The sequence below is a fragment of the Ostrea edulis genome, chromosome 6, assembly GCF_947568905.1.
Source record: "Ostrea edulis chromosome 6, xbOstEdul1.1, whole genome shotgun sequence".
Classification (NCBI taxonomy): Eukaryota; Metazoa; Mollusca; class Bivalvia; order Ostreida; family Ostreidae; genus Ostrea; species Ostrea edulis.
Window position 1 is genome coordinate 25,657,086 of NC_079169.1, and position 118,900 is coordinate 25,775,985.

Consider the following 118,900-nt stretch of genomic DNA (forward strand, 5'->3'; position numbering starts at 1 on the left):
GCAAAATGTGATCAAAAATGCCTTCGGCTCAGGTGAGCTAAAATAGCAAATCAACGCCTGAAATTCTTATACAGGTACAAATCATATCTGTCTCTACTGTCCGGGAAATCACTTTGTTATTATATTTGCTTTAATTCAGTATCATATTGACTATATGTATCATCCTGATACGAAGGTTGGGTAATTAAGCTTAAGAACAAACTACAGGTTACTCGAAATAAAGTTATTAGATTTATCTCCCACATGTAGTACTAATGTTAAAGTATTTGAAAAACTTGAGTATTTGAACATTTATAGTAATATACTATATAGAGTAAAACAATTTCGACTGAATCACGTCTTTAATATTTTTTCATGAAAAATGTCCAGATTAGTTTAAAAATAATTTTAGAAGAAACTATTCAACCAGATCAATTAGATCGAGTAAGTTTAATTTCTTTGTACCAAGGGTTGAGAAAATGGAACCCGAAACATTTTAATAATCAGTACTGTTGATATACAATATTGCTTTGTGTTTAAATTTGAATTTCTTTCATTCCCTTTTCACCTTCTCAATAATCACTCTTTATATATACATGAACATTATATATCCACCGTACTTTAATATCAAATAGCTGTAAAAGTGTTTTCCTTTATATTACCCTATGTATCAAGACAACCCCCCCCCCCCCCCCCCCCCCCCCCCCAACTTTTGGGTATGTACGACATTGTCGCTATGCATTAGAAAGATTTTCAACAAAAATTAATTAAATCAACTCGTGTGTGTTATTCCGGGGAGGGAGGGGCCCGGGGTGCCGAACCCAAGCAGGACACATGCAAGCACCTGTGAGAATGATTTCACGCGCGAATTGCTTTGAGTACGTGTGTAAAACTGAAACTGAAAGTAGGTCGACAGGAATGTTTTTGAGTATTATAGTAATATTACTAATTTAGTATTTACTATTTAGTAATTTACAATTAACCACAGAATTCAATGTCTGTTTTTGGAAGGATTACCGATTTATTCATAATTCAGTTCAAGAAAAGTTCTGTCCAGTCAACTGCAGGTGATATAAAATGTTGATAAATTCACATGGTACAACCACATGGGCCCGTCACGAAACTTTTGTCTTATTAAAATTTGACATCGTCTATACTATATTTACACGTGTAAATATAGAATAGAGAGGGTCAATTCGTGACGAGCCCCTGTGGGTACACCGTACAGAAAGAGATTTTAATAAGTCATCTTGTAGAAATGGACTAATTAATTTACTGATTTTACAGCTTGATACTAGAGCATGGATCGTCCTTTCAGCGGTCAGTTGTTATTGGTAGGGGAGGGGGATTTTTCCCTTTCGATGTCCCTCGTGTCTTACCTACCCAACACGCTGTGGGAGAATATCACATCTACTAGCCTGGAGTCGGAGTCCAGCATACTGAAGCACAAGAATGCATCAGATAATATCGCATGGCTATCCCAGCGAGGTTGGTTTGCTTTTTAAGCTTACTGAGTGTAATGGTTTAACCGGTTTAATGGTTTCAGTCACTAGATAGATCAGTTGGTTCTTATCCAGTTTGTTCTCAGTCTACATGTACCCTGTATTTATATAGACATCTAACAATATTGAGAACAAAGTGGATAAGAAGCCCCTGTGGTTGGTAGAACACCTGTCTGGAGATTCAGGGTTGAGTCTCATAGTCTTGTCCATTTATATTCTCTCTCTCTCATAACAAAAGAAAAGACATGCTTTCTGAAAATTTCAATGTCGATCATTTTGACATCTAGCGAACAAAGTCATGTTGCATATTAGTATGTTCAGTAGGAATTTATCTTTTAAAAATTGATTTTTTGGAAAAATTGCCGGTGTCGTATTTTGACCAGATGGGCTTATTTTTGTGATGTTTTACATTTTCGGTATTTTTGTACAAAAGGGAATACTAGTGGTATAAAAACTACATGAGGCAAACTTATGGGGTAAAAAGCTGGTGGAATTTTTTATACTCATTGGTAGAAAAATGTAATTTTAAAACACAAAAAATAGCACTTTTTATATCTTGAGTAAAATTTAAATTGGTTGCCATGGCAACAAAAAATGCATATTGAGCAGCTTTACAAGGTCTACGTCAGAAAAATTTCACTTTTAACATAATATTTGGACCATAAACATTTAAAAGAAAGCATATATAATTACTACCCATCGGGCTTTGTTTCCATGGTAACAGATTAAAAAGAATTATTTCATTTATGCGATTTGTCACTTTATTTTATAATTGTACAACTTTTGAAGAGTGCAGTGAACATTTTCATGAATAAAATACAATTGTAGCCCAAAAATGATAAATGATATTTGTATTTATTTGTCAAGTATTGTAGTATCACATTTATTAGAAATTAAGATTTTTCTGAATTCAATACAATATTTTCAATATCCCGGCGGGTTTTCCACGGTCCTGCTTCCGAGTCATAAATTCCATGTTACATTAACCTGAACCTGTCTTATATACTATATCTTTGTCTGTTTACAAAGTTGAACATACAACTGTAACCTTCGCGACAATATAAAGCCTGCATGGTCAGTGATGGATCTAGAAGGGGGGGTGGGGGGGGGTACCGTAAAGTTAGTAAAAATGACACTAATAAATCTGTTTTAATTAAGTCGACGATATGCAGATGTTGCTCAGACAAAATTAAGACTATTTTAAGATATACTAGAGAAGACCTCTTTTTTATTCTTACATGATCATATCAGTCGCGTTTTCTACATTTCAAAGTTCATGCGATCAATCACTCTATCAGCGCAAGTAGATATCATAGCATTGAAATATAAAGTGCATGTAATTAGAGAGCATTGTCAGGTTTATTTTTAAAAATCTTGTGAATGTCATAAGAATTCCTAGCTTCGTTGATGTCGAACCTTGTCTTTGAGGATATACTATTCACAAACAATGATCGATTATAACAGCATCAAAATAAATCCTACTGTCCCTAGCAAGATTCGCAGAAATTACATGGTCACAATATAATTTTAATGGAAATTAACCATAGCGCATATTACATATGAGTATATATAAAAAATTGCAGACTTCTATAATATCAAAGAAAATAATTTATAAATGATCGTTTGAGAAACATTATTATTTTGTCATAGAGATTTACACATTACGCCGCTCGACACTTGACAGCGGTAGTAGACAACAAGTAAATATTATGACATTTTACCTCGATACAACTATGATGTGACGCATTTTTTCATTGTGACGTCATAAAGCGCGAAGTACATTGAGGTATATCAAGAGTTATCTCCCTGTTGTTGCAAACCTTACCTTAAGTCTTATAAATGTTTTAAACTTATTTTGTGAATAGTTTTGCATACTGAATATGTGGATTTCCCCCCAATGTTTTCAGATGTTATAAAGTGAGCCCAATTTTACAGGTGTGAAGGTGTTTCTGAACACAGATGCTACATGCCTTGCCAGCCAGAAAGACTTGATGAAAAACAAATATAGCAGAATTATCTTCAATTTCCCTCATGCTGGGGGCAAATCAAATCACAAGAAAAACCGCAAGCTTTTGAAGGACTTTTTCAGCAGGTGAGGGATGCTGCTTGTCATATTATTTAGTGTATCAAAACATGTGAATGAGTACTGCTGTAGATGTCTCCCAAATGTAATTCAACTGCAACTCTGTGCACAAGCATGCTTAAATTGAAATTGCAGTGAACAGTATACAGGTATATTTGGGATATACCTGTATGCATTTTATTATTTCCTAAATTTTCTGAAGATATGGTGTTTTGGTTTAATGTATTATCTATCTCTTTTACAAAAAGTAATATAGGCTACTAACAACACCTTAAAAGATATTATGTATCTCTGTAAAGGCAAGGATGAAAATGTGGACCAGATCATTTAAATTGGGGACTCCAGAATGTCTGGTCAGGGTGCTCTATAAATGGAGCTAATGGTTGCCAGCAATCAAACTGGTCTAACACTTACATTCCTCCCCTTTAATTGTTTTGACCTAGGAAGTAAATAAGACCCTCCCTTTGCATGTATTTTCACCTGTTAGTTCCAGGGGCAGGTTTATGTGCCAAATATAACAGTTCTGAAGAAGGGAGAAAATGCAACAGACCAGACTGGGATTCAAATCTGTAAACCCTAATGTCGGGATGTGTTCTATCGACATATCTAATTTAATAAAATAATATAAATGGATTCACAAAATCCTTTTCACATGATTGTCTCCAGGCTCTAAGTCCACAAAGCATAGAAAAGCTCACTTTGGATTTAAGTCTGACTTCTATAGAAGGAACAAATAGTGAAAAAGTGAGACTGAGATCAAAAGTGAGCTCGTCTAAGTTTTATGGCACCAGAGCATGATGGGTCCTCGACAGTCTGATGAGTCCTCTACAGTCTGATGAGTCCTCTACAGTCTGATGGGTCCTCTACAATCTGATGAGTCCTCTACAGTCTGATGAGTCCCCTACAGGGTCCTCTACAGTCTGATGGGTCCTCTACAATCTGATGAGTCCTCTACAAGGTCCTCTACAGTCTGATGGGTCCTCTACAATCTGATGAGTCCTCTACAAGGTCCTCTACAGTCTGATGAGACCTCTACAGTCTGATGAGTCCTCTACAGTCTGATGAGTCCTCTACATGGTCCTCTACAGTCTGATGAGTCCTCTACAGTCTAATGTGTCCTCTACAGTCTAATGGGTCCTCTACAGTCTGATGATTCCTCTACAGTCTGATGGGTCCTCTACAGTCTGATGAGTCCTCTACAGTCAAATGGGTCCTCTACAATCTGATGAGTTCTCTACAGGGTCCTCTACAGTCTGATGAGTCCTCTACAGGGTCCTCTACAGTCTGATGAGTCCTCTACAGTCTGATGAGTCCTCTACAGTCTGATGGGTCCTCTACAGTCTGATGAGTCCTCTACAGTCTGATGGGTCCTCTACAGTCTGATGAGTCCTCTACAGTCTGATGGGTCCTCTACAGTCTGATGAGTCCTCTACAGTCTGATGGGTCCTCTACAGTCTGATGAGTCCTCTACAGTCTAATGGGTCCTCTACAGTCTAATGGGTCCTCTACAGTCTGATGATTCCTCTACAGTCTGATGGGTCCTCTACAGTCTGATGAGTCCTCTACAGTCAAATGGGTCCTCTACAATCTGATGAGTCCTCTACAGGGTCCTCTACAGTCTGATGAGTCCTCTACAATCTGATGGGTCCTCTACAGTCTGATGAGTCCTCTACAGTCTGATGAGTCCTCTACAATCTGATGGGTCCTCTACAGTCTGATGAGTCCTCTACAGTCTGATGGGTCCTCTACAGTCTGATGGGTCCTCTATGATGTTCCATCTGTTAGCTTTTTCTTTCACACTGTGAGTCCTAGAACTATCAGTCTGGTCAGCTGATGCATCTTTTGGGGGGGGGGGGGTGTCTTGACCCAAAAGTAGGTAACAATGACGGCACAATTTGGAATTTTACTGCTATACATACTTGATTATGTTTTGTATACTGTATGGCCTAGCTCCATCAAACCCGATATGTAAATGGATCTTGTAGTATGCAAACAGAGATATATATAATACATACATTTATTTCCAAGTGGGCGTATCATGTACCTTAGCAGTGCACTTTATTAGATTAGAGGAAGAATGAAATGTATTGGTTTCACGAGTTTGTAAAGAAATTGTGATTTTATATTGCAGTGCTGTTGAAGTGTTGAGTGATGGTGGAGAAATTTATGTATCTCTTTGTAAAGGACAAGGGGGAACTCCAGCTGATAAGCCCCGCAGAAAATGGAGTGACAGCTGGCAGATTGTTGCCATGGCAGCCTGTGCCAACCTAGTCCTAAAGGAAGTAGTTCCATTCAAGGCTGAGAAACTCCCAGAGTATTCATCCACAGGTTTCAGGTAGTCATTTTACAGATTATTCATCTACAGGTTACAGGTAGTCATTGTACAGAGTATTCACCTACAGGTTACAGGTAGTCATTGTACAGATTATTCATCTACAGGTTACAGGTAGTCATTGTACAGAGTATTCATCTACAGGTTACAGGTAGTCATTGTACAGATTATTCATCTACAGGTTACAGGTAGTCATTGTACAGAGTATTCATCTACAGGTTACAGGTAGTCATTGTACAGAGTATTCATCTACAGGTTACAGGTAGTCATTGTACAGAGTATTCATCTACAGGTTATAGGTAGTTATTTTACAGAGTATTCATCTACAGGTTACAGGTAGTCATTGTACAGATTATTCATCTACAGGTTACAGGTAGTCATTGTACAGAGTGTTCATCTACAGGTTACAGGTAGTCATTTTACAGAGTATCCATCTACAGGTTACAGGTAGTCATTGTACAGAGTATCCATCTACAGGTTACAGGTAGTCATTTTACAGAGTATTCATCTACAGGTCGTCATTGTAAAGAGTATCCATCTACAGGTTACAGGTAGTCATTTTACAGAGTATTCATCTACAGGTCGTCATTGTACAGAGTATTCATCTACAGGTTTCAGGTAGTCATTGTACAGAGTATTCATCTACAGGTTACAGGTAGTCATTGTACAGAGTATTCATCTACAGGTTACAGGTAGTCATTGTACAGAGTATTCATCTACAGGTTACAGGTAGTCATTTTACAGAGTGTTCATCTACAGGTAGTCATTGTACAGAGTATTCATCTACAGGTTACAGGTAGTCATTTTACAGATTATTCATCTACAGGTTACAGGTAGTCATTGTACAGAGTATTCATCTACAGGTTACAGGTAGTCATTTTACAGAGTGTTCATCTACAGGTAGTCATTGTACAGAGTATTCATCTACAGGTTACAGGTACCGTATATACTCGCCTATAAGTCGGTTTTTGGGAGTCAATTTTTGGTCCAAAACTCTATGTCCGACTTATAGGCGCATCATAAGAAGATTGGTATTTATCTGGCCGGCGTAATGTAGTGTTTTTTAAACAACTCCAATGATTATCATGGACTACCACACAAATGATTATTGTTCACAAATATCTAGACATATTGTATTGTTTGTGTATTTTAAAATCATGTATAAAGTACAAGTATTTACATATTTTTATCTAGTTTAAAATTATTTACATACCGTCTATTGTTTATCGGTAAAATTGAATTACGAACCCGATTTAATATTGAAATATTCATATGTATACCGTCTGAAATATATTTCTTAAAAGATCGAATACTGTTAACAGATAATTTAGATCATCATTCTTGACTCTTAAAAACTCGATTGTTGATACAATGAATTATACCGGAATCCCACAATAACAGTTTTCGCGAGGCGCGTGCCACTAAGTAAACACGGTGTCAGGTACTGGTCATTAGGAGACCATAATTGCGTAGGTAAACAAGGGATCATGGTCCATAATAGATCAAGGGATGCATTTAAACCCCAAACGGATATGGCTTGGATATTGAGCACCTCATAATTATTAATTTCTCAAAATATTTTTGAAACATAGGTAAAAACACTAGAGCAATGACTTGAAATTGTCAACCTATTCTGACAAAAATTTGTACCGACTTATAAGCGGGTCAATCACAAATTCCTACAAAATAACCTTAAAAAATACAACCGACTTATAGGCGGACCGACTTATAGGCGAGTATATACGGTAGTCATTTTATATGGGTGTAATAAAAGCCCCTGCTGATTTCAAGAATTTATAGTAAAGGAGTGTTGTGAAAACTACAGATATCAGGGATTTATAGTAGCAGGGCATTGTAAAGAGAACCAAATGTACAATTTCAAGAAAGTAGATATATTTGTTGATAAGCTAGGTAGGTAAATGTATGTTGTTATTGATTTATCTGGTTTAGTTTCCCTGTGTACTTTGGTACTTTGATTCGCTGTGGTGGAGTTGGAGGTGTATTTCTGATTCACTTTATAATCTGAGAAGCTGACACATACACAGCTTACTCCACTTATACCGAAATCAGTCATTTTGAATATCACTTATTTTGTTAGATATAATTCCCCAACATTTTCTCTTGTTCTTTGTATTAGAATGTTGGTTATAAATTTGAAAGTGCTTACACTGATACATTGTACATCACTTAATTTGAAGTATATTAATAGTCTGCTGAACAAGTTGTTTTCATATTGAATTCCTTCATATTAGTCATCATCATGATTAGTAAATCCTTTGTCATGCAGGTAGAAAGATGCCCCAAGACCACTTCTATACCTGAAATGTGTTCATTTTTCATAATGACACTTCAATTCTAGAGGGAATTTTTTGTGATGGGATTTTTTATGATGAATTTCCATTGTTACAGCCATTGAAATTGCAGAAATTTATTCAGTGAATAAACATCAAAACCAGTTCATTTATTACACCATGGAACACCAGCAATCTGATTATAACCTTTGATCCTCTCCAATGTTCTGATGTCGTTAATACCAGACATCCTGTGTAGGGTCACATCAGCATACATTTTGGTGGCCTAGAAGAACCAATCAAACCTACTCTTACATGTTGAATTCAGCATTTACGGTTCCTTCGGAAGTCATAACCAGAACACTTTGGGATTTTGCCAGCGACAATTTGATTGGTTTATCTAAAGTTCATTCTGATTTGACAGAATGGGATGTTTTAAGATCTTTGTATCAGCGACATCAGAATATTGGGGTGGATCAAAGATCTAGTTTTAATCAGATTGCAACACCACAGACATCAAATCATGAGATTAAGTCCTCCATATGATAGAATAAATGTGCAATATGTCGTGGAAATACTTTGACCTAATTTTTTGAGCCTTCCATTCTCTGTGACAGGAGTCAAGACAAGGGATTTAATACAGAGGGAGCCCTCACCCATATCTTTGTTAGGACAGAAGCCATTGACATCCCGGAGGGCGACATCAAAGTCCATCATGAGCTGTGGTGTCCACAAAACGACTACATACGCCAGAAAATTTCTAGGTAAGAAGCGCATACATAAGAGAATTATATCCAAGATTCAGTAAAATTCGCACTCGTATGATACAAAAATATTGTTTTATTATCAGAACTGTTATGATACTATTATTATTTTATCAGAATTATCATCATACACACCTTTATTGTTTTATCATAATAATTATTATATATACCATTATCAGAATTGTTATATATAACATGATTTATTATCAGAATTATCATATAAACCATTATGTTTTTATTATTAGAATTATATCATTATATATATTATTTCATCATCGTAATTATTGTTATATAAACCGTTATTGTTTTATTATCAGAATTATATCATTATATATATTATTTCATCATCGTAATTATTGTTATATAAACCATTATTGTTTTATTATCAGAATTATATCATTATATATATTATTTCATCAACGTAATTATTGTTATATAAACCATTATGTTTTTATTATCAGAATTATATCATTATATATATTATTTCATCATCGTAATTATTGTTATATAAACCGTTATTGTTGTATTGAGAGAATTGTTATATAAATTATTATTATCATCAGAAACCTGCACAAGGAAGATGGAAATCCTCTATGTTACCTCTCTCAAACACTGCAAAAAGAACTAAGTGAGAGCCTTACCTTCCAGTCGGTGGAGATTGACAGAATTTTGGCAGCAGACCCTGCAGTCATGAAGAGAACATGCTACCATTGTAAGTCGGATGATTCTATAGTGAATGAACTGGCAGAGAAATTAAATTGTGGTTCATCAAACCAGGATGACAGTTTTCCTGGAGAATTACTAACGGATAAACTCAGTATGTGTACTGTACAGATGATCGAACACCTTCCAATCAGTTTGGATTGTCTCCCAATCATGCACCATATCATGGGGTGTGTTCCCGTATCATGTGATAGAGAGAAAATTGAATGCATTTGTAAAAATCTAAGCAAAGTTGTAAGTGATATTTCAAAAGGAATATGTAAACTTCAGGTCATTGACACACAGATTCACTTAACAACAGAAACTGAAAATAAGAAACTCTCTGAGAAAATAGGACATGTATTTTCTCTTGACAAATGTTGTACAAAATATGATCTGTTTTCTTTGAATTTGGACAAGTTAGCAGTGGCACTGTTCCAGCTACCAAATATCCGGATACTGTGGTCACATGATGGTATTGTTGTGGACAGTTTTAGGAGGATGTTGAAGTCCGATCCCCCTTTGATTATCCCCACAGTAAGTTTGTACCCCTTGGTTTTCCCTCATGATATGAGTTTCTGGGAGAACCCCCAACTTCTGTTCAACGAACAGGATTTTCTGTCTGTGATTCGAGACATTTGTGGAGATTATGTGGTGCATGTAGAACTTCTGGACCGATTCCACAGGGTAGATCTGGACAAGGTCAGCAGGTGTTACCGCCTCCAGTTTCAGTCATACGACAGAGCCATGAGTTACAGTACTTCATGGAAACTTCAGAGTTATCTCAGGTTGTGCGTAGCAAGTGTTATGAAAGTTGAACTCCGGTAAAACGACTCAGTGTAGGGAAGCAAACAACTGTTTATGTGATATTGTGATGCAGACAAAAATGTAGGAATTTGATTGGTTTGGGTTATGTCATATGGTGCCAGCCACTCTGTATATGTATGATGTCACAATACAGTTGTATGAAGACTATAAACAATATGAAAGCTAGAAGAAAATTGCATCACATAATGAATGTTATGGTGCTTACTACAATGTGTCAGAAATATTGTAACATGAATACTAAATAAAATAACATCTCAGGAGTTATCGACTTATATTGCATTTATACAAATTAATAAAATTGATTGATTGATTTTGCTGTTTTATGCTAAGTTTCTAACATTTTAGATATGAAATTGACATTTTCCCTATAAGTGATCATTTTAAAATTGTTATATTTCCAAAATGGTCTTTAGTATGATAAATTCATTCACATCTTGTCCAGTATGAGTAGTGTTTTGGCATGCATTTTCATAATTATGATACCCCTAAAAACACAGTACATAATAATATATTGATTCTTGATGCATATACATGGGTAGCGATCAGATTTCAAAAACAGTTTGAAAGCACAACTCCTCTGAAACTATTGAACAGAATTTCATGTAACTTTGTACTTAATATGGACATACAGTGTAGATGTGCTTTTCTTGTTTGATGTTTTTCTGGGAGTTATGCCGCTTGTGAACTTTGACCTCCTTCACTTATGTTTTGTCAGCAGTGCTATTCAACTTTGGACATACTGTGTAGATGTGCATATTCACAGGAAATTGATTGGGGGGGGGGGGGGGGGGGTTTGCTCCTTTTGATTCCTGCAGGTAGCAGGTTGGTCACAGGGCCAATCATCCTACACTGTAAAAATAGGACACGATTACGGAAACCAAAAACAGAGCCCTATTCTCCAGGAGGAGAGAAAGAAAGAAGTCATGCTCCTTTTGAACTAACAGGCGTATATATGTATTCAAAAAGTAAAAAATGATATTAGAGCAAGCTCCGTATTCCCAACATGCTGCCATTCACAGAAACATTAAGATGTAAAGGTAATTGTATTTTATACCTAGCACTGTCATTCATGCATTTATTATGGAGTATGCAAGTTTCCTCACTTTTTCTTTCATTTCAAAAGCAGGTCAAACTCCAAGGTCTTAAGGTAAAAAATATTTGTACCAAAAGAAAGTTCTCAGTACAAGGAATAGACATGTGTGAACTATGAAATTAAGCCATATCACTAACCCTTCAACATTTATGGCCAAGGTTAAAAGTTTTTGCAAACAAATGACCAGACCCCAAAAAATACAGTGCTCTGGACTCTCAGATTACAGGGGTCATAAAAAGTATTGAAAACTAAATTTGCCACAAAATCTCATAAAAATCAGTCATCTGTGATAGATTTGGAAGTTGATTTGTTAACATCCATTAGAAATTTCATCTTCTATATAAAAATGTGGTAAAAAAAAAAAAGCCTGGAAAAGTTATTACAGTTGAGGAGGAAAGTTCCCTTCAATGAAGTCAGAGGAAGACTATTAAAACCAGCTAGATGCTGTGTAGCTTTGTAATGAACCACTACAGGCCAATCATCTTCATGGTTGACTGACTTTAACAGTTATGGCTCATTGCCAAAAATTTGTTTCCTACAATTTTCCTCATAATGGTTTAGGTATTAAAATGAAATTTGCAGTGTATCTTTCTAATAACATCACTGACAATACTACCCTTAGTCCTCTGCATCTCCGCACACTGGTTTGTGTGCAAACGACCTCTGGCGGAAGTTTGCATCACTGACTTGAATTTTCAAAGTTATGGTCCTTTGCATTAATCTTTCATTATGCTTCAATTCAGTTGAGGAACTGTAGCTTTTTGTACGAAATTAATTTTGTGCATCCCCTCCCCCTTTCTTTCCCATAGTACTAGTATGCTTGAAATAATGGCATAGCAGTGCTGTGTAACTTTCTAGTGAGCAACTACAGATCTGCCCTTTTTCACATTCATCTGAAATGTGGGCTTGTTTGGTAGATGAGGAATAAAAGCACTTATTAATTAAAATTGTGCCCAAAAATAAAGTGCTAATATTTTAAACTCTTTTTTGAGAAAAATTCACTAAATATTTCAGACACCAAATCTACCGATATACAGTATGACCTTGATACTATAAAATCATCATGATAAACACAAACTATATTTAAATATTTATACCATATCAACAAAAATTACAGAAAAATATAAAAAGACAGATTGGGATTTTCAATAGTAAAGATTACCAATACTGGTACAATATAATCAATCTCTGTAAATACCCAGTACCCTAGTGTAGATCAGGATGTGTTGTAAAAATAAGCCAGTCCATTGCATTCAGAAAACCAGCGCTGCTGTCGAAGTGAGATTTAGTATGCAATCATGCCACAGAATAAAATTTTCGAAAAGATTTACAAAATTACAATTAGACATTTGAAATGTTTATTTCAATTTCATTGTTTCATGAACAGAGTAATATTGTAACATATCTAAACATAACAAGAACATGGCAAAATAAACAATTTGATCTAATGTTCTATTTAATGTGAACTGTAAAATATAATGCAGAAGATTGGCACTAAAGGGTAGTAACACAGCCTACTGAAGACGGACATATTCGATGAGATATTCTGGGTAGCACTGTGTACTGTCAAATATCACAAAAATAGTGGGTTTGTCTGGGTAATTAACACAGGAATTGAATGGTCTCCCTTTGGGGTCGGCTGGGTCCTCGGGAGGCTTTCTCATGCCTGGCCTCCCCTGCCCAGGTCGTCCAACTAACACTCTGGCCACGAACATGTAACTGTGTTTCACTTGTAGTATCTGTTTGATGTCTGAGGTCAGTTTAGAAATTTTTCTGTTAGATGCATTAGAATCGCAGACAGTTTGTGAAAACCCTCTTGTGCCAAACGGAGTTCCAAATGTGACTGTTCCAAAGCTGGTCTGAGTCCCTATTCCACTGAGTGCATTGAAATGATTTTGAGACCCAGTTGGGCTAGGAGAATTGCTTTGTATGGGCAGTGGGCTTCCTGCTCCCTGCAGTGTGGGTCCAAACAATGAATAATGAGTTAAATTAGGATTCACGAATTTGGCATTTCCTGTAGTTCCGAAGACGAAACCCGATGGTTGATGTGGATTCCCCAGTTGACCACTGAATGGAATGGAATATTTGTCGGAATAAATTGCATTTTTAGCAAAATATGTTCCTGAAGAAAAAAGTTTTCGATCATTAATGTCCAAATATGAAATCACTCATTCAATATAAATTCTTGAGACACACATTAACACGGCATGGAGGTTCGTGTCACAATCATACTAAAATTATGGCCTTACCTTGTCCAAATGCAACCCCATTTTCACCACACATTCTCCAGTCCAGGCCATCTCTACAAATGGCTTCTATAGCTTCAACCTTTGTGCCATGAAATAATTGCTGTTCATTTATCAAGTTTAGACCAAAGTCATCTGACATGTGTTTTCTTGCTCTACAAAAAAGAAAACTACTGATTACTGTTTTTCATTCCTAATACATCTTCGAGAGATGTGCTCTGCTCAAGTCAAATGGGGAAATTGGCAAGGTATGACAAATGTATCTGGAGTAAGATGGAGCATCTGAACAAGAGGTTCCTGTGGCACATCACTCACCTGAATCATTTTGCTCTCAAGCCTATAGGCCTTATCAGTCACCTGAGTATTAGCTAAAAGAATCATTAGTCCCAAGGGCTATGAATTCTAAAACATTTTTCGTGATCTGAATGTCTAAGCTCAATTTTAATATTCAGCAACAGTAGAAAACAAGATGTGTTCTTAAAACTTAAATGCCCTTCAAAGTGCCTATACTGATGAAAGACTTGCATAATATATGCAACATTACATAATATGACCAATTTGGACCCATTCTAGTAGGGCTGAAACGATTCACTAAAAAATATCGATACTGTTCAAGATAAACGCTTGATTCAATGTTCGATTCATTGCCTCGATTTTCGGTTCGATATGTTCATTGCAAATGGGTTTAGTAAAATACATCAGGCTCGGCCTGTACTTATTATTTTTACCTGCACGAGGGACAAAATAACATTGAATAACTTTCAGACTGTTGTTTGCCTTCAGTCTCACAAAAATAATTATGAACTTTATTGGTTTAAACTACAGCGTACAGATCCAAAAGGCATCCTGCAGTTTGGAAATAGTTTGCTGATTGTGAATCTTGGTAATTAAATTTTTATTCAGTGTTATTATTGGTTTCTTCTGTAATTTATGTCGTATTGAAAGGTTGCTTAAGTATTGCAATATGTATCATATCGTGAAGGGGGCATATCTTTTCAGGCCTACATGCTAGAGTCAAAACCCTAGAGTTGAAAAATTCACAATCATGGTACATCCTTTTCTGCTTTTCCTAAATATGCATTTAGTTTTTATACTGTATCAGCAAACTTAAAGTTCTTCAAATGATAAAGACAATAATCATTATAATAATTTTGGCTCCACCTTGGAACCAAACCCTTACCCCCTAGTATCATGAAATTTACAATTACAATTTTAGTAAAGGACTACCTACTCCTAAATATTCATTTAGCTTCAATTTAGTATGAATAGCATTAAAGAAGATATTATTTAAATGTTTTAAACATATACACTATATATATCAAGTTGGACCTTACCTTGGAGTCAGAACCTCTGCCCTGGAGATAATAAAATTTACACTTTTGATAGAGGCCTTCCTGCTTTACATCACTATGCATTTAGTCTTTCTTACAGATGTGCAGTTGTAGAGAAGAACATTTTTGAAAAATTTTGGCAGTTTTTGCCCTGCCCCTAAGGCCTCCGGGTGCAGGAGTCCTGAAATTTATAATTTGTGTCCCTCTTGTCCCAAAGATGCTTCATACCAAATTTGAAAAGAATTGGAATGGTAGTTGTCAAGAAGTTAAAAATGTTCAATTGTTAACGCACAATGGAAGACGACGGACGTAGACCAATTGCAGTAGAAAAAAAAATCTCATGAACTTTGAATCTTTCATTGCAACCTCTCACTTAGCCAATGACCATAATTGAACAAAATTACAATACATGAACATACTAGATACAAGTAATTCAAATTTTTTTCTTGAAGGTGGCTCAGCTTTTCATTCATACAAACTTAAAACAACAAATAATGCAGTGTGTGTGCCAACCTTATTTGAAATTTGAAAATGTGGAAATTTAACATACACTGTAGTACATACAAACTTTGATCAGAAAAATCTCTTGAGCCTCTCTGGTTCAGATGAGTTAAAAATTGTTCCTTCAACTTTAATGTCTACTTACAGGCTGAATTTTTGCCACAACCGTGGGTTCTGAACTCTGCGTATGGATATTGGAACTCTATGACCCATGGAAGCAAGGAATTGATCTTTAATCAAAGTAAACTCTCTGCCATCCCTGTCTAACTCCACCAAAATAAAGTCCTGCAAAAATCAAACAACCATTTTATCCATGGTGTACAATACTATAGCCTTATCATTATACGATTTTGTGGCTGAGCAAGACCATGGATAAGGTAATATAATGAAGTAAAGTTTTCTTTGACTCCGTACAGGTGACTCTCGATAACTCGAAGTCCAAGGGATCTTGATAACATTTTGAAAGATCGAAAATTCGGGAAATTAAAAATTGAATCAATCCAAGAAATTATAGGTTCCACCATTGTGGTTAACATTTTATAGCAACCAGAGTGTATCAAACTCTGTACAGTGTCAATTCTCCAGGACTACTTCCCACTGTGAATAATGGAGTTGTAGCATTACGGAATATACCGAGCTGACCGGAGCTTAATATACTGAGCTGACCGGAGCTTGAGAGTGCATATCTACAAATCCTGGCATTGTTTTGACACGTCCTTCATTTTTTAAGTAAATGCAATTGACTTGATTTTAAGGACATGGATCTTTATCTTGCATAGAGAAAAAGATTTTTTTTTAAATTTATGTATTTATTTGTTTGTTTTTCTCGTGTTAAAATAGATGTACATTTATGAGACAAATTGGCTGTAGTTGAATTGTAAGGAAAACAAAGTGCAGTAGGAGGGTTCAATTGACCACTTAAACAATTAACTATCCACCCCACAAGGAAACACATGCACTGTGTCACCTATAAAAACACCTAATTAACACAACTGCATTAGCCCCTGGCATTCAAAATTATCAAGGCAAGGTGTCCAAGCAGAAATTATTACATACATGAGTGATGGTGTGTATATGTTACCACCACTTCAAGAGATTGAGAGTGAAAAAAAATGAAATATGTTTTATGGGACCCAAATTTCATTTCTTGAGATCGAGAACTTTGATAGATAGTAAATTTGCTTAGTTGTATAGAGAAAAAAAATTGGGATCATAATTTCACTTTGAGAAATTGAAGTTTGAGCCATTGAGAGTCACCTGTATAAGAGGGAAAAACCCCAAGAATAATTAACAAATTTACAGATCAATGAAATCATAAGGAGGGGGGGGGGGGGGGGGTCACAAATTCAAAACATACATTTGCATGTATAAACTTTACAGAAAATGTGATAACTGGTGCATGCATTTATTATTTCATAATTCAAATTGCATTGACTATAGATATGTCAGTATAACACAAATGCTGTTGCCCAGTAAAAAAGTGTTTAACATTTAATTACTAAATTACCATGTTAAATGAAATAAAAGTCTTAAGTTTGATCTGTAACTTATCACATTTACATGTATATCCAAAATGCAGGTCAACATCTGTTCATCTGAAATTTTCAAACCATAAAGGCCTTTCAGATTGAAATTGGGTCGTCTTTCAGATTGAAATTGGGTCGCCTTTCAGATTGAAATTGGGTCAAGTGGAACAAAACTTAGGCTTGTTATGTTGCTCTTCAGTTTACAACACACCAACTCAACGTCAGCTACATTTTTATAGCATCATGGTGGTGAAAAATGTCAAGAATACTATGAAGTCTAGTAGAAATTAACAAAGGCTGTGGTCAAAATTCTGCTATTAGTACGTCATCACAGTATAACATAAATTTGATCTGTAACTCATCAGTATACAACAAAATTCAGCTCAAAATTGGTATGCATAGCCAAAAAAAAAAACAAAAAACAAAAAAAAAAATCTCCCAAAAACTGCTACTATACAACAAAATTCAGCTCAGTATTGGTATGCATAGCCAAAAAAGAAAAACAGTCCTGAAAACTACAACTATGACAAGACAGATTATTAGAAAGGGGCAATACTCACAGCCAATTGATAGTGGGGGCATCAAAATTGTTATGCAGAGTAAAAGTTCATCATTCTCAGAAATACAAGGTAGTATATGCCCATGTTGTCTGTCACACTCACCTTCTGTTCCTCGGGTATTGGGTGCCCATGTTGTCTTTCACACTACCTTCTGTTCCTCGGGTATTGGTGCACACATCACACTCACCTTCTGTTCCTCGGGTATTGGGTGCCAGTATCTGGGCAGTTCCAGGTGTTCCTTACTCTCCTCTGACAGGGTCATGAAAGCAGTACAGGAGGTGTGGTCTATCTCCCTCCATATCTTCTTACAGTATCTACAGCTCAACTGTTACAATGATACAGGAAGATCATCTTATAGTGGTCTACATGTACAATACATGTATATCAGAGCTTTACAGTCATTTATATAAATACTAATGTCATCAAATGCTTTTATACCAGTTTTGTCATTGTACAGTGCTCCCTCGATATAATGATACAAATGGCCCCACCCTAGAGTCTGTAATCATACCTCAGGAACCAAGAAATTTACTACCTGGCAGAAGAATTATCCTGATCTTCCTGAATATGTATTCAATTTTTATTTGGTGTCAACAGAAGAAAAGAAGTTTAAACATTACAGACATTAATACTATATAAACATTTTGGCCCTGCCTAAGAGACTGAAGCCCTACCCTGTGGGCCATGAAATTTACAATTTTTTTGACAGCTTCCTGCTCTGCATAACTATACATTAAATTTTCTTTTCAGATGTTCAGAACTAGAGAAGAAAATTTCGAAAATTAGTAAAATTTTGCCCTTCCCCAATGGCCCCTGATGAGCAAAAGTCAAGAAATGACAATTTAGGTTCCTCTTACACCAAAGAGGCTTTATACCAAATCTGAAAAAAATTGGTTCAGTAGTTAATTAGAATTTGTAAACATGCAATAGTTAACTCAGAACGGACAAGTGATGACAAACGAGGACTGATTGCAATAGGTCACCTGAGTCACATAGCTGACCTAATAAAATGTAAATTGTAAAGGCTTTCACATTACATATACAGATTGATATTCAAAATTAGTGAGAAAATTAAAATGCAGTTGAGTCTCATTAATCCAAGATTCCAGCATGATCAACTGATTTGAATTCTTCGTGTACCAAAATTTGTTAATATGTGTCTGCATTGTTGGCATCCACATGGATGTAGTCCAACTGTTCATGGATTATCAACTTTTATGAGAGACATGTCTGTACTTACTGTCTTACAATCTGGGTTAGGGCATAAAAATTTCTTTAATCCATGGTCAACTGCAACAGGAAATTCACAAAATGGACAGCTACAGGGTAGAAAAATGAAGATATTATAGAATAGGCATGAAATAAACCGTAGAAAAATGAAGATATTATAGAATAGGCATGAAATAAACCGTAGAAAAATGAAGATATTATAGAATGGGCATGAAATAAACCTGTAGAAAAATGAAGATATTATAGAATAGGCATGAAATAAACCGTAGAAAAATGAAGATATTATAGAATGGGCATGAAATAAACCGTAGAAAAATGAAGATATTATAGAATGGGCATGAAATAAACCTGTAGAAAAATGAAGATATTATAGAATAGGCATGAAATAAACCGTAGAAAAATGAAGATATTATAGAATGGGAATGAACTAAACCTGTAGAAAAATGAAGATAATGCTGTAGATTCTTTATCTTACGCGAGTACTTAATATCGCGAAATGACTCATGAACGTCAAATCGCAAGAAAATGAATTTGTGAGTGCTCTGTTGATCAAGTGTTTTTGCACGTATATTTTAGCAATATAAAAATAAAAGTGAGAAATTTTTTTTGCGAATGATGTTTCTCGCGAAATTACGCGATAATAAATTCCTCCCATATATTTAGGAATTTTCAGTATAGAATACACATGCAATACCCTTGCAGAAAAATTTCAGATAAATTCAAAGTCATACGCATATACTTATCATAAAAAGAAATAATAGAAATAAGAAATGACAATCATATTAAACCAAAGAAGCAGGTACAGTTTCTATAGTCATCTGGCCCAAAAAATGGATGATTTCAGTAGGAGTTCCAAAATTTGGCATTCAAATAAGAAATATATAAGCAAACCCAAACTATGTTTAATTTGTTCTAAAATTGCTTTTGTGTTTATACAACATGAGCATGAAGTTGGCATAAAACTGCAAAAATGCCAAAATTAATGAAAAAAAATCATAAATTCAGGTGGTTTTACTTTCAGAAAACATACAGCCCATGCTTTGAGCAAATTCTTATTCAAATACATTTTTCATCTTCTATTATACTTGATATACAGTAAAATATCTGTATCTCGAATATGGTTTATCTCGAATACCTCGCTTGAGTCAAAGTCGACCGCCGGTCCCGGCCGATTTCCCTATATGAATAATTAAAAAAAACTTCTGATATTTCGAACACGGTAATCTCGAACACCCCGCTTATGTTGAAGTATTTTCAAGGTCCCATACTCTAAATTCACCTGGTTTATCTCGAAGTGCAGTCGATTATCTGATCTGCTTACCATACCTGGCATCATTAAGTCACACATTCACACCCACAGCTACGTCAATTATAATTAATGACCGCTAATCCACGATCGCCTTTTCCGAGTAGAACCAGGTCGCGATGAATGATTCAACAGCTTAGATGATTAGTGAAGCCTTCCAACAATACGGCTAAAGTTCACCGCCAATTATGAACTAACACCCAATTCTAGGGATGGTGTTGTGAATGACACACGCTCTATCATTAACATGTGGGTTAGATAAACGCACAAAATCGGCAAAGTACGCTTGAAGGTAATGCTCTTAATAACGATTATGCATTTAATAACACACGCTTCATCATTAAAACTAGTACAGAGAAAACACGAAAATTTATTTAATAAACATTTAAAAGTTTTTTTTAAATCTGTCTTTTCGTTTTTGTTTCCTTTCATTACAATGCAATAACTGCATCTCAGTCTAGCCTGGACATCTTAAAGTCACGATCATCTTAATTTTGAAACACAATGTCAATTCAATTGGATGTTTATATAATATTATATTAAAAAAAGCCCACCGAAATGTTTGTCTTTGAAATTCCACAATATTAATTTATCAACTTCTATTAAACTATAAGAAACAGCAACGGGGTTGTTGTTTATAATGCAAACCCCATACTATGCATCAAATATCCTCCTTCAAAAATATATCCAAGATCGATTTTGGATATCTCGAACCCCTGGATATCTCGAAGTTTTTTCGAGGTCCCTCGGACTTCGAGATAGAGATATTTTACTGTATATCAATTTCATTTTGCTCAACAGATGGGCACACCTTTTCCTAAGCAATAACCTGGATGAAATTTAACAGTAATCAAGCTCTTTTGAAAAAAGATGGGTAAGTCTTATTTGTAATGTAATAATGCTATCAGATAAGCAACAACTTTGATTTACGTTGTGATAGAATACTTTATATATTTATCTTACATAAAACACAGATCAAGCTTAATTTAGAACACATTTACAACAGGGAATTTTTGGGGCCTTTTTATGTACACAACCGTACCTTGTTCTTTAAACAAAATATTTTATTTATAACTATTATAACAGTAGAGGGAATAAGGAAAACTACCTGTGAAGATCTTCCATTTTTGTAATTGACTCCATAGCCTTTTTGTTAAGTTTTTCTTCTAGAAGTTCCATAATCAAAGAAGGCAGGACTTTGGAAGCCTGACCTACAAAACGGAAAACAATTAGGAGATTCCAAGAGACACAAGTTACGTACAGGTAGAGGCAGAGCCGTGGCTCTCAGACAAGGAATGCTAAATATACTAAATATCAAAGTCTATTACAGTAACAAAGTCTGACAGATAGACAGACTGACAGACAGATGATGGACTTAGTAATTCCTTTATGTCATTATGTTTTGCAGGCAAAACACACACACACACACACACCCTCCCCCCAGTTTTTATGTTTAATGGAGAATTTCATTAATAAACTTACTCTCTGGTATGTATGTTTTACAACCATTTGCTGGACAGGAAATCTGGGTCTGAAAAAAAAATACCACAGTTCCATATTGTAAATTTATTGTTATCAAAATTTTAGGTGGATACAATTGCAACATGTCTACTCAATTCCTGATGTTAACTTTGAATTTTCCAGATCTGAATGTTGCTATAGAAACAACAAACAATAATCTTTAAATCATCACAAAACTTCTCAATGTAACATGGAATACTGTATATTAAGTCAAATCACAAAACTTCTCAATGTAACATGGAACAATAAAGTCACTGTATAAGCCAAATTTTTAGCGAGACACAAATTTAGTGGTTTCCCCATAAAAATGGGATATATATTAGTGAGAGCTAATTCTAGTGACTTTACACAGTGATTCCAAGGAAGATAACTATTACCTCCAATAAGGAATAAATTGTTAGTGATACTTAATTCTAGTGATCTCAAAATTAAATTCTCACAACAAATTCTTCTCATATACAGTATAGCAAATGTTTTGAAAATCTGTATCATGATGTCATCTGCTACTGTCCTGTGGATCGGCTCTGTAGCAAGTCAGTATGTACAGTATATACTATTTTTACAACTAACATATATGAAAATGTTCCCAGTGCCTATTCGTAATGTTTGAGTTAAGTATAAAGTTGATTGGCTGAATTAAAGAGAAAAGCGTATAGAGTATAATGATGTAGGCTGTTGACAACTTCCTGGATGTATTACCTCTTGATTGTCAAGGGAGATAACTCTTTTGACCTGTCTTTCAACGCATGTTTTACACACGAGATGGGTGTCACAACACTGACTGATTGTGACAGTGTCGTGACTTGATCCACAAGCATCACACTTCAGCTGAGAAGAGGACACTTCTGCAATAAAACAAAAGAATGCTTTTGGCACCAAGTATCAAACAATGTACAAAATTTTCATTGGTCTATGAATTTGTTTTGTTGGTAAGTTATATTTCATAAGATGGTTTATGGTGTGACTGTTGAGACGAAAAAAGACCAATAACACCTTACTTTAGATATTCAATCCACTTATCCATTTAACTCCGGAAGTAAAATGAAGTTGATGTTAACATTACATGTATATTGTGACATTATATTCAATTCTCTCTTTCAAATCAAGCAATTATCAACAGCAACAAAGCATGCAAAGGTATGAGAAGAGTTGACTGGTTGTGAAAACAGTATATGCTGTTATGTACTTGTTACCTCCAGGCTTCTATAACTACAGCTAAACATACACACATTGTGACAATGACAGTTTGATATGTCAGATTGCTGACAGCAGACGATGTCAAGTTTCCGTCAGTCACAGAAAGAGATAAATAATCAAAAGTGAATAATTATATTTAGATAGAAATTGAAGGATGATGGTTTATTGGAAACACAAATAAAATTAACACACCATAATAATCGTGAATTTAATTCATCTTGATGATGCTTCCAGTAAGTTGATATGTACATGTATCTGGGGATGACTTGGCGAAAAATTGGTGTATCACAACACCATATATTTCAAAGTGCTCTATTTATAGCAATAGCAGAGCCTTTAAAAGTGATACTTGCAATACACCATCCATGATGCGAAAAAAAAAATTCAGACCAGGAGAAAGTTACATAATTCACAAGGTGTCCATAGAATGAATTTTTGGCAGGAAAACACGATAGTTAATTCCACAGTGACGGCTACATTTTTTACAGAGCATTTTGGGTAATTCCAATAATATTTTGGTTGATGAGTAGCAAATCATGTCTCAGTTTAAACAATTTAAATTAAAAAGTCCTTATAAATTTCATTGTCCAGTTATTTATCTCTCTCTTCTACTTGCCTGAGAAGCTGACAGGATGTTTGTCTATCACCGGAACAATGCCATCATCCTGACTGTGTGACACATTAATGTCGTCAAATTCACAGGTCCCTAAATCCATCATATTAACATCGGAATCCGGATACAAGACCTGTAAAGATTCAAAGATCAAAATACACTTCCAAGTTTACTCGATGGATTTATGTAGCAACTGACAAGTAATGCAAATTCTTCACAATACTCTTCATTGTATGATTCTCTGAATGAGTAAAACTGGCAAATCGACATGTCTGGGCAGCTGTTCAGGTTTGTAACACTGACAAATTAGTAGTATGAGCTGCCTAGCTTTGTAACGCTGACAAATTAGCGGTACAAGCTGACAAATTAACAGTATAAGCTGACTAGCTTTGTAACACTGACAAATTTGCAGTATAAGCTGCCAAGCTTTGTAACACTGACAAACAAGAGGTACTGTGAGCAATGCTCACTAAGAATACCCCCCGCTTACCCCAATCTCCCAAACGGTGTTGGTAATAGGAACACAGCATCTCCATGCGATGAAAAAAGCCGTTAAAGAATTTAAATGGAAACCATATTGCTACTTCGATGTCCAGTGCGCTTGACCTTTGACCTTTTGACCCCAAAATCGATAGGGAACATCTTCATCCCATGGGTAGTCCATATGTATGATATGGTGACTGTAGGTGGAAAGGATAATGCTTTAGAGCCCGGAAACCATATTGCTACTTCAATGTCCAGTGCGCTTGACCTTTGACCCCAAAATCGATAGGGAACATCTTCATCCCATGGGTAGTCCATATATATGATATGGTGACGGTAGGTGGAAAGGATAATGCTTTAGAGCCCGGAAACCATTGCGTCTACAGACGGATGGACAGACAGACGGACAACCCGATTCCAGTATACCCCCCACAACTTGTTGCAGGAGGTATAATTAGCAGTATAAGCTGCCAAGCTTTGTAACACTACAAATTAGCGATATAAGCTGCCTAGCATTGTAACACTGACCTGCTGAGATTTTTTGGCCAGTGCTTTTCCTTTGTTGCTTGAGGCTGATGATCCTTTTCTCCACTTTATCCCTCGTACACATTTCGGGCGCAAATCTTCAGAATGTCCCGAGGCTGTTGATGACTCGGACTCTGAAGAAAAAAATGGATTTATTAGGAATGGCTATAACAACGGTTCTGTAAGTGGTCAATTCATTGCTATAATGGTAGTTCACAACAAAACAACATTCTTTTCACAAATCTGTCAAAGATAATATGAAATTTTTTTTATGTAAAATGTTCGTCAATAAAAATCTGTACAAAGGGCTTTATAATTAAACATGACAAGTCTATTCAGCCATTCAGATTTAGCTCATTAACTGAGCTCATTCACTAGCCTTGTCTCTGCAGATTTGGTCGAGGATTTCCCAAGGCAGCTTGTATGTCTTGTGATGATGGGTTGTTTTTCAGGGAGGGCGAGGAATTCTATGAAATAGATATACTATATATATATCATATTGATATAAAAAAAAACACCACATACTGTGGTTACAATCAATTCTAATTGGTTAGATAAACATGGTTTTAAAAACATCAAATGAAATGATGTTGCTATCGTACACATATGATAAACATTCACATCATAATGCATCCCTCTGCAAATGATGTGCTTGCATTTTCTTGTAGTGTTTGAGATACTGAAATATGAAATTTGTTGAGTAACCTGATCAATAAAATTCAACTTTCATCATGTTAAAAAATGCTATGATCCTCTGTACATGTATCCCTATAAATCATACAAAATATGTAACAGTGTCGTGTCGTAGAAGGAGCCATTACAGGAAAAGTATTGCTTGAGCAGTACACTCAGAATGCTTGTTTGAATCCAGAAATCATCAGTCTAGAGTACTGTAACCTGCAGAGATGCATGTAAAAAATGTTCTTATCAACAATATTCTTAGTACTTGCCCTGGTAAACACTTTGTGTAATATAGAATTTAGGGAAAAAACGTCTCCATTTGAAGAAATTTAATACACAAAGATTTGTCAAATGTTCAGTACAGCTCTCTCGCAAGTTGTCAGAGAATTACAAAGCATGACCAGATATTGGGTTTTCAGATCCCCATACTGACCGTTCCTCGTGGGATCACTGTTCAGATCCCCATAATGACCATACCCAGTGGGATCATTGTTTTGATATGGATCAAAGGTAAAATGTACACCTATCATTTACAAGGCTCCATCACCAGGAGAAAAGAAAAAGGAAACAATTGGGAATCCCACCACACAAAAGGTCATGAATAATTCTCTGAATGGTACTGTATACAGGGACACCCCCCCCCCCCCCCCCCCCCCATTTAATTCTATGCCCTTTCTCCCTTATTGTCAGTAAACAAATTGAAGATTGGACAAAACTGATTTCCCTCTTTTAACACAATTGTGTCTGGGCGAATTTAAAATGAGGTAAAACTATCTGCAAGTGTAGAAAGGTGAAAATAATACCGAGCAAAGCTCGGACGGGCCGAAGAGATTATCTCTTTTTCTTTTGCTGATTTTGACTTTTTTCTTTTACATACGTGTTACCTTTAGAGCCTTGCTTCACCTTGCTTCGCGGATGGGCCTTTGGCCCGTCCGAGCTTTGCTCGGTATAAACTCCTTTAATATTGAGATGTTACAGGGTGTTTAGCGCAACAAAAATTTCATTAAAAATAAATATTTTTAAATGAATCATAATCTACCCTACTTAATGGAATTATGATTACCACTTGGGACAGTCTGATTAAAATCAGACCCCATACTCATTATCATATCGTTGGGTGTATATATGAGTATGGGGTCTGATTTTAATCAGACTGCACTTGGGACACTCCAATGACCATTACATGCTTCGCTCGGTCCAACGGTCACACCGTATACATATTATGGGACAAAAGCAACCGTGTATACAGTAATCCATGCTTGTGAAATTTGCGTCTTTAATATATTTAACAGTGCTTGCAGAAACAGCTAGAGCCATTATTTCAGTGAACACAGAATATATTATGCATCAATATGTATGAAAATTATCTTTTCACCTGTGTTGTAAGAATGGATTCAATCACTCTCTCAAGGATACCATCTTCATTTATTTTTTGTAAGTCAGAGAAAATTTTGTGTATCCTGTCTTCATCAATATCTGGAAACATCTCTTTCTGAAAAAAGAAAATTACAAGATAGATGAATTCCATTTATTCAATCGGCTGTTCAGAAATAATGAGAATACACAATGGGTCTACACACTTGCAGTATTTTACAGAAATTGAATAGCGCCGGTACAGAACAGTAAGTACATACCACCAATGTTAAATCTTCTCTTGGGATTGTGGTTTTCTTGGATTGATCTTCCTTTGGTAGAGAACTCTCTTGTTTGCATACCTCACCACCACTGTTGTCGTGTCCATACTTCTCCTCGCTGCTCCTCCCCCTCTTTACATCTACCTCACTCCCTTTCCCTTTAGACACTTTTGGTGAAAGCTTAAAGATTTTAGATAAGTTACATTTGTCAAATGCACTGTCATCAGAGGAGTCCGAATAGTCTGAGTGTCTCTTTCTAGACGTTCCCGTTTCTTGGGTCTGCACATCCTCTTTCGTGTCTTTGACCAGGAAGGATTTTCCAGGCTGAAGCAATGTCTCACACTTATTACAGTTTTTCTCAGGGGAAATTTCAATCACATTATCATAACCTTTTGAGTCAGAATCTGAATTATAATTCCGATCATGATCAGTGTTTGTTATAATTTGTTTTCTGTGCAGGACAGGTGAGGATAACTCATCTATGATTTCATCATAATCTACCAGCTCCTCCATGTCAATGACTGAGCTACAAGACACAAGGGGCTTGGAATGTTTCACATCACTGGAGTCGGTGTCTAATGAACCGTGGAATGTTTTAGACCGAGTAAGCGCGTGGTTGGAACTAGTGGACATGTGATCAGACCCAGTGGGCGTATCACACAAGTCTAAGTTGTCCTCCTCATGGGACATCTCAAGCACTGTGCCTCTGTAAAATCAACAAATCATTGATAATTCTTTTCAACCAAAAATCTAGTTTTACTTTGTACATACAATGGTCAAGTTAATTAATAATCTATTCAAAAAACATTTGAACAAACTTGAATTCTATCATTTGCCTACTAGTGATTCCTGGGGAATAAGTTGAAAATGTGAAAATTTTCACATTTATAGACTATCCAACTAAAAGCTACCTGAGCATTCAGCTCTGGTGAGCTTAAAAGATATTTGTGCAGATGTCCTCTAAATATCTCTCCACAACCAAAATATAATCCCTTCCAATAATTGCATGTAGTAAACTACATTGACAGTTTTTAATTTGTAATTGTAAAGTACACAATTTAAATCAAAATGACCAGCAAATTTCATTTCCTCACAAAAACCAGCTAACAGTACATATTAATGACAATGTAACAAAGCCTCTGCTGAAGATCTAATCCGGGACCTCTGCCATGACAATCCAGTGTTCTACCAATTAAACCACAGGCAGAGGCAACACAGAGAGCTAGGGGGTTAACCTAGTGTATGTTACATGTACTACAAGTAATCCAGAAATCATAATTAAAACAGACATTTATGAGACTACAGCCTTATTCAGCTTTGCCGTCCTTTAGCATTCATTCAGTGTTGTTCTATAAGTATAACAAGCCATGTGCTGCAAACATTATCAATCACATGTTATCATCAACCATTCTATAAAGAGAGGTCAAGTCGGCACACTTTTGAAAATGAACACATAAATATCATCTTTCTTTCGGTGTGATATACCAGAACTATTTCTATTGCTTTACTTTGTATTCTTTCTGCACACTAAACATCACATGAAGGCATAATTAACAGGATTGCTAGAACTTTTGATAAATTATGTTAGAAACTTTATATACAGTTGAACTTCAGTATCTCAGAAATTGATATCCTGAATACCATTGATATGTCAAAGTGAGTGTGACAACTACATTTTCTTTATATACATGTACCTCAACAGCGATTTTTTTCTACCCACTCGTACCGGTACCCATTCAATTGGGAAAAATAGCGTCAAAATCGAACAAATTGGGAATTTTCTACCAATGTATCGGCAAATGATTTCAACTAAAAGAAAAGAAAAAAGAGAACAAAACAAGAAGTAGTCATCCCTTTAAAAACTTTTTTACAGTAATATTTGCTGTTGTGATCCATAAGGAATCGTCGTACCCTCATTTTAGAATCGGCGTAGCTCTACAAAACACGCACACTGCCATGATCTGTACTTTCGATTTAATACTGGAAGTGAACATTTTAGTTAACTTGTTCAACGTTTCAGACTAAGTAAATTACGATGTCAGTGGTCTATTTTTCAGCAAGTAAATTGGGAATTTCTAGTCTCAAAATTGGGAAAAATCAATGGTTTTTATCATTGGGAATGGTACCGTTTATCGGTACCAGTTATATAAGGGGAAAAAAAATCACTGCTCAAAATCTTGAACCCTCCGATATCTCTCAAAGTTTTTTGATGACACCATTGAGTTCGAGATAATGAGTTTGACTTTGAATGTATTACTATCAACTAAGTTATAATTAATGAACCCAACTTCATGAATATCAGCTGTTCATGTTGCTTTAATTTTACTATTTAATTAAAATCAAAATGATACACATTTTATCATTCCTTAAAAAGACTTGTCCACTTAGCACATGTCCCTTTCTCTAAACAGACTTAAATTCTAATGATGCTCTTTGCAAGAATGGTTGATGTTGTGACTTGTGAAGGTTATAAATGATAGACATACAACTTGAAAATCTCACATAAGCTATCTTTCAGCTCTAGAGAGTAAGTTCTGAAGTAAATACTAAAATTGTAATTTTAACATCCAAGGTCAATAAGGTCAAGGTTGTGTGTTCTGGTGATCATCAACATGCTAACCTTTGTCAAATACTATTAAGTTATATAGAGGATGAACACGTCATAAAATCATGAACTTGACCTCAAGGTCAAAAGTAAAAGTTACAGGGGGGGGGGGGGGGGGGGGGGTTGTTTCCATGCACACAAACCTTGTTGATTAATATAGAATCCTTTGTTAGTATGAGTGTTGGATTGGGAAATTCCACAGAGGGGACAAGACGAGACTTTGCCTATCCTACATCAGTAAATAATGAAGGATTTTTAAAATTATTATTGTACTTGTAGATGGGTACGATCGCTGATGGCCAGATAGCGCAGTTGGTGAAGCACCTATATGTAACTAGAGATTCAGGAGGCCCAGGTTTGAATTCAGCTCTGGTCCATTGCATTTCCCCCCTTCATGTTACACTCATTGATTACATTCTTAAATTTCAAATGAGGATTTTGAATCTTCTCAAAGTTCCTGTATTAATGCGCGAAATCATCGATAACATGGGAGAAAAATAATCCTTCATTATTTACCTGTGTGGGATTGGGAAATTCCACCTTTGGAACAAGATTCACTAGAATCACTGGCAAATGTGAATCTTAATCCATTTGGTGGAATTTCCCAATCCCACACCTGTACTAAAGGATTCTATTTCCACACACTACATATCATAAGCATGCATCAACCAAGACATCACAGTAACAAAATTTGCTGAAAAAGCATGAAGTGAAAGCATCAAACAATTTTTTCAGACAGAAACAATATGTAATCCCTTCAAAGATTTAATGGGGAGGACATCATTACACAATCCAAGAATATTTTTCTTGCTCCTCTCTCCCCCTTTTTCTATTTTGATTTAATCTAGGAATGTCTGCATAAAAGTCTGTTAAGAATACAGTGCTCCCTCGATATATTGCCAACTTGTGTTGAAGACAAATTTGGGCAATAAAGCAGGGGTGGGGGTAAATACGCAAGTTCCGAGTTACCCAAAAGTTATTTCCCTTTGTCGAACTCTTTCGCATTTTGTGACGTATGGTGGGTACACAATGTATACATTATATCGTAGACTGGCAATGTACATAACGATTACGTACGATAAATGTAATAAAAGCGTAACTTTTGTTTATATCAATCACTGGTATGCATATTCTGGCCATATCAAGCATAATTTGTTTGAATAAGATCATCAAATTGGCTATTGAATCATTATTCGTTTCCTCTTCTACATGAGTGACGCTTTTATCAAAGAAAGATGGCAATTAACAATATTTGTTTGAGCCATTTTGTTATGCAATACTCATAAACACACTAAAGTTGCCTTTTCCCTGAGATAGGATGGTCTCAGAAAATCTGGATATCATCTTTTAAGAAATAATACAACGATAGTAATTAGCAAATGTACCCACTGTCATCATATTTACGTAATAATTTACGGAAAAGTTCGACAAAGAGAAATAACTCTTGGGGAACTCGGAACTTCCGTATTAACCATTACAGACAATTCACTGAGCATTCAAAAGAAATTCAATACCATAAATTTATTTGGACTCCATTTTGTATAAACATTCAAATTATCTTGAGTTGAATTCTGCAATTATTAGTAATTAACCTGGCAAACTCAATCACTTGTCCAAACTGCCACATTTCACCCACTGCTATCAAAGTACATGTGTGAATATGGAAAGGTGCTAGGTAATTGGCATTATTATAAAATTTGACCATTTGTTTGTGAAAATCAGTGGCATATGGCATTATGTGAGTTTGGCATAATAACAGGAGTGTTAACATGTGAGGAAATCTGTTCTTTAGGATTTTCAGGCAATAAGCTGGGGGGGGGGGGGGATAAATCGAGGGAGCACTGTATATTGAATCACTTTAGTATATCTTATTCCTCTACTTATCTTTTGATCTCAAGGAACAATATTCTATAGTCTTAATCAGACACTTTGATTTTATACTCCTGAATTGTTTCCGCAAGTTAGTCATGGTCATCACTCTGATCAGTTTAATAAGATGCATCACATTACCCTCTGCATCAGTCAAGTACATTCAGTTCATTGTGTATCTCATACCAATCAAAATAGTTAGTATCATGCAGTTAAACTTCTGATCGATTAAAATTTAAAAACCACAAATCTCCCAACACCAAAATATATCCAAGAAATCAATTTCATTTTTTGAAAATACATGGAGGCATGAATTTCAAATGTTTCACGCCAGTGCACTTTATGAAGCGTGTTAGCATTATTTTTTATATTCATTTCTACCTACTTTTATTTCTGTCAGACATTAATTAATAACAGGTGTACTATATTCATTAAGATTCATATTAACATTATTTAGTCAGTTTACAACTGCATCACATTGAATTTCATGAGGAAATGGTTATCATTACAATTGGTAAAGATTATATATATATATATATATATATATATTATTTCTGACCAAGATAACAATCTAAATTGGAATTTTGTCATAAATCAAGAAAGAATACACAAAGAAATAAACACTGTCTGTGTGAGAACTGCAGGAAAAGGCCTGGCTATAATGTTACACACACAAAATGTTATAACAATATTCAAATTTGAATTTAATTAAATATCATTTTATATATATTAAGTATATCAAACCTACTACATTATAACATGGCCTCAGCTGTAATTAGTAGTCAGTTTAGTTATTTTCCTCATGATCATCTATTTGTACACAGATGGTATATATAGATAAGATAAGTTTATTCCAATTTTGGGCCCAGAGGGCATAACAGTAAGACAGTTTATAAAGAAGGAAATTCAAAAAAGAAAGAAAGTTTACAACATTATAAGTCCTCATATAGAAATGCTTGTCCTGTGTTTGTAAATATAGTAAATTTTCTTCTATTCATATTAACACATAAACAACTTTAAATACTATAATAGAGGAACAAAAAGATACTTACTCACTAACACTCAAAGAACAATGATGAAAAACAAACACTTAAACTTTGTATTGTAATCACAAAATTCCTATAATATATTCATTGAACAATTATCAGGGTTTTATCCAGTTTTTAGATGTTACTACCCACTTCATATTTAATTAAGGGGAACTTTTGGAAGGGGAAATATTCATTTGTTGTCAAAGGGGAAAGGTACCCTTTATACCAGTAGTAAAAAGAACATAGATAAATCTCTGGTTAAATATCTCATAAAAAGAATTTGCACATCATGACATGTCAATAATATGCAATTGATACAAAGAAATAACATGTCAGAACTTTGATTCAAAGTTAACCCACTCAAACAAAATATCTTGCATTGAATAAATTTACTTAATAACCAATGCACAAATAAATGACAATGATATTTGAAGAATATTGATACTGAAATTTGTATGAATTGCGGGGGGAAATACAAATGCATAATTTACACTTTCATACATTCAAATTACAATAAACATTGTAACATACATATGTACAGATGTATGGGAACAGATTCTCTCATGTATAATCTGAAACATTAAAATAGCCATAATACATGTAGGTGAGCTAAATTAAATGTCTCAATTCAGAAAGTTGTCAACTGTGCACATTACTCCTTTTTCCATGCATTGAACAGAGTTCCTTCCAAACATGAATGAGCTTTTTAAGTCCTTTCTGTTCCAGATTATCATGCCATTGTTTCCTTTCATCAGCAGCTCTTGCCTTTTCTTTTTCAGCCTCTATTGTGAATGCCTCCATTTGTTCTTTTGGTAGAATTTTAAATAGTTTTGAAACATTCTTAAATGTAACTCCATGTTCTTTTCCAAGATCTGAAAACATGTAAAGCTGTTTTGCTGATCTTGCTCGTGTGGGTTTAAATCCTGCAAAATGATCCAAAACCATCTTCATTTCATTCATTTCGAGAATGGGCAGAATTTCATCCATGTCCTTACTTTCTATTAATGATACTGTCCACTTTGAAAGTTCCTCTACATATATTGATTTTTCCTTTTCCCTGACAGCTTTCAGTCTCTCTTTTTCATCTTCTGACAAAGTTTTCCATTTCTCCTCTCGTTTCTTCATTATATTGAATCCCTTCTCTCTGCCTTTGGCATTAGGCAGACTAAGAAGATCTTCCTCTGTTAGTGGAACTAAGGACACAACTTTGGTGGATTTTAGAATTGGTTTATTGTGTTCTTTCCAAGCTTTGGATTTTATTCGCTTCTCTGTTTTCTCTAACACTGTTGACAATAATTCATCTTTAGCATCAAGAGGGAGATCTTCCACCATTTTTCTATATTTTTCAATATCGCTTGTGAGTTTTTCTGCTTTTTCTTCATACTTTAACAGTTCACCAATTGAAAGAGATTTGTAATCCTCTGCCAGTTTCGCCATTGCTTTATATGGCTGTTCCTGTTTGACCCTTCGAATATTTTCAGCCACAAAAACTCTGTATGGAGTTGGGTTCAATTTTTTCAAAATAAAACTTTCCGGTTCCAGTAAATCCTTGTATTTTAACATACTGCTGGAGAGCCCAAAATACACTTTACAACACCTCATGGGATTCCCATTATGTCTTAAAATCATCCTGTGCATAGATGTCCTTACAGAAAACATTATTCTAAATCTTTATCCAAATGATGCACCTAGCTTTATCAAGTTTTATGCCTTATGTCGACCTCGACATTGCTCAAGAAAAAGAAACAAACTTTGAGAAATAAAAAAAATTTACATACCAAAACGCCACCACAATTACTAAAACGAAAATAGTTCTGCTTGCGTTTTCCTAGAAACAGTGTCAATTTCACGCTTGATATCTGTACACATTTAGCATAGCTTCTATACCTTTCTCAGACGAATGTAGGACGTTTTGACACAAGGGACGTTTCGACCTAAGGGATGTTTCGACCTTAGGGACGTTTCGACCCATAGAATATCTTGGGTCGAAACGTCCTCTCTCTCTCTCTCTCTCTCTCTCTCTCTCTCTCTCTCTCTCTCTCTCTCCATGTATATGTTTTTAAAAGTAATTTATTTTGTTTCATGTGTATTTATGTCATAAATGGATTAATTGATTGCAGACAAGATTTGAATTAACGATATGAAATTATTATACAATAAAAATAACCAAACTGCCTCACACATCTAAGGACAGTGCCAGTTTCACTAAGGACAGTGCCAGTTTCAGAGACATGGATAATGATAATGTTGTGTGAATGCATATAAAATTGTAGTCAAATCAGTATAATATCATATTTATTAACATCATAATAGTATTTATGATGTTAAATATGTTTGCCACTTACGTTGTTAGATCTATGGAGATTTTGATTTACATAATGATTTTTGTAAACTTTGAAAACAAATACAATTTCATGCTTTATATTTCTTCATTGGAATTCATTATCATATAAATAATCGTCGCTGTAACTACGAAGTTCTAGATCTAATTTGTTAAATTATCCTTAAGTCAAACGGCTCATCAGAAACAGAATAACATATGAAATATGGTATATACAAACATCACACAGGTGAGTAAACATTGAAAGCTAAATTAAGCATATCTCATGCTAAATACAAGTATTTACCTAAACTAACAAATCCTTTGCCTCTTGCCACTTATCGCTCTATCTGTGACAACACTGGCGCTATAATTGGTGGACCCCCGAGCGAATTAAGCCATTAAAAATAATTAAGAGGCGGTGTTTGGCGTGGAGACGATAATGATGAGATCCCCAATGTATGCACATCCAAATACTATATAGATATGAAAGTTACCTCAAACAACCATCGTTACACCCAAAGTGTCTGACAATTCAAGATACCTGGTAAGTTGGATTCATGAATATTCTACTATATTGAACTCTCTTCGGACATTTTTTCTAGAGAATTTTAGAAAAATAAAGTTTTCAAAGTAAAGTAAATTTTATCTAAGGCGGGTCGATCATTATGTGACTTGTCAATATTAATGGTTAAAAGTACAAAATCTGTATTAATTTCTATTCAGTATAGTTAAATTTAATCAATAACCAAAGAAAATGTGTATGTTGCCACATTTATAAAGATGTCAGACATTAAAAAAAACCGGAAGTATATGTTAACATCAGAAAATCACACATTTTCGTTATACAGAATTAATTGAAATAGATAAAAACTTGTTGAAATGAAAAATTTTGAATGTCATCAACGGTTAAAAAAAAGTTAATTCATAGATATGTATGAATTAATTATGAATATTTGGGAAATCATGTATAATAGACATACAATAGAAGAAATACCATCATAGGAGTTATTGCCCTTGACAACATTTTTTTTAATTACAAAGTATAAACTTTTTCAAAATGAATAGTTCCTAGTATTTTTATTTTGTGCAGTGAATAAAATTCCTTTGAAAGATATATTTCTATCATGCACAAAGTTTAGTTTGATTTTTGCAAAAACCTATGACATCACACGAGGATCGATTAACCTTAAAGTCGGCACTATATACATTCAACAAATCAAACACAAAATACAAACAAACAAACAAACAAAAAAATACACAAGCTTGTAAGAGAGGAACATTCATATCATCAAATTTCAGAATAGTAGCTCTCAACTACATACGATAAAAAAAATTTCAGTTTGTAGTTTACGTCCTAGGTCGAAACGTCTTTGGGGTCAAAACGTTCAAGTTTTAACATATAATAATATAATTATAAAAATTTAGAACGAGATTAATATACGCCTTTTGGCTTGTTTCTCAATCTATTACATGTATAAGACATTGTTTGTAAACATTATTATCGAATTATTTACGAATAAATATTGCTTAAAAAATGGGATCGAAACGTCCCAGGTCAAAAACGTCTTTGGGTCGAAACGTTCCGTTACCTCTCAGACTTTGCTCCTATAGGTGGCACTGCAATCTCAACTTCCTGTTTATCAGATACTCTGGAGCAGTAATATGAGCAAAGATGAAGTAAGCAGAAAATCCCAAGGTCTCAGTCGTTAGGCGAATGGTTCAATCCCGTATCCTGCCAAAATATGGACTTCCAGAACATTCTTTCGTTAGCAGCTCAAAATTCCAACCCGAAACAGGTATGTAATAACGTTGTTGACATCTGTACACATCTTGTTATGTCGAATTTGTCAAAACTACCACGTTGACATTTTGTATGTACTTATATGTAAATATCTAAAACAAGAATAGCATACTTGATTTAGAATGGATGTTTATTTTACGTAAAGGATAGGAAGAAAATGACGGGAATGTAAGTTTTTAATGTCGGGGACTACGGACAACAGGTTGTGATTACATAAAGTGATAAACCATCTGTTTTACCTTGATGAAGTAACCAGGACAAAAACACATAGAATTAAAACAAAATGTAGTTACAATTTTTTGTAAAATTTTTGAAATTTTAAAATTGATTTGTGAAATTATGGCATGGGTTATGTCATTCTACAATTAAGTGACTTAAAGTGCTTAAATTCTAACTTCAATTGTGTAAAACAACAACAAGTATATTCTGCATGTCTGTATATTTGGTCATCATCATAGCATTAAATGTCTTGAATATGATATCTGTCAAAGTGGTAGTCAGGCTGAATGAAAGGGAAAACTATTTGTCATTTTAATGGAGATTTTTTATACTTTTATGGTCCAGATTACATGAAAATTTGGTTGTAATTACTGTAAATTTTATTTCACTCGCTGTTTCAGTGATTTTTTAAGGCCCATTTTGGGTCTGAATTTTGGCCCTTTCCCCTCCTAAGAATTGCCATTTTTTTCCCAATTTTGCTTGCATTTTTCCCAATGATAAAATTATGAAAGGAAAACGTATTTGAAAAAAATAAATATTCTATGTGAATTGTATACATAAGACTTACGAAGAGTTATGGGAATGATGATTTGGATAAAATAGTATGAAATTTTAGAAGGTTAAAGAAAATTAGATGTGTAAAATAAAGATAATATAATGTTTGATATGATTTTAAAACTTATTTACGATAAAATTGATTTTCCCCAATTTGACTGAAATGTTGACGATTTTTCTCAATTCGAAAGCCACAGGACCCTTGTAAAAAAAAATGTAGAAAAATCACTGTTTTTTAAGAGTTTAAGAATCTTGAACCACTAAGGCCAGTTTTTTTATTTCTTGGTTTACGGACCCATCAACCCTAATTTATGGGGAATTGAAAAAAAGTGAAATGCAAATTTCTACTCAATTCCACCGATTCCATCCAACATGCCAACCAAAAATAAAAAAAACAAATACATTTTAAGACAAATTTGACAAATGAAAAATCCTGAATCGTAAACCTATTGATTTGTGTTTGGTAATATTGGTGTTGTGAAATATTGTTGTTACATATTTTCGAAAAAAAAACATGTAAACAGATATGGCTACTGATGACAGTAACAATGCCTATATTGTTCTTGTCAACAAAACGAAAAAATCAATATTTCTCATACAATTGGCAATATTCTTGCTGCTTACATAGACAAGAAATGCAGTGCTATTTAAGGTAGCTCACTACACTAAAGCTTATACTCTTTATGACACTACGTCACAAGATGACGGTTTAAATGTTTTGTGAAATTATTTGTATCAAACCATTTGTTGTCTATCATCGTAGCTCAGTGGTTAAAGCACTGAGCTGGTGAATCGCAGATCTCGAGTTCAAATCGGCCAGTCTTTTGTCCATATGTGTTGGAATATTTTAATGTTTTTATCCAAATTTGCATATATACTTATTATGTATCATCATATCTTTTAAGATTAAATCAATTCGTACTGATTTGAGAAACTATTTCAGGGTGTAGTGAGCCACCTTAGAAAGAATATATATAATATATTGAAAGTTACATAATTGATAGCAGTAATTTTTCAAGCTTCGTTCATTTGGGATAAACAGAAAAACATTGCAGAAAACCGGAAATCTTTAACCTTGCCTTTCAACCAAATCAGCTTTAATTACAAAATGATGTTAATGTTTCATTAAAAATAAAACAACAATACTTGGATAGATATTAAAAGTCTGTTGTTTTTTTTCTCCCCACCGATCCTAATTTTTGAGGGGGAAAATCCATGAACCTAGAAATAAAAAAACTGGCCTAAACGTATTTCACTTTGCTATGTGTGCAATTATTGTACATCAATATTGTCATATTTTAGGCTAATACAATGCTCTAGTTACCCTGAGAAGTACAATATATTCACTTAGCCAAGAAAATGTTCACATTGTTTTATTATATGATCAAATAATTTTAAACATGAAAACTGGCTACTAAAGTCAGGTAAGTCAAAAGATGATTAGAGATGCAAATTTTTGTTTAGTATATGACTGACTAACTAAAATCTTTGAAACCGGTTACTAGAACATACCAAACAACTGTAGATCAGGTTTAATGTTTACTTCTATAATTCAACGATTGTTGCAGCTTGTCACCCTTCCTTTACAATTTTCTGGCAATTGCAGTGCAATATAATCAAAATTGAGTATAGCTGCAGAACTGTAGCTCTCTGAAATATTGTGACGGAACATATATTTTTTCAGAGAGCTACAGTTCTGCAGCTAAAGTGAGTAGAGATGCGAGTTTTCATTGAGTGACCAAAAAACAACCACTCATTCACATCAATTTTGAAATTCTCAATTTATTTTTTGTCTGATGTTGGAGACATCAATTGTTACAGTCACCTCGAAGGCACATGCAGGTGAAAACATAGAATTATTGTATCAAATGTAAATCTGCAATATTTTTTTTAGCAAATATGGAGGCAACTCCAAATCTGATGTTTAAGTACTTGCTTGCACTAGTTACAACAAGTGTAGAATATAAATTTAATGTTCCTTAAACACTACCCCCATCCTCTTTCCACACTAAAAGACACTTGAGAAACCATAAACTTCTGGATAAATGAGAAAGAAAAATACACAATTTGATCATTATTAACAACTTTTTTCTCTTTAAATTGACAATAATATATGGTGGTGGTTTTTTTTCAGATTCAGAAAAAGTTCAGCACACAACTTGCTCCTCCAAAGAAAGAAAAGAAAGAAAAAGAAGTAAAATCAGATGTGGTGAAGAAGTTTATTGAAGAGAAAGAGAGGGAGAAAAGAGAAGCAGAAGAGGCCAGAGAGAGGATTAAACGTAAAATCCAAGAAGCACAGGACCGCAAGAAGAGAGAGAAAGGTACATTTTTCATTGCTCGTTTTGTGTATTGATACACTAGTGTATTGATACATAGAGAATATTACATGCCAAAATCCATGTCATATGGTCATATCAGTCCGAGTGGCCTCGTATCAGCCCAAGTGATAGTCAGGCAGATACATTAATTTACTACTGTAAAAACATTGATACATTGATTTACCCTGGTAAAAACATTGATATGTTGATTATTACGAGTGGATACATAATTTCTGGCTTGTTATGCATTATTGCACGCCAGTCTGATATGTGATATGGATTTTCAGACCAGTCATTGATATTGGCTATTGTGACGTCACCCGTATCACACAGTACAGAATCTGCATATAATCATTACCAAGTATATGATAAATACCTGTATTGAATTATTTACCTGATAATCTAACAATATTTACCTGATAATCCAGCAATATTCACCTGATAATCTGGCAATAAGATAAGATAAGTTTATTCCAATTTTGGGCCCAGAGGGCATAACAGTAAGACAGTTTATAAAGAAGGAAATTCAAAAAAGAAAGAAAGTTTACAACATTAACTACAGGTTACATAGATTGCAAACTGCATGTGGATACAGCATGTTGGGGAAACAAGTACATACATATATGAATTACTAATCATGTATATACACAAGTAAATGGACAGTATCAGTATTATACCAACATATGAATAATAAACTATAATGGCAATATTTACCTGATAATCTGGCAATATTCATCTGATAATCTGGCAATATTTACCTGGTAATCTGGCAATATTCATCTGATAATCTGACAATATTTACCTGATAATCCAGCAATATTTACCTGATAATCAGGCAATATTTACCTGATAATCTGACAATATTTACCTGGTAATCCGGCAATATTCATCTGATAATCAGGCAATATTCATCTGATAATCCGGCAATATTTACCTGGTAATCTGGCAATATTGATCTGATAATCTGGCAATATTACTATTAACAGCAATTTTGTTTTGCATTGATGGATGGCAATTTTGGTAACATAAATAGGCATTGTCATATTTACCAGCATTATCATTAATGGAAAACACCCTCAGTGTACAGTCTGTAATATTGAAGCTTCAAACATTTTAAGTTAACAATGGTTACTTTAAGCAAGAAACTATCATGCATGTATTATAAACCTGAAGTTATATTTTATTGTCTTAAAGATCTACTAATTGGGGCCCCATGATGGGCAGATGACCAAGAGTGATCAGCCTATGGGTGTGTGTTTGCATTCAAATGCTTTTCTGAACTCTTTTTGGCTATGCTTGCAGCTATTGAATTGAAAATTTATTATATACAGGAATTTATATCAATGGGTTACAGATTAATTTTGAATTTTGGCTTTGTTGACCTATTTGTGAAAGAGTTATGGATCTTGAACTTAACAAATTTCAGAGATTTGACAGTTTCCCAGACTTTTTTGTTAAACCTGCAGTTATTGAATTGAATATGTATGCAATAACTAATATCAGCAGGTTAAGGATTGAGTTTGGGCTGTATTCGCCTATTTTAAAAGAGTTATATACCTTGAACATAGCAAATAAAGGCACGAAGTGGGGTCCCTTTGTGATGTTTACCATTACAATGTTATCTAATCAAGATTTCAATGTTTTAATCCATCAGAATTGACAATGTAGAATTTTGAAATATTAGTGTTAAAAAGTAAATTATGAAAATAGGAAGTCATTGATGAATTGTATCATAAATTGTGTATGTTTAGATGATTAATTTTGCCTGGTATACAAGGAACTGAATTTATTATCCTGATTCCACTGTAATTGTAGAACTCAAGTTAAAGAGGGAAAAAGAAGAGGAGGAGAGGAAAAGAAAAGAGGAAGAAAAGAGGAACCGATTTAAAATCCCAAAGAAAGGGGAGAGTACTGCAACTACTGATAAGAACGAGATTAAAAGTTCTATATCATCGTCAAGTTCACCATCACTCTTTTCATCTTCAAAAGTTAAAAAGGAATCTTCGGACAGGAAAATATCTGTGGTGAAAAATTCAGAATCTAAAAAACATGAGATTGTTTCCAAAAAGTCTCAAAATAAAGATAAACATTCTGGAAAAGTTTCTGACAAGGTGAGGTGTTCTTCAAGTAAAAGTAAAGGGGAGGTTGTAGATCCCACAACAGTCAAACCTACAGCTCTATCTTCACATAACAGAAGTTCACATTTATATGATGGCATCGAAAAGAAAGTCATAAAGAATGAGACAGACATTGAAAGGAAACGACGGGAGTTCGAGGAAAAACGAGCTCGTCTTATGCAGCAAATGAAAGCAAAAAATACTGACTCTGAGAAACCGGTTGTGTCAAAGAAAACAGAGAAGACGAAAAGCAACAAAGATTCCGACAAAAAATCTGAAAATTTGAAAAAGAAAAGCAAAAATGATAAACCATCAGAACAGGAGAAAATCTCAGAAAAAATTGGTTTGCCTAATAACAAACCAGGTGCTACCTTTGGGAGACCAGACAGTCATAAGCTATCGATGAATGAGAAAACCAAATCACACAACAGTGGCAAAAAAATGCCACCACCAATGGGATTCAGTGACCTCCTGAAATTAGCTCAGGTCAAATCTAATGAGCCTGTGATCATAGAAAAAGTAAAAAAAAATGTAGACAGGAAGGAACCCGAGAGGCTGATGACAAAGGAGGAGCGCGAACGTTTCATGGAAGAACAAGCATGCAAACAAAGAAAATTATCAGTAACTGGGAAACCTCATTCCTCCAGTGGAAATATGAACGAAAAACCCTTAAATAAGAGAGAAAATGATCATAGAAACTCCAAACATTCCAAAGAGAAAAACTCCATTGATAAAGAGGATCGCAATTCTCCAAAACTCAAAAACTTGTTAGTAAATGGAGTGAAAGGTAGTTCGTCAGGAGCAGGTGTGACTTCTGAGAGATTACCAGTAAAACGAAAATCAGAAATGTACTCAAACTCAAAGTCGTCATCAGATATGATCTCAAAATCCACCTCATCAAGTGTTTTCAATAGACCAACTGATCATTTAGATGCAAAGAAAAGGAGATTGGACAGCACACCCATGTCAAAGGGAGGTAGATCCTCTCCTAGCTATGGGAAATCAGTGAATAGGCCTAATGGTCAGTCAAAGAGTAGGCCAAGTGGTCAGTCAGAGAATAGGCCAAGTGGTCAGTCAGAGAATAGGCCAAGCGGTCAGTCAGGGAATAGACCGAGTGGTCAGTCAATGAACAGGCCCATTAGCCAGTCAGGGAATAGACTTAATAATCAGTCTACTAGACCAGCTCAGAAACGAAAAGCCTATGACAGTGAGAATGAAAATGTCTTAGTGTGTGGGCCACCAAAACCCGAGGCTAATTTGAATCCATTCGATCGCATTTATCAACAAATCAAGAAAAAGAATCCAAAACCAGGTTAGCTTTTTTTCTTCAAAATTTCATAGATTGGTAGGAATATTTTCTAGAAATATCTTTCTGTTAGCATGATTGAATACCATTCTACTGTATCACTTTCACTGATGAATTTCTATCAATGTTCATTTTTCAAAAATACCATTGAATTTCCATCGTATTTTACTACAGTGATTTTTTAAAGATCCATTTTGGGTCAGAATATCGGCCCTTTCCCCTCCCAAAAATTACCAATTTTTTCCCAATTTAACTTGCACTTTTCCCAATAAGAACTGACAAAAAACTTATTTGTTAAAAAATAAGTACAATGTGAATAGTTTTATATGTACGAGATGACAAAGACGCTTCAATTCTAGATGATTTAGAAAGAATAGTTCAAAATTTTAAGAGCTTAAAGATAAGAAAGTTAAATATGTAAAATAAAAGAAAAATGATATCAATTTGAGTTTGATTTCTTGTTTGATATGATATATTTAGCATATATATATTTACTATAATGACTAGGTTTTCCCAATTTGATCAAAATGTTGACAATTTTTCCCAATTCGAAAGCCACAGGACCTTTTTGAAAAATGTTGAAAAATCACTACTAACACGGCATTAAATCACAGACATTTATTAATATTTGATGTTGTTCCAAGTTAGTAGACTAAGTAAGTGTATTAAAGGAATTTGCCTAATTTGATTTCTCCAATGATTTTCAATTTTTCATACAAAAGTTTGCTTTATTCTGATGGCATGAATAACTGTGCCACTTTCCTATATTCACATATACTTACAAAGTTGTTGGTAATCCTAAGAATTAACATGTCAAAGCTTTCACTGATTGTTTGAAATTTTGAGTACAAAGTGCTCATTTGCATTTTCTATCTGCAAATGTAGAGTAACTTTGTCAACAAAATTTATACTGTTGCTACATATGTAGACTGTATTTCATAGATAAACATGTTTAAACAATAATGTCTAAACGATATTAATCCTCATTGAGATGATTCGTTTTATGAAATCTCAATTATTTGACTTTGATTTCGCGTTTTTGAGGAGGCAAATTAGGCCCAGCTCATGTAATATCGTTTTAATCGTCTTCTATGCAGTTGGATGGAGGATCATGTAGACTAAAAGTAGCACTTTAAACATGATAATAGTTTTACAGTACTGGGATGCCTGACAACCACATCACAATATAGATCAGAGTAGTCTATGTACTATGTGAAAATATTGCTTTTACAAATTTTCAATCCATTACAAAAAAATTTATATTCTTTGTCAGATTTTTATACATCTATTCTGCCACCATTTTGTAAACAATGCTGAATCCGTATTATTTTCAGTTTGAATAACATTAGAAGATTGCAGAATTTTATTTAGAACACATCTTTAAAAATGTAATAGACCAATCATCAGGAGTTTCCAACGGACCAATCACTCTTGAAGTTCTAAATACCACTGCATGAGTAGAAAATGAACTGTCTTGTAGATTTACAGCCATACATAATTTGACTGATCAATGTGTTTTGTAGAGGTGAAGAAACGTCGTATTGAGAGTGACAATGAAGACAGTGAATATGATGAGGACATGGAGGGTTTCATCACAGATGAGGGCAGTGACCTTGATGACTATCAACAGAACATGGACTACTCCCAACATATCCGCCAGATATTTGGTTATGACAAACGAAAGTAAGTACACTATCAAATGCATCCATCCAATCTTTGGATATGATAATGGCAAGTAAATAGCATCAAATGCATCCGTCCAATCTTTGGATATGATAATGGCAAGTAAATAGCATCAAATGCATCCATCCAATCTTTGGATATGATAATGGCAAGTAAATAGCATCAAATGCATCCGTCCAATCTTTGGATATGATAATGGCAAGTAAATAGCATCAAATGCATCCGTCCAATCTTTGGATATGATAATGGCAAGTAAATAGCATCAAATGCATCCGTCCAATCTTTGGATATGATAATGGCAAGTAAATAGCATCAAATGCATCCGTCCAATCTTTGGATATGATAATGGCAAGTAAATAGCATCAAATGCATCCGTCCAATCTTTGGATAAGACAAATGCAAGTAATCATGGTACCAAACACATCCATCAAATTTTTTTTTCATATTGCGAATAAATATTGTGAAATAATCTGACAGTTTTTTCAAAATGGTAAATGAAGGTAAATGCCCCATACACATTTTCATATTTGACAAATGATAATAAGTGCACTAAGCACTTCGGATCCAACAATTACAAGTACATGTATTTATATTTGACGGAGATTTACCACCAAAATACAAGAAAGAACATTTTTAAAACATGGGAAAATCAAATTAGTGTGCAGTGAATGGTTGGTTGAATGTTTTACATCCCTCTAGAATTTTTAGGTCACCTGAATCATTCAGGTGACCTATTGCTATCTGTTTTTGTCCTGCGTCGTGCGTTAACATTTGAACATTTTCAGCTTCTTCTCTGAAACCCCTGAACCAATTTCAACCAATTTTGGCATATAGCATCTGTGGATGGAGGGGAACAAAAATTGTGAAATTCGTGGTCCCTGGGGCCTGAGGGGTGGGGCAAAAACCATCAAAATGAGTGTAATTTTAAAAAATCTTCTTTACTCCTGGACATCAAGAAGCCAAACTGTGGGCATAATTATAATGAGCGTTGAGCCCTCTACCAAAATTGTGAAATTCATGGCCCCAGGGGCAGGGGTTCTTGTGTTAGGGTGGGGCTCTATTGGTCATATAGTGAAAATGTAGAAATTCTTTGAAAATCTTCTTCTCTGTCTCTGGGTATTAAGTAGACAAACTAATAGCATGGTAATGATGAGCACGGATGCCTCTTTAAAAATTGTGAAATTCATGGCCCCTGGATCAGGGGTTCTGGTGCTAGGGTGGGGCTCTATAAGTCATATAGTGAAAATGCATTATTTCTTTGAAAATCTTCTTCTTTGTCCTTGGGTATTAAGTAGACAAACCAATAGCATGGTTATGATGAGCAAGGATGCCTCTTTCAAAATTGTGAAATTCATGGCCCCTGGGTCAGGGGTTCTGGTATTAGGGTGGGGCCCTATTGATCATATAGTGAAAATGCATTTTATTTCTTTGAAAATCTTCTCCTCTGCTGCTGGGTATTAAGTAGACAAACTAATAGTATGATAATGATGATCAAGGATGCTTCTTTCAAAACTGAAATTTATGGCCCCTTGGTCAGGGGTTCTGGTGCAAAGGCGGGGCTGACCACATAGCTATTCAATGTTTCTTCCATCCAAAAGTAAAATTCTTATATTTAAACACAAACCTAATTCAAACATTGGAAGGTTGTTAAATGATACTCAGGTGACCTATAAGGCCCCTGTTCATTCATATTGAGATGTCACCAGCTGTAGGTCAAGTACCATAAATTTAGACCTATGCTTGGCGCTCAGGGCCATAACAATGAGGGTTCATTAATGTGCCTACACCTGCGACAGGGAACCTCCATTTTTGGAGGTCATATCCATGAGATCTGTAATTCTGACTTCTAAGTGTCCATTGTCCAGTGTTTCATGAAGGAGCAATTGCCACTTATATTTGTGTCTTAGGCTTGATGCAGCCGTGGCACGAGCAGGGCTCTAACTCGCGATCTCCTGGTTACGAAGCAAACGCTTTACCACTAAGCTACTGCGACCAGTCTGCAGTGAATGAATGAGAATTATAAATACAAGTACATATGTACATCTATAAGATCAAGCTATGCTAAGTAAATCTTTTGTTCGAGGTGTGAAACATGTACTAATCCATGTTATATATATATTTGCAGATATAGGTATGAAAGTGACAGAGAAATTGCCAATATGGAATCCAATTTTGCCCAGCAGATGAAGGAGGAAGCAAGAAGGTAATGATTTGACCCTTTATTTACTTATTGAAATGGATTTCATGCAATTTTGTATGTTTATTTGCCAGTGTAACATTCTCTGTTCTACAGCAATGGTCAAGTAATTCCAACTTTTTTATGAGAAATTTAGTATTAACTACAGTTGAACTTTGATATCTCAAACATCGTTATTTCAAATACCATGGATATGTTGAAGTGAGCAGGAAATCCCAACCACGTTTTTCTTTATGTATTTTAACCTCAGTATCTCAAACCCTTGGATATTTCAAAGTTTTTTCTCTGCACCATTGAGTTCGAGATAACAGAGTTTGACTGTATTCTGAAAGCAGTGTTTTACTGTGATGTCAGGTAGCTCACTGGTGAAGGAACTCACTCAGTGTGCCACTAGAAACTGGATATAGGATTGAATTTTGTGACAATTTTACACTACAATTGTTTATCATTTTTCCGATTATTTCTTTTGATTAGTGCCCGCCTTGGGTTGCAAGAGGATTTGGAAGACATTAGGAGAGAAGAGGAGGAGTTAAGGAGGAAGATGGAGAAGAAGAAGAGATAGCGAGGATGTTTCTGATCAGTGATTGGCAAATGTGTAGTAGAGATTAACAAACATTTCTATCTGGAATTTTACTGCATTTAGTGTGTAATTATGATAATGGCTTATCCCAGGAACCTTTATTCACTCACCTGAGGTTTAGATTTGTTGATTTTTACATTTAAACCTCTTCTCAAAAATTACCTGACCAATGCCATTCAAGCTTGACATAAACTGTCCATGGGTAAACAGAATGCAAATTTCTTACGGTTAAGTGTGTTCAAATCATGATGTTAAAAGCTCATCCAGGGCTGCAATAGTCATCCAGAGTTCATGTATATTGTACATTAATGTGTATTGCATAAGCGCATTCCAGATTTAGTGCAATTATCTTTCAGAATTAATTTGGCATCATCACAAGTTTCATGTACCTCTCTGCCTTCTGATTAGTGTGGTGGTGACTGAACCAAAGACATCAAAATATGAATTCTACTAAAAATAAGAACATATACACCAAAATATAAATCCTGTTAAATACACTTTCACCAAACTACTGGCATGAATCCCTTTACAAATGCATGTATATACATGTACAACTGTACATGTTGAAAAAAATATTCATATCAGATTAATATGCTGTCATCATCATGTAATGTTTGTATGAACCTGGGCCCCTAATGGAAATTGATTTACAGTTGATGTTATATGTATGTGACTTACAAGCGATGAGGTCACAAAGGAACCAATAGATTTTACATGGAAATTCTCATCAGAACAAATATCTTTATGTAAGATAGATTTGTGCTGACCATCATTTCCCTCAAATAAGTGAGGGAAGGTCAAGTTTGTGAATTTGTTCTCCATTTCTTACTGACGGTGGGGTGACTTGGGTGAGTGATTTGACAGCGAGGTGACACGGGTGAGTGATTTGTGACCTCTTTGCCTCATTTTACTGTTTATTCCGCTTCAGTGGCATAGCACTGCTTCTAAGTTACTGTGAACCTGATTAACAAAGGTTACTATAAGGTATTTATTTCAAATAGCTAGCCCAAGAAATTGCCAGCTACTGATAATGACACAGCCTGTGATAAAATGTGCTTTTTTTTTTGTCCTGTTTAAATTATATATGTTTTGTGAGTTGTTGATTCCAGTTCAGATTTCACTTATTGTACCCTGCTTACAGTGCCATGTAATTTTGCGTAAGAAACAAGTACTTCGTAAATTCAGGTACAAGGGAATTTATTGGATGTATTGTAATACATGTACAAAGTCATGTGATCTGTTTTGCCCCAGAAATTATAAAATTTTAGAGTCTTTCAATCTGTATAAGATTAACTATGGTCTGTAACATGCAGTCAAAATGTACTTATACATCATTAGGATACAGCTTTTGCTGCAAGTAGTTCCCATAAAAATTATTTATTAAGCTAGAAAATCCTTGCAAGGCATTTTTACATGTGTCTAATTCCATCATTTAGATGAGAAAAAAATTTCATTTATCGTTAAATTATTAAGATGCTGAATATTTTAAAATTTATATTTATTTTGTTTGAAAAAATTTAAATACTTGTACTACTGCCAGAGGTATGGTATATAGATTTTTGCTTTTATTTCAATACACTGCTTTTGGAAGATTATAGACATATTATAGCATGAAATGTTACCATAATAATATTTTTCCTCTACTTGTAAATCTAGTCAATCTTGTTGAAAAAATCTTATTGCATTTTTACTAATTTATTTTGTTGAAACAGAAAAATATTCATGAATATGCATACACCAAGATTAGGCAACTGCATTGGATTGTATAATTACCTGGATTTGGTACTCAATCATTTTTTTCTTTCATAAATTTTATTGGCGATGATAAACTAGAATATGTTCTATGAAATCACTTAAATTTATGGGGGCCAACTTTCATGGATTGCCAATATTTGACAGATTTGTTGCGATGTTATTTTGTGACTTTGGTTTATGTAGATTGAAACATTTATTGTATACATTTCATTGAGTTTTGGAATTCAGGGAAATGCAGCATCCATGAAAATTGAGGTCCCATGTAATATAATGATTCTTTAGTATATACAAATTACACCAGTATTTTGAAATTCATAAATAACACTTAAACACATACAAATTTTAGCTTAGATTGTGCAATATAGTAATTCTAGTACAGAATTGAAATTGAAAAATACTCTTTTGAGGAAAGTTGGATTAAAATTGATTGATTGTATTTATACATGAGCCTATGTTAGGTAAATACATGTCGATCAACTTTGTGATGCTGGATTTCAGGCATCAAGATGTTATGATATGGTAAAGAGGTGATTTGTGTTACAGAATGGACTACTTCCATAACATGTATCCTGTCTTTGAGGTTGGGATCAAATAATTGAAGGGTGCCAACAGATTTTTAAGATTCAATGCATTAAGTCTCTAAATAATGCATTGCTATTTTAGTCAAAGTGGACCTGAAATGGGTTTTTATGCAATGTTTTATCAACAAATATTGATTCAGAAAACCTATATAATGTATATGGGCATATTGTGGAAAAAATAAAATGGATCTAGATTGCTTTATATGGGTTTTAGGAAAAATGTTTGTTTTTGTTAATGCTATAACCCTTTCTTATTAAAAGTAACAAATACATACTTGCAGTTTTGAATGCTTAGTACATATAAATATCACTTTATATAATTTAGTTAATGAGTTGAATTAAACGTTAAAAAAAACTATGATGACCTGTCACACTTGAGTGAGCACAGAAAGGCCCATCTGAATTAATTACAAGATCCTGACTCTGTTAAAAAGCCATGTTGTGTGTGCTGTTACTTGTACAAATGATACATTGTTAATTTGTTTGTGTAGAGATAGATTTAAGTATATGCATTAACCATGATTTCTGTAATTAACTGCCTGTAAATATTATGTGAACCTAGTACAGTGTGTATGTGCCTGTACATTAACACAGAGGGAAGAAATACAGTTGTTTCATATATACAGAGTCTGTGTTTACTTTATTGATTTATACATATCGAATGAGAGGGAATAAAGCTGTCAACTTATCGCGTCTGATGTATGCCTGGTGCCTTAGTCCAAGGGCAACATGCTATAATATGTACTTAAATAGAACACTGCCCACCATGAATAAGTATACACTTACCAAAATAAGTTTCTTGCACATGGAAAAAATGAGTTACATCATAGATACAGATCTTTCGATGCGAAATGCATAAGTCTTACTTATAAATAGATGATGTTTGGCTTTTAACTTTTTATACCCTTATTTTTTTGTTAAAATACTTGATTTTCTGAATTCTCTAAAGAGATATTGTGCAAACCTTGAGTTGAAACCATTTCAAATTAATTATGAATACATATTATTGTGTATTTGATGTGTACTTTTATAAGATCCTTTGATTTTTTCACTTTAAATAAATCGATATCACAATTTGACAGACTATGCCAAAAAAAACCTGAATGTTTATCAGCAAGACAGTTCAATGCTCTTTAGGCCCATGTATAAAATTCCCAAAAACAATCTTTATGTTGTGTTAACCACATGAATTTACATGGAAATGAATTTCTCATAAATTATGTGATCTACCTCAAGTAGCATTAAATTTTAAATGTGCTAAAATAAGTACACACACAGTACTGTCGAGATGTCACATTATAAGCTGTTTAGGAAAGATCCTGAAGATAGTGAAGCATGCATTGTATATGGTAGCAGTGTTCGAAATTAACCAATAGAACAAGTCTGTGTCAAATGACACTGGTCAATGCCAATTGCAATTGAGATAGACCAAATTTTCTATACTGATTTTTTAGATCTAAAGCAATAAATTAATTATCCCAAAGGACCCTGCATGGTCAGTCAACGTCTGATAAACGTTATGAGGAAAGGAGGACATTATTATGGAAATGGAAAGAAAGTATGCTCTCCAAGTACATTAGAAGTAAATGAAAATGTTTTAAATTTGTATTTTTTTTTTCAATTTTGTGGTCTATGCAAATTCGATGAGGTCTATGTAATCCATGGTCTATACTAAGTTTTAAACCAATTTTTAGGGCCTCCGTGGCCAAGTGGTTAGAGCATCGCACTCAAAATCACACGGCCTCTAGCTCAACTCTGTTGTCGTGGGTTCGAATCCTGCTCTTGCCGGTAAGTGAGAAAGTTTCCCAGTTACTTTCGGAAGGTCAATGGTCTCTTCCCAGGTACATTGTAACTGGGTTCTCTTCCACCAATAAAAACAGGGTGCCACCAGATAACTGAAAAATTGTTGAGTGTGGCGAAAAACAGCTAAACAATCAATCAAACACTGTTGTAGTGATCGTGTTTCATTTTATATTTGTCTTCATTTGTTTTGTGGGTCAAAACTGTCCACAGAGTGGTTCATGGAGTCATATTGTACCAGTTATTTAAGAAATAAATTTCATTTTTGAAAATATGTGGGTATGAATTGCGATGCTTCCTGCCAGTATAGTACTTCTTGAAGTAAGGGTTGCTACTCATACCCTTATGTATTTTCAAAAGTGAAGATTTTTCTTATATTGGTATTTACATTCTACTTTCATTTCTGTTGGAACACCTAGCCAATAAAATAAATGTATTATTCATTTATATTTGTTTGTGCATTGTTTACAACTGCAACACATTCACAAGGAAATGCCTATCATCATTACCATTTGTAAAGATGTCAATCTAAGGAAAAAGCATTGGAAATGTAAATATTCCAGGATGAAATTCTAGCAAACCTATTAGCGCCACATAATGGCAATTTAAAAAAATCATTACCATGGTTTTCAAGAATTTTAATGAGTATTTAATAAGGATGCATGCTACACAAAATTTTCATGCATGGATATATAGGTATAGATTTCTTGCTAAAACAGTATGAACTTGTTTAATTTTAAGATAGCATACATGTACGTTAAAATATTAAAGGAAACGTGAATCCTCCAAGATCGTAAAAATCCCATTTCTATGAATTGTGCTACATAACTCTTCATAAAGTAGGTGCCATTTTGTTACTTTTACAAATTTGAGATATTTCTGCTAATAGTTATTTATTTGTTAGACATGTATCCTCAAATTTAATATTTAACAAGAGGTACTGTGAGCAATGCTCACTAAGAATACCCCCCGCTTACCCCAATCTCCCAAAGGGTGTTGGTAATAGGTATAAACTACCTCTTTTCTGAGTGTAAAAAACAAATGACATGACAAACCTTGGGTATTCTCGTTTGTAGGGAGAAATGGATTATCTAGAAACACAGCATCTCCATGCGATGAAAAAAGCCGTTAAAGAATTTAAATGGAAACCATATTGCTACTTCGATGTCCAGTGCTCATGACCTTTGACCCCAAAATCGATAGGGAACATCTTCATCCCATGGGTAGTCCATATGTATGATATGGTGACTGTAGGTGGAAAGGATAACGCTTTAGAGCCCGGAAACCATATTGCTACTTCGATGTCCAGTGCGCTTGACCTTTGACCTTTTGACCCCAAAATCGATAGGGAACATCTTCATTCCATGGGTAGTCCATATATATGATATGGTGATGGTAGGTGGAAAGGATAATGCTTTAGAGCCCGGAAACCATTGCGTCTACAGACGGATGGACAGACGGACAACCCGATTCCAGTATACCCCCCCCACCCCCCACCCCCACGAGCTTATGAATGTCTACAAGTTTTTTCTATATAGTCCCATAATGGCCTTGACCTTTGAATCCTAAAATTAGTAGGGTTCTCCCTCTCTTAAAAACAAAACTGAAATACTAAGTCAATCGAGCTAAAGAACATGAACGATCTTGTTACGGTATCCCCTTTTGCAATGAATTGTGAGGGGATAATTAAGATATAAATTTCATTTTTTAAATATACATGAGGGTTCGGACTGCAACGCTTTACACCTGCATACTTCTAGAAGTGCTTCGTGAAAAGTAGCCTAGCGTGAAGCGTTGCTGTTCATACCCTTATGTATTTTCAAAAATGACATTTATTTCTTATAATTACATTCTATTTTCATTTTTGTCGTAGATTGGGAAGTCGTTAAAATAGTCGTACTATATTTATCAAGATTCATATAGTCATTGTTCACATTCATGAAGAAATTAATAGACAATCATATTTCAATTGTTAATTTAAAGATATCAAAGGCAAATACATTAGAAATGTAAATATCAAAAAGTAAATACTAATATCCAATACAGTGAAAATTTATCTCTGATAAAATAAGAATAAATATCAAAATGATACAGTAAATATCAAAATATCCGATAAAGTAAAAATTAATATCCAATAAAGTTTAAATGCATAATTTTTTTCCTCTCTTTTATTTCTGGCAACAAAGAATGAAATAAAGCAATTTCCATAACAGCATATCATGAGTAGCGAAATTGAAAAACTGCAAATCACATTTTACATGAGAAAACATTATTCATGCATAATTTTGCGAGATTAGCCACTCACTAAAATTTAGTTCTCATGAATAAATCACTCTTATACATAGAAGATTTAAGCAATAAATAGTGATTCATGACAGTTATGTCTCCTGAATGAATACATCGGCGTATCCACATGAAGATAAGGCCTCGTGAAATAAAAGTGATCTACAGTATTCAACTATTATGCAGATGATGAGCAAAGGGAGGTAATCTTGAGACATACACAGTAATTTCAAAATAACATTAAAAGCGTTGGAGACAATGTACATATAATACTGGTTTCTTATTAACAATAACAATAATGCTTCACTAGGCATCAGCAGTATTTACAACTAGTATATTACGTCAAAAGGATTCTTTAATATATATATATTATTACTACAGTAACTTTATCCGAAGAGTCGGATCACGTCGAGTTGACAGGCGCAGATCATCAGATCACACAAGACACGAAGCGTCGAGTTTGATCTGATGATCCGCACCTGTCAACGAGACATGATCCAACTCTTCGGATCAAGTTACTGTAGTAATGATAAATTTATTATATACCCCCTATGCATTTTAAATCCACATTTATATGATACTAAATGTTATCCAAATTATCAAAAATACAGACATACAGTGAAATTATGTTTTGTGTGCAGTTTTGTTTGTGACGCGGCCAATATTTTAAGCAAAAAATGTTGCATTGATGCATTGTGACGTTATCAGTTTCAGAGGATACTGATACGGAATAAGAAAACCACAGGGTGGTGATCCGGAAAACCGGATCACACGCTGTGAAATCCACAGTATCAACAAACGATACATTGATGGTATATAATAAATTTATATACATGTACTTTTCATAAAATTTGAAGTTCAATAACAAAATATATATTTCAAAAACTAAAATAAAAACCAATAAATATATTACGTACTCCAAAAACAATATCACAATCTAAAAATAGCAGGAAGTGCACTGATCAGAGTATGAATACAGTCTTGTCTGGATTTGTCATGAATGGACAAAATCAAAACTGTTCAACTGGGACTAGCCTGGGGGAATACAGTCAGCGGTACACATGTGTGATGATTTCTGGGGAATCAAAGGGCTTGTCACTCTGTCGGCGCTGTTCATACACCGGAAGTCTCGACCAATCAAATGATGTGTACAGTGTTACAGATTTCTTCCTACGACGAGCATTTATTGCATCTTCAAACGTTTCATATGGAGGACTACAAAACAGAAAAACAAGTTATGTGGATGACCTAATATGCAAGACCTGGGTATCATTTTGTATATACCAACTCGTACACATCTCTTGTTCTCAGGTGAAACAGAAAACCTGCCCAAGTTTTAAACTATATTATTTAGTGACTGAAATACGAAGTTTATATAGGTGTTCACAAAGTAATGTATTGTTATATATTACAGATAAAAAAGAAAGTTGAGAAATACGTACTTATCCCTGAAAAAGCTATTTCCAAATTCTGTAGGATCTACAAAGTGAAAAAAGCAGCCTATCAATTCATGAACCTTAACTTGGTCATATGCAAAAAGCTTAGAATGTGTGAGTTTTATTTCAAAAATTTTATTTTCTGAATACTGCCTTATATTCACTGCAGTTAGATTTTCACTGTAGGTTGAAACTTTGAAGTTAAGTTGATTATAACTTAGCCTAACATTGATAGACAATGGACATAAAATTGTTGAAATTGAAAACATTTAAACAAGAAAGCATGAAAATAACAAGAGCATAGTTAAAAGCTGTATGCAGAATATAATACATCATCACAGTATATGAACAAGGAAACTAAATTGTTGCTCTAGTTGTTGGTGTACTTGCCTGATGTTAGTCTGTTAACTTTATCACCGCATGGATAGTATATAGTGGGTGGACCCTCTGACCTGCGACCGAACGCAACTGTCTCTCGGATCTTTTCCTGCTCCTGATCGTAGATCTTCCTGGCTGTGACTCTCTCCTTCTTGCTCACCTCTGTATGCAAAATAAAGTGATATATAGATTACATATTTGACCAGTCAGCAAGGACACTGAAGATAAATTCACTGCTAGGGTGACGATAACAATATCTTACAAAGTAGACCTGAAGTAAAGGTATAAAGTACACCTCATTGTAGAGGTGCAAAGATCTCGTACACCTCATTGTAGAGGTACAAAGATCTCGTACACCTCATTGTAGAGGTACAAAGATCTCGTACACCTCATTGTAGAGGTACAAAGATCTTGTACACCTCACTGTAGAGGTACAAAGACCTCCTACACCTCATTGTAGAGGTACAAAGATCTCCTACACCTCACTGTAGAGGTACAAAGATCTCCTACACCTCACTGTAGAGGTACAAAGATCTTGTATGCTTCACTGTAGAGGTACAATAATCAACAGATTGTGTGTCGAGAAGTTGTATGTAAGGTATAGATTTTCTTACCTTGTCTGTCGAGAAGTTGTATGGAGGGTATTGAGTTAATCACAAAGATACGGTAGTCCGGCTCCTGAGCCACTGGGTTATTGAACAAATCTATGAAGAGAATCCAAAGATGACAGATTTATATATATATACATGTAGAGAACATTGGTAAGTTTTGGAGTGTGTTTAATGAATATGCATTCAAAAATTGAAAAATGTGTTACTTGCCTTTATCTATCCAGGAGGCTTAATTTCTATCATTTACACATTACTCATGCCTTTATCTATCCAGGAGGTTTCATTTCTATTCATTACACATTACTCATGCCTTTGCATTAAAGGTTGAAATGACTGATTTATACAGAGCTGTTATCTCAGGAAAATGTACTGATACAGCTGTACGTGAATTAATCTTGAAAGCTTTGATGTATTATCTTAAATATGTAAATTTATGTGTGGGGTAAAATATCAATGAAGAAAATTTTTGTGCAACTATCTCCCACATTTTCGATTTTGTTGAGATATACTGGTATATACTATTTTGTTGAGATATACTGGTATATACTATTTTGTTGAGATATACTGGTATATACTATTTTGCTGAGATATACTGGTATATACTATTTTGTTGAGATATACTGGTATAACACCTTGTGTACACTTAATCTTTGAATTTCACGTAATTAACAACACACAGACATTACAGGATGTTGATTGATTCTAAATATAGCACAAATGATGACTCTGGGTAGAGATTGATATTCTGTGTATGATACTTCTTTCCCAGAAGGCCAAGAACTATTAGTTGGCTTTATTGATACCAGTATGTACTATCTATTAGTCAGCATTATCAATAAACTACATGTGTATCCAGTACTAACTGAGCGTATGAAGTGTAAGCATTTTCTGGAATTCTCTGACGACTTTCTCGAGCTTTGTTAGCTGGTTATTTTGCAGCATCAGAACTCGTAAACAGGTTAGATGACTCAGTGCTCCAGTGATCTCAACCAGCTGGTTGTCTTGTAAATGCAGCTCTGCTATGTGAAAGTTGTTGGTCAAAAAATTTACTCTCCTTAACTGGAAGAAGCAGAAAAAACATGGAGCTGAAAGCATGTATTCACATTTGTCTGCAATTTTTGTTTGATAAAATGCTGACTTTAAAACCTTGGACCTGTTTGTACTGTAGTATATATGTGAATGTAGTATATATAGGAGAGAGGAGAAAATCTTTGGCTGGAAAGGGAATTGAACCCAGGACCCCTGTGTTAGTAGTCAGGTGCTCTAACCACTGTAATATTCAGCCCGATATCCACGGTCCGTATAGCCCTAATTACTACATTCCTCCCTCCTTAATTAGTCTTCACCCTCTAAGACACATAACCCAGATTCTTTTCGCCCCTGACAGTACCTTCACCTGCAAGACCAGGGGTGGTCAACAGCACCAAATGTATTATATATATGAGAGAGGAGAAAATCTTTGGCTGGAAAGGGAATGAAACCCAGGACCCCTGCATTACTAGTCAGGTGCTCTAACCACTGAGCTATCCACGGTCTGTATAGCCCTAATTACTACATTACATTTATTGAAATGAAATCACTTACATAACTGGTTTTGCCCTCATTTCCATAATAAGCATAACCAACAAGGTAAATTTTTAAATGTAGTATTGTACCATATTCATATTTTACCTCAGTAAGAATTTAAGATATTGATAAAAATAATTTGGAGTAGCGTATGTAGCTACTGTGACAGTGCAGTAAAGTTTGATTTGTACACATTTAGCTGTTTAGATACTGTGTTACATACCCTGTTCCCATTCAACCACAGAGTCTGTAGAAATTTGTATTTTCCTAAATTTACCACTTCTTCTAGTCCCCTGAAAAATATAATATGCAGAAGAAATTAGTGTGTGAGAGAAATGCATGAAGAAAACTTCCACATACTAGCAATTTTAATTATTCATGTCTGGTTCTGCATTACTAACATGCATGATACTAACAGGGATTAATTATCTCAGACAAAGACCATTTCATATGACTCACTAAGATCATTACGGAATATAAGTCTATGGGAATTTCTTTGAAGTTAAGGAGGTACTCTACATCGTCATAATGGCTGACTTCCTTTTAAAACATGGATGAAAATATAAATATCAGCAATATATGTCTATTCATTAAAAATATCGCCTAGCTGAGTAGCTCAGTAGGTTAGCACGTCGACTGCTGAACTGTAGGTCGGGTGTTCGAGTTCAGTAGCGGTTTTAAATTTTTCTCAGATTGCTTTCAAATAAAACTGCATATTTTGACTAAATAAAGTAAATTTGAAAGTTTTCAATTTTAAAATATTGTTGTACATATCCTCCACTTTTCATCCATATCAAATTTCTCTGGTGTAGTATACCTCCTTAAGCATTTGCATTACCAATACTTTTTCAGTAATAAATCTTTGATGCTTCATCGATATTCTTGATGAAAACACTGCAATAAACATGCCCTTTAAAGTATGTTGCAGGAAGGGCTAATAAATTTGACATACAGGTGACCCTTTCACATGATATGATAAAGAAGCATAAATATATGGGATAATTACCATAAGTTTTATTTTCTTATTCATTTTGTTTACAATCACTCACACAACCGCTGGCGTCCTTAGGTGGACTGGTAGCAGCAACCATCTTTTGCCACACTTTTAACAAGGCATAAAACCCATGGAAGCAAGATATGATTTGCATAATGGAAATACATTCACTCAGGTACCAGCATGTAAATCACTCCACAGTTTTTATGCCTCAATGATACAGTCAAACAATCTAGACAATTTCTTACTTGTTTGCTAAATAAAGTTGTTCAACATCTTTCTCTTTTGAAATATTTCTTTGCTTTAAGGTGTCTTCTATAGCCTGAAAGTAAAGTTTGAGATGAAGCAATTTAATTTCACAAGCAGGCTTTTATCTCATAATTATGAATTGATCCACATTACTGTCCTCCACATGCATTCAAATACAAATGGGCTGGAAGAATTAATTAAAAAAGGCTCTGATGAAAAAACTACTTAGTCGCTCATCCTAAAATTATACAATACATTTGGTCCAAGTGTGAGATGCAATTACTTTGAGCAGGGAGTGATCTTTGTCATGCCACACCTGCTGTGACACGGGACCTCTGGCCCCAGGATCATGTAACAAACTCAGACTTAAGTCAAAATTTCAATCACCTGTAAAATATTCATTACTTTTGAACTGAAACTCTTAATTTGCAGACACTAGAAATTCAATGAAACAATATTGAATAGCAATTTTATTTTGGAATGATTGACTTCTCAATCATTTCATCACAATATTCAGATTTTGACTTAAGCTTAAGATGTTTCATGATCCTGGGGCCAGTTTTTGTGGTCTCCTCTGAAGGATCACCTCATTTAGATGCCTCTTACAACAAGCAGGGGATACTAAGAACCTATTCTAACCTGGATCCCGACAAGACCATTTCGATCAGAACACTTTGAGTTCAGGGAGAGCAAATTTGATACCCTTTACATCAGCATTTTGATCAGAATACTGATGCAAGGGGTTGTAAAATCATCATTTTGGAAAAGAAAAGCATGTACTTTTTTTATGTGAGCAAACATCTTAATAACGCCATGTATTTTCAAGTCGCTGTTGCTTAAAAGTTTTGAAATGTCATATGGTTGGTGTGATACTAGTGTCCTTAATTTCTCTAAATTAAGTCTTTACTTGAGCTGATATCTATTGCTCAATCAATTTATACATGTATATATCAAAGTTTAATCTTTAAAAATATAACTTTGATCTTCAAATTAAGCAGCTCTGGTCTTCTCAGTATCTGTTAGTAGTGTGAAAGCATGGGACCTTGTACCTAAAATATACATAACATTATGTTATTCCTGTCAAGGTACACGTATTCCTAGCAGCAGCCCCCACACTATAATCTCGCATACTCTCATTCCACTCAGTTAATTCACATCACTTCACTTGTGCAAGCACTGTTGGTACCGTTTCTTGAATCAAATTCAGCCTTGACTGTTACCTAACCTGTCTGACACAGTTGTGAAATTCATAGGAACAATGAAATTAATAATCTAGTCTTGATAGGAAGAGAAAATAGTTGGGAAAGTAGCATGTCTACTTTACAAACCTTTTCTGAACCCGCCATATTTGGTTGCTAAAACTAACACAGGAAGAGCTAGACCAATTCCTAGTTTCGGATTTATTACTACTCTCTAATTCAATTTTTTTCTTTCATTGTTTTACATATTAGATCTACTGCTTTGTAAACAAAAACAAAAATCATTCCATAGACAAAGATTATAACTAGATCTTAATAAAGATTCGAAACTAAGCTTTTTCAACAATTTGAGTTATCGTTCTTTGTTAAATTTGAGTTACATACTGATGGGACTCTAACTTTTTTTATATTCAACACTGATAGGACAGCTATATTTTTTTTTGCAAATGTATAAAAAAAAATATTATAAAGTAGAGATCTACATTGTATTTCAAACTTTTAATTCAACTATCTTACATACATTAATACTGAATTGTATGCATGCTTTATTTGATATACTACAGACAATTTGTAATAAAAAATGGACCTTTGAAAATTTTTAATATCAAAACATGTAATTAAAAATCACAAAATAAGTATTCAGCTGTGAATAAAATTGCAAAAATTACATGTAAGATTTACATGGAGTATGGATTTCAATTATAGAAAATAAAAATGGTATATCATAACTTGAAGGATACAGACCAGAAATTAACTAAAGTCTAAACGCATCTTTAATAATTTGATAGTTTGCCATTACAACCTATCATTGGGTCAAATACTGTCTGACTTGTTTCATACCGATTGTTAGGCCGTTCTTGGCACACTGATTTTGACCACGGATAACTCCGTATAACTGATAAAAAAAAAAATTTTTTTAAATTGGGCCCACGACGGGTGTGATCGGTCGACAGGGAATGCTTACTCCTTCTAGGCACATGATCCCATCTCTGGTGTGTCCAGGGGTCCGTGTTTGCCCAACCCTCTATTTTGTATTGCTTATAGGATTTATTAGATTGATCACTGTTCGTTACCTTCAACTTTCATAGAGAATACCGAGATGTGAAAAATACTTGTAAGTACCAGTAAACAGTAATTAAAAAATATGCAAAATGTAGCGTTTCAAACAACAATTTAACCAAAAAGAAAAGAGTAAGATAAAAATATTTGAGATTTGTAACTTCACTAGATAAATTACCGAAGAAACATGACAAAGTGAGCAAAAGTTTCAAAGGAAATTGAATCCCTCAGTTGATATAACATTTCAAGTGATAATTATGAAGAACTCCAGAGGTTTCTAAAATGAAGTAAAAATGTTGTTCAATCATACATAAATATTTATGTATTAAATAGGACAAACACTTTTTCTTTACACACCTGATATAGGACAGCAACTTTTTTTTATTCTTATAAGATAAGACATGGGGTTTTTTTTAACGAGAGGCCCACAGGCCTTATCAGTCACCTGAATACTAGTGAAAAACTATCACTACTTCCATGGGCTAGGAAATCTAGAAAAAATTTCCTGTTCTGAATATCTAAGCTAAATTCTAATGTTCAGCAACAGTATAAAACAAGATGTGTTCTTAAAACTTCACTGCCCTCAAAAGTGCATACACTGATGAAAGGCTTTAAATAATAGGTTTATTAACATTAAAACATCAAAATATATGACTAATTTGGACTCATCCTAAAGTCATAACCCTGGGTTGTGAAATTCACCATTTTTTGTACATCCTTTTCTGCTATTCCTAAGTATGCATTTAGATTTTATACAGTATCAGCAAACTTACACATAAATACTATATACTAAGTTTGGCCCCACCCTGGGGTCAAAACCCTTATTCTGGGGAAAATCAAATTTACAATTTTGGTAAAAGACTACCTACTCTATCCATTTAGTTTCAATTTAGTATCAAAAGCACTAAAGAAAATGTTATTTAAGTGTTTTACACATAAACACTATATAACAAGTTTGGTCCCGCCCTGGGGTCAGAGCCCCCACTTCGGGGATCATGAAATTTACAATTTTGGTAGAGGCTTTATTCCTCTACATTACTATGCATTTAGTTTTTCTTACATGTGAGTGGTTCTTGAGAAGAATATTTTTGAAAATTTGTCATTTTTGGACAGTTTTTGCCCTGCCCCTAAGGCCCCAGGGGTGCAGGAATCCTGAAATTTACAATTTATGATCCCCTTGTTCCAGAGATGATTTATACCAAATTTGAAAAGAATTAGAATGATAGTTATCAAGAAGAAGTTAAAAATGTCTATATTGTTCACACATTTAATAACTGACCATTTTGGCCCCACCCTGATACCAAAAACCCCTACCCCTGGGATCATCAAATTTACAGTGTTGATAAGGGACTACCTCTTCTTTCTAAATATCTATTTACTTTCAATTTAGTATCAATAGCACTAAAGAAAATGTTATTTTAAGTGTTTTACACATAAACACTATATAACAAGTTTGGCCCCGCCCTGGGGTCAGAGCCCCCACTTCGGGGATCATGAAATTTACAATTTTGGTAGAGGCCTTCCTGCTCTACATCACTATGCATTTAGTTTTTTTTTTTTTTTTTTTTTTTTTTTTTTTTTTTTTTTTACATGTGTGTGGTTTTTTGAAAATTGGTCAATTTTGTGCAGTTTTTGCCCTGCCCCTAGGGCCCCGGGGGTGCAGGAGTCCTGAAATTTACAATTTCTGTTCCCCTTGTCCCAATGATGCTTCATACCAAATATGAAAAGAATTGGACTGGTAGTTATTAAGAAGTTAAAAATGTTCAATTGTTAACGCACGACGACGTACGAAAACCAATTGCAATAAATGGGAATATGGAATGCACCGGTCCCAACCCCCCAATAAATATTGACAGATCCCTAAGAGTTCTTCTGGAGAAAAAACTATTTCACTATAGTAATCGAAATTTTGATACGAGTTTATCTCATCAAGAATTGTACAATTTTAGCTATTGAAATCTGGGCACGATTTCTCCTTGAAAAAATCGAGGATTTCATATATTATGTACATAATTTACTATGCACATGCCTTTCAATTGAATAAAAAACAAGAGATGTTTGTAAAACACATATGCCCACAATGGTGCAAAATTGAAAAGGGTTATACACACACACATCATTTAATTGAGAGTAGTATCATCAATTCAAAATATTTTTTTTATGAGCATTGTCCATTGTACAAATAGAAATTAAGTGCATCATATTATATACTTTTATAGGTAAGTTGTACAATGGATATATAATCACTCATACCAACCATTCATACTCCACTCATACATTTCAAAATTAACTGAAATTATACCCCCAAAAAAATTATTATTGAGGTTGCTATAATAATATAAAAAAAATAAAAAATTATACAAGAAATGCAATAAAAAATATACTATTCAGTGGGTTCAAATATATTGTTCCATTGTTTTTCAAAAGATAATTGATTGGAATTGTAAATAGATATACACCTTTCAATACTGTATTTTATTTTCAAATGGTTCAAAAGACCTAAAATGTTTAGTGTTTTACCTTGTAATGAGGTATTGAAAATATACTGTTTAGTATACAAAATAATAAAGTTAATTTTCATGTTGTCTTTAGTAAGGTCACGTGCTAGATGGGTGGAAGAGGGTGAAAAACCAACGAAATGTTTTTGTAACTTAGAATCACGTAACTACATTAATAAAGTTATTAAAAGGGTAGATATTGAAGGACAATGTACTGTTTATGATCAGTTTGAAATTTTAAACAAAGTTCAAACCTTTTATAAAAATCTATATGCAAATAGAGACTCGGAACTTATTGACTTCGATCTTAATGATATCATTGATCATTCTGAAATTAAAAAACTTGATGAAAATCAATAAACGCCCTTGAAAATGATATTGTAGAGAGTGAAGTTTTCAATGTCCTAAAAATATATAAAATAATAAATCACCAGGTAGCGATGGTTTCACTGCTGAGTTTTTTCAATTCTTTTGGAAAGACTTAAAATGTTATATTGTAAGAGCAATCAATTGTATTTTTAAAAACAAAGAACTGCCAATTTCACAAAGACTTGGTATTATTACATGCATACCCAAAGGTGATAAACCTAGATAATATTTAAAAAACTGGCGTCCAATAACTCTGTTGAATGTCTTATATAAACTAATATCTGAATGTTTAAGCAACAGGATGAAATCTTCATTAGATGTAATTATTTCAGATACACAGTCTGGTTTTATGAAAGGTAGATATATAGGTGAAAACACAAGATTTATTTATGATTTAATGTTTTATACTGAATCCAACAACATACCAAGTCTCCTAGTGCTAGTTGATTTTGAAAAAGCATTTGATTCAGTATCATGGTGTTTTATGTATAAAGTACTGAATTACTTTGGTTTTGGGAAAAGATTTGTTGAATGGATTAAAATTTTGAACACAAACTTCAAAGCATCAGTTCTACAATATGGGCATTTATCAATTCAAAATATTGAGCAGACATTATCTTCCTATGTCAAGAGTGGATTGACCATGTGACCTAAAAATCAATAGGGGTCATCAACTCCTGAAGATGTACCAGTGTACCAAGTTTGATGTCTGTCAAGCAAAGGGTTCTCAAGATATTGAACGGACAGTATATTCCTATGTCCAGTTTGACCTTTGACCATATGACCTCAAAATCATTAGTAGTCATCTTCTCCTGAAGATGTACCAGTGTACCAAATTTGATGTCTGTCAAGCAAAGGGTTTTCAAGATATTGAGCGGATAGTATATTCCTATGTCCAGTTTGACCTTTGACCACACGACCTCAAAATCAATAGGTGTCATCTTCTCCTGATGATGTACCAATGTACCAAGTTTAATGTCTGTCAAGCAAAGGGTTATACACACACACACACATCATTTAATTGAGAGTAGTATCATCAATTCAAAATACTGAGCAGACAATATCTTCCTATGTCAAGAGTGGATTGACCATGTGACCTCAATATCAATAGGGGTCATCTTCTCCTGATGATGTACCAGTGTACCAAGTCTGATGTCTGTCAAGCAAAGGGTTCTCAAGATATTGAGCGGACAGTATATTCCTATGTCCAGAGTAGATTGACCCTTGACCTTTAACCTTTTGACCTGAAAAACAATAGGGGTCCTCTTCTTTTCATAACCAACCCACATATGAAACATCATTACAATCAAGTGAATGGTTCTCAAGATATTGAGCGGACAACATGTGGTCTACCGACCGACCGACCGACAGGTGCAAACCAATATGCCCCTCTTCTTTGAAGGGGGGCATAAATATGCAATGTTTGTTGGTGTGTTTTTTTTCTTTCTTTTGAATTGCTATTTGGCACGAGACGATAATTAGTATAATCCCCCTGTGCCCACTTTCCGCCCCTTTTCTCCCCATTCCAATGCGCCATCCTCTTCTTCTCTCCCCATTCCAATGCGCCATCCTCTTCTTTCCTTTTCTCTCAATGTCTCTTACCTCCCTCTTCGCTCTCTCCCGCTCCTTTCGGACCCCCCCCCCCCCCCCTTCACTTACCCTGTACGGCCCCAATGAATAAAACTTAGAATATAACTAGCTGTAGACCAGGGCACGGAGCGGACCCCCATGTAGTCCCCACTTTGTTAACACAAAAAGCACCCCAGTAATTCAAAGGCCATATAGGAATTAAATGTATTTCAAAATTTATCAAATTACATTTCACATGTAGGTGTTGCTAAAACGCGGAACGGAACAGAAAAAAAATATTATATGTAATAATATTCTGAAAAGGTAAAACATTTTGTAACATCGAACAAGAGAAGCAGACATTATACAGAAATAACGGGAGGTCATCTTTAGAATCGACCGTCTCATATGGATTTCAAAATCAATTCCCGCACTTTCTAAAGAAAGTTCGGGTGTATATTGTTGTTGCCCTGGTCCGTCCGTCTGAATGTCACACTTTCTTCTTCCTCAAGCTTCTCTTTTATTTTTGGAACATGATATGTGGTTTTCTATAGATGTGCAATAAGGTTTATTTTCACCCTGGGAACCACAACAAGCAAGGGTCATCAAACCATGACGGCCTAAAGATCAGAGCGGCCGATCCCTAGAGTGGCTGTCATGAAGCACACAACTGAATACAGATTATACATAGATAACGAAACACTCTTTAAAATTGTTAAATAAAATTTAAGACCTTCAACGATAAGCTAGAGAAAACTATAGCCTAATATCATAGATCACATGAACTTGACCTACATATCGTTCATATTGCACTTGTGGGGATCATTAAATTATCAGACAATCAAACTTCGTTGGATTTATAAACATGTATGGTCCATTAAAGACCAAAAAGACCCGCCCGCTATTAAGTTTTAGTTTTAATAAATTCAAAACTTTTGATTTATATAGCAATTTTTTTCCATAATTGCCAGAATTTTGATATAGCAAAGAATTTTATTACCCAAATACTTTGGGAAACAGAATAAAACACGTATTGCTGTCTGTATATTCAGGGAGTACTTTGTTTGACGTCAATGCTCTCATTCATTCGTTCTAATAATTTAAAGAGGCCTTCTAAGGCGATCTCGATTTATACAACACTTTATTGCTACCCACAATGGCTTCACATGGACATCATTTCAACTGTTCACATGTGGCAATTTATATTCAAGTTCTTCAAATCAAATAGGTCTATTTATTTCCAGTCTCCAAGGAGAAATGCATTCTTGTGGGGGCCGTTTAGAGCAACAATAATATAGTCACACCGTGGTGTTACCCTCTAAACGTAATGAAAGTTTATTCGAGAATCAAGGTTATTGCCACGATTATCTTCATACCATCAAAATTGGACCCTTTGATCCGCTAGTTTCTTTGTGCAGCGAGTGTGCAAGCAAAACTAACACACACAGATATATATTGTTATAACACAAGGATTTATTCTGGACGTTTTAATAAGTATCATTGTCATCTTTGTCAATTTCATTACTATAGAATGTATGTTTACGTGCATTAGAATGTATAGACCTGTATAATTACGTGCATTAGAATGTATAATTACATGCATTAGAATGTATAATTACATGCATCAGAATGTAAAACTGCGTGCATTAGAATGAGTAATTACGTGCATTAAAATGTATAATCATGTGCATTAGAAAGAGTAATTTACATGCATCAGAATGTATACTCACGTGCATCAGAATGTATGATTACGTGTACGCTGTATTAAAATGTGTATAATTACGTGTATTAGAATGTATAGTTACATGTATTAGAATGTGTATAATTACGTGTATTAGAATGTATAATTACGTGTATTAGAATGTAAAATTACGTATTAGAATGTGTAGTTAATTGTATTACAATGTATGATTACGTGCATTAGAATGTGTATAATTACGTGTATTAGAATGTGTATAATTAAGTGTATTAGAATGTATAATTACGTGTATTAGAATGTGTAGTTACATGTATTAGAATGTATAATTACGTGTATTAGAATGTATGATTACGTGTATTAGAATGTATAATTACGTGTATTAGAATGTGTATAATTACATGTATTAGAATGTATAGTTACGTGTACTAGAATGTATAGTTACGTGTATTAGAATGTGTATAATTACGTGTATTAAAATGTATAATTACGTGTATTAGAATGTATAATGACGTGTATTAGAATGTATAATTACGTGTATTAGAATGTATAGTTACGTGTATTAGAATGTGTATAATTACGTGTATTAGAATGTTTAATTACGTGTATTAGAATGTGTATAATTAAGTGTACTAGAATGTATAGTTACGTGTATTAGAATGTATAGTTACGTGTATTAGAATGTATAATTACGTGTATTAGAATGTATGGTTACGTGTATTAGAATGTGTATAATTATGTGTATTAGAATGTATAATTACGTGTATTAGAATGTGTATAATTACGTGTATTAGAATGTATAATAAAGTGTATTAGAATGTATAATTACGTGTATTAGAATGTGTAGTTACGTGTATTAGAATGTGTATAATTAAGTGTATTAGAATGTATAATTACGTGTATTAGAATGTATAGTTACGTGTATTAGAATGTATAGTTACGTGTATTAGAATGTGTATAATTACGTGTATTAGAATGTATAATTACGTGTATTAGAATGTATGATTACGTGTATTAGAATGTGTATAATTACGTGTATTAGAATGTGTATAATTACGTGTATTAGAATGTATGATTACATGTATTAGAATGTGTATAATGACGTGTATTAGAATGTGTATAATTACGTGTATTAGAATGTATGATTACGTGTATTAGAATGTATAATTACGTGTATTAGAATGTGTATAATGACGTGTATTAGAATGTGTATAGTTACGTGTATTAGAATGTATGATTACATGTATTAGAATGTGTATAATGACGTGTATTAGAATGTGTATAATTACGTGTATTAGAATGTATGATTACGTGTATTAGAATGTATAATGACGTGTATTAGAATGTGTATAATGACGTGTATTAGAATGTGTATAGTTACGTGTATTAGAATGTATGATTACATGTATTAGAATGTGTATAATTACGTGAATTAGAATGTGTATAATGACGTGTATTAGACTGTGTATAATGACGTGTATTAGAATGTGTATAATTACGTGTATTAGAATGTATAGTTACATGCTCTAGAATGTATAACTACGTTCAACATGGATGCATTGTTCCGTGCATTAGAATGTACCGGTGTATAATACTGTGCATTAGAGTGTATACTGCATTATAATGTATATTTACGTGCATTATAATGTATAGTTACGTGCATTATAATGTATATTTACGTCCATTATAATGTACAGTTACGTGCATGGAATCGTATCAGATTTTGGCTCAAGAAATCAATTCAACATTTTTCATAATCATAGCTAAATACACAATTACATATAAGTGTTTTCCTACGTCTTTGGAAGTTACTCTTAAATGTCAATTGAATTATTGCTCTTTCAATTGAATTGTAGCGCGCATCAATTCAATCAATGGGCGCAATAACTGAATGACTACTCTCTTCAACTGAATTAAAATATCATTTATTCAATAATTGATGTGCACAATAATTCTTTTAGAGAAAGCATTTACCTAATTAGTAGTATCTTCGATTCAACATATCCACAATTGAATTAATGATCTCTTTAATACTTGCATTGTTGCTCTCTTTAAAAGAATTGATTCGCTCATTATACAAAAGCGTTGTAAATGATTAAAGGTATCTTCTATGGAATTAAGGAGACCAAAAAATTATTTACACTGATCTCCAAATGCAGTTTTGGGATCAGTAATTCCATCACAGCTCCTTTGTTAGCTGACCTGTTTTTATATTCCTATGAAGCAGAATTTATTAAAAAACTTGTACATGAGAAGAAAAAAATCTCTTGCTGTGTCCTTTAATTCGGCATTTAGATATACCGATATATATACGTTTCATCTATTAAAAATAATAATTTTCATTCCTTTGTCGATTCGATATATCCCATGCAGTGAACTCGAAATAAAAGACAACACAGAGTCGTCTACTTCTGCTTCATACTTAGATATTTTATTGAAAGTAGATATCAACGGCAAACTAACAACTCAACTTTATGACAAACGGGATGATATCAGCTTCTCCATCGACAACTTCCCTCCTTCTAGGCTATCTTGTATATCCAGGGATCCGTGTTTGCCCAGCTCTTAACTTTGAATTCCCTGAAATGTTTACTTTAAACGACACTATCGAAACCACTGTAACATGAACTTGTTTGTCAGTAGCCTGCCTAGATTTAAAAATCAATCATACGCAGAACAAGCTCTTGCGTATTGAATAAGTTTAGAGACAAACACCATAATGCTGGTGATAATGGAATACTTACTTCATTTTCTTCTTGCTGGTCAGCACATAAGGCCGTCACCACAGGCTTCCATGCTGGTCTGTCTTGTGTCCATATCTGGACCTATACTCCAGTTCTTTCTCCTCAGGTCTCTTTTGGTCTTCCTCTCTTTCTCTTACCGGATGGTGTCCATCTCAATGCAACCCTTCGGATGGATTGATTGATTGATGTTTTCCGCCATACTCAACAATTTTTCAGTTATCTGGTGGCGCCCAGTTTTTATTGGAAGAGAGAAGCCAAATACAATGTACCTGGGAAGAGACCACCGACCTTCCGAACTTCGAATGGAGGTCGGGTGCCTTCTACATGTGTCCTATCCACAGCCATTTCTCTTTCTTGTGATAGAAGAGTGGTGTTATAAGTCCTTCGGTATAGCTATTTATTCGATATGGATGTTTGAGATAGCTTTTGTTACTTTCCAAGATTCAGCTCTTAAAAATCCTAATTTTGATGTCTGTGCTGATTTTTGTTGACCTCCAGATGGTTCGCAGTGCAGAATATGCTCCTGTGGCTTAATCCGAACTTAGGACATAAGCCTCAGAGTCCCCAGATGTGGTGATCTTACTTTTTACCTGTATACCTAGGAAGTAAGTAAGATAATGGAATAATGATACATTTTATATGGGAAGTTGACGATTAAAAAGCTGAGGTCTACTTGTTTGTCATAAAGTTGAGTTATTAGTTTGCCGGTAACATCTATTTATGTAGAAATATACCATATTGCATATGGTATTTCTAAAGAACTAGTTTGACAATACAACATATCATTAGGTCAAATGCTATCTGATGTGTGTCATACCGATTTTTATGCCGTTCTTGGTACACTGATTTTGACTACGGATTTCTCAGTTTACCTGATAAAGATATAGGGCTCATGGAGGGTGTGTTTGGTCGACAGGGGATGTTTACTCCTCCTAGGTGCCTGATCCTATCTCGTATATCCAGGGGTCCGTGTTTGCCCAACTATATTTTGTATTCCTTTTAAGAGTTAGAAGATTGATCACTGTTCGTTATCGTCACATTTCAATAAAATATCGAAGTACGAAACAGGTGTGGACGACTCTGTGGTGTCTTTTATTTCGAGTTCACTGGGATATATCGAATAGATTGATTGATTGAATATTGTTTAACGTCCCTCTCGAGAATATTTCACTCATATGGAGACGTCATCACTGCCGGTGAAGGGTTGCAAAATTTAGGCCTATGCTCGGTGCTTATGGACATTGAGTAGGGAGGAACCTTGATCGTGCCACACATGCTGTGACACGGGGCCTCGGTTTTTTCGGTCTCATCCGAAGGACCGCCCCATTTAGTCGCCTTTTACGACAAGCAAGGGGGTACTGAGGACCTATTCTAACCCGGATCCCCACGGGATTATCGAATCGACATATGAATGAAAATGATTATTGTTAATAGATGAAACGTCATTGATTTATCTAAATGTCGAGTTGAAGGCCGCATCAATATATTTTTTTCTTCTCGCGTAGAGCTTTTGAATAAATTCTGCCTCACAAGAATATAACAACAGGTCAGCTACATGTAACAAACGAGCACCATTCGTACCCATGGGAATTTCAACAGACTTCAAAGATATTGTCAATGAAAAACTCTAGCATCAATTTGATTTATACTTGTGTGTAGAATCAGAATGTGTTTAACAAACTAATTTTTTTTGGATGACAAACAATATGATGGTGCAGGGGTTCCAACAGTGACTCTCGTTTAAAGTCAGCATATCGCGAATTCTATGGTCGTTATAACGATCTAGTTCGTCAATACAACCTATGAATGGGTCAAATGCTGTCTGACATGTTTCATACCGATTGTAAGGCCGTTCTTGGCAGACTGATTTGGACTACGGATAACTCCGTTTACCTGATCAGGATATAGGGCTCACGGCGGATGTGACCGGTCGACAGGGGGTGCTTACTCCTCCTAGTCTCTGGTGTGTCCAGGGGTCCGTGTTTGCCCAACTATCTATTTTGTATTGCTTGAACATGGCGCACTAATATGAATCGAGAAATTTGAATTTATCGTAATTGTGGAAAACGGTGTTAGCCTACAGGGGGCCTCACAAATCGTAAGTTGCAAGTTGTAAATTTAAATATTGACTAAGAAACATAGAATATCATTTTATTTACGTACAGAAAGTCGGCAAATGTTTAGACTGATCGAAAATGTTGCGGGAGTGAATCACTCCCGCATTTCCACCATTACGGAGTTGTAGCCCCCACCCCCAATCGGAGAGCAGCTAAGTTCGTTAATACAACATATCATTGGGTCAGTCCCGTGAGGATCCGAGTTAGAATAGGTCCTCAGTACTCCTTGCTTGTAGAAGGAGACTAAATGGGGCGGTCCTTTGGATCCGAGGTCCCGTGTCACAGCAGGTGTGGCACGATAAAGATCTCTCCCTGCTCAAAGGCCATAAGCGCCGAGCATAGGCCTAAATTCTGCAGCCCTTCACCGGCATTGGTGACGTCTCCATATGAGTGAAATATTCTCGAGAGGGACGTGAAACAATATTCAAACAATCACAAGGATTTTTATCGTGCGACACCTGCGGTGACATGGGGCCGTGATTTTTACAGTCTCATCTGAAGGACCGCCCCATTTAGCCGAGAAGAGAATAACTGGACTTACAAACTAGTATCAAAATCAAGGGACTTAAGTGACCTTAACCTCTGACAATGAAAATATAAACTGGGACTGATAGCGACATGGGTCTTTAGAAATGATCAGATTCAAGTTTTAGTATCAAAGTCAAGTGACTTCAGTGACCTTGAACATAAACTGGTCTTACTTTAGATCCATGTCTGATTGAAACATGGGATCTTCAGATAGGATGATTTTTGGAAAAAAAAGAACAAAACTTATCTTTATTATACACACACTGCCAAATATGTTTCTTACGCAGTATTATTCCGTCACTTGAATAACTACAATTGTTTGACATACACTGTATCTATTTTGATTTCATGGTAAAATAATAACCATATCTTATACACATTGTATCTTATACATGTATTTCATTTGTTTTGTATATTTGTATATGTTTTGTCTTGTTTCATAAATAAAAATCTTGAAACTTAAAAAAAAAATTTAAAAAAAATTACTCATGTAACCTTGACCTTTGAACTTGATCATAAATTAGAAGCGAGACTGATCAATAGAGACATGGAATCTTCAGAAATGATAAAAGGATGTTGTGACCTACAAACAAGGACCTCTAGTGACCTCGACATTTGAAGTGGTCTTAAAAACTCCTATTACAGTTCTTCGTTTGGGAGACTTTAAAATCGGCAGATTATATTTTGTTTGTCTTTTGGTGTTTTCTACCACATTTTAACCAAAAATGACCACTATATAATTGTTTGAAATAAAGTAATCGAGGTGAAGAATAAAAAAGTGTTCCACTATGGAACGCCATAACTGCCTGTATATATGATTCATGATAATGCTGTGCTTTTTTTTTTTTTTTTTTTTATTGGTGCTTTTTATTATATGCTGTGGTGCTTTTTATTATATGCTGTGGGCTTTTTTTTCATAAGGTGGTGGATTTTTTCCTTTTGCTGTTGTTCTTTCATAGTAAGGTGGTGCTTATTTTTTTTAATATGCTGTGGTTCTTTCATGACAAGGTGGTGCTTGTTTATTTATATGCTGTGGTTTTTCTTTGCATATATGGTATATGTGAAATCTTTCAAATAAAGTACAATTACAAATTACTTAGACATTGTGTTAATGACCTAACTGACCCTATTCAAGGAGTCTGGTCTGTCCAGCAGACTTTGAAAGGAGTAAGACGTGTACTGGGTGATGTACAAAATGCAGCAACACCCATTAAACCTAAACCTTGATTATCAGGCACTCCATGTGCTTGAATTTAAAGGAAGATCTATCCTTTTGGATGCAAGCCTAATCGCCTTCTTTGGACTTCTTCGATCCGGGTTAGAATTCAATAGGTCCTTGCTTGTCGTAGAAGGCGACTAAATGGGGCGGTCCTTCGCAAAAACCGAGGTCTCGTGTCACAGTAGGTGTGACACGATAAAGATCCCTCTCTGCTCAAAGGCCATAAACGCCGAGCATAGGCCTAAATTTTGCAGCCCTTCACCGGCAGTGGTGACGTCTCTATATGAGTGAGTAATCTCGAGAGGGACGTTAAACAACAATCAATCAATCTTACGGAGTTCTTTGTGTGTCGCTGAAAGAGGTTTGTGTATTCAGAACATTAGTCCATTTAACACAATGCAATGTATAAAGTAATCTGGTATGGATCTACAGATTTACTTTAGCACAAAAGTCCAAGTACCAGTTAAGCTGGGCTTGGCAAGCTTTTTGGGTGTTAATAGCCCATCCCTGACATTTGGCGGCTATAAGACATACCAGTCGAAGCCCGACCCCATCTGCAATAGATAAAATTATGTGACATATGTAAGCCGTTCTTGGCACACTGATTTTGACTGCAGATAACTCCGTTTACCTGATCAGGATATGGGGCTCACGGCGGGTGTGACCGGTCAACAGGGGATGCTTACTCCTCCTAGGCACCTGATCCCACCTCTGGTGTGTCCAGGGGTCCGTGTTTGCCCAACTATTTTGTATTGCTTGTAGATGTTATGAGATTGATCACTGTTCGTTATCTTCACCTTGCATGTAAAACAAGCGCTTCAGTTGAGAAGGGCACAATACATGGCTCATCAAATGGTAGCATTTCATACAGTTTATGGAGCATGTTCGGTTAATTGAACCGAGAAATGACATCTGCAAGGGTATTCAACTTCCCTTTTACAAAGAATGCGCTAACACTAAAGTTGAAGAAGCCCTGAGTAAAAAAAAAGCTTCTGAGCCAATCCATGATAAAGGTATTCCTGCTGGACCCTTTGTTGATGTATGCCTTTGCGGTGGTATTGTATGTATGCACTATAAATTTCTTGTTACGAAACAAGGGTGCCCAACACAGTAATGCAAATATTATGGACACATTTTCTTTGACATTGATGTCGATCAGCTATGGAAGGCAACCCCAGAGTTCAATTCACATAAAAATAATCATCCGCGTAGTAGCCACCACCAACAGAACGGCATGCATCTGTCACTAGAGACCAAAGGTTGTGTATCCAGGAATTGCACTGTTCCATTAAAAACTGGCAAGAATAATATCCACCATTCCAAATATTTGCGAAAAGAATCAAGTAGTATCTTATCAGATTACTTGCGAAGAAATTTTTCGCATCGATCACATGTTGAAGAAAGGTACGTCCTCCCTGAATCACTTGGCATGCCCAGTTCAGCTTACCGATTCCTTACTAACTCGCTTTTTAGCGCGGGAGTTTTGAAAAATACAGGGACTTTTAGCAGTCCCAAAGGGCAGTTTTGCATCATACGGATAACTCCGTTTACCTGATCAAGATATAGGGCTCACAGCGGGTGTGACCGGTCGACAGGGGTTGCTTACTCCTCCTAGGCACCTGATCCCACATCTGGTATATTCAGAGGTCCGTGTTTGCCCAACTTTCTATTTTGTATTGCTTATAGGAGTTATGAAATTGACCACTGTTCGTTATCTTCACCTTTCACAAATATGTAAATTTATTATCCTTCCCCAGACACCATTTCAAACCTATAAAACTAGTTGCTTGGCGAATGTTAACAGATCTGTAGGCAGACTTAAGGTCCACCTTTTCCAAAAACAGCTCTTGGTAATAATAATTTTGCGTGTATGACTGAGCTTCACATATGAACACTGGAGTATCAGAAGTAAAGTCATTCAATCTTGTACCAATATATTAGGTCGACCAGCATCATCTGGAGGGCCAGAGTTGGGAGGGGGTTGTGGGACTAGTGCTGCAGTTCTCCACATCTGTGTTCAAGACCCATTTTTTTGGAGTTGATGCTCGATTTCACGGCACTTTAGTTAAGATCCGAAATGCCCTTTGGTGTCACAGACCCCTGAGCCAGTTGTGGCTGTACGTGCTGTTCCATAAATTCGGGTGCTGGTGATGGCTTGGAGAACGAGTCGTTCTCTCTCAAAGTTCTCATTATTTCTTACATCTTTGAGCCGGCATTCGGCCTACGGGCCTTGTCTGCCATTTCGCAATTAATAGGTTGCTCAAAATCAACAACAACACCAAAAAAGGCCCAATAGCTAGTTGCTCGAAAACGAATACTAAAAGATGACAGTACTCACAAAGTTGCGCCGTAAACTGTATTATACAAGCCAAAACCACAAAAGACAGAATAGCAATCTCCGTAAATATACATTCATTTTGAATTACCATGATTTTGGGAGACAAAAAAGGCTGTTATTAAGATACATAGTCCTTTTGATTTAATTTCGGTGGATGATAACGTTAAATAATTAAAGATACAGTATGCTCCAATATATTTTACGGTGTGACCATTGAGACGAGCGAAGCCCCATAACATCTTGCATTTAACGCGGGAAAAATTACGCAGGCGATGTAAACAGTTACATTGTGACGTCATAGTAGTTGCTATGTTTTTTCTCTTTCAAACTAAGCATGTGTTAACAACAATAAAACGTGAGAAGCTATGACAAAGCTTGTCTGGAATTTAAAACGTTTTTGGTACTTTCCAAACAATTTATAATCTTATTTACGGGATTTTCAATGAAGTATACTGCAGCCACGGCGAGATTTTACCGGAAGCATTATCGCTAAACCCCATCATTTTTTCAGCTGATGAAGAGCAAATCACGTGACTTACATGAGTAAACATAAAACTTCCGCCAGAGTTTGTTTGCTCACAAACCAAATTCTTCCAGTTAGGCATTATGGGATAGCGACTTAGGCCGTGTATACTGTGTGACGTCACTGTAGAATGACGAAAAACATAACGTCAAACGTTAACAGTTCAAAACAAGAAAGTAAACATCAAGTTCATTACTTAACACTATAATTTGAACAGAGTCTCCCTACTTTTTAATGATATTTTGATCATTTTATGTTCAAATTAAAATCCATACTTGTATATTAATGTCAATAATATATATTTTCATATACATGTATTCAATATTTTCGAGCTTTAACTACGAACTACTTTTTTAGTGTTATTTGCCCGCGTGATAATCGCGGACTCACAATATACAAATCTGTATATTTTATACTGCGTCACATAGGAGAGGTCTATACGTAGGTGACGTAATGAGGCCTCGACGGGGAGTTTGGAGCGAGCTCGTTGCATCGTTTCACTCGCTATTATTTGTGTTCTCGTCAATCAGCTCTAATTACCTCTAAATCTCCTTTCTGAATTTCCCACTGTCTCTTTACTATGACGTAACTATTGTCGCATGCCTCGTTTACTTTCCTGTAAAATATATTTTACCGTTTCCTCAGTATATTGTATATGAATGATCAAAACGAAATGCACGAGAACAGGTACAGGTATTTACGCCGTTTACTGAAAGTCTTAAAGAGCACCTGAAATTTCTACTTTGTGCAAGACCTAAACTTAGTATATGCCAGAGAATGTCCTCGACTCTCTCCTCATCGACCCTTCGTTGAAGAGCATTATCTGCTTGTTTCATGGTTCGTTTCTCTGCTCATTTCATTCTCATTGTCCAACTGCCGATTTCTGTGCACAGCGTCGTTTCCATTTTGTTTCGGATCGTCTTCAGCCTTTCGCAGAATGCTTGTGCCCCCGTCCCTGTTCAATTAATTTCAAATGTATAGCCCTTGAAATAGAAAATCGTTTGCAAACATGTATATATTAACGATTTATGACTTTTCGTATGTGATTTCCTTCTCATTTTGATCAATATTTCATAGTCCGTAGTCTTGTTATGAATTTTAAAAGTCTACTAATACCTTATTTTTGGAATCCGTTTTTTTTTAAATGCTGTGAAATTACTGCTACTTTTGATTGTATCCTCGGTCAGGAGAGGCTAGTGTTTCACAAGAGGATCAAAACCTGAATGCTATTTTTTGGCACACTGTTTTTCCCTATAATAGATCTAAAACTTCATTGTTATTTCAGATTTCAAACATTTCGGTTGAGCATCACTGAAGAGACATTATTTGTCGAAATGCGCATCTGGTGCATCAAAATTGTTACCGTATAAGTTTTACATGTAGTTATACAGATGCCCATCTCCCCTCTATTGGTTGTGTCCATCTTTTCGGCATCGCTCTGAACACCACTTTAGCAATTAATAGAATTACATCTAGCTACTTGATGTTATTTTAAATATGATAAAGGGATACGAGGCTGCATGCTTGTCGCACATACATGTTGCATTGTATCAGATTATTCCATTTTGTTTGGCACAGACTGGAAATATATGTTGCATGGATCTACTTATCAAGTCCTTTACTTTTCTACAGGGCGGGATTATGAATATGTGTAATATTACGAGAAAGATAATGTAGATTTGGAATAATGCAGTTCTTTTGCCAGGAGTAAGAGAAGCGTTCATCCGTAAATACATGGGTTTAGGTAATCAGTTCAAACATACACTCTTACCATTCAGTACTACTACATAAAATAAAGTGGGGGGGGGGGGGTTACTTCATGTATGAACAAATGAAGATAACAAACAATGATCAATCTTATAAATCCTATGAAGAATAAAAAAAAAATAAGAGAAGGACAAAGACAGACACTTGGCGGGGAAGGGGTATATCCTTAAACATTAAATTCCATACACTCTAATTCAGCACTACTACATGAAATAAAATAAGGGATAGTCACATAATGTATGAACAAGTGCAAATGACAAACAAATGATCAATCTCATAAATCCTATGTAGAATAGCAAATTAAGAGAAGGCCAGACAAGGATCCGTGGACATACTAGGTGGGATCAGGTGTCTAGGAGGAGTAATCATCCCCTGTCGACCGGTCACACCCGCCGTGAGCCCTATATCTTGTTCAGGTAAGTGGGAGTAATCCGAAGAACGGCCTAACAATTTGTATGAACACGTCAGACAGCATTTGCAAATTAGATACATAAACGACTACAGAATTTTCGAAATGGCTTTAAACGAGACTGTTGACACCCCGGTAACATCAACTTTGTTAATAGTCTGCTTCAATTTAAAAATTGATCATACGCAGAATGATTTTGCGTAACGAATCAACATCATATGCAGTTGATAATGGAGTCTTTACTTTCCATGTCGAAATAAATATTAAATCCTACGAACAAAAAAATATCCCTGCAAACAAATATGTAGTTTATTTTAAAATTGCTTATGGATAGTAATAATCTTATTTTCAGAATATGATAGAAGTTGATAATCAAGTCATCCGTATTGGGCATGCGTTTATCACGCAAGGGTGATGAAGATGAAAGAAGGATATTTAGCTTCGCTCCGTTTCGTTTGCCCTTACAACTGTGCACGTTCAATTTGTCGCCCTTGCCCTCTTCTCCTTCGCCCTCGTATTTTGCATCTTCTCCCTTTGAGCACAGGAATAAGAGAGCGAGTGGCCTGATCAGAATATCTTATACTAGTAACATAATCATATTTACAGTACCTGGGTCGAGGCCTCTGCTGGTGGACTGTTAGTCCCCGAGGGTCTCTACAGCCCAGTAGCCAAGAACTTCGTTACTAGCTTGAAAATACGGATGTATATTTAATTGCTGTGATGAAATTTAGAAATTCATTATAAAATTAAGGATTATCTCCCTCATACATAGCTCTGATCCTTATACGAATCTGACTCCAGTCTTTGGCACTCTGTTTTTCCTTTTAGTTTTTATGCGCCCGTCATTAGACGGGACGTATTATGTTATGGCGCTTTTCGTCTGTCTGTCCGTCCGTCCGTCCGTCCGTCCATCCATTAGGAAATGTCGTATGAATAGCATTAACATAATTTGAAGGATGTTTTCATTAGTTACATTACTTGGATAACATATACTTGAGTGATTCCCATACCGATATCTTTATGATATAAACAAATCTATGTTTTCTTTATTAAAGGATCGGAGTTCTGATGTGTATCTGTCGGAAACATAAACCCCAGATACACATTTTTTGCTTTCTAATTTAAATCGCCTGTTTATATAAAATTTATGGAATGTTCTGAGACACAAAAGGAAAACCTTTTTCAAATGGGTTGAACACAAGTTCAGTGTTTGGTGTCGAGCTGATTAGATAAATGATATGCCGGAGAAGTACATATACATTTTCACCGTGTCTCTGTTTTTATTGCTCATAGTATTTATAAAATATTAGAATTATATATATACAATTGAAAGAGACACTTCTATATGTATCTACTATAGCATTAAACATGCTTATATAACATGCATAAGCGAAAAACAGGGTTCATTGTAAGGAGAGAAACATATTTGACCTTTGCAATAAAATTCAACAAACACCATGCCTTGTTAGCATAACACTATAAAACATATTTCATTATTCAATTTTTCATACCCGATGTAAGAGCGAAGAGGTAACCGGTTTGTAATCAACTTACAGTATAAACTGACAAATAATTGTTACTCAGTTATTGGGGTTTTTGGGGGACAAAATTTCATTTGTCTTTTTCCCCAGTTCAGGGTAACTGTAATGAAAAATTACACACGCAAAAATTTGTTTACGTCCCGTCGAGAAGTTTTTACCCACACTGAGACGTCACCAGCTGTAGGGGAAGTACCACAAATTTAAACCTATGCTTAGCGCTCTTAACGTAGTTCCACACTCCTGTGACGTCATACGATTTTGCAAAACCAATGATTTAATGACAGGAACATAAATTTTGTTGGAGCCTTTTTCAATTGTTATTGTAAAAAATCTTGTTAGCCATAAAATATTTCAAAAGTCTTAGTTATATTTGAAAAGTCAATGATATGTTTCAAAATATTGAATCCAAGGACAATAACTCTGTTTTCATTAAATTATTTATCAAGTTCATTATGCGATATATTTCCTTTATTTTTGAGAAACATTTTACCAAGGTGATATGGAATCATTATCTGTGTCCTTTCATGAAATTACATAAAATTTTAATCCCGAGTGATTTTGAATAGCTCAACTGTATGGTGCCAGACTTCGTTTTTTTATGGGGGTATACATACTCTGGAAGCTATAGATTTGAAATTAGTAAGGAAAGGTAGGGATTTCTTTTCATAAATAACTATAACAGATGTACATCTACTAATATAAACAGAAAAAATGATATGTAAACCATGCAATAAGGAAAATGCGTCCACATTTGTTTGTTTTTTAACATTTTGGAGAATAACGCTAATTCAATAATTTTGCACATATCATTCTAAAACTTGATGAACATATTGAAAATGACATGTGTTTTAGGTATTGATATGTTTCCCGATAAATAAATGCAATTCAAAAAATGTTTTGTTGTTTTTATTTTAAAATAACAACAAATAACTGTTTCCAATGAATTTCATAAAAATCTACATAGGGGTACACGACTTCAGTAGTGTCTGTAATGAAAATTAATATGGAAATCCTTAACTGTTTTGCCTTTTTTCATTACTCTGAATGTTAATTTATTGATTCCAAACAAAAAAATGCTACCTAAACCCCAAAATTCCAGGACTAAGGTAAACGCAAAGTGTGGCGGAAGGAAAGATGGAAGGACAGAAACATGACACACTATATATGCCCGGCCATATACATGACGGGAAATAAAAAAAACAAAACAACTCCAAACCACTGCACTGCCTTTCGGAATACAATCCTCACTATGCGGTGATTGATAACAAAGTAAATCAGTTTAAGTTCGTTGTGGTATAACTTTCAATTTGTTTCCGACCACATGTGAAGAATATCCAAAACCACGAAAGAAGATTTTCGATCCCTATTGACGCAAGAGTCAAAATCGTCATGCACCATCATAGCTGTATGACGTTGCCAATTTGTACAAGGCCAGTTGACTGAGGGCTTGCCATTTACAATGCAATGAATAAGGTCGCAATGAACAAGGTCAATGCAATGAACCAGCTGACCCAGTCTGATTCTTTGATGAAATACAATGTAGTAGTTTGTGTGTTGGTAGAATACGCGATGAAAACAAGATATGTATTCATCTGTAAATAAAGTAGATTTTGAATTTAATTAGATACCCCCGCAATGCTCTCATCATAATATCTGAATTAAGGACATGTAAAACTGTCCAGTTGTCTGTTGTTAATTATTATCCACGTGTTTCTGATAGTTTACGAATCATGGATATTTACAAGTAGGACATTTTGTAAGTGAAATAACGACTCTTCTCTAATCCAATATAATGATGAGGTTATATATGTTTCATTTTCATTCGTTTCAATGGGAAAAGCACGGAGGGTGTATATATATATATATATATATATATATATATATATATATATATATAATTATTATTATTAAAGGTCATAAAATCTAGTCTATAACTATTGTGTATGATAACTTTGAGATGTTGGTCATAGCAAGAAAAGGACTTTAAACCATATTACAACAGATGAAGTTTTGTGGGGGTTTTTTTTTTTTGGGAAACATGCGATTTTCTAGTATCATACACATAAATGTATAACCATAAATATATCGATAAAGCGAAATATAGACCCAGATCATTTACGTTCTTCTATGAACTCAGGGGATCTACTATCGGCAATCCAAATTTTATTGTAAGAATAATGATAATACATGTTCATGAATTTCACCTCGTATTCACTATTGACCACATATACATGTACTTTGTGCGTGTCAGAGTCTGATAATATCGTCACCGCTGTTTACATTTATAATCAACAGCTGATCAAGGATATGAAATACATTTGATTTGTAGGTCACATATTTAATTTATTATGCATCTGGATATCTGTAACATGTAGCCAATGAAAAGCGATGTAAACTTGTCTAATTAATTTGTCAATCCCTCACTTTTACCAGGTCAGAGGAAATGTCACCAATGACGGTTTCCTAAGAACTTTGACATGCTTTGTACTTTAATGTATCTTAAACATAATGTCATTATAAAGTTTCCTTGACTATATGCCTCGCCCAAAAATGATATTATGACCTGATGAAATGCGTACGTACACACATATGTATCAAATGTGACTACAATCATGTCTGAAGTAGCATTGAAATAATAATGTTGGGGTATTTTGCAGTATAGTACCTTTGAACTTTTCATTCATCTTAAAATATTGTGTAAGCCAAAGGGTATTTTTGTCTTAAATCGGGGTCAATGCTACAGGAAATACCAGTAAATAAAAGATAGAAATGCAGATACATTTTGTGCTACTAATACTGATTTTGCTTTCTGATCAAATTCCATTTTGAAACGTTTCGTACATTTAACAAAATATTGCGTTCTGTTTCGTTTTGTGTTCATAATACAAATTTGAATTGTTTATTTGACTGCCATGAGTAGTGATTGATTTTAGCAATGCATGCTAGTCACAATCTGATTAAAACCAGATCCTGAGATCCGCTCACTTAGATCGCTACACTTAAAACCAGATCCTGAGATCCGCTCACTTAGATCGCTACACTAGTGTAGCGATCTAAGTGAGCGGATCTCAGGATCTGGTTTTAATCAGATTGTGCTAGTCAATGCTATTTCACTGCTGGTGATGCAGTGAAATGATATTATTGATGTTAATTTCCCGATCATATCCTAATAATGATTTATGGAATCAAGAAAAGGTACCTTTTTTTAAAAATGTAAAAGATATGATGATCAAAATAAAAACGCTTTCGTTTTACTAGTCTTGTCAATTAGATTTCTTTTCCTATGTAATGTCGGAGAAGCACTGAAAAGGCCACGTCACTGTTGATTATTCAAACCTCAAAGTTTCGACACAGCCCGCGTCTTTATCAGGAAACATATATTACACAAACAAATAACACATAAAACACACAACGAATTTTTTTTTAATATAATTTACACCGTTAACAAATATGATACACTAAAGACTAAATTATAGAATAAACAATCTCTAACTGTAAAATCGTACTAGCTGGAGTGTGAATATTACATGGCTGTAAGTGGATCCACTCCTTCATTTGTAAGGTACTGGTAAATTGTATAATCACAGGTTATGTATTATTCGTTCCGCCTACTATATTTTAATTTGCTATGAAAACATCTTAATAATCTCTTTCTCCTTTAGTCTGACGTTTCTCCAAACTTCGATGTCCTTTCCATTAAGTATTTCAAAATATTTGCTCTTTTCTGAAATTGTCTCAACTACTACCCCCCAAAGTTGTTGAAACATTATGTGCCTAATAGCTGAATGAACATGGTATCTGCGGAGTGCCCTGGGATAGCATTCCCTGACACCTATAGTTTAATAACCACAGCAGGGGGTGTAATGTCTATATCTTAAATAGTTAATTCAGATTAAATGTTTTCCCACACTTAGGAATGTGCTCTATCAGCGAAAGCTATATATTTAGTATTAAGTCAGTAATTGATGTTGACAGCCTCAGCCACGCGGTTTGTGAAATTGCTTAGTTATGTAGTTTAGAATTAAAGAGTTGAATTGGACAGACGCGTTCCTCTTATGAGTGTCTAGAGCACGACAATTACGGACAGTACATTGGCGACGAGGATAAAAAAAAATTGCACAATGGCAAAGGCATTGCAGCTACCTGCAATAAGTCCGTTTGATGTAAATGGTGACCAAACCAGTGTCTCACAAAGGTGGGATAAATGGAAGAAAACTTTTGAGTTCTACCTAACAGCGTCCGGCATTACAGATAAAGCGCAAAAAAGGGCTCTGTTTCTGCATTCAGCGGGAAGTGAAGTTCAGGAAATATTCGATACCCTCGGTGATACGGGAGACGACTTGGAGGGCGCTAAAACGAAATTGGATGAGTATTTTCAACCAAAACGGAACATAGCGTTCGAGCGCCATTTGTTCAGAAATGCGGCACAAGGTGAAACAGAGAAAATCGACAGTTTTGTGACTAGGTTGCGCAAGTTGGCCGTGACCTGCGAGTTTGAAAAGCCAGATGACAATATTCGCGACCAAATCGTTGAAAAGTGCAAATCGTCAAAATTAAGGAAAAGGCTCCTAAAGGAAAAGGAACTAACTTTGAAAAACGCGATGGATATAGCCCGAGCTGGCGAAATTGTAGACGAGCAAGCAGACAGATTTAAGGGCAGTGAAACGTTTTCAAACTCTGATGTTAATACTGTCAGACCGTCGGTGAATCACCCAAAAAGGTACGGGAGTGAGAAAAGTTCACAGAGGGATGCCACGTGTTTTCGTTGCGGGCGCAAGGGCCACATTGCAAGGAATTGTACAATCACTAAGGACAAAAATTGTAATAAGTGCGGAAAAAAGGGACATTTCGCAAAAGTGTGTAAAACGAAATCGGATACCCCGCGCACAAAAGCAGGTAGGGACCGCAGTACAAAACATGTTCATTTAGTACAGAGCGAATCTTCGGAGGACGAGTTCGCGCTTGCCGTGCACGACAAGTATACAAATGGCATGATAGACATTAATGTGGGCGGAGCTACAGTGCAAATGCTAATCGACTCTGGCGCTACCTGCAACATCGTAAACTCCGATATATGGAGCGCCATCCGCGCTAACAACGAGAATATGTCCCTATCGAGAAATACCAAAAGATTGTTTTCTTACGGATCAAAGGAACCACTACAAATACTAGGAACTTTTCAGACAGTTGCAAAGTATGGGTTACGTGAAACATCTGCAGAATTTGCTGTCGTTAAAGGTGATTATATTTCCTTACTAGGGAAGGATACAGCAGTCGAGCTAGGAGTTCTACGTATTGGAGTCGAGGGGTCAGACCTTTGTTCTGTTATAAGCGAAATAGATAAGATCGTTGCCACAAGGAATACTGTTTTCGATGGAGTAGGGAAGCTTAAAGATTTTCAGCTTAGAATTCATGTTGACAAAACCGTGACTCCAGTAGCACAACCGCTACGACGCTTACCATTTAATGTAAGAAAAAGCGTGAACAAGAAGCTTGAAGAGCTGGAGAAGATGGACATAATTGAGAAGGTAAACAACCCCACGGTTTGGGTATCACCACTTGTCGTTGTGCCAAAGAAAAACGGGGAAATTCGAATTTGTGTCGATATGAGACGGGCCAATACTGCAGTTCAACGTGAACGATACCCGATCCCGACGGTGGACGAAATGCTGGAAGACATGAATGGCAGCAAGGTGTTCTCCAAGCTTGATTTACGTTGGGGATACCACCAGATAGAGCTGGACGAGGAATCAAGGGAGATAACTACGTTTGTGACACACGAGGGCCTCTATCGCTATAAGCGCCTCATGTTTGGAATTTCCTCAGCATCCGAAATCTACCAAAGGGTGATAGGGCAAGTCATTCAAGGAATTGAAGGAGTCCGAAATTTGTCTGATGATATAATTGTTTACGGAACAGACGAGGTGGACCATAACAGGAAGCTTACAAAAGTGCTTGACAGATTGGCAGAGAAGGGACTGACTCTAAATAGAGAAAAGTGCAAATTCGGTCTGTCGAAAATTGTATTCCTCGGACACGTGATTTCGTCAGAAGGAATCCGGCCTGACCAAGAAAAAGTCCAAGCAGTATCAGAGACCAGGACGCCGACGAATAGTTCTGAAATAAGGAGTTTTCTTGGACTAGCTAATTACTGCGGGCGTTTCATACCGAATTTTTCGACGATTGCAGCCCCACTACGCGAGCTAACAAGGAAGAGCACGCACTGGAGGTGGACGCAAAAACACCAGGATGCGTTTGACATGCTTAAAAAAGCCCTTGTAAGTGCTGAAGCACTAGCATACTACAACCCAAAAGCCGAGACGAGGATAATAGTGGATGCAAGTCCCGTAGGACTGGGAGCCATACTAGCACAGAAACAACCAGACGGATTGTTTAAACCAATTGCATATTCAAGTCGATCTCTAACCGATGTAGAGCAGAGATACTCACAGACTGAGCGCGAAGCGCTGGGTGTAGTGTTCGGTTGTGAAAAGTTCCACATGTACATATACGGACTAGAGTTCGAAATCTGGACTGATCATAAGCCACTGACCTACATTTACTCTCCAAAGTCAAAACCACCAGCCAGGATCGAGCGATGGATTTTGCGACTACAGCCTTATAAGTATAAGATCGTCTACATACCTGGACCAAAGAATGCTGCTGATGCTCTATCGAGATTGAGCCGAAATCGGGTTGGTCGAATACGTCACATTGCAGAGGAGTACGCGTATTTCATCGCAGAAAATGCTGTACCAAAAGCACTGACCATCCAAGAAGTTCGTCAGAAAACATCGGAGGACCCAGAACTCGCGGAGATTATGAGGAAGATCAAGACGGGGGACGGCCGTCTGAGTCCAAAATTTCGTACCGTGGAGGCGGAGCTTTCAGTCGTTGACGGAATAGTATTACGTGGATCGCGCATCATATTGCCCAAGTGCCTCAGGAGGCAAACAGTATCCCTGGCCCACGAAGGACACCAGGGTATTGTCCGGACGAAACAGAGACTAAGAGAGAAGGTATGGTGGCCAGGTATCGATATAGAAGCCGAGCGATTTGTCAGAGCGTGTCATCAATGCCAACTTTTAACAAACAGCAATAGACCCGAACCAGTTCGAACAACTGTTTTACCTGACGGGCCATGGCAGGATCTGGCTATAGACCTTATGGGACCGTTTCCCTCTGGGGAATACCTATTAGTCGTTATAGACTATTTCTCCCGATTCCAGGAAGTAGCCATAATGAAGAAGATAACTAGCGAGAGGATCATCTTCCAACTTGAAAGTATGTTCGCAAGGCACGGCTTACCTTACAGCATGCGGAGTGATAACGGACCGCAGTTTGTGTCGGAGGAGTTTAAGGGATACCTGGATTTAAATGGTATCAAACACATTCGGACCACACCATACTGGCCGCAAGGGAATGGGGAAGTAGAAAGGCAAAACCGAACATTACTAAAAGCTATAAAGGCGGCAAACGCGGAACGTAAGGATTGGAGACGAGAATTACCAAAGTTCTTACTTGCGTATCGCACGACCCCGCATTCTACAACTGGAAAAAGCCCTGCAGAGTTGTTGTATAACCGGAAAATCCATACCAAGTTACCAGAGATGAGTAAAAGGATCGATCACCAAGAATTACGAGAAACAGATGCGAGACAGAAATTCAAATTCAAAAGAAGGGCGGACGAGAGGCGTGGCGCCGTAGAGTCCAAAGTTGAAATTGGCGACACAGTTGTACAACGTCAGCCTAAGCGCGATAAGCTGTCAACCGAGTTCGCGCCTGAAAAGTTTGTCGTGAGGGAGAAATGCAGGAATGCAGTGACACTCGAAGATGAAAATGGATCATCAGTAAAGCGAAACTGCACAGCTGTAAAGAAATTCATATCGAACCGCGAAAATGAAACAGAATCGCGTGAACCGGAAATTAGCGCAGAAGAATCCGGAGATGAATCTGATAAAGACCGTTCTGTCACAGATACCGTAAGACCATCCCGGGAACACAAGCCACCTGCGTATCTAAGAGACTATGTGACCACTTGAGGAAAAAAGGGACCTGACTTATTATTATTAGATTATAATTTTCTGACTTCTTAGATTAGTTATTAGATTATAATAATTTTGTTTTGATGTTATAAAAATGAGTTTGTTAGCATTTTAAAATTTAAATCAACAGGCTGTCATTTCTAAAATTTTAAAAATTTGCTTTTGTCTAAGGTGAAGAGGGATGTAATGTCTATATCTTAAATAGTTCATTCAGATTAAATGTTTTCCCACACTTAGGAATGTGCTCTATCAGCGAAAGCTATATATTTAGTATTAAGTCAGTAATTGATGTTGACAACCTCAGCCACGCGGTTTGTGAAATTGCTTAGTTATGGAGTTTAGAATTAAAGAGTTGAATTGGACAGACGCGTTCCTCTTATGAGTGTCTAGAGCACGACAATTACGGACAGTACAGGGGGTAACAGTGTTTATTTTCCAAAGTAGTTGAATGATTGTCAAAGGTTTGTGACGTACATGCATGCATTATTTGCTCAAACGAATCATGAATGAAATTGATGTAGACCACTACGTCATCAGCATGACCGGATCTAGAAGGAGCAAGCTCAATCTAATTAAAATAGGGGCAAGCTAGCACCCCCACGACGTAAATAATAGGAGACACCTTAAATGAATTGTTGTTAGTAGTTGTTTTATATGAGCTGGTTAGATTTATTTTTGTAAACTGTGATGCAATATTCATGTTTGACCATTAAATAAAAGTAGCAAAATGGTCTTGTAAAGTATCATTTAATGTAGTATCATTTAATGTACAGTTTAGAAAAACAAGATTACAAGGCAGCACTCTTAAAATATAAAAGAACCCAAGCACTGAAGGTTCATGTCCTGGTATTGGTAAATTTCTATAATAGTTATAATTTGTATATTATAATTATTAAATTTTATTTTACATAGATAACAGGAAGAATTAGAGATTTACTTTAACTCCACTCTGTGCGATCTTCTTGCAGTCTGATTAAAATGAGAGAACTGCATTTTAAGGTATCTGATCCACACATACCCATCTGAAAAAGAATTTGCATTTTTAAGTACGACAAAACTTGGTATCAAATGAAAGTTAATTAGCATACACAGTGATTCACCAAATGAAATTTCAAATTGATAAAACATAAGAAATGTCTACCATTGCAATTAACATTAACCCTTATAAGAAAAACACACTTCTGACACACAAAAAATAAAATATAATTTCCAAAGAAAGCTCATGGTGAGAGGATTCGTATTACCATGATCTTTCAAAATATGCAAAAAGTAAAGGTCACCATACAAATGATGAAAATCTTTAATTTAAAAAAATCTGCAAGGGGAGATAACTCCGATAAAAAAAATATAATTTACTATGACTATATCTAGACATCAGCTATTTTCTCTCAACTAACTTTATCTCACTAAAACTTTGACATTTTGTTTTCACAATAGATTAAGTGCTACAGATATTGACATTTTTAAAGACTGTCACGGGGAGAGAGGTTGAATGAGGGACTGACTGTCACGGGGAGAGAGGTCGAATGAGGATCTGACTGTCACGGGGAGAGGGGTCGAATGAGGATCTGACTGTTACGGGGAGAGTGGTTGAATTGAGGGTCTGACTGTCACGGGGAGAGAGGTCGAATGAGGATCTGACTGTCACAGAGAGAGATTGAATGAGGGACTGCCTGTCACGGGGAGAGAGGTCGAATGAGGATCTGACTGTCACGGGGAGAGGGGTCGAATGAGGATCTGACTGTCACGGGGAGAGGGGTCGAATGAGGATCTGACTGTTACGGGGAGAGTGGTTGAATTGAGGGTCTGACTGTCACGGGAAGAGAGGTCGAATGAGGATCTGACTGTCACAGAGAGAGATTGAATGAGGGACTGCCTGTCACAGAGAGAGGTCGAATGAGGATCTGACTGTCACAGAGAGAGGTTTAATTAGGAACTGACTGTCACAGAGAGAGATTGAATGAGGGACTGCCTGTCACGGGGAGAGAGGTCGAATGAGGATCTGACTGTCACGGGGAGAGGGGTCGAATGAGGATCTGACTGTCACGGGGAGAGGGGTCGAATGAGGATCTGACTGTTACGGGGAGAGTGGTTGAATTGAGGGTCTGACTGTCACGGGAAGAGAGGTCGAATGAGGATCTGACTGTCACAGAGAGAGATTGAATGAGGGACTGCCTGTCACAGAGAGAGGTCGAATGAGGATCTGACTGTCACAGAGAGAGGTTTAATTAGGAACTGACTGTCACAGAGAGAGGTTGAACGAGGGACTGACTGTCACAGAGAGAGGTTGAATGAGGGACTGACTGTCACAGAGAGAGGATGAATGAGGGACTGACTGTCACAGAGAGAGGTTGAATTGAGGGTCTGACTGTCACGGGGAGAGAGGTTGAATACGGGACTGGCTGTCAATGGAAGAGAGATTGAATGAGGAACTGACTGTCACAGAGAGAGGTTGAATGAGGGTCTGACTGTCACGGGGAGAGGGGTTGAATGAGGGTCTGACTGTCACGGGGAGAGAGGTTGAATTGAGGGTCTGACTGTCACGGGGAGAGAGGTTGAATGAGGGTCTGACTGTCACGGGGAGAGAGGTTGAATGGGGGATGGAAGAGAGAATGGGTAAGGGAGGCTGTCACGGGGAGGCATTATGAAGGTTATATAAACTTTATTTTTTGATAGATTATGATGTGAAAAACTTGACGCAGCTGCATCTGTCGAACATTGGCAATGGATGCTTGCTTTGTCTTGTCTTCTCATTTATAAAATGCTCGCAATCATTCGCAAGGGCATTCGTAAGAACTCTAAAAGAATCCCAAACAAAATCATCAATTGATTGTTATGTAACCGCGAGGTTTGAAAGAAATTCGAAAGGAATTTAGGATTCGTAAGAATTTATAGGGCATTTCTCAGAGCCTGTTATCGTTTTCGGCGATTTTGTCGTGAACTCCCAAATTTTTATTTTCACAAGGGTATTCTTTATCAACAAAGTAGAATGTTAATTTACAATTAGCAGTTGAGGACGGTGGAAACGTTCAAAGTATCAACTGAAGCCTACTCAACAATTGACGACTAAGTGCATCTACTAGATCCAGATAATGGATAATTAAAAGTCGTGGTATGATCTTTGCAGGACTCTGTATTTAAGTACGATGTACTAGCATGCATTACACAAGCCAGTTTTGTAACAGGATTACAGGTTTTGCGACTGCGGACACTCGCACATTTTAATCCATAAGCTCCATGGCTAGAAATAAACAAACATTCGCAACGGTATACCAGTGTTTTTAAAATCAAATGCTTGAAATCGTGTTTAGCACATTAGTGATATTTTTGTATGTAGATAATTCCTATTTCAATGCACTTGTAATTCGTTTTCTGCAAATCATTCCCTTTCTGCTTCAGAAAGTAGGTTGAATGTCCCTCCAATTTTCATGTCAATGTCTTACCGCGATAATAATCTACACCCAAATCGACAGGTAGGCTACATTTCAACGCCTCAGTGCGTGTGCACTGCATAGACTTCACAAAGAATTAAGTGCATTGGTTCTCAGACAAACCTGATGGGTTGGTGTATTCTAAATGGACTCAAGGTTGTAGTTTTATAGCATCTCATTATTCACGCTGAAGTGTCTAAATTTAGAATGGATCTCTCTTAACCTGTTAACCACAGTTCGTATTTGTATATTCTATTTCTGTCTATACATATCTAACATCTAACTACTGCAGAGGACCAGAACATGTCGCCTAGGCTTGGACATCCGTATTACCGTAATATGTTAACCTCTAGTGCAAGCACACTTGGGTGTGTTCTTTTATCTAAGAATTTCCCATGGAAATATCATGCCGATACTACATACTTGTAATAGTTCGAGGTTTATATAGAAAAAGGAGGTATTTCAGAAAAGCCTCTTCATTCAACCTGTCTGATGTAAGCTAATTTTGGCCCCATAAATATGTGCAAGTCCTCGTAAAATTTCTTGATTTTAGTTATTTTTTAGAACTTGAATTATTGTGTTACAAAAACAATTACCATACTTGCAACCAGTTTTGCGCCATTTCGTGCAATTTGACGATCCTTAAAAGCGTGGCCATGAAACATTTAAAAAAAAAAAAAAGACATATCGAAGAACCTTATTAATTTTTCTTCATCAGAATTAATTTTCCTACAAAAATCTCAAGTCATATTAGTGGGGGATATTATTATAACGTATAATACAGCCATACCACACATGTTGAAGTTTTTCTTTTCGTAAAATATGTAACATTTCCTCTTAAAATGTGTACACTTGTTGCATAATAACTTTGTAAATATATAGAAAACGGAGGCTTATATAGCCTTTGTCCAGTCCTTTTCTGTATTGAGTGAAATACTTACAAATATACTGAAATTCTTCATAGGTTAAATTTCAAAAGATTCATTTATAGAGCCCCTAATCTCTATTTCTAAGTGTCATCCCTTTATTGGGATGACTTACGTCATAAGTTCATGATTGGAGACACTATAGAGTTTAATAAGGGTGACTACATAATATTTCTTATCCTTAGAATTGCTATATAAGGTCTAAGCAATTATTACACATGTAATTATAGGTATATTGCAGTCAAGTAAGTTAGTCATATATACTTAAATACATGTACTTTAAAGTACAACCCTGATCCAACCGATCGTTGATTGATTGATTGAATATTGTTTAACGTCCCTCGCGAGAATATTTCACTCATATGGAGACGTCACCAATGCCGGTGAATGGCTGCAAAATTTAGGCCTATACTCGGCGCTTATGGCCTTCGAGTAGGGAGGGATCTTTATCGTGCCACACCTGCTGTGACACGGGACCTCGGTTTTTGCGGTCTCATCTGAAGGACCACCCCATTTAGTCGCCTCTTACGACAAGCAAGGGATATTGAGGACATTCTAACCCGGATCCCCACGGGACCCGATCGTTGAATCTCTTGTGAGAATAAGTCTAGCATTAGTATTACCTAACTGGTATTTATGTAAAATATTAGCGGGGGTGGCTTTCTCTGCGATATTTAAACCGGTATTGCTACACTCCAATTTAAACACCGCAAAAATCTGGAATTCATTCACATGATATCGATGAATGAGGAATGAATATCGTCTAAAATTAGTATTGTCGGCTACAGTAGTTCTCCTAGGACACGTGCACTGGCTTATCAAAAGTTTAACCTAGGAAAAGTTAAATCCCTTTAATTTTATCAAAATAGAATAAACAAAGAGAATACATTGTACTCATTTCAGATCAGCTACAAAGCAACCTGAAAGAAATATTCGTATTCCAGATTTCTTCTCACCATCACACAGTGCGGGAAGATGGGGTATATTTATTCAATATACTAGTATTCATATACAATACTTGTGCTGATTTTGTAATTTTTTCCGACACACTCCTGTATATAGAATACTGTATGATTTACAATGATTACGTTATTCATTACACAGTTTGTAGTTGAATTGATATGAAGTAGAAGATGAGATCTAGAGTGATGAAAACTATAACACCAATATAGAAATATGCAGGGGACATAATATATTACCATATACCCCTATACATGTATATTGATTGCTGTCGTGGGAATCCAGGTAAGAATAGCTCCTCAGTGCCCCTTGCTTGTCGTAATAGACGAATAAATGAGGTGGTCCTTCTGACGAGACCGCAAAAACCGAGGCCTCGTGTCACACCAGGTGTGGCAAGATAAACATCCCTTCCTGCTCAAAGACCGTAAGTGCCGAGCATAGGCCTAAATTTTGAAGCCCTTCATCGGCAATGATGACGTCCCCATATGAGTGAAGAATTCTCGAGAGGGACGTTAAACAATGTATAATCTATCAGCATGTACAATTTCTAGTTTTTTCACAAATCATCTTAGAACCACATAGATTGCTATATAATTCCTCAGATCATTGATTACAATACTAGCATAGCCCTGTATATCGTCGTATAATTTCTATAGATTGTGGTATAATGCCTAAAGATTGTGGTATGATTCCTATAGATTGTGGTATGATTCCTATAGATTATGGTATAATGTCTACAGATTGGGGTATAACGCATGAAGATTTTGGTATAAGTGCTATTGATTGTGGTATAATGCCTATAGATTGTGGTTAGATTCCTATTGATTGTGGTATAATGGCAATGGATTGTGGTATAATACCTATAGATTGTGGTATGATTCCTATATATTGTGGTTAGATTCCTATATATTGTGGTATAATGCCTATAGATTGTGGTATAATGTCTATAGATTGTGGTATAATTCTCAAAGATTGTGATATAATTCCTATAGATTGTGGTATAATGCCTACAGATTGTGGTATAATTTCTTAGATTGAGGTATAATGCCTATAGATTGTGGTAAATTGCCTATAGATTGTGGTTATATTCCTATTTATTGTGGTATTGTGCCTACAGATTGTGGTATAATGTCTATACATGTATATTGTGGTATAATGCCTATAGATTGTGGTATAATGCCTATAGATTGTGGTATAGTTACTATAGATTGTGGTATAATGTCTATAGATTGTGGTTAGTTTCCTATTGATTTCGGTATAATGCCTATAAATTGTGGTATAATTTCTATAGATTTTGGCATGATTCCTATTGATTGTGGTATAATGCGAATAGATTGTGGTATGATTCCTATATATTGTGGTTAGGTTCCTATAGATGGTGGTATAATTCTCACAGATTGTGGTATAGTTCCTATAGATTGTGGTATAACGCTTGTAAATTTTCGCATAATTCTCATAGATTGTGGTATAATTCCTATAGATTGTGGTATAAGTCTATAGATTGTGGTTAGATTCATATTGATTGTGGTATAATGCCTATAGATTGTGGTATAATGTCTATAGATTGTGGCTTAATGCCTATAGATTGTGGTTAGATTCCTATAGATTGTGGTTAGATTCCTATTGATTGTGGTATAATGCCTATAGATTGTGGTATAATTTCTTTAGATTGTGGTATGATTCTTATAGATTGTGGTTAGATTTCTATTGATTGTGGTATAATGCCTATAGATTGTGGTAGAATTCTCCAGATCATTACATATTATCAGATACCCTTGAAGTTGTGATGTTTCCTAAAACTATGGCATGCTTCCCAAGATAATGAGATATTACAATATAATCCTATAAATTATGTCATATTTTATAGATACATTGACCTTTTCTCGGTCAATAAAGTTCTTCAGCTACCCCCATGCTCGGTTAATATTGTATTTCTTAGAGAGCTAAGACATCGTATTGACCGAGAAAATGTCTGTAACTGTTTTATTATATCATTAGATAATTGAAAATCGGAACAAAACAAATATCACTATAATTTATGACGGTGCATTATCTAATGTTGATATTAATAATGATATAGATAATACAAATAGAACTGTTAGTTATCATAGCTGATACTGTTATTACAATACAATAGTTAATGCTGGTATTACAATACAATAGTTAACGCTGGTATTACAATACAATAGTTAATGCTGGTATTACAATACAGTACTTAATACTGTTATTACAATACAATAGTTAATGCTGGTATTACAATACAATAGTTAATACTGTTATTACAATACAATACTTAATGCTGGTATTACAATACAATAGTTAATGCTGGTATTACAATACAATAGTTAATGCTGGTATTACAATACAATAGTTAATGCTGGTATTACAATACAATAGTTAATACTGTTATTACAATACAATAGTTAATGCTGGTATTACAATACAATAGTTAATGCTGGTATTACAATACAATAGTTAATACTGTTATTACAATACAATACTTAATGCTGGTATTACAATACAATAGTTAATGCTGGTATTACAATACAATAGTTAATGCTGGTATTACAATACAATACTTAATGCTGGTATTACAATACAATAGTTAATGCTGTTATTACAATACAATACTTAATACTGGTATTACAATACAATAGTTAATGCTGTTATTACAATACAATAGTTAATGCTGGTATTACAATACAATACTTAATGCTGGTATTACAATGCAATAGTTAATGCTGTTATTACAATACAATAGTTAATGCTGGTATTACAATACAATAGTTAATGCTGGTATTACAATACAATAGTTAATGCTGATATTACGATGGAATACTTATATAGTGATGTAATTATAATACAAAACTTTTATTTTACAGACTTGCCTACCAAAAGTCGTGTTGACAAGAGACTCCGTTCATAATATTTACACGTGTTTTAATCACCAGTATCAACACAACTTATTTCTAGTGTGCAAATTAGAAATGACCCGAGTTCCAGGTTTTTGCTCTCTTTCATACTTTTGAGACAGTTTATGAATGCTAAAAGAATAAATAGATGTAAAGATAACGCGACAAGACAATGGTGAATTGTTTTAAGTATAACTCTGGTATGCTTAATTGAGAAATCTAGTAAATTTTGTCGGTCAACAAATAATATTGACACATTGTATTCAGTAACAGTTTTTGTGGTTTATCGCAGGTTTTCAGATTACGTCTAAATGTTGATATACTCTAGACATCATCGTCACAAACCACGGCCAATTTGTACGATCCTCTCCCATCATAGGAGAGAGTTATATGCGGACTCCGCACCGTGGCTTGAGACGATGGCTAGACATATACGTTACAGAAAGCAACTCGAATATAAATATCCCTCGGTGTGTCCTTGAATATGATATACCAGGTCAAGTGTGACAGAATGGTGGTGTCAATGTTTGTAAAGTACCTGGTTAACCCGGTGGATTAAGTAGTTTTATCGGGGCTGGTACTACTACCCAGTGCATCAGTCTGTTGTTATTTGTTGCTTCCACTGAATGCACCTATTCTTTGTTGCACCCTTTAAAATTTCTCAATAAGGAAAAAAATAAAGGGAAGAATATATCAGCTGATGTATTACACCATTACAAGTAGAATTAAGTCATGTTGAAATTACCATTTCAAAGTAAACATATCTTATTCATATCATTGCGAAATAAAGAATATTTCTAAATTGTCTGCTTTCGAAATTTACCAAAGCATGGTTTTATCAATGGCGTTTAAAAATCAGATCACAAAACATTAATTAATCCAATCAGTTTACTCTAAATCAGATCACAAAACATTAATTAATCCAAACAGTTTACTATCCCCTTCAAAAGTGTAAGTACAATTGTCATCGACCTTCTAATCCCTTTAATATCGGGAAAATCTGGGGAAAAATCAATTGTTGTTTACCTTTATAAAACAAACATAATAGATTCATACGCATTCAGCTTACGTTCGTCTTTTGTATTCACAAGGCCGTGTTAGCAGACTTTACGGTCCCCTTCCACTAGAATCCGGCTAGCAGTTCACCGTGAAAGATAAATGCATGTATCTAGGTTATATAATACGCTATAAATTTTTCAAACAACTGCCCTTAAAACAAAATTGTGTATCAACAATGAATGTCTTTATGATTTCTTCACTCTATCAAAATTACTATTTGGTGCAAATTTATAAAGTAGAAACACTACGTGACTTTTAAATTCAATATTCTTTCACCAAACGTTCGGGGTAATGTGAAAAGTAATTAAATATAACAATTCACAAAGTTCATCTAGCATCTCTTCAGGACAATATCTATTCATAGAATTTTCTGTGTCGAGGTTCTTTTAATTCATAACCGTTGTAGTCTAGGTCACTTATTTCTGTAACGCGATATATATAGGGACCAATGCAATGCCAGTTTACGTCAAGAGTACCGCCTGGACATGAATGAAGTAAAATTACACCACATATAAGCAGCTATCACTACAGTTCATGTTTAGAATTGTTTAAATCTTTGGCCCATATAATCTGACAAAAACTTGAGGTTGGGAAATAGGAGAGAAAGACGTGTATTTAATTTCTTTTTCGCAGATATCGCACAGAGCAGTCTTACCAAAACAAATTTCGTGATTTTGAAGAAAAAGCAAAACATTCCTAATTTTAAAGCTAGCTCTGACTAGTGTTTTTCTTTCAAATCATCCCCATGAGTTATTAACACTACTATTATCTCAGCATGGGCCCCTCAATTTCTAATGTGTAATGTCAAAAAGATAAATCCCTTTGAGGGTATATGAACTGCGACGCTTCACGCCGACCAGCGAGCCGCTGCACACTTCATGTTAGCGCGACAGAAAAAATAGGCCGGTGTGAAGCGTTGCAGTTCATACCCGCATATATTTTCAAAGCCAAAATCATGACAGCTTGTAGAGATATCAAAGACAAAATCATTGGTAATGTGAATATCAAACGTTACATCTGCAAAATTCCATTCATCAATTTTATGACGGCAGTAATGGCGTATGACGCTTACACGTAATGATGACACGGTTTAAACAGACCAGGATTATATATCAAATATACGAATTATGAAAATACCTTATTTCCCGCGATTCAAACTGACGTCAAAGCGACAACATGGAATGATGGTCCTCATGTTCGTTAAGGTTTCATCCAATCACACAATCACTGCTTGCACATGTTGAAAACTGTTTGAATATATTACATAATATCTAACATTGCAAAGCCAGTCTGTTCATTTGACACCCCCTCCCAGTTACTACGGCTACGTAATATACGTTCAATTTGCATGTCTCTCATGTCTCATCCCGGAGACCGCTACTTATGCCTACAACGCTGCGATTGAAAAAAATATAATATACCACCAAGAACGCAAATCTTTATAATACTGTTGTTAAAGTGTAAGAGTTTTGCTGTCAATTCAGGAAAACCATTGCAAGGTTTCTAAACAGTAAAGGCACACAGAAAATGCCATGACGTGCGAAATTCTTCGCGGTTTATTGGACCACGAGAGTTAGCCTTTGTAGTTTGGTGGAGGCAGTGAACTCCCGATTATCGACTTAACCCAGAATTCGAGATAATGCAATAAACAAGAAAAAAATAAAGACTTGTGTTTAAAAGATACTGGGCAACGGTTGAGGGCTTTGTGGCAGAAGTACGTGATGGTAATCCCGGACTGGAAGTCTGGGTGCCTGGGAGAGTTACATGCTGCTTCCACGCTTCCAGTCAGAAACAGTGATCGTGTCGAGTGCATGCAAGAAGTGTGATGTGTATCCTGGAAGTAGTAAAACTGGGGACGGATATGGACTCACAATGAAACTACCGGGACATACAGTTAAATCTTTACGGATATGCGAACTATGTTCTATGACAATTTGTTTTAATCAATGACGATGTACATTTGTATAATCATCTAAATGTACTGGAATTTTGACTTACTTGTCTCATTGAATATGATTTGTATCATTCACCAGACATGCTTTAATTGTAACTCTTTCAGGTTGAATTCCATTTTTCAAACTTCGTTTCGTCGCTCTGACCGTCAGTTCAAATAAACTGGATTTTATTTTCCTCAGTCCTACACATAAAGTCAGATATCAATCAGGGTTACTGTTGAATTCAAAACTTCATAATCACACGACAATATATGTATTTTAGACAATTCAAGATAGACCTTCATTAACAAGGATTACATGTATCGCCAGACTGAATCTATACTGACACAACTGCTGGACAAAGTAATTAAACGCCTCGAGTCCGCCCAGTGACACGGCTACAATGTCTACGAATATTACGTAGGAAACAAATATTATACATAGTATGTAATGCATATTATGTACATTTTCACTGCTGTTCGGTATCTATTGGGCGTAATAGAAACTAAAGAATGTATATGTAGCGCATAGAAACTATATGTAATTTTGCGCTTCATAAATAAATAAAATAATAATAAATGAATCTGAGAAAAGGTGACATTCTACAATTTGATGTATATTAATTTTTATTGCGTAAATGATCTATCATCATATCATCAGGGAACTCTCTATAATCTGACAGTGACAAAAAATGAAGACTCCCATCGACCTTACTATAGCCGGTGCATGTGCACGAAAATCTTGCAACTGACAAACACACAAAAAACAAACCCCGATATGCATTCCTAAACGCAGTGGGTCATGACGCATGCTCCTACTCGACTCCATAGATTGACGCTTTTTGGGTTATCGTTTCTAAGTACATGTGTACTCGTTTCCAGGGTCGAATCTCCGGGCCGGTATATGAATAGCGATACTCCCTTCGCTGACTGCAGTTTCCCGCAGTCGATACAGGCGCCTCAACGTTCAAATACAACACCTGTCAATGGTGGTAATAGTCCAAGTTTGTTTAAATCCCCGAAAGTTCACGAATGGAAATATTTCGTAGACGATTTTATAAGAGCGATTTTAAAATTTAATTCATATCGCTGTCATCCAACATTAACAAAACGACATTTGGCTGGAATACTTCCTACTGGGCTGAAGTGATTGGATTGAATTTAGGATATATTTCATGTTGAACAGGTATTGCTTAATTATTTACTATGAATATATGATCATAATTGAAAGGAAGAATTTCTTTCAACGTGTGGTCATGTAATTTATTTTTTTAAATTACCATAATTTAAATGAGCAAGTTAAATGAAACTTTATATATTAATTGTGATGAACTAAGCGATGTTTTCTTTTCTTTTACCTGACATTGAGTATTTCGGAATGTATATAAACCTCTCTGTATTTCGTATTTCTTAATTGTGTGAATTTATGGGACAAGACTAAGGAATGATTTTAACTTGCAAGACTGTAATAATTTGTCAACTCAAACAAACATATAATAAAAAATAAATCATTTAAAGCTCGAAACGATAGTAAATATAGCCAATCAATTTCACAGGAGAACACAACGCAAGAATGAGAGTATTTCATGATATTTAAATTTGTTAATTTGATCCCACAGAGTAATGACAGCCACCATGTACTCTCGCCGTCTTTTTAAACTGAGATTATCTCGTCAGCTGAAACAATCGCGGGAGAGCATGACAGCCTCCGCCCTGTACTCGGATGTCCTTATTGAACCTTCCACCCTTCCTGTACTCAAACCAGCGGAGCCAAAACCATTCAGCGACCTCCCTGGTCCCAAGTCATATCCTTTTCTTGGAGGCATTCATAATTATTTTCCTGGAGGTAAAATGGAATTGTCATTGTTGAAGCTTAATACCAGTATGACCACGATAAATATTACAAAAATGTAGATACAGATATTTTACTGTAGTTGTAAATCATAATATTTTGCACACTTTAGGTCGATTCTACAAGAAGCAATTTATGGAAATGCATGAAGAATGCACGAAAGAATATGGTAATATTTACCGGGAAACTGTTCTTCCGGGAATGGAGATGGTACATTTAAGTGATCCAAAGGACATTGAAGAGGTATTCCGAAGTGATGCCAAACATCCTTTACGCCAAGCTTTCTTCATGCTTGCACATTACAACAAGAAGTACAATAAGAAAGTTCAAGGACTCCTTACAAGGTATTCTTCTAACTATTCTTTGAACTTTTTTACCACTGCTCACGTACAATCCAACTGAAATTTCCAATTTCCCCCTCCAACTTTGACTTTTTCTAGTCACGGAGAAGATTGGCATGGGATAAGAAAGAACGTTCAGCAGAAGATGCTCAGACCCAGGGCTGTGGCTTCCTACCTTCCTGAGCAATCTATAGTCGCAGACGAACTTTGGGATCACGTAATATCATTACGTAACCAAGAAAAAGAGGTTGAGGATTTGCGACCGGAACTCGACAAATACGCAGCAGAATGTAAGTAAATCATTATATTTACCATAACTTTGGTTAAAATTCGTATTCTCTCTACATTTATGTTTACACATTCTTATCAACTTGCGGGCATTGCTTGCAGGTGTTGGCGTTGTGTGTTTTAGTAAGCGCCTTGGCGCCTTCAAAGACCTTTCTCCAGAAAGTGACGCTCGGAGATTCATTGAGGCCGTTAGCATTGTTATGGATATCAGTCAAAAAGAATTTAAAAAGCTTCCATGGTATCGGCTGTTCAAAACACCGGAGTTCAACAAGCTGATAGAGGCACAGAGTTATATACGAGGGTAAGTGAAAGGTCATATTTCATGAAAAAAGATTGATTCAGTGCGTCACTTTGATTTATGATTACTCAGACTTTTGGCACACGTTGTAACTTACTTCTTTGCACTACACCATTAAGACATTGAACTTTACTTGTTAAAATTAAGTAATTTCATAGAGGCATTCTCCTTCTTGTCATTGACCGTCGCATGCTTGCCTCACCTGTCATAAACAGAATTCTGACCACACCTCGAGAAGCCGTACAGTTGACGACTCATACAGTCTGCTTTATCATTACTGACCGTGAGCTTCTGTTTTCAGTATCGCTGTAAAGTATTCCAAAGAGGCGTTAGAGAAACTCGGTGACAACGCTTCATTTGATGGGGAACATGGCGACTTAATTCCCTATCTGCTGTCCAAAACGTCCCTCAGTGAGAGGGAAGTGCTTACCGTCATCTGTGAATTCATATTTGCGGGGGTAGATACTGTAAGTGTATATACTGAATTCAGTGCTACATTGCAAATCAAATATCGCACCTCTGATTGTAAAAAAACAACAACAACAACAGCAACAAAAAAACAAACCAAAAAACAAAAACAAACCAAAAAATCCACATTGCTAGTACCCCACTATGTGTCTACTAGCATATGAAAATTGACACCAGGCAGATTATATTTAAACAAACAATAAAATGAGCACAAATGAAATACATCTGCTTCCTGTTACCTCATTTTGTCAAATAGAAATAAGCTTAAACGATGATCAGCTTGATTAAGCTTACAACCATGCTGATACATATAGTTAGGTTACACGACGTTAAATGAAAAGCTACGTCTTTCTACAACTACCAAAACCGCCAAATTCCGCATTTGAACTAAACAAAAAAGTTTACTTGACAATTAAGTCAATTTACAAAAAGGTGTATCTATCGGATGGAACAATGAATTTAACTTCAGGTGTATCTATCGGATAGAACAATGAATTTAACTTCAGGTGTAGCTATCGGATAGAACAATGAATTTAACTTCAGGTGTATCTATCGGATAGAACAATGAATTTAACTTCACTCATCTGTTGACGTTGATTACCAAAAATGACGACATCTTTGTACAGCTTAGTTGTACATTACAACACAGAAATTCCTGAAATTCTTACTTAACAATATTTTATAATTCATAAAATGTATAAAATACTTTTATTCATTATATGAAGATTTTATTGTAAAATAAAAATGACAGAAAGACAGCAGGACAATTACATCTCAGGTTACAAAAATAACGATTACGATGAAAAATATGGAAATTTAGATCGGACAAGATTTGTCTAAAAATGTCTAAGAATAATCAAATTATCCTATATTCATTAAATTTCCAGCCAAAGTTAAGCTAAAATACATACATATCCATGATATTTTAGATGGTAGCTTGGATTCTTCTGTAAATTTGCTGTGTCATTTCAGACCAGTCACCATTTGTCCTTCGTCATGTATCTACTGGGGCGACACCCAGAGATTCAGGAGAAATTGTACCAGGAAATTAAAAGTACTCTTGGAAATGATGGAGAAATAACAGATTCGCAAATCGGAAAAATGTCCTACCTTAAAGCCGTTACCAGGGAAACGCACAGGTGGGAAGATTTTATTTGTTAAATCTTGAAGTATAATGTAAATTCCTTACAAATTCATGTAAATCAGCTGATTTTGAAGTTTGAAATTCCAAATGTGCTCATGGGCTATAAATTCCAATTACAGGATTTTACCGGTTGCTCCAGGAAATATCAGGACCTCATCGAAAGACATGGTTTTGTCTGGATACAAAATCCCAGCCGGGGTAAAGCTCACTACCAATCAATACCCGAATTCTTAATGGCAGTCAGTTCGAGTGTTCCCTGGAACACAAGTCGCCTGTGAGGACATAAGTAAATGACCTTCACAAAAAGAAATCTTGTAAAGTTTCAAAGTTCTAGGATGTGACAGACAGGCGGCGTGCTTTTACTAGAGGCTTATTAGTTATTTTTTGGGGGGGGGGGGGGGGGCAAATTCAAACCTACGAATTACTATAGGAGTATGAGCTAAGCTTATAATTTTTGATCAGTTACAGTTTGTGTTGTATAACTAAGTCTTAAATCACGGATGTGTCAATTGTCCATTGCTATTGACTAGTTTTATGATTTGAAATTAATTGCCCAGTCCCAGCTTAGGAGTCAATATTATGAACTTTTTTATGTGCTAAGAAGCTCATAGTTATCAAATGTTGGTCTGTAACAGACAGGCGGCGGACAAAGTGGTCCCTAAGAATCGATGTGCTTCACAGGAGAAGAGCAGATACGACTATATGTACGTAATGACCGTCATGCGAGAAAAATATGCTAAATTGAAAACTCAACCTCGCATAATTAAAATGTAGGCATGACGGACCTGAAATATATACATAAAGAATCGCGGTACACTCACCAATATCGAACCCGATTAAGATTCAGTTAAAGAATCGCGGTACGCTCACCAATATCGAACCCGATTAAGATTCAGTTAAAGAATCGCGGTACGCTCACCGATATCGAACCCGATTAAGATTCAGTTAAATTTCAATGTCAGTATAACAAGTCGACAGATCAGAAACGACTGCATATATTATACAAATAAAACTTTTCATTTGGAACCTGATTTCATCATTCTACATTATGTTGATAAACAGGCGACCAGTGAGCACATCCTTAAAATAGAAAAAGGATAAGCAAATATCCATATTTCTTTTACACTCAATCGTAATTAGTAGATTGATTAAGAATGATAACGAAGATTCAATTAAACAAATAAAAATGAAATGTAAAAAGTCGACAGATTAGAAACAACTCTATAAAGGGAAAATACATGCTAAAAATAAAACCTCCACGAAGTTATAGAATGTGACAGACGGACAAAGTAATCTCCAAGTCACGGGAGACGCAAAAATAGTATTATGGGGAAAATGTATTTACTTTGGATTAAAATCTTGGTCATTCCTATAACAGGTACAACTTGCAATGCACCACGACTGGATTTGCATGCAAGATGAGCATTTTGAGGATGCTCAGCAGTTCATACCTGAAAGGTGGCTGAGATCTAACAAGGCCAAGAATAACGCACATCCTTTCGCTTCTGTTCCATTCGGATTTGGACCTCGTGCATGTATTGGTAGGAGATTCGCAGAGCAGGAAAGTCACGTTGCACTCATCAAGGTAATTTGTAAAATCAGTTTCATAACAATGAAATCCCATTATGTTTGCTTGCTCCCCAGTACACTAATTTGTGTTTGTATGTAGCTACATTGCGAGTAAAATGCTATGTAGCTATATTGCAAGTAAAATGTTATGTAACTATATTGCGAGTAAAATGCTATGTAACTATATTGCGAATAAAATGCTATGTAACTATATTGCGAGTAAACTGCTATTTTACAGCTATTGAGAAATTACCGTGTAGAGTACACCGGAGAGGAACTACAGAAAGACTGCAGCATTACGTACACACCAATTAACAAAATGACCTTCCGGTTCCACGAGCGATGATCCGCTAACATCAACGACAAAACAGCGATACAGATGTCAATTGTGACTGGACAGAAAGGGCGACAACCCCAGACACCCAACAGCTGGTCATAGCCCCAAGTACTCAATAGATGGTCACAGCCCCAGACACCCAATATCTGGTCCAAGCCGAGAAACATGGTACATCATGGACAATGGTTTTCAATACAGCAAAATACGGTTTTGACAACAGAACAATTAACATTTACATTTGTAACGTAATGTGTGTATAGGTCTGTATATGTTATAATAAATACAAGTATATAGAACTACATGCATTCAATTATTCCTATCTTTGGACAAAAATGACTTTCAAAAATATCGAACATGGTTGTGGTTTGTTTTTTTTGTTTGCAATTCTTGCTTTCGTTGAGAAGCAGGCATACTAAATCAACTACTCAGCTGCAAGTTCACACGATCAGCAATCATACTGAACGTTTCTACGTCTCCTGCAGCAAGAGAAATGGGGATTTAAAGCCTCATCCTTGAGACACGCAACTTTGCCTTCTGATGAAGAGATTTTGGTCACGGAACAGTTACTTCCCATGTCAAGGTTTCGGGTCTTTCCCTCCCGCTCCACCGGTCGGTGTCGGTCAGTAACGACAAAATACGACCGTTTAAATCATAAGCTGAATAAATGGTCGAGGATAGGTTCCAGAATGATTGTTAATGTACTTGTTAACTCCTTTAAAGATTATTTCATATTCGTATTGCGGAAAACAAAAGTTTGGCGAGAAGCTATACATTGTTGCTATAATTGAATAGAGACAGTGGTCCGCCATTTCCTCCAGCGCTTTATATAAAATAGGCCAGACATCTCCTATTGATTAAGTGTTCTATATAAATAATGTAGGTCAAAGTCTGGTCAAGGTTTTACTCATGCAGTTAATACGGTCAATCTACATTTTTTATGTAGCTTATGTAAACCCTGATCCCCCAGTGAAGGTCAAGCTGTTGATCTACTTCTCTACAGTCCAGAAAGTAATTCAGGGATACACTGTGATAAATGTGATTGGTCTGTAGATTAACAAGTACTAAATGTTCAATATCGAGCCCTTCCTATCAATGTACATGAACAATTATAATTCGAGAACGCCAGTTCACATACTCATTTCGGGACGATTGAATCTGTCCAGCAAAACATGACACGACAATAATATTAAGACATTTTACATGTACAATACATTATATCCAAGTGCGAGGTGTGTATTTCACAGGTTTGCACAGCTGATGGATAGTGTAGATAGAAAACTTCATTTTGAATTAAAGTATTCTCTTCCGTGAAGTAACATATATTAGTCTTAACACATATGCTAAGGTCATCTTTTATATTATCAAGCTAACCCCCCCCCCCCTCCGTTTTTTTCAGCAAGAAAATTAAATGAATATGAAAAAATTACTTGAACTTTTATGTGCCATTTATATAAACGTGTTGTGACCACATACATCACCAAAAGCGCGATTTACAACATAAATGCCGACCAGGGGTAAATTACTGTAACAATGATCGGGTATATTTTCATACCACGATTAGGATAAATTTTCTTATAGAGGCAAACTTTGAATTTAAAACAAAAGATTGCATTTCCCAAGTTTGATGAGGAAATTTACATGTCAAAACCAACCTACCTGTTCTCACCCAATGCCCGCGATACTACTGCATTTTTTTTGGATTAGAACATAAAATTCCAGTGAGCTAGAAAAACTGTCTGTAAGCATTATATGATCACGTTTAGAAGCTTTGGTAACTTTGTTACCATTGATATACATGTCATGCAATTGGTTACGAAGCTTATTTCTGGTTTTGTAAATTTGTACGATGCAAAACTAGAGTTTAACTAAAGATTGGGAGTGCTCTAGAAAAATTTACACCCCTACAACAATGGGAAGAGGGGCAGGGATCAGAAGAAGCAGTCTTATGTGCTCTGTAGCAGACGATATTTTGAACAGGGAGATGACTATATATCGAAATGAAAGTAATTAAATGAATGATTAATTTCTACCGCTCCATCTGTGAGGCACCGAAAAGATGTATAGAATTTTTAACAAAACTTCACCCTAGGAACTACGAAATGAATTCATCAATGTCTTATTTTGAATTTCTTTTAAGATATGTAGTATTTAAGATAATACACACAAATACTGGTATATATGATACAGTTGTATTTATGATTTTCCTCTTGGTACCTTTCAATTGTGAGAGAAGGGTTTGGAGGGGAGTGTAGTGCTGTGCAATGGAGGATATCTGAGGGCTTATTAAGAAACACTTTGTCCGTCATAACATCTGACATTGTTATGTTCACGTACAGAGTGCAGATTGCAAGTTATTTTAGAGTGATGGTTGATCAACTGGACATTTTTCATTATTGATGAGAGACAATGGGAGTTACACAACTGACCTCGGAGATGGTTGCTTAATCAGACAAACATTATACTTGAAAATATTCGGGGAAAAGCTAATCCTGCAAAACAGTGATTGGACTGAAGAGACTACGTAATGAAGTGTCAGTTATTTTCATAAAGTTTACAAAGTTTCTTTTCTAGTCACCTGAGTCACTCAGGTGACCTGTTACTGTTAGTCGTCGTCCGTTAACAATTTTGCATTTTAATTTCTTGAAAACTACAAGGCCAGTTTTTATAATTATTGGTGTGAAGCATCTGGAATATAAATTGTGAAGTATATTACCTTACCACCCCTGGGGCCTCATCGACGGGACCAAACATGCTAAAATACGCCATATTTTCAAAAATATTCTCTATAGACACACACACACACACACACACACACACACACACACACACACACACACACACACACACACACACACACACATATATATATATATATATATGAGAAAGACTAAATGCATAGTTATGATATCCATGAATCTGTCTACCTATATTGTGAAATTCATGGCTCCTGGGTAGTGGGTTCAGACCCTTGGGCAGGGCATATATGGCCACATAATGGAACTGTATAAAAATTAGGGAATGTTAAAATTATTTATATGCTTCAAACTTCCATTTTGCCTTCTTCTTTAATAGAATAGGAATTGTATGTATTTTGAAAGATGATAAACATGTGCACAAAAGACTATATTGAGACCTATATGCAAATATGAGACTCCCTGTATGGGATATGACACTCAGGTGACCGTTACGGCCCGTGGGCCTCTTGTGTTTATATGAAAAGCAAAACTGCAACTTTGGTAAACTGCAATAAGATTTCTGCACACTTGGTCATCCTGTAAACTTGTAATGGTCAAATGGATTGACCATAGCCAATTCTGTTCATCTTTTAATTTTGATTAAAAGTAATTTTTTTCTAAACTTTACCGATAGATTTGGTTGCTAAACAAGTCACATCACACGAAGACCCCCCTGAGGCAAAATATACGTGCATTAGAACTGAGAATATCATTTCGCTAAACACTGAGTACACCCCCAACATGCGGGGTGTAGGCGATGTTGTGACCGGGGTGTAGGCTACCGAAGCGACAATATAGATGGTCGAGGTTCGTTTTTGCATAATATTTCAATTTATGGATATATATCGCAGGAAAGCATATGGTTACGGACGAAAGCATTAATTCAGGAATATATGGAAATATATCAACTGTGCACTTTCTAGTTTTATCAAACACCTCAACACAATTTCGACGATCGGGGCAAGTTTGGCACTACCGCGTGTCTATGAACAAATATCAGGGCAACGCTTAGTTTTATCGTCACTTTTTTTAATTTAACCAAAGGCGCCACATGGAGCATAATAGTACAAAAAAGGTAAAACCAACAACAACAATGTTGAACACAATGAACGAAACACAACAGGAAGGTAATATCATAAGAATGTGGACAGTACTAACTTGATAAATTTGGCAAGTCCCATCATAGTATATTTGTTTTTATAGTTCAAAATTGGTGCCGTATAAGTTTTTCATCAATTCACAATAGCTAATAGCATTTTGACAATCAGTTAAGCGTTTTGGCAAGAATATACACCTTTCATGAAGAAAATAAATACAACTGAACAGATAATGGAATTAATCGCCTAGTTCTAGTTTGTTACAAAGAGTACATAATCGTTCCTTAAAAACCTACCAGATTCAATTGACAATTTATGGCTACTGCATCTAAAGCGACAAAAATCATACAGTAAATCTTGTGGTAGTGTAGTTAAATAATTTTCAGAACCAAAAGTTGTCTTGTACATCCTATAATTAGAACACTTGGATGAGTTATATATTTCATCTTTCCAGGTTTCAACAAAGGAGTTATACAAACACTGTTCAACATTTTTAGATAAATGAAAGTTAACATCAACATGCTGATCGTTCCAAATCTGGATATTACCAGTTCTAATTAAGATATCTTTTATACAGTTTAACCATTTTGAATGATACAATTTTCCTCTGTCTAACTTGTATAATATGCTGTACTAAGTATAGGAGACCTTTTCATGTTTTAATTTACCATTTATAATGCGTTCCCAAAAACCAATCATTCTTGCACTATTAGGAATAGGCATAGGTATTCTACAAAGTTCCCCCATATATCATACAGGTTGGTGTACTCTTGTAAACTTTAAGTATATACTTACAAAATTCAAGATGCAATCTTTCAATGATATTATTATCTTCATAACCCCATACCCCTGCTCCATACATCAAGATGGGTGCAATCATTGGATCAAACAATTGTAATAGTATATATATATCTATAGGTAAGCATAATTTTCTAGATTTATGTAATACATAGAACATGACTTTTCTTGCTTGTTGTACAAGTCTGTCTTTGTTAGGTTTAAAATAGCCCTTTCTAGAGAATTTAATACCTAAATATTGAAATTCATCAACTCCAGTCAATTGCTCACCATTGAAATTAAATCTAACATTGTCTACATTACGATTCTTGCAAAAAATGACGACTTTGGTTTTTGTTCAGCATTAACCCCCAGATTCCAAGTCTGACAATACAAGAACATTGCATTCAAAGAAGATTGTAGTTCTTCTGCAGATTCAGCTAATATTACAGTGTCGTCAGCATATAACAATAGATATAACTTAAAATATACTTCAATGTCTGAATCATCAAACACCAAATGTGCAATATTACAAATATCAGTGAGGCCACTACATGAATACGACATATAATCAACCAGATCATTGAGAAATATGGAAAACAAAAGAGGTGGGATAAAATTTTCACCCTGTCTAACTCCAATATTTGAAGTGAAAAAATCTGAACAAATAGAGCCATTTCTAACACAAGATATGGCATTCTTATACAAATTTTGAATAACAATTAGTATTTTGCCATCGATAGACGTACGTAGTAATTTTTGCCATAACATGATTCTGTTTACAGAGTCAAAAGCTTTACGATAATCAATAAATGTACAATACAACTTTTTCCTTCGAAATAAGTATAAATCTATCAAACATTTAAGATTAAATATATGGTCTGTTGTACTGTATCTTTTTCTAAAACCAGCTTGTTCTTCACATAGTAACCCTAAATTTTCTAAGTAATTAAACAATCTATTATTGAGTATACACGTAAATAACTTGCCAAACAACTTAATATTGTAATACTCCTATATTTGTCTACATCACCTTTATTTTTATATCTTGGACAAGTGTAACATTCAGACCATGTACTAGGTATTATACCACTTTCAAATACAACATTAACATTAAAAATCTTTACAAAAATGAGCATAAGCTTATCAACAGAGTGCTTCAAAAACTCGTTTAATATGTGACAACTATCACATGCTTTATTATTTTTAAGAGACTTAACAGCATCAAAAACTTCCTTTTCACTAACTATTTGGTTAAGTTCAATATTATGTTCACTAATATTATCAGGCAGAACAATATCAACATCATCCTGAACAATATTGAGATTCTTGAAATGATTATAAAATACATCAAGAGCAACCTTACTATCACAAACTCTATTTAGCATATTCCAATATGCCTTAGGATAAGAAGTACACATCCTTAATTTATCAGTAAATGGTTTCTGAAACTCTTTGAACTGCTTTTGTAAAGTTTTCTTGTACTCTTTACTATTACTGACCATATCTAAATAAGCAGCAGGTGTACGAGCACGATAATAAAAATTGTTAGACCTGTGATACTTCTTACGTTTCGTATAACAATCGCTATTAAAATATATCTTTCTACAAGGTTTCTTATATGACCAATAATGGCTTACATTTTTGCAGTTACCCCCCTTACACCGGAAGTTGGGGGTCGAGGCTATCTGGTACCGCTTACAGGGTGACGACCACGAGTTATCTCATCTTATGTAAGTACGAGTTATCCCTCGTGCCAATTTATAATTCACAATGATTCGTACGAATAATCGTCGTGTGTCAATTCTTTTATACTTATTTCTTGATAGACCAATATTAGGTAAAATAGGTCATGTTGGAGCTCCATTAATTGTGGTTGGGAAACACATGTATATTTATTATCAATTACGTAGGAAACATGAATACTTTCAATCATATTCAAATCAATCGGTTCTAAAAATGAGAAGCACAACACTGTTGATTATTTAAAACTCAGATTTTCGACACAACCCGCGTCTAAATCAAGAGACATATATTACATAAACAAGTATCAAAAAACCCTGACAAATATTAATAATCTACATTGTTAACAAGAATGATACACTGTTGCAGTGAATTGAGAAAAATGGCAATTCTATGCATAAACATATAATTTTTTTTAATGCATATTAGGTACCGTGTGTTATAATGGATGTATTAGCATCACACCCTCCCCAAAGTATTAGACTGATATTTCTAAATCATTGATGTACAAATTTCGGGCAGAATATTTTAAAATCTTGATACACCATTAGAACGTCGTAGTATTCATAATTTCACGGAATGTTGTGACAGCACATTGATATGAAATACGCTTAATTACAATTAACAATGTGTACACTTTAAATCAACTTGAAATGTTATTTTCCATAGAGGATATCAAGACTTTTACATATTTGTTGTTTGAAAACTGATACCAACTTATAAGGCAACCTCCCTGTAACAGGTACCAGATTATAAAGCACTCTCCCTCTTAACAGGTACCAGATTATAAAGCACTCTCCCTCTAACAGGTACCAGATTATAAAGCACTCTCCCTCTAACAGGTACCAACTAATAAAGCACGCTCCCTCTATCAGGTACCAGATTATAAAGCAACCTCCCTCTAACAGGTACCAACTAATAAAGCACTCTCCCTCTAACAGGTACCAACTTATAAGGCAACCTCCCTGTAACAGGTACCAGATTATAAAGCACTCTCCCTCTAACAGGTACCAACTAATAAAGCACGCTCCCTCTAACAGGTACCAGATTATAAAGCAACCTCCCTCTAACAGGTACCAACTAATAAAGCACTCTCCCTCTAACAGGTACCAACTTATAAGGCACTCTCCCTCTAACAGGTACCAACTTATAAAACACTCTCCCTCTAACAGGTACCAACTAATAAAGCACTCTCCCTCTAACAGGTACCAAATTATAAAGCACTCTCCCTCTAACAGGTACCAACTAATAAAGCACTCTCCCTCTAACAGGTACCAGATTATAAAGCACTCTCCCTCTAACAGGTACCAACTAATAAAGTACTCTCCCTCTAACAGGTACCAACTTATAAGGCACTCTCCCTCTAACAGGTACCAACTTATAAAACACTCTCCCTCTAACAGGTACCAACTAATAAAGCACTCTCCCTCTAACAGGTACCAAATTATAAAGCACTCTCCCTCTAACAGGTACCAACTAATAAAGCACTCTCCCTCTAACAGGTACCAGATTATAAAGCACTCTCCCTCTAACAGGTACCAACTAATAAAGCACTCTCCCTCTAACAGGTACCAGATTATAAAGCACTCTCCCTCTAACAGGTACCAACTTATAAGACACTCTCCCTCTAACAGGTACCAACTAATAAAGCACTCTCCCTCTAACAGGTACCAACTTATAAGGCAACCTCCCTGTAACAGGTACCAACTTATAAAGCACTCTCCCTCTAACAGGTACCAGATTATAAAGCACTCTCCCTCTAACAGGTACCAACTAATAAAGCACTCTCCCTGTAACAGGTACCAGATTATAAAGCAACCTCCCTCTAACAGGTACCAACTAATAAAGCACTCTCCCTCTAACAGGTACCAACTTATAAGGCAACCTCCCTGTAACAGGTACCAACTTATAAAGCACTCTCCCTCTAACAGGTACCAGATTATAAAGCACTCTCCCTCTAACAGGTACCAGATTATAAAGCACGCTCCCTCTAACAGGTACCAGATTATAAAGCAACCTCCCTCTAACAGGTACCAACTAATAAAGGACTCTCCCTCTAACAGGTACCAACTTATAAGGCACTCTCCCTCTAACAGGTACCAACTTATAAAACACTCTCCCTCTAACAGGTACCAACTTATAAGGCACTCTCCCTCTAACAGGTACCAACTTATAAAGCACTCTCCCTCTAACAGGTACCAACTAATAAAGCACTCTCCCTCTAACAGGTACCAACTAATAAAGCACTCTCCCTCTAACAGGTACCAACTTATAAGGCAACCTCCCTGTAACAGGTACCAACTTATAAAGCACTCTCCCTCTAACAGGTACCAGATTATAAAGCACTCTCCCTCTAACAGGTACCAACTAATAAAGCACTCTCCCTGTAACAGGTACCAGATTATAAAGCAACCTCCCTCTAACAGGTACCAACTAATAAAGCACTCTCCCTCTAACAGGTACCAACTTATAAGGCAACCTCCCTGTAACAGGTACCAACTTACAAAGCACTCTCCCTCTAACAGGTACCAGATTATAAAGCACTCTCCCTCTAACAGGTACCAGATTATAAAGCACTCTCCCTCTAACAGGTACCAACTAATAAAGCACTCTCCCTCTAACATGTACCAACTTATAAGGCACTCTCCCTCTAACAGGTACCAGATTATAAAGCACTCTCCCTCTAACAGGTACCAGATTATAAAGCACTCTCCCTCTAACAGGTACCAACTAATAAAGCACTCTCCCTCTAACAGGTACCATCTTATAAGGCAACCTCCCTCTAACAGGTACCAGATTATAAATGGAGGATATTTTATAATCTGGTACATGTTGGAGGAAGTGTGCTTTGTAAGTTGGTACCTGTTAGAGAGAAGGTACTTTATAGAATCTGGTACCTGTTAGAGGGAGGGTGCTTTATAAGTTGGTACCTGTTAGAGGGAGGGTGTTTTATAATCTGGTATCTGTTAGAGGGAAGATGCTTTATGATTTGATGATAAAGCATTTTATCTCAAAGAGGTACCAAGTTATACAGCACCCTAACTCTAACAGGAAGCAGTGTATGCTAGGACTAAAATAATTATACCTTCTCCCAAAGTAGAACTTCTATTGTGCTTATCAAAAACAATCGTTGTCAATAGTACAGTGTACTTGGGATCAGCTGGACTTGTTACACTACAGAAATCATGGAACACACTGTTTCCATGTTGCACCTGTTTGGTTGTGAATCCCAGATGATGTTCAACAACTTGTTCAACACCTTGTTTGAAATGAAAAGACTTGTAAAGTTTACAAATTTATTATAGCACAAGTCAATATTGTTTTAGAGTAGCTGATAACAAGTAATAAGTTTTCCAATAAAAATAAATGAGTACAAGCAGAAAAGGTTACATAGGGTGTTTTTCTTATGCCATTTCTAGAATAAAGTGCACCGCCACGGCACATGATATGCCCGTCACATATTGTTAACAGTATAGATTGTACCCATTAAAACATTTTTTTTTATATCACCTTAATTAAATGTCACAGTGACCTTAAAGTAGGGTGCGACACACCTTCTACCTAAGATGCATTAGTTGACCAATTTTGGTGATTCTAGGTCTAATAGTTTTCAAGTTATGAGTCGGACAAGTTTTTGCCATATATGGCCATATCTTCTTAATGAAAAGTCACAGTGACCTGGTTTTAATGTGCGACACACCTTCTACCCAAGATGTATCTACAGACAAAGTTTGATGATTCTAGGCCTTGTAGTAATTAAGTTATGGGTCGGACACGAAAAAGCTAACAGACGGACGGACAGACGGATATCTTCTTAATGAAAAGTCACAGTGACCTGGTTTTAATGTGCGACACACCTTCTACCCAAGATGTATCTACAGACAAAGTTTGATGATTCTAGGCCTTGTAGTATTTAAGTTACGGGTCGGACACGAAAAAGCTAACAGACGGACGGACGGACAGACGGATATCTTCTTAATGAAAAGTCACAGTGACCTGGTTTTAATGTGCGACACACCTTCTACCCAAGATGTATCTACAGACAAAGTTTGATGATTCTAGGCCTTGTAGTATTTAAGTTACGGGTCGGACACGAAAAAGCTAACAGACGGACGGACATGAACGCCATACCATAATACGTCCCGTCTTAAGACGGACGTATAAAAAGGCTTTAAATAGTATCAGCCATCATCAGGTTGTCGCATACTTTCTTTCCATGAATAAAAGCTCCTAAACTTAAAAGTGACAGGAGGCCGGTAGATAGACAACTAGAGCTCTGCGGAAAATATTTCCCCAAAATTGACCATGATCAACAATCTGTAAATATTCTAAAACACCAAAGAAGTTATTTACAAAGACCCTAGCTTCAAAACTGTGAGAGGAGTTAAAAGGTCAAACCGTCATTTATTTAATACATGTATATTTCCTCAAAAACTGACTCGGTTAAACCTGTAATTTTCAACAACAACAAATTAAACAAAAATCAAAATCATAGCCACATACACATTTTCCATACCCATACAAATACTCTGCAGAATAAAGTTCTCAGTTGAATATTGGGAGAAATTTGACAAATCATGTACTTTCTATGTAATGTTTCCTCAAAATACTCAGTTCAAGAATCTGTAATTTTCTCAAACAAGGTTTTCCTATTAAGTGAACCTACAACCTTGACCTTAAAAAACAATAAGCATCTTCCTTCTATGGTGATCAAATGTACCAAGTTGTAAGATTCTAGAGCTTACGGTTCAGTCTGTATCCCATCTTACAAGGTCCGGACAGACAACACCATACCATAATATGTCCAGTCTCTGACGGGCAAGTACCATAATAAGAAAATCTAAAGTTATGACCCTAACAAGCTTTCACAAACTATAAAACATGAGGTGTTTGTAAAACATATAAGCCCCCATGGTGCAAAATTGAAAAGGGTTATACACATGCATAATTTGATTGATAGTAGTATCATCAATTCGAAATATTGAGCAAACAATATCTTCCTATGTCAGGAGTGGATTGACCAAGTGACCTAAAAATCAATAGGGGTCATCTACTCCTTATGCTGTACCAGGTTTGGTGTCAATCAAGCAAATAATTCTTAAAACATAAGAGACAATATATTACTACGTCCAGTTTACCCCTTGACTTTTGACCATATGACCTCAAATCTACTCCTTGAGATGTACCAGTGTACCAAGTTTGGTGTCTGTCAAGCAAAGGGTTCTCAAGATATTGAGCAGGCAGTGTCTTCCTATGTCCAGAGTAGATTGACCCTTGACATTTCGACCTGAAAAACAATTGGGGTCCTCTTCTTTTCATAACCAACCCACATATGAAATATATTACGATCAAGTGAATGGTTCTTAAGATATTAAGCGGACAACATGTGGTCTACCGACCGACCAACAGGTGCAAACCAATATGCCCCTCTTCTTTGAATGGGGGCATAAATATAGTGTTATAACACTAAAAGGCTTCCATACATCTAAAAGTAACATAGGACAAGGCTAACTATAGAAACATTGAGATAGCCTAAACACTTAAACTCTGAAAAAGTAATATCTGATACTACCCTGAACCAAGTAAATTGACTCTGCTAAGGTACATGTATTTACATATTATAATGTAAAATCTAAATAGTTCCCTAACTCAATGTTATGTTCATTTCCTACTCTATGTAAAAGATAAGAGGCGAACACGAAATTCATGTGAAAAGTACAAACCTTAGAGTTCTTTAACCTAGCAGAGTGAGTAAATCTGAGTCAGCTCCTTATATAGGGCTGACAAAATCAATGGGATACTAAATATAAATGCTCAATCTGATAACCCAGGATTAAGCCTCTTGGCCAATGAAATTGCAGAAAACAAATTATGTTCAGGAAGACTGGCATAATGGCAGGTATAATGAATTACATAGCACAGTGAAAGGTAAACATGTGAAACATTAAGATATTTCCTTTATAAAATCTTAAATGTAAAGTTTGAAAAGGTTGCATGTATAGTACAATGTATGCCAGTGGATTTGAAAATGGCCTGAATCAATGCTCTTTCTATTTGGTACAAAACAGATATAGTTATGATTAATCATTATATCATTGGGTAAAGGCAGCAGTCTGCTTCCCTTAAGGATGTATTCTAAACAGTGGATGCAATCAAAATCTCTGCCTCCACAAACATAATATCTTTGAAGTATTGGATGTGTGTGTTCATATTCTGTCCAATCC

The 118,900-nt window shown here is 35.5% G+C and overlaps 7 protein-coding genes across 10 annotated transcripts in view; 4 read left to right on the forward strand and 3 right to left on the reverse strand.

The window, feature by feature from the left end:
- The first annotated feature begins 847 nt into the window (after positions 1-847).
- LOC125647927 (ferredoxin-fold anticodon-binding domain-containing protein 1-like) lies at positions 848-10,792 on the forward strand. Its single transcript, XM_048874798.2, has 6 exons — positions 848-1,046; positions 1,267-1,467; positions 3,417-3,573; positions 5,696-5,899; positions 8,805-8,951; positions 9,515-10,792. Exons 2-6 carry the CDS (start codon positions 1,281-1,283, stop codon positions 10,479-10,481), a joined length of 1,662 nt encoding a protein of 553 aa, XP_048730755.2. The 5' UTR covers positions 848-1,046; positions 1,267-1,280; the 3' UTR covers positions 10,482-10,792.
- A 2,126-nt stretch (positions 10,793-12,918) lies between these two features.
- Positions 12,919-34,364, reverse strand: LOC125646161 (uncharacterized). 2 transcript variants are annotated; one of them, XM_048872333.2, is made up of 14 exons: positions 34,212-34,364; positions 26,929-27,634; positions 26,670-26,786; positions 24,993-25,080; positions 24,617-24,747; positions 23,609-23,738; positions 22,495-22,640; positions 21,757-21,805; positions 21,383-21,485; positions 18,979-19,057; positions 17,926-18,063; positions 15,798-15,937; positions 13,824-13,975; positions 12,919-13,696 (listed from the first exon to the last, which is right to left on the reverse strand). In XM_048872333.2, the coding sequence occupies exons 2-14, from the start codon at positions 27,616-27,618 to the stop codon at positions 13,089-13,091; spliced, it is 2,571 nt and encodes an 856-aa protein (XP_048728290.1). In that variant the 5' UTR covers positions 27,619-27,634; positions 34,212-34,364; the 3' UTR covers positions 12,919-13,088. The 2 variants fall into 2 exon arrangements, with proteins under 2 accessions (XP_048728290.1, XP_048728289.1); XM_048872332.2 differs by lacking the exon at positions 34,212-34,364 and adding an exon at positions 28,623-29,146.
- A 1,987-nt stretch (positions 34,365-36,351) lies between these two features.
- LOC125646351 (protein SPT2 homolog) lies at positions 36,352-50,489 on the forward strand. The gene is made up of 6 exons (XM_048872596.2): positions 36,352-36,552; positions 39,466-39,652; positions 41,465-43,078; positions 44,596-44,755; positions 46,881-46,958; positions 47,427-50,489. The coding sequence occupies exons 1-6, from the start codon at positions 36,499-36,501 to the stop codon at positions 47,512-47,514; spliced, it is 2,181 nt and encodes a 726-aa protein (XP_048728553.2). The 5' UTR covers positions 36,352-36,498; the 3' UTR covers positions 47,515-50,489.
- A 1,801-nt stretch (positions 50,490-52,290) lies between these two features.
- Positions 52,291-60,557, reverse strand: LOC125648074 (leucine-rich repeat-containing protein 72-like). Its single transcript, XM_048874984.2, has 8 exons — positions 60,514-60,557; positions 59,185-59,258; positions 58,166-58,235; positions 57,240-57,435; positions 56,380-56,469; positions 55,778-55,927; positions 55,394-55,430; positions 52,291-55,166 (listed from the first exon to the last, which is right to left on the reverse strand). Exons 1-8 carry the CDS (start codon positions 60,529-60,531, stop codon positions 55,001-55,003), a joined length of 801 nt encoding a protein of 266 aa, XP_048730941.1. The 5' UTR covers positions 60,532-60,557; the 3' UTR covers positions 52,291-55,000.
- A 24,325-nt stretch (positions 60,558-84,882) lies between these two features.
- On the forward strand, positions 84,883-88,803 carry LOC130047226 (uncharacterized protein K02A2.6-like). Its single transcript, XM_056141834.1, has one exon. It carries the CDS (start codon positions 84,883-84,885, stop codon positions 88,801-88,803), a length of 3,921 nt encoding a protein of 1,306 aa, XP_055997809.1.
- Positions 88,804-100,906: 12,103 nt separating this feature from the next.
- Positions 100,907-106,620, forward strand: LOC125647856 (cytochrome P450 302a1, mitochondrial-like). Of its 2 annotated transcripts, XM_048874678.2 has the most exons (10): positions 100,907-101,213; positions 101,647-101,873; positions 101,992-102,223; positions 102,320-102,510; positions 102,611-102,809; positions 103,108-103,273; positions 104,247-104,413; positions 104,538-104,616; positions 105,797-106,003; positions 106,226-106,620. In XM_048874678.2, exons 1-10 carry the CDS (start codon positions 101,203-101,205, stop codon positions 106,331-106,333), a joined length of 1,587 nt encoding a protein of 528 aa, XP_048730635.2. In that variant the 5' UTR covers positions 100,907-101,202; the 3' UTR covers positions 106,334-106,620. The 2 variants fall into 2 exon arrangements, 1 of the variants encoding a protein (XP_048730635.2); XR_007360124.2 differs by lacking the exon at positions 106,226-106,620 and having other exon boundaries at positions 100,913-101,213; positions 104,538-104,704; positions 105,797-105,937.
- Positions 106,621-115,958: 9,338 nt separating this feature from the next.
- The window catches only part of LOC130047375 (uncharacterized), an 8,423-nt gene continuing 5,481 nt past the window's right edge, over positions 115,959-118,900 (reverse strand). For both annotated transcript variants that reach the window (XR_008796269.1, XR_008796268.1), the window contains exon 6: positions 115,959-118,899. The gene's annotated coding sequence lies outside the window, so the exon portion shown is untranslated. The remainder of the gene's footprint in view (position 118,900) is intronic.

What these genes read in the sequence shown, in the direction of transcription:
- LOC125647927 (XM_048874798.2), top strand. Translation starts at nt 1,281, where the DNA reads ATGGATCGTCCTTTCAGCGGTCAGTTGTTATTGGTAGGGGAGGGGGAT. An exon ending in TATTCATCCACAGGTTTCAG is followed by an intron (nt 5,900 to 8,804) that starts GTAGTCATTTTA and finishes TCTCTGTGACAG; the next exon opens with GAGTCAAGACAAGGGATTTA. An exon ending in ATACGCCAGAAAATTTCTAG is followed by an intron (nt 8,952 to 9,514) that starts GTAAGAAGCGCA and finishes TATTATCATCAG; the next exon opens with AAACCTGCACAAGGAAGATG.
- LOC125646161 (XM_048872333.2), bottom strand. Translation starts at nt 27,618, where the DNA reads ATGTCCCATGAGGAGGACAACTTAGACTTGTGTGATACGCCCACTGGG. An exon ending in TGGCCAAAAAATCTCAGCAG is followed by an intron (nt 23,739 to 24,616) that starts GTCAGTGTTACA and finishes GAATCTTTACAG; the next exon opens with GTCTTGTATCCGGATTCCGA. An exon ending in TAAAACATACATACCAGAGA is followed by an intron (nt 21,486 to 21,756) that starts GTAAGTTTATTA and finishes TCCGTTTTGTAG; the next exon opens with GTCAGGCTTCCAAAGTCCTG.
- LOC125646351 (XM_048872596.2), top strand. Translation starts at nt 36,499, where the DNA reads ATGGACTTCCAGAACATTCTTTCGTTAGCAGCTCAAAATTCCAACCCG. An exon ending in CCGCAAGAAGAGAGAGAAAG is followed by an intron (nt 39,653 to 41,464) that starts GTACATTTTTCA and finishes CTGTAATTGTAG; the next exon opens with AACTCAAGTTAAAGAGGGAA. An exon ending in GAAAAAGAATCCAAAACCAG is followed by an intron (nt 43,079 to 44,595) that starts GTTAGCTTTTTT and finishes TGTGTTTTGTAG; the next exon opens with AGGTGAAGAAACGTCGTATT.
- LOC125648074 (XM_048874984.2), bottom strand. An exon ending in GCTTACACTTCATACGCTCA is followed by an intron (nt 56,470 to 57,239) that starts GTTAGTACTGGA and finishes TTCTCTTCATAG; the next exon opens with ATTTGTTCAATAACCCAGTG. An exon ending in AATAGCTTTTTCAGGGATAA is followed by an intron (nt 55,167 to 55,393) that starts GTACGTATTTCT and finishes TCTGTTTTGTAG; the next exon opens with TCCTCCATATGAAACGTTTG.
- LOC130047226 (XM_056141834.1), top strand. Translation starts at nt 84,883, where the DNA reads ATGGCAAAGGCATTGCAGCTACCTGCAATAAGTCCGTTTGATGTAAAT.
- LOC125647856 (XM_048874678.2), top strand. An exon ending in TCATAATTATTTTCCTGGAG is followed by an intron (nt 101,874 to 101,991) that starts GTAAAATGGAAT and finishes TGCACACTTTAG; the next exon opens with GTCGATTCTACAAGAAGCAA. An exon ending in GCACAGAGTTATATACGAGG is followed by an intron (nt 102,810 to 103,107) that starts GTAAGTGAAAGG and finishes TTCTGTTTTCAG; the next exon opens with TATCGCTGTAAAGTATTCCA.